At 45.0% G+C, this 104,123-nt stretch overlaps 4 protein-coding genes and 1 pseudogene across 14 annotated transcripts; 3 read left to right on the top strand and 2 right to left on the bottom strand.

Moving 5' to 3' along the window:
* The first annotated feature begins 11,728 nt into the window (after positions 1 to 11,728).
* On the top strand, positions 11,729 to 26,285 carry GDF11 (growth differentiation factor 11). 3 transcript variants are annotated; one of them, XR_010342989.1, is made up of 4 exons: positions 11,729 to 12,176; positions 17,093 to 17,490; positions 17,999 to 20,757; positions 21,103 to 21,349. XR_010342989.1 is itself a non-coding variant. In XM_064377193.1 (4 exons), the coding sequence occupies exons 1-3, from the start codon at positions 11,729 to 11,731 to the stop codon at positions 18,377 to 18,379; spliced, it is 1,227 nt and encodes a 408-aa protein (XP_064233263.1). In that variant the 3' UTR covers position 18,380; positions 23,044 to 26,285. The 3 variants fall into 3 exon arrangements, 2 of the variants coding, with proteins under 2 accessions (XP_064233263.1, XP_021521649.2); XM_064377193.1 differs by lacking the exon at positions 21,103 to 21,349 and adding an exon at positions 23,044 to 26,285 and having other exon boundaries at positions 17,999 to 18,380; XM_021665974.2 differs by lacking the exon at positions 21,103 to 21,349 and having other exon boundaries at positions 17,999 to 18,380; positions 20,557 to 21,074.
* Positions 18,795 to 86,316, bottom strand: SARNP (SAP domain containing ribonucleoprotein). 4 transcript variants are annotated; one of them, XR_001107159.3, is made up of 12 exons: positions 86,136 to 86,299; positions 72,667 to 72,766; positions 69,007 to 69,053; positions 68,710 to 68,777; positions 63,197 to 63,248; positions 61,796 to 61,869; positions 61,321 to 61,349; positions 57,906 to 57,931; positions 56,386 to 56,454; positions 28,630 to 28,719; positions 25,870 to 26,040; positions 18,795 to 21,308 (listed from the first exon to the last, which is right to left on the bottom strand). XR_001107159.3 is itself a non-coding variant. In XM_012450396.3 (11 exons), the coding sequence occupies exons 1-11, from the start codon at positions 86,169 to 86,171 to the stop codon at positions 25,999 to 26,001; spliced, it is 633 nt and encodes a 210-aa protein (XP_012305819.1). In that variant the 5' UTR covers positions 86,172 to 86,299; the 3' UTR covers positions 18,795 to 25,998. The 4 variants fall into 4 exon arrangements, 3 of the variants coding, with proteins under 3 accessions (XP_012305819.1, XP_064233264.1, XP_064233265.1); XM_012450396.3 differs by having other exon boundaries at positions 18,795 to 26,040; XM_064377194.1 differs by lacking the exons at positions 18,795 to 21,308; positions 25,870 to 26,040 and adding an exon at positions 26,056 to 27,634 and having other exon boundaries at positions 86,136 to 86,316.
* A 169-nt stretch (positions 86,317 to 86,485) lies between these two features.
* On the top strand, positions 86,486 to 93,240 carry ORMDL2 (ORMDL sphingolipid biosynthesis regulator 2). 3 transcript variants are annotated; one of them, XM_012450397.3, is made up of 4 exons: positions 86,486 to 86,579; positions 87,408 to 87,582; positions 87,751 to 87,902; positions 88,649 to 93,240. In XM_012450397.3, the coding sequence occupies exons 2-4, from the start codon at positions 87,409 to 87,411 to the stop codon at positions 88,782 to 88,784; spliced, it is 462 nt and encodes a 153-aa protein (XP_012305820.1). In that variant the 5' UTR covers positions 86,486 to 86,579; position 87,408; the 3' UTR covers positions 88,785 to 93,240. The 3 variants fall into 3 exon arrangements, with proteins under 3 accessions (XP_012305820.1, XP_012305822.1, XP_012305821.1); XM_012450399.2 differs by lacking the exon at positions 86,486 to 86,579 and adding an exon at positions 86,586 to 86,707; XM_012450398.2 differs by lacking the exon at positions 86,486 to 86,579 and having other exon boundaries at positions 86,765 to 87,582.
* DNAJC14 (DnaJ heat shock protein family (Hsp40) member C14) lies at positions 86,559 to 99,145 on the bottom strand. 4 transcript variants are annotated; one of them, XM_064377192.1, is made up of 7 exons: positions 99,043 to 99,145; positions 95,562 to 97,030; positions 91,775 to 91,881; positions 91,445 to 91,564; positions 90,960 to 91,120; positions 90,764 to 90,866; positions 86,559 to 90,577 (listed from the first exon to the last, which is right to left on the bottom strand). In XM_064377192.1, exons 2-7 carry the CDS (start codon positions 96,972 to 96,974, stop codon positions 90,367 to 90,369), a joined length of 2,115 nt encoding a protein of 704 aa, XP_064233262.1. In that variant the 5' UTR covers positions 96,975 to 97,030; positions 99,043 to 99,145; the 3' UTR covers positions 86,559 to 90,366. The 4 variants fall into 4 exon arrangements, with proteins under 4 accessions (XP_064233262.1, XP_064233261.1, XP_064233259.1 ...); XM_064377191.1 differs by lacking the exon at positions 99,043 to 99,145 and adding an exon at positions 97,470 to 97,946; XM_064377189.1 differs by lacking the exon at positions 99,043 to 99,145 and adding an exon at positions 97,815 to 97,945.
* Positions 99,146 to 99,641: 496 nt separating this feature from the next.
* Positions 99,642 to 103,182, top strand: LOC105731500 (transmembrane protein 198-like; annotated as a pseudogene).
* The last annotated feature ends 941 nt before the right edge of the window (positions 103,183 to 104,123 follow it).

Here is a 104,123-nt window from a genome sequence, read left to right on the forward strand (position 1 = left end):
GGAGGCTGAGGCAAGAGAATTGCTTGAACCCAGGAGGCAGAGAGTGCAGTGAGCCAAGATCACGCCACTGCACTCCTGTCTGGGCGACAGAGCAAGACAATGTTTCAAAATAAATAAATAAATAATATACAATACAATATTAGCCAGGCGTGGTGGTGCATGCCTTTAACCCCAGCTACTCAGGAGGCTGAGGCAGGAGAATATCTTGAACCCAGGAGGCGGAGGTTGTGATGAGCCAACCTCTTGCACTCCATCGCACTCCATCGCACCATTGCACTCCAGCCTGGGTGACAAGAGCAAAAGAAAGACAAAAGTGTTGTCCAGGCGCGGTGGCTCACACCTGTAACCCCAGCCTGGCAAACATGGTGAAACCCCGACTCTACTCAAAATATAAAAAAGCCAGGTGTGGTGGCACGGGCCTGTAGTCCCAGCTACTCTGGAGGCTAAGGAGGAGAATTGCTTGAACCCAGAAGGCGAAGGTTGCAGTGAGCCAAGATCGTACCACTGCATTGCAGCCTGGGTGACAGAGTGTGACTCTGTCTCAAAAAAAATGAAAGAAAGATGAAAATGTTGTGGAAGTGGACAGTGCTGATGGTTGCACAACAATGTGTATGTATGTGTTCAGTGTCCCTGAATTTCATGTTATACATATGTTACTACACACACACACACACACACACACACACACACACACACACACACACAGAATGGTTCATTCCTACAGCCTGGAAAGTTGACACAGAGCCCCATGTGTTTGCTGGGCTGCAGGATAGAGGGGCCTCTTAGTGGAAAGCGGCTGACCTCAGACCTGGACCTTACATCCACATCCTTCAGATCCTCCAGCACCTGCTCCAAGTGCCTGACATCCAGATATGCCACCAAGCCATCCCGGCTGGCCCAGGCTGCTGCCCTTTGGTTGCCTGGCACCAGCTGGTGGTAGGTGAGCTGGGGCAGGGACCCTTGCCTCTGCGCACCAAGCAAACCCAAGTTGCCCTCCAGCTAGCTCCACCACACCTCCACCCAGGGCCAGCAGCAGAGCATGGGGGCCACAGATGTCTCAAGCAAAAGTTCAGCTTTCTGAGAGTGTGTAGTCATCAGCCAGAGCCAGTGCCATGCACAGCAGCTTGTAGCCAGCACCCAAGGCCTCCTGAAGCCCAGACCACACAGGGAGCCCAGCACCTGCTGCACAGACACCTTCTCCCCGCCATGCAGCAGGGCCCCAGCCCCCCTGCTGATGCTCCACTGAGTGAGGGCACTCAGAGATGCAGTTGCCATGATAAGAGAGGCTCCAGTGAACCTAGTGGAGTGGGGAGCACAGGAAATAGTGAGGGGATATGAGGAAGGTGAGGAGGAAAGAAGGGATCCACAATCAAGGAAAAAGAAGAGAAGAGTTGGGAGAGGGGCGAGGAAAAATGGGAAAGTGGGAGACACAGAGCAGGGTGGGAGGCATGGGGAAGAATGGGGGAAGGGAAGGCAAAAATACATGAGGAATCAATGCTTCTTGGGCTTCAATTTAAAAAGAACTTTTTAAAAAATTTTTTGAAAAATGGATGTAAGAGAAGAATGGGGAGAAGGAAGAGGAGGAGAGAGATGGGAGGGAAGAAGGAGACAAGGATGGATCGTCGAAGCCATCTCCCCACTGGAAAGGGTAGGGAGAGTGGTGGATAGAATTCAAGGTCCAGGGGTTGGGTCTGAATTGGGGCCTGAAATTTAAGTCCAGAGGCCTCAGCTTTGGATAAGGAAAGAGACACGGTGTTTGATGGCATCTCCCAGCCTTCAGGGTGAAGGAGGGGCTGCACCTGCGCATCTGCAGGTCCTGCTGGTGGAAGAGCTCATAGACCACCCCACCTGGGCTCCCCAGAGTCGGTTATAGGCCCCAGTACCAGCACTGAGTGCAGCCCCCAGGGAAGATACTGTGCCTGGCACCACGGCGATGTCACCACTATGTACTTACCAGTTGATGGAGACTGGGGAATAGAAAGGAGTCTCCAGTCACTGGGTGGCCATCTCTGCTCTGACTTTCTAGGGCGGCCACACCCTTCATAACTGGCAAGAGTACGTCACCATGGTACCCAGAAGAACATATTGCCAAAGTCCCCTTCTATCTCATTTCAAGGAAAGTGGGCTTCAGAGAGGTAAAGCCACTCACTCAGGGTCAACAGGTCAACCTGCAGGTAAGAATCAGGGTCTTTTTTTTTTGAGACGAAGTCTTGCTCTGTCGCCCAGGCTGGAGTGCAGTGGGCGATCTCGGCTCACCGCAACCTCCACCCCCCAGGTTCAAATGATTCTCCTCCCTTAGCCTCCCAAGTAGCTGGAATTACAAGTGCCCACCACCACGCCGGGCTAATTTTTTTGTATTTTTAGTAGAGATGGAGTTTCATCACATTGCCCAGGCTGGTCTTGAACTCCTGACGTCAAGTGATCCACCCGCCTCAGCCTCCCAAAGTTCTGGGACTACAGGCGTGAGCTACCGCACCCGGCCAGGGTCTTGATATACCACTCCAGTGCTGCATCTGTCACACCTGCCACCAGCAAGAAGTCTCCGAGGCCAGAAGCCCTGCCGTGAGACCTGGTTCTGCTGCTCATGAATGAAGTAACTTCAGCTTTCTCCTCATTGAGGAGGAAGAAAATAACTCCCTTCCCCACCTCACAGGGAAGTTGTGAGGATTACAGAATAAATTAAGGGAATTGGTTTTATTGTTTTAAGAATGGTATAGCTGGGCATAATGGCAAGTGCCTGTAATCCCAGCTACTCACAAGGCTGAGGCAGGAGAACTGCTTGAACCTGGAAAGCAGAGGTTGCAGTGAGCCGAGATGGGGCCACTGGGCAACAAGAGTGAAACTTTGTCTCAAAAACGAAGAATGGTAAGGCTTGACCGGGCGCGGTGGCTCATGCCTGTAATCCCTACACTTTGGGAGGCCAAGGCGAGTGGATCACCTGAGGTCAGGAGTTTGAGACCTGCCTGGCCAACATGATGAAACCCAGTCTCTACTAAAGATACAATAAAATTAGCTGGGTGTGGAGGCACGCACCGGTAATCACAGCTCTGCAGGAGGCTGAGGCAGGAGAATCACTTCAACCTGGGAGGCGGAGGTTGCAGTGAGCTGAGATTGCACCACTGCATTTCAGCCTGGGCAACAAGAGTGAAACTCTGTCTAAAATAAATAAATAAATAAAAAGAATGGTAAAGCTTGGCTGGATGTGGTGGCTCACACCTGTAATCCCAACACTTTGAGAGTCTGAGGTTAGGAGGATCACTTGAGCCCAGGAGTTTGAGATCAGCCTGGGCTAGATGGTGAAACTCCATCTCTATAAAAACAAAAACAGGGTCGGGCATGGTGACTTATGCCTGAAATCCCAGTACTTTGGGAGGCTGAGGTGAGTGGATCACCTGAGGTCAGGAGTTCAAGACCAGCCAGGCTAACATGACAAAACCCTGTCTCTACTAAAAATACAAAAAAACTAGCTGTGTATGGTGGCATGCACCTGTAGTCCTAGCTACTCAGGAGGCTGAAGCAGGAGGATTGCTTGAAAAGGGGAGACAGGCTGCAGTGAGCCGAGATCATGCACTGCACTCCAGCCTGGGCAACAGAGAAGACTCCGTCTCAAAAAACAAACAAGGCCGGGCGCAGTGGCTCACGCCTATAATCCCAGGGTGGATCACGAGGTCAAGAGATCGAGACCATCCTGGTCAACATGGTGAAACCCCATCTCTACTAAAAATACAAGAATTAGCTGGGCGTGGTGGCATGTGCCTGTAGTCTCAGCTACTCAGGAGGCTAAGGCAGGAGAATTGCTTGAACCCAGGAGGTGGAGGTTGTGGTGAGCCAAGATCACACCATTGCACTCCAGCCTGGGTAACAAGAGCAAAACTCCATCTCAAAAAAAAGAAAGAATGGTAAGGCTGTATCATGTTTTTAGACTCATGATTTTAGAAAACAAGAAAGAATGGTAAGGCTGTATCATGATTTTAGACTTAAAATGATTTTTCTTCGAGAAATAGCTGGATACCCCACCCCAACTGAGGTAGCCAAGGTCAGGGTGGGACAATCTAGCCTCCTTCTGCCCCTCACACTCACTTTGGCCTTGGCCTTGGCCTAGACACCCCCAATTCAAGCCCCAAGTTCCAGCTCCTCTCACAACTCCACACTCCAGCCCCACCCCGCCACCAGGATCTCTCCTCGGGGTCCGCCTCCGTTTTTTTCCCCATTTCTTTGGCCCCCTAGTTCCCGACCTCTGGCCCCTCAGTGTCACCAATCTTCCCAGGCTCCTGTCCCAGTCTCCTGCCAGCCAGTGCCACCATTAACAATGGAGTTGATCCAAATGTCCAGTTGGTGAGTGGGCGGGATGAGCAGCTCCAGCCCATCCAGCCCGGGAGCCCCGTCCAGGCTCATATCTTGCTTATACGCTCCCTTGGCCAGGATCTCAGCTGCTATGTGGTTCTGGCCCAGAACCAGGCTCAGGATCACAGAGGTCTCTACCTGAGAGTCGCAGAGCCTCACAACTACAGTTTTTCCTAGGATGGAGCAGAGATGGACATAGGAGAAATGACAAGGAGGTGAGCTGGGGCTGGGTGGTTATCTCAGGTTTCTGTTCCTTGGGACTAAAAGGCCAAGAGGTCTAGGTGGGGCTCAGGGAAAATTTATTCATGTATTCATCCATGTATGGGGAGCCCAAATGTGGAGACAGTAAGACATGTCCCTGCCTTCAGGGTGCTTACAGCCTTATAGGCACAGACAAGAACTGCAGTGTGCTGAGAGGGCTGTGACAAAGAGAACCCCGGGGTTCTGGAGGCTGCCTCGCACAGGCTGGGGGAACGCAGTGAGGCAGCAGAGGACCTGAGATACCTGCCAAGGAAGAGGGTCTTTGGCAGATTCGCCCAGGCTGTTCTCAAACTGGTTGGGTTCTTCCCCATGGATTTGGTCTTGCAGCCCAGGGAACCAGGGGTGAGGAGTGCTGGCGCCCCTCGGTAGAGCCCAGACCAGTTTCTCCTGCCCTCACCAACTTCAGGTTCCCATCCCCAGGTCCCAGCCAGACCCTCTGGTCATCCTCACACCCTCACCGTTCACACACACGCACACGCCCCTCATCTGGCAACAACTCTGACCTTCACTGCCCTGTGCTTCTTCCTTCCTTCCCTCTGAAGACAGAATTTCCTCTGACACTCCTGCAGTTCGCCTCTGCCTCCCAGCAGCTCCCTCACTGGGCAGCCCAGGTTGTGCTTTGTGGCCTCCTGGATCAGGCCATCTGCCAGTGTTTTGAGGTCCTTGGAGAAGCTGACTGCACTCAGACCCATTCTTTTCCTGAAGCAGCGGCTGGCGTAGTGGTGCCTCCTGCTGGCAGCATTGGTCACTGCCCGAAACAGGGCCTGCAATGAGGACCCACCACGGGCCTGGAGAGGGAGCGGTGGGTGAGAACTCAGGGAAGAGGTGGGGAGCCTAGGGAGGCCGAGAATGAAGAGAAGAAGCGGCTTGCACCCAGTGGAGTTGTAGAGCTGGCCTGCCACGAGAAGGGAGACGGGACAGATTGGGGGTGGGCAGGAGGGAGGCCAGAGGCAAAGGAAGACATAACCCCAAATGATTCTTAGAGTCCCCCAGTTGTATCCTGCCCCACTGCGCCTACCCCAAGCACAAACTCTTTGGCCCCCTTCTCCCAAATCCCAACTTCTCTTAGAGGGCCCTGGGGCTAAAGAGGTTAACAGGACTGCCAAGTGATCCCAGCAAGATAATTATGAGGTTTAGAATGTGGTGTGGGAGAGGACAGTAATTACAGAGACATCCTCTCTGGGGCTGCAGGATATGTGGGCAGAGGACTGGAAGGGGTCGACTCCACTAACACACCACCCCCAGCCCAGAATAGCCTCCCCACTTCCCCAGAGGCACACGCCGGGAGAGCAGGAGAGCCGGGGAGTAAGCTTCTCCCCTCTGTGATGTCTCAACGAGATGTAGCCCCTCCCCTCCTTAGAAAGCCCGCAGTGTCAAAGAATGAGTCCACTGACTCTCAAAATAGAAACTTTAGGAGAAAAAAAGGAAGAAGAGCTAGGATTAGGGATCCTCCCCGAGGAGGGGAAAAAAACAGCTACTCCCGGCTGAGCCCAGCCCTGATAGACAAGGCAGTCTGGGTGTGGAGGTGGCCACCATGGTGAAGGTGCAGGGTGGCGGGAGTCTCTCCTTACAGGGTTAGCTTTCTGGCAGCAGCACTTCTCATCATGGTCCAGGCATCTCTGACCTCATATCCCAGTGACAGGCTCCAGGGAGCTGCAGCTCTTCCTGAGGAGGTAGCAGACCCTCCACCCAAGCACCTCTCTCTCCAGCAGGTCCTGAAACCTCATACCCTCCCCCAGGAATATTGCCTCCTTCTCTCCTGGCAACTCATACACTTCAAGCCTAAATGCCTCCCTTAGGCCCCGACCCACATTTGCTATGAACCAGTCAGGACCTTGAAGAAGGCGGGCCTGAAGGTTGCCTGGGTAACTCTGGGAGAGGGGCACCCTTGGCAGGAAGACAGTTGCCAGGGAGACTAGGACAGTGGGCAGGGCCCCAAAGCTTGGTTAGCGTGTACTAGGATAAGGACAGATCTAATGTCCAGATCCCTCCAAACTTCATTTCCGTAAAACCACCAGTGCCCCATTTTCAGGGCGTCTAGGGTAGCTGGAGTTCTGAAGCTCCTAAAAGAAACCTCCCAGGGGTTAGAGCCAGGGGATCCCAACAGGACCAAACTTGAGGGAACTCAAGGAAAAAGGCAGGATCTAGGAGGCACTGGAGAAAGGACAGGGCTTAATGCATTATGATATAGAACTTTTCGGACTAAAAGTCTAAAATGAAAATACACAACGTAGGCAAAAATAAAACCCTTAAACCGTGGTTTTAGTACCACCTCCAAGGAGCTGATATTCCAGATTCTACCATCAGATGGCAGTCTTGTCCACTTATTGGATTAAGTCCAGTCGGAAACTGAGGAGGCTATCAGGAGATAGAAGTCAAATGTTCCTGACTCCAGTTCCCTGTTTGTCAGATACCAGTAACCCCTCATATACACAAATACACCATTTTCTTTCCCCCACCTAATTCTGATAAAATTCACTTAGCAGGGTTCATTCATTCTATATTCAAAGCTGCTGAGGAATACTTTGGTGAAAAAGTTCTTGCTCTCTCTGGTCTCACAGGGTGAGGGCTGTAAATTGGGATAGTAATAACTAATGCATTTATAAGAGTTTGTCAGACATTTAATCCTCATAACCTTATGAAATAGATACAATAGTGTTATCCCCGACCAGGCGCAGTGGCTCATGCCTGTAATCCCAGCACTTTGGGAGGCAAAGCAGGTGGATCATTTGAGGTCAGTTAGAGAACAGGCTGGCCAATATGGTGAAACCCTGTCTCTACTAAAAATACAAAAATTAGCCGGGCGCGGTGGCTCACGCCTGTAATCCCAGCACTTTGGGAGGCCGAGGCGGGTGGATCACGAGGTCAAGAGATCGAGATCATCCTGGTCAACAGATCGAGACCATCCTGGTCAACATGGTGAAACCCCATCTCTACTAAAAATACAAAAAATTAGCTGGGCATGGTGGCGTGTGCCTGTAATCCCAGCTACTCAAGAGGCTGAGGCAGGAGAATTGCCTGAACCCAGGAGGCAGAGGTTGCGGTGAGCTGAGATCGCGCCATTGCACTCCAGCCTGGGTAACAAGAGCAAAACTCCGTCTCAAAAAAAAAAAAAATACAAAAATTAGCCGGACGTGGTGGCGCATGCCTGTAATCCCAGCTACTCGGGAGGCTGAGGATAGGAGAATCGCTTGAACCTGGGAGGCAGAGGTTGCAGTGAACCGAGATCTTGCCACTGCATGCCAGCCTGGGTGACAGAGCAAGACCCTGTCTGTCTGTCTGTCTCTCTCTCTCTCTCTCTCTCTCTCTCTCTCTCTCTCTCTCTCTCCATATATATATATCCCCATCTTACAGGTGAGGGATCTGAGGTATAAAGAGGTTTAATAGGCCGGGCATGGTGGCTCATGCCTGTAATCCAAGCACTTTGGAGTCCAAGGCGGGTGGATCACCTGAGGTCGGGAGTTCAAGACCAGCCTGACCAACACGGTGAAACCCTGTCTTTAAAAAAAAAAGAGGTTTAATAAGTTGTCCAAGTTCACACAACCAGAAAAGGGAGAGAGCTGGGACTTAAGCCCAGCCAGCCTACTACTAGTCTAGAAGCTAAGTGATTCATCTCCGTACCTCATAGAATGGTGCAGATGTATCTGGGAGAAGCAGCTACTCTAGACCTGGAGTCAGGAAAGGATTCTTGGATGGCATCTATACTGAGGCCTGAAGAAAGAGTAAATCTGACCAAGAGACTGGTGTGTGGGAGGGAGTGGAAGTAGTAGGGGAGTTGTTCTAGGAAGAAGAAACAACCTGTTCAAAGATTCAGAAATGATCAAGGGGACGAGGGTGGAATATGACATTCAGGTTTCTAGCCTGGATGACTGCCATTCACTAAAATGAAAAGCTGCAGGATGGGACACATTTTAGGGAGAAAGAAGGAGTTCTCTGTTTAACCTGTGATGTCTGAAGTGCCTTGAAACATCCAGATTGAGATAGCCAGGAGGCATCTGGCCTAGAGTTCTGGCTGATTCTGTTTGTTTACCTAGTGTCCTTTCTTTCTTTTTGTTTGTTTGTTTGTTTTTGTTTTTGTTTTTGTTTTTGTTTTTTTAGATGGAGTCTTGCTCTGCAGTCCAGGCTAGAGTGCAATGGCACAATCTTGGCTCACTGCAACCTCCGCCTCCCAGGTTCAAGTAATTTTCCTGCCTCAGCCTCCTGAGAAGCTGGAATTACACCAGTTGGGATAGCCGAGCCACCACACTAGGCTCAATTTTGTATTTTCAGTAGAGACAGGATTTCACCATGTTGGCCAGGCTGGTCTCGAACTCCTGACCTCAGGTGATCCACCCACCTTGGCCTCCCAAAGTGTTGGGATTACAGGTGTGAGACACCACGCCCTGCCTACCCAGTATCTTTTCTAGTTTATATGTTCTCTGAGGAAGGGATCTGAGTCTTACTTACCTTTGCATGTCATTTATCTTGACATGCAAAGGTAAGTAAGATACATGTTTGGTGAGGAAGTGAAGGTTGTACTACCTTCTGTAAGGGAGCAGGAGGTGACACCAACTTTGCTCTCACAGCTCTTTCAATTTTGCTGAAGAAATGACATCAGAGAAACATGTTAGAAAATAAGATATTCCAGAATATGTGTTAAAAGCAATCACTGCTCTGGAAAATTAGAAGGGAAAGGAAGAATCACGAAGAAGTCTGCAAAGGCCACTATTGATTGCTTATATGTAATCCCCACAACCAGTTAAGGGTAGGAAGTGTGACCCCCACGTTATAGATGAAGAAACTTGATGAAGTGCTGAGATGCCCATGTCTTGGTCCAGAGCAAGGGAAGGACTAGTTTTTGTTTCAGTATGGTTTGGTCTTAGATTCTGCTACCCATGGAAATGGACTGTCTCTTCAGAGCTCCCCAGCTTGTCCTCCTAACCCCTACCCAATCTCTTCTCCTCGTATCTGGACCCCCAGTGTCTTTCCTCATTCTACTCCAGTTCCTCAATTCAACTCTGTCCTCGTATCTGGTGCTCCTGATGCCTATGCCAAGCCAACTTTAGAATATTTTATTGGGCTTTAATTCCAGGAAGGAAACCAATGCCCCTCTATTCTGAGACGCCCAATAACGAACTTCATCATTTATTAAAGAAACATTGTGTATGCCAGGAAATTAGCAAGACCTGATCCTGATCCTGTCAAACATTTTCTTCTTCTTCTTCTTCTTCTTCTTCTTTTTTTTTTTTTTTTTGAGATGGAGTTTTGCTCAGTTGCCCAGGCTGGAGTGCAGTGGTGTGATCTTGGCTCACTGCAGCCTCTGCCTCCCGGGTTCAAGCAATTTTCCTGCCTCAGCCTCCAGAGTAGCTGCAATTACAAGTATGCACTGCCACGCCTGGCTCATTTTTGCATTTTTAGTAGAGACAGGATTTAACCATGTTGGCCAGCCTGGTTTTGAACTCCTGACCTCAGGTGATCTGCCTTTCTTGGCCTGCCAGAGTGCTGGGAATACAGGCCTGAGCCACCTCACTGGGCCTAAACATTTTCAATTTGCCTATTGCTCCAGGGCTTTCAGATCCAGAAATAAGCCTGGAAAACCTGAAGTCAGAAGTTAGGCACCTTCAAGACATTTTTTTTAGTCTTAGTACTCTTCTACTCTGCCCTCTGGCTGTGCCCAGGTTCACACCTGAAGACTAGTGGTGGTCTCACGTCTGCGTTTCATCTCGTGCTTCTGAGCGCAGACTCCTCGCCCATCCTCACCCTTGCAACCTCCAGCCCCTTCTCAGACTTCTAAGACCCTGCAGATCCAAAAACATAGCTAAGAATCCAGAGATCCAGATATTTCTCCAAGTATAGCAGCCTCTAGCCGACTTCTCCCACCCCTTCCCCAGTGGCCTCCAGCTCCTCCCTTTTCCACCTGGCTGACTCCCTTAGCCCTGTTAAGCCCCAATTTCAAGCTCACAGTCTTCCCAGCTCTATGTCTTCCCCTATTTCAGTTCCTCCCATCACCTCTCCACCTTCTTAGGTCGTCCCTGGCCTCTTCCTCTCTTAGTCCCCTTAATCCCTCTGATGAGCCTAGCCTGATGCTTCCTTCTATGGCTTCTTTGAGCATCTTTGAGCTACTTCTGGTAGCTAGAGCTCCTCTAGGCTCAAGTTCTCCACCTCTGTCCCCTGGGCTCTCTGTGCTCCCACCAAGACTGACTCTGATGGCTCCTTCTCTCAGGAGTTTCTGCCTTTCCTCCCCCCTGCCCCCTACCAATCCCCTGCACCTGCCTCCTCAGGGGCTCCCTTGGTATCTCCCCGTCTATGCCCCCTCTCCTCTACTGTCCTGATTTCTCTCCCCGCCCCTTCCCCAGGGCACTGTTCTGTCCTATCAGTTCCTCTGCTCTTGTTCCCATCTCCATGACCTGTAATCTCTTGTGATCTGGCTCAGTAGACCCCTGTCTCCCCCTGTCTAGTGGTACTCCCCTCCTAACCATTTTTGTCTCCACTCTAACTCTCCCACTAGCTGTCCCAGTCTTCCTCCTCCTTGGTTCTGTGTCTCCCACAGACACACTGTTTCCCTCCCTAGCTAGGTCTCTCTCCTCTGCGTCTTCCCCATAACTCTTCTTTTCCTCCTTTGTCTCTCCCTCTCTCTCCTCCTCTTCCTATCTGTCTCTTCCCTCTTTATCTCTCTGATTCTCCTAGGTCTCTCTGGCTCTGACTTTCCCTCATATCCGCCCCCCACCCCGCCCCTCGTATCTCTGTCTCTTCATCTCTCTTTGGCCCTTGCGCTCTCGCTCTCTCGCTCTCTCTCTCTCTCTCTCTCTCTTTCTATTCCTCCGCTCTCTCCGGCTCCCTCTCTCGCCTCGGATGACAGCGCTGCCTCTTTTGTTGGCTCCGCAGCCAATCGCGGCCGCTGACGACACGGGGGCCGGGGCTATAAAGGGCCTGGCCCGGGCTCGGGCCCCCCCAGCCGCCCGCCCCGGCCGCCCGCCCGCCCCGCCCGCGCGCCCGCCGCCCCCGGCCCCCCGGGTCCCCCCTCGGCCGGGCAGCCCCCAATCCCGCGCCGCCCGGACCCCCTCCTCCTCCCTCCCTCCTCCCCCCGCCCCCTCCCCGCGGGACTCCGGCGTCCCCGCCCCCCAGTCCTCCCCTCCCCTCCAGCATGGTGCTCGCGGCCCCGCTGCTGCTGGGCTTCCTGCTCCTCGCCCTGGAGCTGCGGCCCCGGGGGGAGGCGGCCGAGGGCCCCGCGGCGGCGGCGGCGGCGGCGGCGGCGGCGGCGGCGGCGGCGGGGGTCGTGGGGGAGCGCTCCAGCCGGCCAGCGCCGTCCGTGGCGCCCGAGCCGGACGGCTGCCCCGTGTGCGTGTGGCGGCAGCACAGCCGCGAGCTGCGCCTGGAGAGCATCAAGTCGCAGATCTTGAGCAAACTGCGGCTCAAGGAGGCGCCCAACATCAGCCGCGAGGTGGTGAAGCAGCTGCTGCCGAAGGCGCCGCCGCTGCAGCAGATCCTGGACCTACACGACTTCCAGGGCGACGCGCTGCAGCCCGAGGACTTCCTGGAGGAGGACGAGTACCACGCCACTACCGAGACCGTCATTAGCATGGCCCAGGAAAGTAAGTGGGCTGCGGGGCGCTAGCAGTGGGGTGCTGGCTCTGGCCCGCGCGAAGGGCGCCTTCTGCTTCTAAGCGGGGCACTCCCTGCTGCCCCGGCCCGGAAGCTTTTTCTGCGAAAACTTGACGAATTAGGGACGGGGGGCTACTCCATAGAAGTTTTTCGAGCAGAGGAGATGGGCTGCAAAGTTGTATGCACGCCTAGTTCCCGAAGGTTGGGGCGGGGGGTAAATGGGGCGGGTTTCGAGATACTGCCTTCCACCCCAGTATGCGAAAAAGACCCTTGTTGGAGTCCGGGGAAGCTGGGGCCGGGCAGCTAGTCTGTCCTGAAGAGCCGTGATGGGGAGGCTGGAGAACAGAATCCGGAGGCTTCGGGAACCCCGCAACCCCAGCTATGCTCTCTGCCTCTCAACGGCCCTGGCGCTAACTCCCCACTCCGTGCTCTGTCTGCATCGTGCCCATCGGGTGCAGAGAACTGTGTGCTCTGCTCTCTTCCTCTCCCAGGAATAGGGTCCCAGAACCCTTCACACCTCCTGGCAGCCCAGCTGGCACCCTTTTCATCCTGAGCCTTGTCTCACACCGGGTATCGCAAGGGGCTGGAAAAACTGTGCCTTCTTGATACTGACCGAGCTCAGAGAACTCAACTCCTTTGCGCTGGGGGCTAAGGACACTCATTGGCTACTCAAACCTTAGTGTTCCATCCCTTATTCGCCCACTTGTTCTGGACTTGAGCGATAGGAAGACCTAGGACTACCTATCTATAGGTAGGACTAGATAGGTAGTCCTAGGTCTTCCTATCGCTCAAGTCCTATCTAGTCCTACCACAGCTGGACTTGAGAGATAGGAAGACGTAGGAAAAAAGATAAAGAAATAGATGGGGGAGCGGGAACCCAGGCATCAGAGTCCCTGACCAAAAGGAAGATGAACATATAATAGACCTGAGCTGCTTTGAAATTTTATGGCCTGGAAAATCCAAGGGAATACTACACCCCGCCACCTTTCCAGCTCTCCCTAGGGTCAGGTGACTCCTTCTTCTCCCCGACCCCACTGAGGTCTCCCCCCTCCGCCCAACTCCAGGGAACCAGGCCTCTCTTATTCCCTAGCGGTTTGGCAAGGTTCCCCCCACCGCCGCCCCCCACAGCCCCCTGCAACACACACGCAGTTTGGTTTTATGACTGTGAACAGAAGACGTGGGAGACTGGTTTATTGGCAGATGGGTCATAAAAAGCTGGGGGCTGAGGGGCGTCCCAGTGGCCAACCCCCATGGGAGAGGCACAGGAACCCAGGTGTGCATCTGGGAGGCTGAGTGCCTCACACTGCCACTGGTATTTCTGCAGACCTCAATTCCACAGGACTTGGTCAAGGCTGTTAAACTCAAAGAACCAGGAAACTAACTGGGTGTGGGGATGGGAGACATGGGCATCTGGTCTTGGGTTCCTCAGTTGCCCTTCTATTCTTAAGGCTTCTGCTTATGGAAGCTAGGGTTAGTCTCAGATCGACTGAGGGCAGAGGGAGGGAGTGGCGTTTCTAGGAAACAGAGTTATAGAGGAATTCAGATCGAGTTTACTGGAAGATGAAGGTTACAGAGGGAAAAGATACTCTAGTCTATATGGTGTAGTGTGTGTGAAGATTTCCAGGATGGATGATGGGGCTGTGAATTTCCCTTTGCCCCTAAATATCCTTAGCATCCCTTAACCAACAGGCCTGAGCCCACCAGAGTTAGCTCTGGTAATAGCAATGCAGGGAAGTGAAGGGACCCTGCCTACATGAGTTGGGCTGTGCAGGTGAGGCCTGGGTGGGTGGGGAGGGGACACCAGCTGGTGGAATCCCATCCTAACTTCCACTCCCGTGCCACCCAGGACTGGTACAATTAGGGAACTGGGTCTCCGGCCAGGTATTGTGCGTCCCCTTTAAGAGCCTAGCTGAGCTCTTAAGAGAGGGAGGGGGAGTGGAGGGGAGGGGAGGGAGAGAGGGGAAAAGGAAAAAGAGACTTTTATAGTCTAATCCCCAGGGACCCGCTTTAATAAGAGACTTGTGCTCTGCTAATCGGGGGAGGTGTTTGTCAGCAGAGATGGCCTCCGTTCCCTTCCCCCTCCCTCCCCTCCCCCAGCCCTCAACCCTGGACCCCAGCCCCCACCTCTCTTAGGCTGCTCTGCTTGCCCTAGTTCCCTCTACCCTCTCAGGCTCTCCCACCGAGCCTTCATCCTGGGAACCCAGCCCCCTGCCCTTCTGGGAACCAAGCCCAGCCCCTGAGTTTCTCTCTCCTCCCCACACCAAGAGGCCCCTGCCCTCTCAGCCCAACCTCCTGCCCTTAGGCCTTCCAGCCAGGGTTGGGAGTGTGTGTGTTGGGGGGTTAGGGTGGGGGGAAGGGGAGGAGGTGGTGTGCAGGGAGGGGGTTGGGCATTTGCTGAAAATAGTGCAATGACCTCTCTCTCCCACCAGCGCCGCCTACTAAACCTGACCTGCTGCCTGCCACCAGCCAGATCAATTCAACACAGATGTGGCCCCTTTTCCTCCCCATCAGAGCTCGGCCTATGTGTGTTGGGGACTCGCTAAAGCCAAGTTTCCCTCTGTGGCTCTACCTGCTTCTCCTTTGTTCCTCCGTCTGTACCCTTTCTATCCTTTCTCTCCTTTACCCCACTAGGTTTAGCTTCCTCCCACCTTTAGCTTTCTAACCGGCACCCACTCCTTTCTATCCCTGCCCCTTGCACCTCGATTCTACAACTCCCAAACTTATTCTCCCCTTGCCATGATCATCCCCTGGGTCTTTCAACTCTATCTTCTATTTCTCTGCCTATCTCTACCAATCTGCCTTCAACTCCAACAGTCTCTTCTCTATTATCTCTCTCACCATCTCCAGTCTCCCCCCTGGCTCTTCTCCTTGCTCTTTTCTTTCTCCCTATGTCCTGCCCCCTTGTAGCACTGACTGTCCCCATGTCTACTGGGGGACAGGTATACAGAACCAAAGACTTAGATGTAGCCCTCATCTTCAAACCCTGGGTCAGCTTAGGTAGGGGGAGGGTTATGTTTAGAGCTTAGTAGAGAATGTGAAAATAGTAGTAGCTTCTCAATAAATGTTGGTTTGTTCATTTTCTATTTTCACATTCTCTAGTTAATGCTCAGCACTCATGCGAAGCAAGAATTACTACTATCTGTATCACACTGCGAAGTTTGGTAAGGTTAGATAGTGGTTAAACCCACTTCAATTATAGCCAAAGAACATAATTCAGATGCCAGGAGGAACTTTCAGGCACTTGCCTGTAAAATTTAAGATTGGGAGTTTAGGGAGTTCATTCAACATGTATTTATTGTCTGGCACTATGTGAGGCACTAAAGCTACAATGGTGAGCAAAACAGACACAGTATCAACAACACAGCGTGTACTCTCATGGAGATCAGTACCTAATGGAAAGAACACAGACAATTCCTATGGTGAAATTAGGTAGAGTATGCTATTTGGGATGTTGCTTGTCACTCCCCATGTCACTAGTAGCTTCCCTACCCCAGCTACTTCTAATCTCTGAATTTTCACTCCCCAAACCCTACTCCATTGCACCGTCACTGAAGCTCCAGCCAGTAGAATAACTGGGAGGACTACTACAGCCCTGGGACTTCAGAGAATAATCAAGGAAAAAAAAAAGCTATAGAGGCTTTGGGTATCATATCCTGGATATATGAAGTTTATTAAGCACTTTCCTCCTCATCTCACGTAGAAGGTCCTCTTTCTCCCAGGGTAGGGGTGGGGAAGAGCTGACAGGACATCTTAATTCTGTCCTGATTTTGCAGAACTCGTAAGACATGGAGAGGATACTTAAAGGCCTAGACTTCCTGACCCTGCTTATATGGCTCTGGAAGCTCATTCCTGATTCTTCCTATCCAGAGTGAGGATAGACATATTCTGTCCAGTGGAGGCATGTTGTGGGGCACTCCCAACTGACACTAGAAAGGCAGTGAAGAGGAGCTGGAATGGAAGCAGAGGCAGATATTTATTGAGAATCATCCATTAGACCCAAGAAGGATCAATTTATGGTCCAGGGCAAAGGGAAATGGGTCAAAATGTAAAGTTAGATGTTAAAACTTTGTAAAAACCTACTGGCACTAGACTGAGAAACCAAAGGAAGCTCAGGGGAGAAAAAGGCATTATAGTTGATCTAGTGTGTTTCTTATTATTTCTGGTGCTTTGGGCAAATAGGAGGCAACACCTTGGAGATATTATTCCTTTCCTCAAAAGCTGGGGCAGTCATGATGATGATGATGATGATGATGAAGCAGCAGCAGCTGAAGAAACTTCTTAGGAGAGGCAATGGGGAGATAGATGTACAGGAAGTGCTTGGATGTTCTGCTGGGTGTTATTCCTAATGAGTGAGGCAAGAAGCCTAGATCTGAATTCTGGTTTACTTAATGTGATAAATTTAGCCCATGCTCCCTATCTGGACCCTGGGTTATCCCCTCTCTGAGGCTGTTTTCTGGGGTGGTGGGGGAGGGATGTGCCAGGCTCTACCTGCCTATCAGATAAATCAGAGCAGATGGGGGCAAGGTTACCTAAGAGCAGCAGGTGTGAAGCTATGAAGAGCTTCAAAAATTCAGAAAATGTTGGAGACTTACATGCTGGTTAAAGTGGAGGACAGTAAGGATGGTGGTAGAGGAATAGTTTTGCAGGTTATCTGGTAGACGGAAACCTATATATTAGGGCAAGTGGATTAGGAAATGAACACAGATCAGTAGGGCTTGATAGGGCCATCATCCTATAGAGGAAGTGCTGTTTTAGGTGCCGGAGACATGGTATAAGATAGGCATGAGAGAAGGGTAAAGAAGAATTGGAAAAGTCAGGCTGAGAAGTCCAAGTTGCCAGTGCCCCAGGACTACTGATCCCCTACACAAACACCCTGTGCTGATGCTGTGCCCTTCTCTCTTATCAGCGGACCCAGCAGTACAGACAGATGGCAGCCCTCTCTGCTGCCATTTTCACTTCAGCCCCAAGGTGATGTTCACAAAGGTACTGAAGGCCCAGCTGTGGGTGTACCTACGGCCTGTACCCCGCCCAGCCACAGTCTACCTGCAGATCTTGCGTCTAAAACCCCTAACTGGGGAAGGGACCGCAGGGGGAGGGGGCGGAGGCCGGCGTCACATCCGTATCCGCTCACTGAAGATAGAGCTGCACTCACGCTCAGGCCATTGGCAGAGCATCGACTTCAAGCAAGTGCTACACAGCTGGTTCCGCCAGCCACAGAGCAACTGGGGCATCGAGATCAACGCCTTTGATCCCAGTGGCACAGACCTGGCTGTCACCTCCCTGGGGCCGGGAGCTGAGGGGCTGGTGAGCAGGGGGCCTGAGGTGGTGGATATATGTAACCTGGCCCTGAGGAGATGGGGGTACGTTCAAAAAGGTAGACAAGGAATGTGAAGGAGGCTGGGGACTAGCATTACTTCTCTGGGGTCAGGAGCTGATTCTAGAGGAGGAGTTGAGTAGCAACTATTACTTTTCAAGGATCCAAACCAGACAACAGCTGAAAATTGGATTTGAAGGTGAAGGTGTCAGTTAATGGAAGGGCTGTAAGAACAAAACCTGGCTGTTGAGGTGTTGGACCAAGGGGCTGATGGGGGTCAGGTTGCCAGAAGAGGAAGAATTAGAGATGGTGAGTTGAAGCAGAGCTAGCTAGCTGGCACGAAAAGTAGGCAGAAGACAAATTCGGGGGTTGGGAGCTATGGAAAAGCTGAGAAGTCAGTGGTCTCTATTCTGATGCCACTGGCAGGTGGGAAAGGAACAGGGAAGAGGAACTGTTCAGGGCCATATCACATTTCTTTCCCTTCTCCCTGACCCTCAGCATCCTTTCATGGAGCTTCGAGTCCTAGAGAACACAAAACGTTCCCGACGGAACCTGGGTCTGGACTGTGATGAGCACTCAAGCGAGTCCCGCTGCTGCCGATATCCCCTCACAGTGGACTTTGAGGCTTTCGGCTGGGACTGGATCATCGCACCTAAGCGCTACAAAGCCAACTACTGCTCCGGCCAGTGCGAGTACATGTTCATGCAAAAATATCCGCATACCCACTTGGTGCAACAGGCCAATCCAAGAGGCTCTGCTGGGCCCTGTTGTACCCCCACCAAGATGTCCCCAATCAACATGCTCTACTTCAATGACAAGCAGCAGATTATCTACGGCAAGATCCCTGGCATGGTGGTGGATCGCTGTGGCTGCTCTTAAGGTGGGGGATAAAGGATGCCTCCCCTCAGATCCTACCCCAAGACCCCAGCCCTGTCCCCATCCCCCCCAAGCCCTAGAGTTCCCTCCACTCTTCCCGTGAACATCACACCTTGTTCCCTGACCAAGCAGTGTGCAATACAACAGAGGGAGGCAGGTGGGAATTGAGGGGTGAGGGGTTTGGGGGAAAGGGGAAGGAGGGGCATAGTCAGGGTGGGGAGTGTTTGAAGTTTGCAAATGAGAAGGTTTGACCAGAAGACAGAGAGATGTAGAGACAGAGGGATAGAGACAGAGGAACAAAAAGAGCAGCAGTGAGAAGGCAAAGAGAGAGAGACAGAAGAGACAGACTAGGCAGAGACAAAACACTGAGAAAGAGATTGAAATGGAGTAATAAATGAAAGCCCCACACCAAGCCTCCTTTCTTCCACTGGCAAGGTGAGGGGCTTGGTATAGTTTGGGGAGATTCCCTGACTACTCAGTAGGAGAAGAAATCAAAAATCCATTCTTTCTTCCTTCTCTCCCTCCAACAGTGGCCAGAGGAAGGGAAGTAAGGGCAGGGGCAAAAGGATTTGGGAATTTTTATTTATTTATTTATTGTGACTTTTCATTTTTTTGGTATTTGGCTTTACTGGAATAGGAGGGCCCCTGCCCACTGTGCCCCATTTATCCCTTATTCCCCAAACCTTGCACTCCCCAACACCTGCCCACTTAAGCACTTGTATAAAGCCTCCAGGGTTGGGAATGGGAGTAAAGGGCAAGAGGGCTGACACATGGAAGTTTCTAACCCATAATCACCCTAACTCAAACCTTTCTGAGCCAAATGAGTTGAACTGAAGTCAGTTGTCATGGAAATAGTAAGAGGTTAGGGTTTAAGAGCTGGGGATGCGGGATGGGAGAGAACCCTCAACATCCAGGATCTATATAATGAGAGCTACTTTAAACCCTTAGGCCTACCCTCATGATACTGAGTTATTTAGCCAGAGGGTACAGCCTGCTTATGCCCAAATTCCCTCAGCCAAGAGAGAGACCAAAGAGCCTCTGGAATGGCCCTGCTCCCAGCCTCTATCTTCAGGTCAGTAAGAGAGTATAGAGACCCCAGAGTCCCCTGGGTATGGGAAGCGTTAGGAGGGGTCAAGAAAGGAGCAGTTAAGGAGGCTGAAGGTTACAGGGCATTTGAATCCAAATCACTGCTCTGGGCTAGGGAATAGAGCCAGCAGACCAAGGCGGGAGGGATTCTGGAATGGGGACATTTTAGTCCCCTAACCCCAAAGCTCAGGGTGGAAGGGAGGAGAACAAGGAAGCAGAGCGTATAATTATTTTTTCCTTTTATTTTTGGAATCTAACAGTACCTGGCAGCAGGGAGGAGAAAGTACAGTGGGGAAAAGCATCTGACAAGGCCAGTTAGAACAGAAGTTGGGACGGATGGGAGACTCGGGTTTGGAAGGCTAGGGAGCAGGCAGAGACTGGTTGCCATTTCAAGTCACTAGCTAGTCCCATTCATTCCTCTCACAATCCTGACCCATTCTCCTCTGGACTCACTGTGCCTCAGTTTCTTCCCCTCAATGGAATGAGAAATAGCAGCACCCGCCACAGCCAAGAGATGAATTCTGAGCACTTACCACGGGCACTTTATGGACATAAAATACCTCTCGCTGTGGGACAGATAACCAGGGCACCAAAGTAGTGGTGAAGAGATGTGAGGCTTAAGAGGAGTCACAGGCTTCAGAATACAAGTTCCCCTCTGCCTCCCAGCTGGACAGTGCCTAGAAGCCAAGGAGTTGAGAATCTCTTGATCCACACCCTATCCTTACTTCACCACCAGGCCTCTTGGCTCCAGGCAAGAGCTTAGAGGATGTCAGGAGAGGTGGGGGTAAGAATCTTCAGCAAAACTGTCACTCTAAGTAGAGCCAGCAGTTACGGGTCTGATAAAAACAGTACTGAACTAAAGTAAAGCCCAAGCTGGTGAGCAAACCTGGAAGGCTCATTCTTCCCAAGAGCATGACTCTCCCCCTTGGCCAGTTGGTGGAAGGGGCAAAGGTATGTCACCACCCTTGAGAAGGTGATGTTTGTGAGCTTTAACATCTTATTCCTATTCTTATAGTGAGAAAGTGAAACAAGGTGTTTCAGTAGAGGAATGGGCAGGGGCTGTTAGGCTTTTCAGCTTGCCTTCTCCCATGTAGCAGCTATGATAACCCCAAGCCTCTCTGGCCATTCTTCATCCTTCTGCCCGAATTCTGGAGAACAAGACACACCCGGCCATCAGCACCACTCACATTTTCTTGGTGGAAGGAAAGGAACAGAGAAGAACAGATGATATCTCCCTCCAAGGTCAAATGCCTTGTGATCTTGGCACAGAGTAGCAGCTGGGCAATAAGCATCAGGTATCTTCCCTCTACAGATTCTAGAGAACTGGGGCATTAAATATGGGGGACACTTAGAATACCGCCCCTTTAATACCACCAAATAAAGACCTTTGTGTGTGTGTCGGGGGGGTCTTTCTCTTATGAACATAAATCTGAGCTAAAGTCTTACTCCCCTGTTCCTCCCTACCCCCAAAGAGGCATGGAGTCTAGGGGCTTGGAGGGCACAGCTCAGCAACCCAGTGGGAGTTAGCACCCCCTCCCACCTTATGATGTGTGTGGACCTGGCCAGTGCCCCTCTGAACATATCATTGTTAGTATAATTATCATTTACTTTGTGTATTTGTTACATTGTGTGTGTGACAGCCTTTGTTAGGGTGTCTGAGTAGTATGAAGCTGACGGGCACTGGAATGCCGGGAAAGAACTTCTTCAACTGAGATCAAGGCTTCCTGGAGGGAACCACTGCAAAAAGGCCATCAGGCAGTTTTCAAGTTATGTGACAGAGGGCAAAGATGGCCATAGGGTGCTCTGAGTTTTGGGATGGTCACATGACACAATCCAGCACTTGAACCTGAAAAAAAAAATAAAAGTGGTCAAAGAGTTTAGAATTCAGTGCTGAGCTCTTCTCCCTAATCATGTGCCACATTTACACCTTGGAGACGAGAAGGTGAAGAGGATCTGAGATAGGAAACCTTGTATTCAATGACTATGAAGATGGGGTCCTGGAGCAAGACAGAAAATATTAAGGGCATGGTGGTATGAGGTTTGGGACATGCAGGCCAAGGAAGGATGGGCAGAGGACAGGAAAGGGGGGGCACTTAGGACAACCCCTCTCTGAAAAGCTTGAGCCAAAACAGTCCCAAAGTTGACAAAAACCCTCTTCCAGCCTCCACAGAATGGAAGATCTAAAGGTTCTCTTGAGATGACCCAGCTAGTGTCTGTCCTATTCTCCTACAGTACATGTCCCTAGGTTTCCTCAACAAAGTTTGACCAAAATCTGTAAAGCAATACAGTCATCCAACTTGCCTTGTTACACAAGAGTGGCTAAAATAGCATCTCCAATATTCTTTCAGTTCACTGTGAAAATTTTTCCCTTGTACCTAGAGCATAATTCCCAGGGCATATGAGTTGGGAATGGCAAAAGAATATTGCCTGACTCACATTTTTTAAAAAATAAGGAAAGCAGGGCCCACTGGTGTGCTCCTGTAGTTCCAGCTACTCAGGAGGCTGTGGCAGGAGGACCACTTGAGACCAAAGGGTCAAGGCTGCAGTGTGCTATGATTGGGCCTGTAAATTGCCACTGTATTCCCAGTTGAGCAACATAGTAAGACCTTGTCTCTTACAAAAAATAATAAAAATAAGGAAAGCTCCTTTGACATCAACCTGATCCAGAACTGGGGACAGGGCTACTGAGGGTTCAACATACTGCTGTGCTTTCCCTGTCCTGTCAGTTCTATCAGCACATTGACCCCACCCAAGACCAACTACAAGACTGAGGCTGGAACTGGTTGAGTAGCAGAAGTGTTATGTATTTATTCTATCTTCCCCAGGGAACTACATCCATATCTACCCCTAACTTTGGCCTAAGCTGAAAATGGGTTTTCTCTCCCTACTGCTCATTTGTTTCCTGTGTTGAGAGAACACCCAAAAGAGACTACTCAAGATGATTTTTTAAAAGTCTTCTTTATCCTAAAACATCCTCCAATGAAGTACATGAGAAGTTATCCTATACTCTGCCCTTGCCCATATCTTAAATGGCAGGGGCCCCAAGCTAAGAATCAGCAGGCAGTGGCATTTATAGCTTCTGGTCTGTAGTGGGGTAGAAGCAGGAAAGTCAATGTTCCAGGCAACAATGTCAGCTTTTCTGCAGGTGAGCTGGGGTTGAGGGAGCAAAGAGGACTCGCCTTTTCTTTTTCTCCAAATACAATTGATAATTGGGTGTATGCACATACAACATGTTCAAACTAGGGCACTCACACCCCCTACCCAAGCTAGAACCTACTCAGGGAAAGAAACATGTATTTCCACTGTACCCTGATCACCTAGTAAGATTCAGAGCTAATACTTATTGAATGATTATTATGCAAATTATGGTAAACAAATTGTAGTGTGAATAAATGATATGAGAATATCACTTAATTTACATAGCAACTTTCACAATGGGGCTCCTTTTGGCATAGTCTGTAAAGAGAATGATTATCTGCCCAGGGTCTCAGAGCTAGTGTGGTAGAACAAGAAATTAAACCTAAATACTTGCTAAATAATATTACATTCCTTTTTTTTTTTTTTTTTTTTTTTTGAGACAGAGTTTCGCTCTTGTTGCCCAGACTGGAGTGCAATGGCGCGATCTCGGCTCACGGCAACCTCTGCCTCCCAGGTTCAAGTGATTCTCCTGCCTCAGCCTCGTGAGTAGCCAGGATTACTGGCATGCATCACCACGCCTGGCTAATTTTGTATTTTTAGTAGAGACGGGGTTTCTCCATTTGGTCAGGCTGGTCTCCAACTCCCAACCTCAGGTGATCCACCCGCCTCAGCCTCCCAACGTACTGGGATTATAGGCGTCAGCCACTGTGCCTGGCTAAACAATATTACATTCTAAATCTATCCTATTAAAAGTGATCCGAGAGATAGAAACCTAAATACAGGAACAACATAGGGGAAAGAGATAACAAGAAAGTTGGGAACACCTTGGCCTCAAAGAATCTGCAAAGATGTGAAACTGGAATTTTCAATCCCTTTGGAGGGAAAAACAAGAAAAGCCTGGGTATGGCAAGAGAAGGGGAGGTTAAATTTTGGGGGGATTCCAATAATCAGAAATAACTGGCATTGCCAGAGGCCCTCCGTATAAGAGAATAGGAAAAAAGTTATCCTCCCTTAAGTTCCTCTCTCACTCCTCATGTCAGACACAGCAAGAGGACTCAAAACCAAGAAGTCCTGCCCTTATTCACACCTTCCTTCCTATAGCACTCATCCCCACAGAATCTTCTAGCCTCTATCTTCAGGAGTTCTTAAGGGATGGGGTGGGGGGCTGGGCAGTTTAGAGAGTGGAAAAAAAAAAGAGAATAATCCTAGAGAACCATAAAAAGGTACAGATTTACAGCTGAGGAAGCTAGTTCTCCCCATAGCTTTTATAGACTCCCTCATTAAGAGCTTCTAGGTATGCAGAGAATGTCACAGCTTCAGGAATTGGAATCATCAGTTAACCACATCTGGATGCTGGATAAGCTATAGTAGGGAAACTGGGGGATAGGAAGGAAGAGCACTAAGATCTCAGGTAAAGAATTACAAGCCTCAATGTCTGTTCCATCTCCAAATGGAATTACTATTTTAAAACCGAATTAGGAAAAACACAACCTAAACTATTCATGCTGGAAGAGTATAGGGGGAAATACTATAATGAGACAGGATGGGGAGGATTTGGTGATCTGGCTTGGAGGTTAGAGACTTCTGACTAACCTCCAGTACAAACAGCTGCTGAAATGGGATGAAAAAGGTAAGAAAAAAAATCCCCACAAATTTACAAACACTGTTCAAAGATCTGGAGAAAGTAAGATGAGTGAGGAGAATAATTAGGCTTCAAGAAGAGAATCCTGGAAAGTAAGGCTGAATACCTTTCTGGAACGTTACAGAGGATAAAGACACAAAGTGAAGAAAACTTCCGAAGGATCCACTGCTCCACTTACTAATCAGCATCTGTTCTATTCTTTTACCTATTTTTCTCTTTGTAAAACCATACTAGGGTAGAAACCATAACATAATCTATAATCTCTCAAATTACAAATCAGATATATTCTCTCTACTTCTGTTTACAGATGAAGACAGACTAGAGAGAGGAAAGGCTAGCCCCAAAATAAGAGCCTAAGGTAAAGAAAAGGGAGGCAGACAGAAAAGAGGGAAAGAGGGAAGGTCATTCCAATTGTAAGGTTTATTTGGTTGAGTAGGTGTCAAAAATTTAACCAGCCTTCCCTTTTGTTTACTTCTCCAAAGTCTCAGAATGGGGCAAACTTCACAACAAATGGGCAGCAGATTTTGGATCTGCTCTCCAAGGCACAGTTTTCCTAAAGTATCTAAACTTTAGGTCCCTGCCTTCCTCACCAACCAGAGATTCTGGAGAAATAAAGAGATTCCTGATGTTAGAAAGATGATTAAACCATTACCATTTCATTAAGCATAAAACCAGGCAGGTTTTAGTAGAAATAAGGATAAAGGATTACACCACAGCAACATGGGATCAGATCATAGTACCAAAGTTTTCAGGTGAGGTGCCACGTTCCTAAGCCTTACTACCAAAAATAGCCCAAACAAAAACCAAGCTTATATAAAGAGGAGAAACTCTGTACTAACATATCCAAAAAGATTAAATTGTAGGTTTCAGATCTACATGAACTTGAAGCCTCCAGTTCCATTGCTTATGTTCCCAATGATTTATGTAAAAATGCTTAACAGTGCTGACATCCTCTGTCATGCTTTGATTCCCTATACAAAATTTCTTCTATCTCTGAGGGATATCCAGCCCATCTCCCTTCCTAAACTGACTAACCAACAAAGTCCCACATATTGGTTTTGGCTGAAACCAGATAGTAACGTACCAGGCCACCCTTGAAAATAGGGCCCTTTTCCTTTAATTTGGGACCCTGGACTCTATTTTATCCAAGAAAAAGTCTGCATTATTAGCTCATAACAGAAGGCTACAAAAAATTGCCCTTGTATTTATATCCTTTGCACCACCTAAAACCTCCCTTGTTTTATTTTATTTCAGTGGGTCACTACAAGCTGCTGGAGTAAAGACTTGGTGGGTGGGTAACTTAACCTCTTCACAGAGGATAAAAAATGCTTGTGAGTATGAGAGAAGGGAATAAATAGGCTTAAAGGGTAGACTCGATCCTTTTTCTTGTCTTCTCTTTTAAGGGATAAAAATGTTATGGCCAATTGTCTATAATATTTGCCCCTGAAGCTCCCCTTATCTGGTCTAATCTGGCTCCAATAAATCAAAGGAGCATCTAATAAAACACATTGTTCTCTTTTCTATTTTTTTTTTTTATTAACAAGCAACATAATCAAAAACAGAAACACAACAACCTTAAAGCTGAAACAGCAATAAGTCAAACTGCTGCTGCAGTTCACGGATGTACCTGGGGTACATGCTCCCTCATTGCGAGGCAGGACGTAGGCACATGACTGTGCATTTAGGTAAATATGTGACCAAGAAGAATCAGAGAAATGGAAAACACTGGAGAACAGAAAGTAACAAGAACTTTTCATCAGGCAATCCCAAAGCGCTCTGCTCTTTTCCTCTTCTTTGCCTGTAAAGAAGAAGCAAGAAGAAAAAAATTAGATTGAAGACAATAGTTGCCGGGGTTCCTGGCTGCTGTAATCCAAACTCACATGAACTGTCACAAGGCCCAAGAAGGAAGGATGGCCCAGACTTGAGCTTAGCAGCAAGAGATTTCATTCCTCAATCTCTGCAATCTTTCCAATTATCCAGTTAGAGTTGGGAAAGTTTAGTGGGTAAGGAGGGTGAGAAGGAAAAAAAATTACTGGGGGCGAGGGATAGAGAGAACAGTGGTAGAAAATGGGAAGATTCCTGAAGGAGAGAGGGCCACCCAGCCTGAGATCAAGCTAGTCTGGAAACAATGGGCTCTTAACAGGCTGGGGAAAGTCTTCCAGTCAATGGAGAGATGGAAGATTTCAGAGGATAACGAATTAACCAATGCTATTCATAGAGGTGAAGGAGATGCCCTTCTGAGCAGTCAGGCCCAGGCAGTAGCTATTCATTAGGCCTCCAGAAAGGCATATAAATCTTTGATGCCAACAGAACGAATAGGGAGTGAGTGGTGTGTGGGTGAGTCCCTATCACAGAGCTCTTAAAAGAGGCAGCAACACTGGAGAGGACACAAAATGGTGAGGGAAGACTTTTGGTTCGGGAAGTGACAGAACGGCACAGAGTCCTTCATGTGCACTCCCAACCACTGGCCCTAGCAGAATACAAACTCCTCTAGCTTTTTCCTAGTTAAAAGTTAGCTGATTTAACTCTAAAATTTTCAGGGTTTAATTTATAAGACTGATTCTGATACTTACTCATAAAGAAGCTTTTCATAAAGCATCATCCTGTTGGTACTGTCCTCAAGACAGTTCTTGCAAGATATGGCTGTTTAAAAGTATGTGGCACCTCCCCCTCTCTCTTGGTCCTGCTCTGGCCAAGTGATGTGCCTGTCCCCGCCTTGGCCTTCTACCATGATTGTTAGCTTCCCGAGGCCTCCCCAGAAGCCAAGCAGATGCCAGCACCATGCCTACCATAAAGCCTGCAGAATTGTGAGCCAATTAAATCTCTTTTCTTCATAAGTTACCCAGTCTCATGTATTTCTCCTTTATAGCAATGCAAGAACAGCCTAATAATACACTTTTTTTTTTTTTTGAGACAGTCTTGTTCTGTCGCCCAGGCTTGAGTGCAGTGGCGTAATCTGGGCTCACTGCAACCTCCACCTCAGCCTCTGGAGTAGCTGGGACTACAGCACCACATCCGGCTAAAATTTTTTTTAATTTTTAGTAGCGATGAGGTCTCGCTATGTTGTCCAGGCCGCTCTCCAACTCTTGCCCTCAAGTGATCCTACCACACTGTCCTCCTAAAGTGCTGGGATTCTTTCATTTTGAGAAATTATTTGTGGCCAGGCATGGTGGCTCATGCCTGTAATACTAGCACTTTGGCAGGTGGATCACAAGGTCAAGAGATCCTGGCCAACATGATGAAACTCAGTCTCTATTAAAAATACAAAAATTAGCTGGGCGTGATAGCACATACCTGTAGTCCCAGCTACTCAGGAGGCTGAGGCAGGAGAATCACTTGAACCCGTGAGGCAGAGGTTGCAGTGAGCCGAGATTGTGCCACTGCACTCCAGCCTGGAGACAAAGTGAGACTCCATCTCAAAAAAAAACAAAAACAACAAACAAAAACCACCGATTTGTAAACAAAGTGACAGGAAGAGGAAGTCTGATTTGAGTCCATTGTCCTTTTCCAGAAGGGAGTTAGGTACAATCAATACTTAGTAAATACTTTAAAACTACCCCGTTTTATACAGAATCATTTCATTATTTAAATATCATGTTAAGGTAGGTATATTATCTCCACTTTTCAGATGATGAAACTGAAGCTCGGGAAGTACTATAACTTATTAATACTAAGTGGCAGAGCCTTTTTCTTTTTTGAGACAGGGTCTCACTCTCTTGTGCAGGCTAGAGTGCAGTGATGCCATCTCAGCTCACTGCAGCCTCAACCTCCTAGGCTTAAGTGATCCAACCTATCTGAGCCTCCTGAGTAGTTGGGACTGCAGGTGTGTGCCACCATGCCTGGCCAATTTTTATATTTTTAGTAGTGTCAGGGTTTCTCCATGTTGCCAAGGCTGGTCTTGAACTCCGGGGCTCAAGAGATCTGTCTACCTCAGCCTCCCAAAGTGCTAGTATTACAGGCCTGAGTCACACCTGGCCCAGAGCCACTTTTAAAATCCAAGGCCTGATTCAAAACCTTATACTCTTTACCATTAGTCTAATAGACTCTTAACACTGAATTAAGTATATTGATGGAATTCAGTGTTGCCACTTCATCCAGGAAAAAAAGTTAACAAGCAAAAGGCAAAACATTTGGGCACTTAAGAATTAGGTGGGTGGCCAGGGGAGGATCGCTTGAGCCCAGGAGTTAGAGACGAGCCTGGGCAACAGAATGAGACCCCATCTCTACAAAGTGTTTCTCCACTCAGTTTATTCACTCTCACTTCCTGGGCAACAGAAACCCCATCTCTACTAAATAAATAAGTAGGTGAGGAAACAGTATTTCTCCATTCAGTTCGGTCACTCTCATTTCCCTCAAGATCTATGAAGCATTCCAGGTATATTTTTACCTCTGTATCCTCTGTGGTTCCAGTTCCAGCTGAACTTGTGACAATCCCAAATCGTTCCTTCCTCTTTTTCAGTTTCTCATCATCTTCAGACTATTCAGGAACAAACAAAAGAGTTGAAACAAATTAGCCTCCATTCACCAAGTAAATGGGAATGAAATAACTTACTGGTCACAATGTGCTAACCAACCTTGTGACAAGAACTAATGATCACATAAAGAGATAAGATACAGGCTGGGCATGGTGGCTCACACCTGTAATCCCAGCACTTTGGGAGGCCAACACAGGTAGATCATCTGATGTTGACAGTTCGAGACCAGCCTGACCAACATGGAGAAACCCCGTCTCTACTAAAAATAGAAAATTAGCCAGGCATGGTGGCACATGTCTGCAATCCCAACTACTCGGGAAGCTGAGGCAAGAAAATGGAGGTTGCAGTGAGCTAGACTATGCCATTGCACCCCAGCCTGGGTGATGGCGCGAGACTCTGTCTCTGCCCCCGCCCCCCCCGCCAAAAAGAGTTCAAACCACCTTTTTTTTTTTGGAGACAGAGTCTTACTTCATCACCCAGGCTGGAGTTGAGTGACACAATCTCAGCTCACTGGAACCTGCACCTCCCAAGTAGCTGGGACTATAGGTGCGCACCACCACACCTGGCTAATTTTTGTATTTTTAGTGGAGATGGGGTTTCACTATATTGGCCAGGCTGGTCTCAAACTCCTGAGCTCAAGTGATCTGCCTGCATTGGCCTCCCAAAGTGCTGGGATTAGAGGCATGACCCACCATGCCTGATCAAACAAACTTTTAAAGAATGTCTGTGTGGTGCTTACGAGCTGGATTTATTTTTAAATCTCAAGGAAATTATATTCCTACAGTGTATAGGCAGGCTATGTCTCTAGGTGTCCCAAAACCACGCGGTCAAAAGCAAAGGCAATCAAAAGATCTACAGAAACACAGGAATTTTTCAATGTCTCTACTCTCAACCCCAACCAAAGAGTTGCCTTTGTCCCTGTGGCCACAGCAGCCACCTGTACAAATCAAAAGCAGGGCAGCTATCCAGCTTTCTGTGCTCAATTTGTTTAACTAGTCCAGGTGTCTGAACACAGCAGGCAGGAGGACTGTCTTGGTTTTTCTTTTTAACTCTTTCAGCTTGAGAAAGATGTTCATGTTCTCCCTTTTGCTGCACCTGCTTTCTAGTGAGTAGCAAGGAACCTAAGAAAGAATGATGGCTATCAAGAAGTAAAGAATCCTATATAAGTTATCATTTAATCAGAGTATATTATCAGAATAAACTACTGCCTACACAGTTTTTCTGCCTTTCTCATTATGATCACCAGCAAATCCATAGTGGGTACCTCATTAATGTACTCTATTGTAAAAACATTAAGCCAGGTTCAAAGGAAAAAAGAAGTATTCTTGTCCTTAATAATCATCAATTAAAATAACACTATAGCCATGAACATTTGAGTGCTTAGTATGTGCCAGGTACTGTGTACAGTTCTGTAGATGCAATATCTCATTTACTACTTTTCTTTTTTCCTGAGACGAAGTCTTGCTCTGTCACCCAGGCTGGAGTGCAGTGGCGCCATGTTGGCTCACTGCAACTTCCACCTCTCAGGTTCAAGCTATTCTCTTCTTGCCTCAGCCTCCCCAAGTGTTGAGATTACAGGTGTGAGCCACTGCATCTGGTATCATCTACTTGTTATAATAAGCATATGGAGTAGGCACTATAATTAAATTCATTTAATAAATACGAAAATTGAGGCTTGGAGAAATTGACTTGACCAAAATCTCACAAATAATACCAGGATTGGAACCCAGGACATTTTACTCGAGAATCCACTTTCTTAGCTTTACCCCTCCTCAAGGTATCTCATGTAAGTATTTCTCTGGAAGAACAGTAGGACAATTAAGTACTTAATTCCCAAGGAAGAAGGATCACCAGGACCCTTAGCTAAAAAATTTTGATAAATTTTAATCACCTCACTCAAATAATTGGGTCAACAATACTAGGACCTCTTCTTCTTTCTATCATACCACATACCTAACAATTTATAAGTAACTAAGGACCTAGGGAAAGAACTCCAGTTAGTAATCTTGTACTAAAGTTTTTCTCAGCTGAATCTGTTTTTTGTTCTTTATTTTTTATTTTGAGATGGAGTCTCACTCTGTCACCAAGCTGGAGTGCAGTGGCGTGATCTCGGCTCACTACAACCTCTGCCTCCCGGGTTTAAGTGATTCTCCTGCCTCAGCCTCCTGAGTAGCTGGGACTACAGGACTGTGCCACCATGCCCAGCTAATTTTTATATTTTTAGTAGAGACGGGGTTTCACCACGTTGGCCAGACTGGTCTCCATCTCTTAACCTCATGATCCGCCCGCCTCAGCCTCCCAAAGTGCTGGGATTACAGGCGTGAGCCACCACGCTGGCAGCTGAATCTGTTTCTAATTTTGCCTAACTGGCTATTCCATTTGTTAAGATGTAATTAAAGAATAAGGGGCCAGGCGTGGTGGCTCACGCCTGTAATCCCAGCACTTTGGGAGGCAGAGGCGGGCAGATCACCTGAGGTCAGGAGTTCGAGACCAGCCTAACCAACATGGAGAAACCCCATCTCTACTAAAAATACAAAATAGCCAGGAGTGACGGTGCATGCCTGTAATCCCAGCTACTCAGGAGGCTGAGGCAGGAGAATTGCTGCTGGGAGGCAGAGGTTGCACTGAGCCAAGATCGTGCCACTGCACTCCAGCCTGGGCAACAAAAGCGAACTCCATCTCAAAATAAAAGAATACGGAAGGTTTCCAACAAACATTAAGTCCCACCACATTTTTTACTAACAAAGTCAAGGGAGAAAGTTTTCTTGATTTTTGTCTACTACCACTAAGATAAAGTGAATAGAGGATATAAATGGAGATTTCAAATTGAGAACCTCTAGAATGCTCTAGTTGATACATTCTTCACCAAGTCTCCTGGCCAAGTAGGAAACAGTTTGCAGGAAAATAAATGGAACACACCTTCTTGTGGAGAGGCAAGACTAGACTAGACCAATATCTTGTTAAACTACCATTATAAACTTTTTTCCATTCGATTTAACGCTAGCAATACTCCAGCAAGTTCAAATCGCAGAGGAGGTATGACTTTTGAAACCCAGACATTATATCAGCACAAACCCTGAGGCCATGCCCTCCCTCAACGTATGTCCACTTGGAATGTGCAGGTCAGTTTTGCTCCTCCTGGTTCTTTATTTTGCCATATCCTGAAATGGGAAGTTTGATTTCTCCATGAGTCACCTGCCTTGCTCCCACCTTTTTTAGAGACAGGGCCTTACTCTGTTGCCATGCTGGAGTGCAGTAGCATAATCACAGCTCATTGTAATGTTGAATTCCTGGGCTCAGGTGTTGCTAGGGCTACAGGTATGTGCCATGCCTGGCTAATTTTTTTTTTAATAGAGACAGGGTCTTGCTATGTTGCCCAGGCTGGTTTCAAACTCCTGGACTCAAGCAATCCTTTCAACTTGCCTCCCAAAGTGCTGGGATTACAAGCATGAGCCACCACACCCAGCATAGCTTCCCTTTTTAATAAGATCTTTGGTGCCTCTTCTGGAGATAGAGGCAGAGCATCTGTTCCAAACCCATCAGGGGTTCCAGGGGAAATACAAAACAAAACAATACATCTTTCCCCCACCCTCCACAAATAGCCTGCCTTTCCCTCCCCACCCAGCACCCCTCAGCTCCTCTCCTAAAGCCTCTTTCCTGCTTTCCCTGCAGGGAAAGTACACAACTGGGCCCAGTAAATCAACACAGTTCTAATGATCTCTCTCACTTGACCCTTCTGGCGTGACGGTGTCGCATGGAAACAAATGTACAATAAACTTCACTCCATCTTTAGCTTCTTGCTGACAGGTTTTGATTCATGGGATGGTGAGACCCATCTGAGGGAAATTACCTCAATCAAAACGCATGTCTCTCTGCATTCATCAGGCCAATGCTCCCTCAGGCCATGCTCAAGTGCACAAATTAGGGTTGTGGCATCTGCAGGCAGCAGTGACCCCTCTAGCTCAGTGTCACATGCATTTGCAAACCTTTCCCTTCTTCATCCCTCCCCCACTACCCTCCCTCAAAACCCTCAACTACTAACAAATCTCTTTTTTCTTCCCATGCATACTGTGTGAGAAGAGAAGTGCTTGAATCTGAAGTGTCCTTATTTCCTATCAAATGTATACTCCTAAAAACATATAACTTGCACCCAAAATCAGGAGAAAACTATCCTCACTGGCCAAACACAGGCATTGGACGTTCAGATTAATCCATATATTTCAATTCCTCCCTCCTCTTCCTTTCCAAGATTTAAAACACCAAGCCAACCAACTGACTGACGCCAGTAATTTCAGCATATACAACCCTCATGGCACCTAATACCTGCCTTGTTCACTTTTCTTAAGATTTCATTTATAAAAATGAGAAAGAATTATGCAAAAGAGAAGAAAGTACCTATATAAGAATAGAAAGCAAAGTCTATATATATATATTCCTTTCTTTTTTTTTTTTTGAGACAGGGTCTCACTCTGTCACCCAGGCTGGAGGGTAGTGGTTCGATGTTGACTCACTACAACCTCCACCTCCCAAGCTCAAGGGAGCTTCTCACCTCAGCCCCCCAAGTGGCATAGCTGGGACCACCATGCCAGCTAATTTTTGTGTTTTTTTTGTAGAGAGAGGGTTTCACTATGTTGCCCAGGCTGGTCTTGAACTCCTAAGCTCATGTAATCCACCTGTTTCTGCCTCCCAGCCTCTACCTCCCAAAGTGCTGGGATTATACGAATGAGCCACCGTGCCTAGCCCCAGGGTTTATATTTAATAAAACCAAATACCCTTACTATCATTGTATTTTCCATTATAGAATACAGTTCCAAACTAAGCCCTTGAAAATAATACCTGGAAGAGAAAAGACAGACATTCAAGCCTGCTCCAAGATATAAATTACACGTGTAAAGAGTACTTTGCACACAGGAACTATAAAATATATTCAATAAATTTTAGCTATTATTTTTATTGCTGTATTTCTCCTGGTCCTTGAAACAAAGTTTGAGATCATAATCAAAATGTAAGCTAACAATGCCATTAATTCTTCTAGATAAGAAGTGAAATCATAGTGACCCAGTGTGGTGGTTCACACCTGCTCCCAAGCACTTTGGGAGGCTGAGGTGGGAGGATCACTTGAGCCCAGAAGTTTGAGAACAACCTGGGCAACACAGCGAGACCCCATCTCTAAAAAAAATTTTTTTTTTTTAATTTAGCTGGACATGGTGGTACACACCTGTGGTTCCAGCTACTCGAGAGGCTGATGGAGAAGGATTGCTTGAGCCAAGGAAGTTGAGGCTGCACACACTTTAGCCTGGGCAACAAAGTGAGATCTTGTCTCAAAAATATACAAATACAAATAAATAAATGAGCAAAATCACCAAAGGCTAGTAAGAATCAGATCCATTACCAAGGCAACAAGAAAACTACCTTTAGCTACAAGAAAAATGCATATATATTTGGACAGATGACTAAGGGTTAAAATTTTGGTTGTGGAAGAATAGTTACCAGACAGAATCAGTCTTCTCCACAAAGTCCTATTAACCATCACCATCTTCTTTCTTTCTATTAATATCTCTCTCTTTCTCTTTCTCTCTCTATGCCTTCCAGGTTTAAGTGATTCTTCTGCCTCATCCTCCCAAGTAGCTGGGATTACAGGTGACTGCCACCACACCAGGCTAAGTTTTGTATTGTTAGTAGAGACGGGGTTTCCATGTCAGCCAGGCTGGTCTCGAACTTCTGACCTCAGGTGATCCACCTGCCTCGGCTTCCCAAAGTGCTGGGATTACAGACATGAGCCACTGCGCCCAGCCTTTTTTTTTGAGACAAAGTCTCACTCTGTTGCCCAGGCTGGAGTGCAATGGCACAGTCTCGGCTCACTGCAATTTCCAACTCCCAGTTCAAGTGATTCTCCTGTCTCAGCCTCTTGAGTAGCTGGGATTGCAGGCATGAGCCACCATGTCCAGCTAATTTTTCGTACTTTCAGTCGAGATGGGGTTTCACCATGTTGGCCAGGCTGGTCTCAAATTCCTGACCTCAAGCGATCCACCCACCTCAGCCTCCCAAAGGGTTGGGATTACAGGCTTGAGCCACCATGCCAGGCCAAACAATCTCTTTCTCAGACCTTGAAAACCTGGGCTGCCAGGCTTTACTGATTTCATAGACCCTAATAATTAAAAACTACCAATAGAAGATATCTATATAAGGTAATATATGAGGGGACTGGGCAGGGATCTAACCTCTATCTATGTAGACCCAATCCCAGGTTCTCTAAAGGCCCCTGAGGAATCTCTTTCACTGAATTATGTGACATCAGATTCAATCAACATTTTCAATAGCACTGCAGCCATAAAATTAACTAATTCATTCACTAGTCAAATGATCAACTGAGTAGCTACTTTGGGTCAGGTGCTGGCAATAGAGAAACGAATAAGATAAAGTTAAGGAATAACATCCTTAACTTCACAAGACTTACAAATTCACCAAGTTACTATAGATATGTATACTACTGTTCTTTACATAACTGCATTATGAGGACTCATGCGGGAGTTTTTCCTTCTGGCCCCCAGATCCAAAAGAATTATGCTTTTCTTGGTCAACTTGTTTGTTTTTACCTTGTGAAGCCTGTGAATCACCACAAACTGTCCAACTGTGCTTTCTCTTTCTACTGGCTGCCATAATGTTTGAAGCCAAATGTGTGGCCTGTCTTGTAGCAAGTGATTTTGAATATACAAATGGTCCCCAAATGCTTTGACTTAAGATTTTTCAACTTTACAACGGCAAACAATGCACGCTCAGTAGAAACTTAGCGTACCCATACAACCATTCTGTTTTTCACTTTCAGTATTCAATAAATTACATGAGATATTCAATGCTTTATTATGAAATGGGCTTTGTGTTACATGATTTTTGCCCAACTGCACACTAATATAAGTGTTCTGGTCACATTTAAGGTCAACTAGGCTAAGCTATGATGTTCAGAAGGTTAGGTAAATTAAATGCATTTTTGACTTAAGATGGGTTTTTATCAGGACATAACACCTATTGTAAGGTGAGGAATGTCTGTGTTTCTATTAGAAAAGAGAGGCCAGAGGTATCAAGGTAAGAGAGAAACATGAGATCGAGAGATGAAAAGCAAACACACAGAACCAGAGATAGGAATTTAGAAAACAAGATGAAGTGCAGTTAGGTACAGGGTTGCTGCTGGTCCCTTGAGAATGTACTCCTCCATAAACATAAAGGAATTTATTTTAAAATACTCAATGTCCTAAGAATAAAAAAAGAGGGGAAAGAGTTACCAGGTTATAACTAGAAATTTTAAACTAAGGGTTATTGGCAATGATTTCCATGGCATATATACTGTAGCCAGGAATTAAGTTGCAAAAGGAAGATCAGATGCAACAAATGGCAGCTGAATACCTCAGATGTTTTCGAACGTGTCTGTTCCCTTTTTACAGCAAAGTACCATTACTATGTCTACCCAAAATGGAGTTCTGTTATTTTCTAAACCCAACTTGTGTCTTCAAGATTCAAATTAATAAGAACATTTTTAGAAACTATGTCTAAACATTCTGTGTATACCACAAAAAAAAAAGAAACTTACTAATTTTATCCTAAATACAATAAAGAATACTGCTCCTTGCTTGTGTGCCATGGCTATTTACTCTGCGAGGAGGAGTCTAATTTGATTTAATTAGCACGCCATGGGTTGTGTGCTGAAAGCATTCACCTTCTTCAATCTTATTACCAGTGCCACTCTGGATCATACAAAAAGAAACTAGGATAAACAAAGCAAAGTTAACTCAAGCATAATTAGGGAATTTGAACTCAGTAATTCCCAAGAACACAATGCATGAGTACTTTTACTGGATTCAAATAAGAAACATCGTTATTCTCTGTGACCAAAAGAATTAACCAAGCCAGGCTATTCCTGGTCAGTATAACAAGCTTACTCACTTATCATCCCTCCTTATACCATGTGTGAGAAGCAGAAATTCCAATTAAAAGAGTCCAGTCACAAAAATCCTTACAAGTAGAAAGAGGCATTTCAGGGGAGCTCAGGTACTGCTATTATTTTCCCCTTCAGAAGTCTTTTCCCTAGAATGATGGAAGAGAGGCTGACAGAGAGCTAAGATGGTTATATTTCACAAATATAACAAATAACTGCCCCTCTTTGTGACTGAATTACCATACTAAGATGTTAACAGTTCTCAGGCCAATCTGATTTCTAAGGGGAATGTAAGGTAGCATGGCAAAAAGGAAAACGGAAGCTTTTGGCCACTTTTCCTGAATCTTACTGCCACGTGACTGATGGCAGGATGAAAAGCAGAGCCTGGGGGCTTTCAGGCGATGGTAGATTAATGATGACACGGCCCTGACTTCCCAGAGGTAAAGGTTATGAAACACTCCAGGGTAAGTGAGCTTCCAATTTCATACTTTCAGGATGAATGACAGCAACTGATAGTTATTCTCTTAGAAACACTTTGATGCTTAAAAACACAGCTGTCACCTCTCCTGCCCCAGTTTCTGAAACTGTTTATTCCCGAGCCTTTATGCCAGCCAGATGACAGAACATGGGGTGGTCCCAAAAATCAATGCACAGAGCTTGAGTAGACGAAGGTGAGAGACCAGATTAGCAGCAAGTACACCATCTTAGCAAATAACATGGTGGACACTCCAACACCATCCACACACATACACATAACACACCTACCCAATTTAACCATCTTACCTACTCTCAATAATCTCTTTCAACTGTGAGATCAGTATCAACTTTTAGGGCTGGTAGGGTGCTAGGAACTTTAAAGTTACACCACAATTAGAGACCAGCAAAAATTGTATCTCCTCGTATCTTCACAGGATTTGAAGCCCAAGAACAGTCAGCTCAGAACCAAATGCTCTTCTCACTCACTAGCTTCCACCACTTTTTCTTTCTCTTGTCCAAATCAAGCTCTTTCCCCAACCCCCACTCCTCTTCAACCCCAGAGGAGGTCGTTTCGGTCTTGCTCTAGCTGATTGTAGGACAAAGCAAGGCAGGTGGAGGAAATGAAGGCTTCACACTTGAGACCCCCGGAAATCAAGTTTCTATTAAAAGTCCCCATCTCCCTCCTTTAAAAGCCAAGAAACTGCTGCTTTTAAGGATAAGCGACGCAGAGCTTGGCAGAAATGTCAAGAAATCAATAGACGGAAGCTGAAATTTTTGAGGAGAAGTGAATGCTCTTAGCCAAAACATACAGAAAAGAAAGGACAGTTACCTGACCAATCAGAAATTTAGAGTGAACACTAGGAAAACAGATTCTTTTAATCTGAAGTATTTAAAAATGCAGATTTCTGGCCACAACCCAACCTAATAAATCTACATCTCAAAAGGGCAGGCCTACAGAGCTGTATTTTTTTAAAGGGTCCCCAGGTGATCCTTATGTGCAACCATTATTTCGGGCCAATTTGAAGCAGCTTTGAAAAAATTTAGACCAAACAACTTTTTCTTTTCTTTTTTTTTCCTCCATTTTTTTTTTTTTTATTGCATTTTAGGTTTTGGGGTACGTGTGAAGAACATACAAGATTGTTGCATAGGTACACACATGGCAGTGTGATGTGCTGCCTTCCTCCCTATTACCTATATCTGGCATTTCTCCCCATGCTCTCTCTCCCCAACTCCCCACCCCATGCTGTCCCTCCCCTATTTCCCTTCTAGAGACCCCAGTGTGATGCTCCCCTCCCTGTGTCCATGTGTTCTCATTGTTCAACACCTACCTATGAGTGAGAACATGCGGTGTTTGATTTTATGTTCTTGTGTCAATTTGCTGAGAATGATGGTTTCCAGGTTCATCCATGTCCCTACAAAGGATACGAACTCATCATTTTTGATGGCTGCATAGTATTCCATGGTGTATATGTGCCACATTTTCCCTGTCCAGTCTATCATCGATGGGCATTTGGGTTGGTTCCAGGTCTTTGCTATTGTAAACAGTGCTGCAATGAACATTTGTGTGCATGTGTCCTTATAATAGAACAATTTATAATACTTTGGGCATATACCCAGTAATGCGACTGCTGGGTCAAATGGAATATCTATGTCTAGGTCCTTGAGGAATTGCCACACTGTCTTCCACAATGGTTGAACTAATTTACACTCCCACCAACAGTGTGAAAGTGTTCCTATTTCTCTACATCCTCTCCAGCATCTGTTGTCTCCAGATTTTTTAATGATCACCATTCTAACTGGAGTGAGGTGGTATCTCAATGTAGTTTTGATTTGCATTTCTCTAATGACCAGTGATGATGAGCATTTTTTCATGTTTGTTGGCCTGATGTATGTCTTCTTTTGTACAGTGTCTATTCATGTCCTTTGCCCACTTTTGTATGGGCTTTTTTTTTCTTGTAAATCTGTTTTAGTTCTTTGTAGATTCTGGATATCAGCCCTTTGTCAGATGGGTAGATTGCAAAAATTTTTTCCCATTCTGTTGGTTGGCGATTCACTCTAATGACTGTTTCTTTCGCTGTGCAGCCAAACAACTTTCTAAAATTTCTCATCAAGTCCACATAAGGCTGCCATCCTGCTCCAATTTTCTCCTATAAATGCTAGGGGCATTCCAAACTTTATGCTACCTACAAACAATATTTCAGCTGCAGAGATGTGAGGGGTAAAAAGAGAGCTGTGAAGAAATCACAGAGGACTATGGGTAGCACACTTGTCTCACTGCTCTCCTACAATTCAAATAGAGAAGCAGAGAGAATCTTTCATCATAGTTGAATACAGGAAGAAATATGCCAAAACAAGATCAGGGAACACCACAGTTATGTGGGGAAAAGAAGGAGGCAACTAGGTTGCAGCAGCACACAGACATTTTTTTCCTACAGAACTGATATGAAGGAAAAGGAGGAATTTTTTTTTTTTTTTTTTTTAAACAGAGTTTTGCTCTAGTCACCGAGGCTGGAGTGCAACGGTGCCATCTTGGCTTACTGCAACCTCCCCCTCCCAGGTTCAAGAGATTCTCCTGCCTCAGCCCACCACACCTGGCTAATTTTGTATTTTTAATACAGGCTTGCACCTGTACTCTTGCCAGGGCAACAGGGTGAGACCCCACATCTCTAAAATAAATAAATAAATGAATGAATAAATAAATAATTTTTTTGAGACAGTCTCACTCTGTTGCCCAGGCTGGAGTGTAGTGGCGCAATCTTGGCTCAATGCAACCTCTGCCTCCCGGGTTCAAGCGATTCTCCTGCTTCAGCCTCCCAAGTAGCTGGAATTACAGGCATGCGCCACCACGCCTGGCTAATTTTGTATTTTTAGTAGAGACAGGGTTTCACCATGTTGGCCAGGCTGGTCTAGAACTCCTGACCTCAAGTGATCCACCCGCCTCGGCCTCCCAAAGTGCTGGGATTATAGGCATGAGTCACCATACTGGCCTTTTTTCTTTTTAGACAGGGTCTCTCGCTCTGTCACCCAGGCTGGAGTGCAGTGGCACGATCACAGCTCACTGCAGCCTGGACCTCCCTGACTCAAGCAATCCTCCCACCTCAGCCTTAGAAGTAGCTGGGATTTCAGGCATGCCACCCTGCTCAGCTAATTATTTATTTTTTTGTAGAAACAAGGTCTCACTATGCTGCCCAGGCTGGTCTCAACTCCTGGGCTCAAGTGATCCTCCCACTTTGGCCTCCCAAAAAGTATTGGGATTACAGGCATGAGGCACTGTACCACCTCTGTTCATTTCTAATTGATCCTTCTTTTCACTCACCTCATACCTTAGCATGGATATGATATGCAAATTCTGTAACTGCCTCCTTTATACCCCAATAGACTCCCACCAATAACTACTTTCTATAGTCCAGATCAAGGGGCTGGATATGATGGCTCATACCTGTAATTCCAACACTTTGGGAGGCCAAAATGAGAGGATCATGAGGTCAGTTTGAGACCAGACTGACCAACATGGTGAAACCCCATGCCAGGCATGGTGGCAGGCACCTGTAATCCCAGCTACTCAGGAGACGGAGGGAAGAGAATCACTTGAACCCAGGAAGTGGAGGCTGCAGTGAGCTGAGATTGCATCATATGACTCCAGACTGGTGACAAGAGTGAAAGACTCCCTCAAAATAAATTAATTAATTAAATAACATCCAGATAAAGCATTTCAAATATAATCTTCTCAGTTACACATCTCCCTGTTAGGGATTTCCAGATTTAATATTTGTTGTAAACTCCAAATAAATAACACCCTAAAAACACATTTCTATTTCTTTTCTTTTTTTTTGGGAGACCGAGTCTCACTCTGTCACCCAGGCTGGAGTGCAGTGGCATGATCTCGGTTCACTGCAACCTCCGCCTCCTGGGTTCAAGCAATTCTTCTGCCTCAGCCTCCCAAGTAGCTGGGATTATAGGTGCGTGCTACCACGCCTGGTTAATCTTTTGTATTTTTAGTAGAGACAGGGTTTCACTGTGTTAGCCAGAATGGTCTCGATCTCCTGACCTCGTGATCTGCTCACCTTGGCCTCCTAAAGTGCTGGGATTACAGGCGTGAGCCACACGCCTGGTCACACATTTCTATTTCTGTCCTAAGAATCTGCTCTGGAAATTAAAAAGTTATTATTTTTTTAAACATGAAAAAAGATGGCCAAGCACAGTGGTGTGGCTCACACCTGTAATCCAAGCATTTTAGGAAGCAGAGGTGGGCAGATCACCTGAAGTCAGAAGTTTGAGACCAGCCTGGCCAACATGGCAAAACTCCGCCTCTACCAAAACTACAAAAGTTAGCCAGGTGTGGTGGTGTATACCTGTAGTTCCAGCTACTCAGGAGGCTGAGGCAGGAGAATTGCTTAAACCCAGGAATCAGAGATTGCAGTGAGTTGAGGTCACGCCACTGCACTCCAGCGTGGGCAACAGAGAGAGACTGTCTCAAAAAATAAAAAAAAAATAATAAAAGAAAGAGTAGCAAAGGAAAGGGAGAGGAAGAAAGGAGTTCAAATTTTCTAGATTTTAACAAAAGATTTCATATTATATTAAAAATGGGTCTTTGCTTATTTACAAACATCACCACCAAGTATCCCCCTTAAAATATCTCCAATTTGATGTCCTGCCTCACCCCTACTTCCAGCTCCAAAATACTATGGGATCTGACATCCTTCAGTTATCAGTTATGCAACTCTGCTATTTTGGTGCGTGTATAAGAAAATGAACTATCCTATATTGTTCAATCTAATTTTAATTGAATCCACATGTATAAAATTTTACCTCTCCTTATCAATGCCAACCCAAAGAACAATATTACTCAAGTGTTAGCCTCTCAAGTATTAACATACATATTATTCCCATTCTGCTATAGCTCTCACAACATGAGGAGCTTTTAACCAAAATTTCCTATCAAAAAAATTAAATCACATACACATATACAAAAAACTCCTTCCCCAACACCACTTTATTTCCTCCCATACAGACTTTAAAGGATATACAATTGTCCCTCAGTATGCAAGAAGGATTGGTTTCAGGACCACCCCTGCCCCACCTACAGATACCAAAACCTCTGGGTGCTCAAGTCCTTTATACAAAATGACATAAGGCTAGGTGCAGCAGCTTCTGCCTGTAATCTAAGCACTTTGAGAGGCAGAAGGACTGCTTGAGCCCAGGAGTTTGAGACCAGCTTGGGCAAAATAAGGAGACCTTGTCGCTGCAAAATAAAATTAGCTGGGCATGGTGGTGCATGCCTGTGGTCCGAGCTACTTGCGGGGGATGACGTGGGATTATTTGAGCCCAGGAGGTGGAGCAGGCTGCAGTAAGCCATGATCTGGACTGCAGCACTCCATAGAGTGAGACAGCATCTTTAAACAAACAAAAAAAAAAAGGCATAGTATTTGCATATAACCTATGCTCATCCTCTTGTATACTTTAAATCATCTCTAGAGTACTTATACCTAATACAATGTAAATGTTATATAAATAGTTGTTATATTTGTCTTATACTGTTTTACTTGTATTATTTTTTATAGTTATATTTTTCTTCCCCCCAAATACTTTTGATCCAGATGTGGAACCCATGGATACAGAGGGCTAGTATACTTGGATTCAGAGAGCTCACATTTCACCACAGCTGGAGAGAGTATCTGGGAGTGTGGATAGATACTGCTTCACTTAGAAACGCCAGGCCAACTACCTATCACCTGAAAATTAGATATACAACCAGATATAATGTAATTTTAAAAATTATTTCCTTATGTAATAAGAGTGGTGCTTTCAAAAGAAAAAAGAAAAAACTCTCATCCAGAGAATAAGCCTATTTCAAGAACTAGGCTGGCAAAAACAACTGAACATACTGAAAAGTAAAACAGACTTAACAGAATCCAGCACTCCTTTCTCTTTCAGGGTGTATTTACTTTTGTGGCAAAGACTACCAGGGGGCCACAGAAAGCATAAAACTTGTTTTTTATCAAAGTCATCAGTTCTGACATGTTAGATGAAGGAATACAAAGACATTATGGAGGGGTATTGAGCAGAGGAAATAGAAAAGAGTTTTTCTTACTACAAATTTCTTTACCTGAAGTTCTCCAGTTGCAAATTCAATGAATAAAATCAGAAAGAAATAGATAAAATTAAAAGGTACAAGAGCTTAATGGTCTCAGCCATGCACCTTTAGGGAAGTCTAATCATCTAACAGAACTCTTCCCAAATACCCAGTTTATAATAAATATAAGGCAAGGCACCAGCCATGAATGTTGACATAGCATCAAAAATCTCACCTTGCTTCCCTAGATTTTAAAAGCTTCCTCTGAAAATGTTCGATTTGTATTTCTAACATCTCTTGTCCAATTTTTTCCTCATACATTGGATAGGTAAAAAGTATGCGTTGAAGGATTAGGGAATTGTGGGGCAGTAGAAAGAGAAGTTGAGGCCGGGCGCGGTGGCTCAAGCCTGTAATCCCAGCACTTTGGGAGGCCGAGGCGGGTGGATCACGAGGTCGGGAGATCAAGACTATCCTGGTCAACATTGTGAACCCCCGTCTCTACTAATACAAAAAAATTAGCTGGGCACGGTGGCGCGTGCCTGTAATCCCAGCTACTCAGGAGGCTGAGGCAGGAGAATTGCCTGACCCCAGGAGGCGGAGGTTGCGGTGAGCCGAGATCGTGCCATTGCACTCCAGCCTGGGTAACAAGAGCGAGACTCCGTCTCAAAAAAAAAAAAAAAAAAAAAAAAAAGAAAGAGAAGTTGAGCAAAGAAAAACCTGTCTTCTACTTCTCTGGTTGAAATTAGAAACACTGTCAAGAGCCCTAGACAAGACAGAGAAAAATTCGATTGTCTCTTCACTCTTCCAAATTCCTATAACCAAGTGGTTCAACAGCAGATGAATGGCACAAATAATAACATCATTGATCGGAATCATAATAAAAGGAAGTGAGAAGTGTGGGTATGGGGAAAACTGGGAAGGAAGGGAGATGATGTATTTGTGCTACAGACAAAAGACAAGTTCTGTTCCTCAGCAGGGAGAAATGAAGAATCAGATGATGGGATAAACTGAGGTCAGAGAGTTTCCTCCACTATTTCCTCTTCATCTTCTTCTTATTATTATTCTTCTTATTATTATTATTATACTTTGAGACCAAGTCTCTGTTGCCCAGGCTGGAGTGCAGTGGCATGATCTCAGCTCACTGTTATCTCCACCTCCTGGGTTCAAGTGATTCTCGTGCTTCAGCCTCCCAAGTAGCTGGGACTACAGGAGTGAGCCACCACGCCCAGCTCATTTTTGTATTTTTAGTAGAGATGGGGTTTCACCATGTTGGCCAGACTGGTCTCAAACTCCTGACTCAGGTGATCCACCCGCCTTGGCCTCCCAAAGTGCTGGGATTACAGGCTAAGCCATCACGTCTGTCATGTTTCCTCTTTAAACAGCTCCTTTGCCACGCCCTCAAAGTTTGTTCCATTGGGCGGGTTGGAGAAAGTAGTGTATGTTTTTTATATTAAACGGGAGGAGACAGAGAGAAAAAAAAATAGATATAAGATTATACATTGTATCTCTCCTTGAAAAGGCCCAATATTTATTTTCAAAGTATCAAGAATTAAAAGGGAATGTAAAGGAGTGGTTAAATATTTGTTTAGTCTTAAAAATGCTCCAAGAAATGTTATCTAAGAAAGCCTGAAAACTAAGTGAGGTTGAGTTTTAGCTTTCCCTGAAATTTATCTTCTAAGGTATCTACTCTCAATTGCTATCTCTATTTCTATCTAACATAGAGTTATCTTCTTTTCTTGCTGGTTAATCCAAGTTGAAAAGAACACAATTCTTCAGCTGGAAGAAGGATTTTTGGGAAAACTGATAACCTAGGATGAAGGACTTGGGAAATTCCCCCAAATGCTCTTGATCATGAGGTGTCAATGGCTGAGGGAGCCTACACTGAGTTTTGTTTTTTCCACTTACAATTCTACTATCTGTGTTTTTCTTGGTCCTATGTATATGAGAAAGAAATGGAGAATTACATTTCACACTAAGCCTAAGCACTGCTGCTTGAGTATATTTGAATAGTACCCAAATTCACTAAGCAGGCTAGTTTTCCAACTTATTCTGGGATCTAATTTTTCTACCCCTACTTCCTTTAAAGATATTCTACCACCAGGCTTGGTAGCTCACATCTGTAATCCCAGCACTTTGGGAGGCCGAGGCAGGCAGATCACCTGAGCTTGGGAATTCAAGACCAGCCTGATCAACATGGAGAAACCCCATCTCTACTAAAAATACAAATTAGCTGGGCGTGGTGATGCATGCCCCTATTCCCAGATACTAGGGAGACTGAGGCAGGAGAATCACTTGAACCTGGGAGGTGGAGGTTGTAGCAGGCTGAAATCATGCCATTGCACTCCAGCCTGAGCAACAAGATCAAAGCTCCACCTCAAAAAAAAAAAAAAAAGGAGTGGGGGAGGGAAAAAAAAAGATATTCTACCAATCACACCTGTAATCCCAGCACTTTGGGAGCCAAGGCAGGTGGATCACGAGGTCACAAATTTGAGACCAACCTGGCCAACATGATGAAACTCAGCTCTACTAAAAATACAAAAATTGGCCAGGCATGGTGGCTCATGCCTATACTCCCAGCACTTTGGGAAGCCGAGGAGTGTAGATCATGAAGTCAGGAGTTCAAGACCAGCCTGGCCAGCATGGTGAAACCCCATCTCTACTAAAAATACAAAAAATTAGCCGGGCATGGTGGCGTGCACCTATAGTCTCAGCTACTCAGGAGGCTGAGGCAGGAGAATTGCTTGAAGCCAGCAGGCAGAGGTTGCAGTGAGCCGAGACTGCATCATTGCACTCCAGCCTGTGTAACAGAGACTCCATCTTAAAAAAAAAAAAAAGAGGCCGGGCACAGTGGCTCATGCCTATAATCCCAGCACATTGGGAGGCCGAGGCCGGTGGATCACGAGGTCAAGAGATCGAGACTATCCTGGTCAACATGGTGAAACCCCGTCTCTACTAAAAATACAAAAATTAGCTGGGCATGGTGGTGCATGCCTGTAGTCCCAGCTACTCAGGAGGCTGAGGCAGGAGAATTGCTTGAACCCAGGAGGCGGAGGTTGCGGTGAGCCGAGATTGCGCCATTGCACTCCAGCCTGGGTAACAAGAGCGAAACTCCGTCTCAAAAAATAATAATAATAAATAAATAAATAAATAAAAGAAAAGAAAAAGAAAAATTAGCAGGGTGTGGTGGCGGGCATCTGTAATCCCAGCTACTCAGGAAGCTGAGGCAGGAGAATAGTTTGAACCCGGGAGGCAGAGGTTGCAGTTGGCCAAGATCGCACCATTCATTGCACTGTATCCTGGGCAAGAGTAACATTCTGTCCCCCCACCAAAAAAAAGATATTCTACCAAACTCTTCACCATAGCTTATGGTCCCTTAGGTTTATAAAGTTCCACGTTGGTAATGTCCTATGCATGGCCCCATCGTTCTTCCTTTAGAAAAGGTTTATATAGCCATACTTAAACTAACAAAACCTAATTACAGACCCTCTGAGAAGGTTGGTCACCAACTTCTAAATCCATAGTACAATAAGTAGTCCCTCTTATATGAGGGAGATACATGCCAAGACTCCCTGAAACCTCAAATAGCACCAAACCCAATATATACTATGTTTTTATCTGTAAGTTTATTTTATAAATTAGATACAATAAGAGATTAATAGCAATAATAAAATAGAACAGGCCAGGAATGGTGACCCAAGCCTGTAATCCCAGCACTTTGGGAGGCCAAGGTGGGAGATCACTTGAGCCCAAGAGTTTGAGACCTGCTTGGGTAACACAGCAAGATCTTGTCTCTACAAAAAAATTAAAAACTTAGCCTGGTGTGTTGGTGTGTGCCTGTAGTCCCAGCTACTCAGGAGGCTGAGATGGGAGGATCCTTTGAGCCCGGGAGGTGGAGGCTACAAGGAGCTGTGATCATGCCACTGAACTCCAGCCTGAGCAAGAGAGCAAGACCTTGCCTCAAAATAAAAACACAGCTGGACGCAGTGGCTCATGCCTGGAATCCCAGCACTTTGAGAAGCCAAGTCAAGCAGATCACAAGGTCAGGAGTTCGAGACCAGCCTGGCCAATATAGTGAAACCCCGACTCTACTAAAAATACAAAAAAAAATCAGCACAGCTACTCGGGAGGCTGAGGTAGGAGAATTGCTTGAACCCAGAAGGTGGAGGTTGCAGTGAGCCGAGATCGCACCACTGCACTCCAGCCTGGGCGACAAAGCAAAACTCCGCCTCAAACAAAGAAAAAAAAAGAGCTGGGCATAGTGGCACGAGCGCCTGTAATCCCAGCTACTTGGGAGGCTGAGGCAGGAGAATCACTTGAACCCGAAAGGTAGAGGTTGGAGTGAGCTGAGATCGCACCATTACACTCCAGCCTGGGCAACAAGAGTAAAACTCCGTCTCAAAAAAAAAAATTTATAACAAATTACAACGATATGCCAGCATCACTACTCTTGTTCATTAGGGCCAATATTAAGGAAAATAACAGTTACTTCAACACAAGCATTGCTCTAATGGGGAAGTAGTAGGGATATGCTTGACAGAGGGATGATTCACATACCCAAGCAGGACAGGGCAAGATTTTATCATGCTATTCAGAACAGTGTGCAATTTAAAACTTATAAACTGGTTGTTTCTAGAATTTTCCATTTAATATTTTAGGACTGTGGTTAACCAAGGGTAACTAAAACAACAGAAAGCACACCCACAGATAAGGGAGGACTGCTGTATGATCTTCTATCTCTAGAAGACAATAGGCTCTCCAGAAGAGAGTGAATTGAAAACAGCCTGCCTTCATTTAGCTACAATGAAATCTATATGCTAGAAGACTGGTGCCCTTCTGTACTTTGAATTGACTTTGTCTCAGCTTCCTCTTTGGTACTTCAATACAGTTAAGTGACAAGCTCCTCAAAAACAAGGCAGGTCCAGTATCTCTCTCATTATGAAGTGGTTCATCTCCTATCAATGGTGATAAAAAATGTAATACAAAAGACTCATGAAAATTATCACTGCAACTACCCAAGAATATTCTAGTCATCAGCCTCATCAACAAGAAGACTGTTGGTAGAGGCATGGTTTCTTTTCAACCTTTTTATATTCTTTTTTGTTGTTCAGGTAGGGTCTTGCTTTGTTGCCCAGGTTGAAGTGCAGTGGTGCCATCATGGCTTATTGCAGCCTTGACCTCCTGGACTCAAGCAATGCTTCCACCTCAGCCTTTCAAGGAACTAGGACTACAGGCACTCACCACCATGCCTGGCTATTTTTATTTTGTGTTAGAGATAGGGTCTTATTATGTTGCCTAGGCTGGTCTCGAACTCCTGGGATCAAGTGATACCCCAAAGTACTAGAGCTAGGATTAAAAGTGTGAGCCTCTGTGCCCAGCCTAAACCTTTTATATTGTGACACTATGCTAACACAGACCATATCCATCAGGAAAGAAGAGTGGCAAAAATCATAAACCTAGGAAAAGTATCCTTCAGGGTTTACTGACTTTAAGATGACTCTTTAGGGCAGTTATCTATATGAAGGGCTATTAGTAGAAAAACTCTGGTAATATTCTAATAGAAAAAAAAAGAAGATATACTAAGGTCGATAGGGATAAAAGATGGTTGTACCTTCTAATAGTAATCAAGAATCAGTAACATATAACCTGCTCACATTCCTGGGGAAGGAGGAGAGTATCAACCACATTCCAGTTTTCTGCTTAGTGCCTGGGATTAGACTTGTTTTGTTTTTTAAATACCTCCGTAGACGGATTTCTTATAATGTCCTAAAAGTATGAAGTTTTTCCTTCCCAAAGGTGCCAATGTTTGAAAAAAAAAAAAAAAAACACTCCATTCAAAGCAGCACAGCAATTAATACTACAGCACTAAGCTCAGACTTAGTTTTTACCAAAACTGATATCCTCTGACTACAAGTATATTAACTGACCTGGCTTTATTCCCTCTATCCATTTCTCACTCTTTTCTTTCTTTTTTAAATTTTTTTTATGAAGACGGGGTCTCGCTCCGTCACTCAGGCTGATGTGCAGTGGTATGAACATGGCTCACTGCAGTCTCCACCTCTTGGGCTCAAGCAATTCTCCCATCTCAGTCTCCTAAGTACCAGGACCACAGGCATGTGCCATACTGCACCTGGCTAATTTGTTTTTACTTTTTATAGAAGACCAGGGCTCACTATGTTACCCAGGCTTCACTCCTTTCAAAGATGAGTTTCTGGCCAGGTGCAGTGGCTCACGCCTGTAACCTCAGAACTTTGGGAGGCTGAGGCTGGCAGATTGCTTGAGTCCAGGAGTTCAAGACCAGCCTGGGCAACATGGTGAAACCCAATACTACAAAAAATACTAAAATTAGCTGGGTGTGGTGGTGCATGCCTATAGTCCCAGAGACTCAAGAGGCTGAGGCAGGAGGATCACATGAGCCTAGGAGGTTGAGGCCGTAGTGAGCTGTCACTGTGCCACTGCACTCCAGCCTGGGTGAAAAGAGTGAGACCCTGTCTCAAAAAAAAAAAAAAAAAAGGTTTCCTATATGCCAGGCTAAGTTCTGTCCTTCACTAATAGCACTGACCCAAACACTATTTCTCTTGGGAGGCATGGCAAACAGATAGAGACAAAACAACCAGTCAATCAAAAAACAGAAAACCTAGCTGGTGATCAATCAGAACAAACCAGGTAGATGTTATTTATCTGAGTTTTGTTTTGCTGGAGGGGTATGGAAGGTTTATTAGTACACAATCACCATGAGGCTTATGAGAAAAGGCATGCCACTCTATCCTCAAATGGTCCTAAGAGTTGAAAGGGACAATTTACAGCCTCTTATGTAAAATATGTCTGTAAATGCCAATGCCATTCTTTGCTTTGTCACTTTCCATTAGCCTAAACCAATAGGATTCTATTCACTGAGACTTGCGCTAGAAACATGAACGAACAGACTTTTCTTGGGCAGAGGGAAAAGGAGATGATGATTTAGGAAAGGCTGTGGGGAAGAGGGAGAGAGATTTCTTTACATTCCTGTGTAGTTCTGACATGTGTATAGTATACTCGTGGAGCTGAAAACTGAAATATATAAATAGTTATGCAAAAGTCAGCCTAGGAAAAATAGCAGAGACACAGGTTTCTTAAATCTGTAATATGTTCAAGCCATAAATCTAAAATATGAAGAGAAGATGAGAAGATTATGACAATTTAGAAAAAAAAATCAGGGGCCGGGCGTGGTGGCTCACGCCTGTAATCCCAGCATTTGGGAGGCCGAGGAGGGTGGATCACAAGGTCAAGAAATCGAGATCATCCTGGTCAACATGGTGAAACCCCGTCTCTACTAAACATACAAAAAATTAGCTGGGCATAGTGGCGCGTGCCTGTAATCCCAGCTACTCAGGAGGCTGAGGCAGGAGAATTGCCTGAACCCAGGAGGCGGAGGTTGCGGTGAGCCAAGATCGAGCCACTGTACTCCAGCCTGGGTAACAAGAGCAAAACTCCATCTCCCAAAAAAAAAAAAAAAAAAAAAAAAAAAAAGGCGGGGCACAGTGGCTAACACCTGTAATCCCAGCACTTTGGGAGGCTGAGGCAGGAGGATCACTTGAGCCCAGGAGTTGGAGACCAGCCTGGGTAACATGGTGAGACCCTATCTCTAAAAAAAAAAAAAAAGAGTAAAAAAGAAATCAATCATAAACATTATTCAATCTATACCTCAATTTGCTCTCACATACTTCCTCTCTTTATTCATATACTACATTGATCAGTAGCCAAGTCCACTAAAGAGAAATCAGCAAATAAGCAGGGCCATAAGTTGGATCAAGTAGATAAACCCTGTACAATGGAGATGACAAAAAGTGGGTTTCTCATTGTCTTGTTTAGAATACTGGATAGAGAAGAGGCTACACTATTTGCTAACCTCCACTATTTGCACCACATCTAACTGAATCTGTGCCTAAACAATTATCCAACTTAAAGACAAGTGACCAAATTATATAGAAGGCTACGCTGGCACCCAGAATCCCAGGATGAGGTGGACAAAAGTATGCTCATCTGAGCCAGGCACAGTGGCTCACGCCTATAATCCCATCACTCTGGGAGGCAGAGGCAGGCAGATCACCTAAGGTTGGGAGTTTGAGACCAGCCTAACCAACATGGAGAAACTCCATCTCTACTAAAGATATAAAAATCAGCCAGGTGTGGTGGCACATGCCTGTAATCCCAGCTCTTGGAAGGCTGAGGCAGGAGAATTGCTTGAACCTGGGAGGCAGAGGTTGCAGTGAGCCGAGATGGCGTCATTGCACTCCAGTCTGGGCAACAAGAGTGAAACTCTGTCTCAAAAAAATTAAAAAAGTATGCTCATCTGGCAGTTTCGTAAACACAAACTTAACCTTGTCACTAACCTCAGCCAACCAAACAAACTCTAGGTAGCAACTCATTCTGGCAATAAATAGTTAACCACAAGAACTAGGCAACTCTCACCAGACAATGTACCCAGCTGCAATTCCAGGATGTAGAACGAGAACACTAAGTTCTAGAAAAAAAAAATCCTTATTTTTCTTATTTCTTACTCCCTTTCCTCCAACTTTGCTCCCTTCATCGATTTACTCTGAAATGGCTTATATTTTCTACAATTATTTATGAAAGCTGTGTAGGAGATATAAGCTAGATATAAGTTGTCCAATACAGTAGCCACTAGCCACAAATGGCTTTGTAAAATAAGTTTTATTGGGCAATGCTGGTCTAGACAGCAAAACATCAGCATTTCTGGGACACTGATCGTTTATGGGACAAAATAAACCAAACTGTTTAAATAAGGATGGTTCTGAAAATCAAGATTTACAAACAACATAAATAGGACCTATACTCAAAGAGGACATCTCAAAAAGTCTCAAACTGGCTGGGGGCAATGGCTCACACCTGTAATCCCAGCACTTTAGGAGGCTGAGGTGGGTGAATCACAAGGTCAGGAGTTCAAGACCAGTCTGGCCAGCATAGTGAAATCATCTCTACTAAAAATACAAATAATTAGCTGGGCATGGTGGCACGCACTTACAATCCCAGCACTTTGGGAGGCCAAGGTGGGTGGATCACCTGAGGTCAGGAGTTTGAGACCAGTCTGACCAACATGGAAAAACCCCATCTTTACTAAAAATACAAAAATTAGCTGGGTGTGGTGGCACATGCCTGCAATCCCAGCTACTCAGGCACCCGAGGCAGGAGAATCACTTGAATCTGGAAGACGGAGATTGCGGTGAGCTGAGATTGTGCCATTGCACTCCAGCCTGGGCAACAAGAGCGAAACTCAGTCTCAACAACAACAACAAAAAAGATTAAAAAAAACACAAGTAACCTAAATGGAAGAAAGATGGAACAAAGTCGTACACAAGTGTTCCACAGTGGTACAGTAATGATTACTTTCAATGTTTAGCCTACTTGGGAGGCTGAGGCAAGAGAACTGCTTGAACCCATAGGCAGGGGTTTCCAGCCTGGGTGACAAAGAGAGACTCTGTCTAAAAAAGAAAAAAATCTCCAAGTGAAGTAGTCCCTGGAAACCATATATATTCTACTAAAGTGCTACTTAGTCTGCCTCCTGGTGCTAGTTTTCAAACTGTTTCTTACTAGTTGGTAAAAGTCCAGAAATTGAAAATGTTTAGAAACTTTCAGAATAATTTAATACTGTTGTAGCATTTTAATTGTATTGTATACAAGTATCACTCTGCAATAATAAATTTTTAAAACTAGTTTTTTGCCACAGATAATTTCAGAAGCACTACTCTAGCACATATGCAAATAAAAAATATGCTATACACATTGACAATCAATGTTATTAGAGAAGGAAGCTCATAGCCAGAGTTCTGCCAATTACCATTATTATATTACAACCTTCCAGAGACTTAAAATGGGAGCTGAAATTTCATCAATGATCAACTAAAACTAAAACTGATACAAGTTAACTGAATTTTAAGGCCATAAAGCCAATTTACCAACAGAACTGAACTAAGAAAAAAGGAAGAAAACTAACATTTATTGAGGATCAAAGTATCACTATTAGGTAATTTCAAATACTGTATACAATTCTTTTTTTAAAGACAGAGTCTAGGCCATGTGCGGTGGCTCACGCCTGTAATCCCTGCACTTTAAGAGGCCAAGATGGGTGGATCACTTGAGGCCAAAAGTTCTAGACTAGCTTGGGCAACATGAAGAAACCCCACCTCTACTAAAAACGCAAAAATAAGCTGCACCTGGTGGTACACTCCCATATTTTTAGCTACTCAGGAGGGCAAGGTGGGAAAATCACTTGAACCCAGGAGGCAGACGTTGTACCACTGCACTCCAAGCCTGGATGACAGAACAAGACCCTGTCTCAGAAAAAAAAAAAGACCAGGGTCTTACTCTGTCACCCAGGCCACTGTGCAATGTCACTATCATGGCTCAAGGCAGCCTCAAACTCCCAGGCTCAATTAATCCTCCCACCTCAGCCTCCCAAAACAATGGGATTTCAGGCATGAGCCACTGCAACTGGCCCTGTATCCAATTACTCCATTTACTCTTCCTAACCAGGTTGCTAGTTATCACTCTAGGTCCTACAGACAAGGATCAAAGAAGTTCAGTAATTTGTTCAAAGTCACAAAGTTAATAAATATATCTGTTTTACTAAGCCTCCTGTGGACTAAAAATGAAAATAGGTCAAAGACAGAGAAAAATTCTAGGGAAGGGAAGAGAAAGACCTGATATTCCTGTAATGAAATACTATAAAAATAACGCAGGTATACAGCATAGCACTGACAGACAAATTCTTCTCAGGAATGTGTAATAGGAGATATGAGCTATGTAGTAAGAGATACAATATTCAACTTTGTAAATTCTGAAGGAAAACACAGACAATTCCCTAGAAGATGGAGTGAAGTTACTGCTTGGGTTCTCAGATATCTAGCCCTCATATAAAAGAGGAGAAGACAGGTAAGAACTAGGGCTGCAGATCCAAGGCACCCTTCCCCTCGGCCACCTGGCACAACACAAGTGACCTTTGGTTTATAATAGCCCTTCTCAATTAAGCTGCATTTGGCTTAAGAATCACATATTCTGTCTCTCAACTCCCAATTTTTTCTTACTTCACATAAATGAGCAAGTATTCCCACTGAGCACCTATGATCTCAGCATCATGCTAGGCACATAGACCTGATGCTATATTTCTGGTTAATATCAAAAATGATAACCCAGGCTAGATGCAGTGGCTCACACCTATAATTCAGCACTTTGGGAGGCCAGGGCAGGAGGATGGCTTGAGGCTAGGAGTTTGAGACTTGCCTGGGCAACATAGGGAGACCTTGTCTCTAAAAAAAGATTTAAGAGGCTGGGCGCGGTGGCTCACGCCTGTAATCCCAGTACTTTGGGAGGCCGAGGCGGGTGGATCACGAGGTCAAGAGATCGAGACCATCCTGGTCAACATGGTGAAACCCCGTCTCTACTAAAAAATACAAAACAAAATTAGCCGGGCATGGTGGCGCGTGCCTGTAATCCCAGTTACTCAGGAGGCTGAGGCAGGAGAATTGCCTGAACCCAGGAGGTGGAGGTTGCGGTGAGCCGAAATCGCGCCATTGCACTCCAGCCTGGGTAACAAGAGCGAAACTCCGTCTCAAAAAAAATAAAGAAAGAAAGAAAGAAAAATTAATTAATTAAAAAAAAAAAGATTTAAGAAACTAGCCAGGCAGCCAGGCACAGTGGCTCATGCCTATAATCCCAGCACTTTGGGAGGCTGAGGTGATCAGGAGTTTGACACCAGCCTGACCGACATGGAAAAACCCCATCTTTACTAAAAATACAAAAATTAGCTGGGTATGGTGGCACATGCCTGTAATCCCAGCTACTCGGGGGCCTGAGGCAGGAGAATCGCTTGAACCTGGAAGACAGAGATTGAGGTAAGCGGAGATTGTGCCATTGCACTCCAGCCTGGGCAACAAGAGCAAAACTTGGTCTCAAAAAATAAAAAAAAAAAGATTAAAAAAAAAAAACAAGTAACCTAAATGGAAGAAAGATAGAACAAAGTTGTACACAAGTGTTCCATAGTTACACAGTGATGATTACTTTTAGTGTTTAGTTTTTTCCTAAGCAAAATATATAACCAATGTCAGGTAAGTTTCTTCCAATGGCTTTCTAGAGAGCTAAATACTTTTATACTGAAGTTGGATATAATGATTTTTTTCTTAAATTATGGTTTTTCTGGTTTCAAATACCCTGCCACCACTTCGACAACCAAGAAACGTGTTCCTGTTCTAAACAACAAAGATTAAAAGACCACCTGCTCTAGGCAAATAGAAAAATACTTATAATTTTCTCCAATGTGCCCTGCAAAACTCCAAAGGCAACTATGGAGTTGCCAATCACCGCACACAGCATGTAGTAAACAAAGTCATCTTGCTTAATAAACTAAATAACATCAGTTAGCAGAGGGGCAGAAAGAATCAAATAACTTTCTTATTTTTGTTCCACTGAACCTCCAAGTTTTATTTCTAGGTACCTTTAACCTAAAGACAAGACTGTCTTCTCTTGATTATTTAATTCCCATTATCCCTATTAGCAAAGTTAAAGTAGATGTAATAAGTCTTAGCATCACTGAATTCAACATCTTAACCAACGAAAATATAGACCATGCTCAGGCTGGGTGCAATGGCTCACACCTGTAATCCCAGCACTTTGGGAGGCAGAGATGGATGGATCCCTTGGGCCCAGGAGTTTGAGACCAGCCCGGGTAACATAACAAAACCCCATCTCTACCAAAAATAGAAAACAATTAGCTAGGCATGGTGGCAAGTACCTATAGTTTTAGCTACATGAGAGGCTGAGGTGGGAGGATCACCTGAGCGCAGGGAAGTCAAGCCTGCAGTGAGCTGTGATCGCACCATTGCACTCCAGCCTGGACAACAGAATGACCCTGTCCTCAAAGAAAAAAAAAAAAAAGAAACAAAGAAAAGAAATATAGATCATCCTCTAAGAGCCTGGGTGAAAGCTATGAAAACAATCCATGGGAAAAAAAAACTCAGCTTGTGAATTCCTATAACATAATCAAGAGTCAGCAAGAGGAGGTGATAGTCAAAGGAGTGTGTGAAATGAAATGATTTGTAGCCAGCTACATTCTCAGGAGGGTCATTTCCAGCCTACGTAGTTTCCATAAGCCGCTTTAATGTTGCAAAAACATTACTTCCATTGAACCTACATTACCTTTCTGGAGATTGAAGAGACATTCAAACCAAATCTTTGAGCTCTTTCCTTCAGCTTATCCAAGTTAACCTATTAAAAACATGAAAGAAAGAAAGAACATAGTTTTTAAAAATCAAAATGGAAAACAGAAAATGCAGAAACTATAGTCTGAAGCTAAGAGTTCAAATAAGCCTATAACATCAAAGATACCCTATGAGCAAAATTAGAAAACTAAGCAGCACCATCTAATCCACTGCTTATTAAAAGGCCTCCTCTGGAATACAGTGAAAGATTCAGCCCTGCCTCCTGCATTTATCACAGGTGGCAAGAGGATAAGGAGGGCTTAAGATTAAGGGAAGCCAAACACTGCAGGAGAAAGCAAACACAAGTCTAAATCATCACCTCCAAATAGGGCTACCATTTACAGTCCAAAATCATTAATTTTCACATGGTCTCTGCAAATATTTCTTAACTCTATCTCCAAGCAAAGAGAAACTATCACAAAACACCTTTTTCAGAAGACAATCTATAACTACTACTCAACTCAACTGTCTTCCCTCCTTTCTTGGAAACCTTGATACTTGAGACTTGTTACTATTACAAGAATATTTAGGACTGGGAGCAGTGGCTCACGCCTGTAATCCCAGCCCTTTGGGAGGCCAAGGCAGGCGGATCACCTGAGGTCAGGAGTTCGAGATCAGCCTGGCCAACATGGTGAAACCTCATCTCTACTAAAAATACAGACATTAGCCAGGCAGGGTGGCACATGCTTATAATCCCAGCTACTCGGGAAGCTGAGGCAGGAGAACTGCTTGAACCCGGGAGGTGGAGGTTGCAGTGAGCTGAGATTGTGCTATTGCACTCCAACCTGGGCAACAAGAGTGAAACTCTGTCTCAAAAAAAAAAGTATATATATGTATATATATTTAGGAAATTTTCATTAATAATATTAAACCTTCACTTACAATACTAAACAGCAACCCCTTAAGCAGGATTTCGTAAAGATGATTCCATCTCACCACAGCATTCATTACCATTTTTAAACATGCTGACTAGTCACAATGGTCCAGAGAGCCATTTTATTCTATCATTCTTTACTCTGATTTCACATTTCATGGATAGTATCAAAAAAAAAAAAGGCAGTAGCTACAAACAGAATTCATAAATTGTTTCCATAGATTCTCTTGTGGTAATTATGAATTAGACATTATCTAAGGCCACTGGACAATGCCTAAAACTCCAGTACCATAAAATAAAGGGTTACATGGATTGTTCTCTAGCTAACAAAATCTATTCTTACTTTCAAAAAGAGTGGTAGGAAGGAAGACATCTGCAGTAACTGATCATGTGACAATTACAGTTTTCCTGACCTCTCAGTATCTCCAACAATTTTTTAAATTCAGGACATACAACACTGTACTGAAAACAGTCAACAAATTAATGTTCTCAGAGTTTCCTCTAATCTGGGAAGGAGGAGTCTCTAAAGTTAGCTATAAAGAATTAAGATCTGGGTGTGTAAGAATTAAAAAATGACTTCTTACCATAGGTTTGTTATCAGATGACAGACCTAAGGAAGTAAATAAAGTTTTATTTAATGTTTTTAAAAGTGATAAAAGTCGACAGTCTTCAAGTCAAATTAGGCAACACAAAAACAGTATACAGGACACATATCCTTTACCCTCTGATGACAAAGAAAAGGCAGATATTGCACCTAGCAATGTCTGCATTAGTTGCTAGCAGGAACATAAAACAGTTACAGCTGCTTTGGAAAACTGTGTTTGGCAGTTCCTCAAAAGGCAAACACAGTTACATATGATCCCACAATTCCACTGCTAGCTATACGGCCAAGAGAAAACCAAAACATATAATTACACAAAAAACTTGTACATAAATAAATGTTCACAGCAGCATTATTCATATTAAAAAAAGGTTAAAGAAAACACCCATCAACTGATGACTGGCGAAATAAAGTATGGTATACCCATACAATGGAATATTAAACAATCAAAATGAATAGAGACACATGCTATAACATGAATGAACCTTGAAAACTATGCTAAGGGAAAGAATCCAATCACAAAAGGTAATATACTGTATGAATTCAATTATATGAAGGCAAATTTCCACAGAGAAAGAATTTAGTGGCTGCTTAGGGCTGGGGAGGGAGAGGTAATGGAGGACATCTGCTGATAGGTATAGAGTTTCTTTTTGAGGTAATAAGCACTGTGATGATAGCTACACAATCCTGTGAATACACTAAGAAACAATGAATTATATACCTTTAAATGAATGAATTGTATATTATATAAATTGCATCTCAGTAAAGTTGTTAAAAAAGAGATCACAACTGGACAAACAAGAACTACTATCATGAGTTGCAATTATGGCTCCTGGCTGGGCACAGTGGCTCACGCCTGTAATCCCAGCACTTTGGCTGGCTGAGGTTGGTGGATCACCTGAGATCAGGAGCTCTAGACCAGCCTGACCAATATGGTGAAACCCCATCTCTTCTAAAAATACAAAAATTAGCAAGGTGTCATAGCATTCACCTGCAGTCCCAGCTACTCGGGAAGCTGAGACAGGAGAACTGCTTGAACCCAGGAGGCAGAGGTTGCAGTGAGCTGAAATCATGCCACTGCACTACAGCCTGGGTGACAGAGCAAGACTCCATCTCAAAAAACAAACAAACAAACAAAAGAAACAAATAGTATATTGGCCTCTAGGCCCAACCCTAACCTAGCCAATAATTATTTACTTCAAACTTTTCAGGATTTCATTCAAAAAACAATGCTTCCTTTTCAATGTTCCCAAATTCCATTATTTTAGAGTTACTCTATAGTTACAAGATGAGTAACACTGAAACTGTATTTTTTATCAAGTTCCCTTTTCAGACCATTAATTTTGGCTATTATCTTTCTTCAAATAGCATTTCAGCCATGCACCTGTAGTACCAGTTACTCCGAAGGCTGAGGGAGAACTGCTTGAGCCCAGGAGCTCAAGTCTAGCCTGGGCAATATAGTGAGACCCTGTCTCTTAAAAACAAAACAAAACAAAACAAAACACCACCTTCTATAATTTCTGTTGTATCTCTCTTGATATAACTATGAGCCATAAAAAAAATTGTTTTCTCTAAAACACTTAGTGATAGTGGCCAGAATTTTTCTGCCTTTTTAAAAGCACAGCAAAACACTACAACAAGATCTCTGGGGTATATTTTCTTACTTGAAACTACTGACAAGTCACAGAGAAAACTGGACTGAATTAGGAAACTACATTTAAATTTTAAGTTCCTGACAACAAGGGCTACGTTCTTTTTTTTTTTTGAGACAAGAGTCTCGCTCTGTCCCCCAGGCTGGAGTACAGTAGCATGATCTCAGCTCACTGCAACCTCCCAAGTAGCTGGAACTACTGATGTTTACCACCATACCTAGCTAATTTTTAAATTTTCTGTAGAGACAAGATGTCACTTTATTGCCCAACCTAGTTTCCAACTCCTGGGCTCAAGCGATCCTCCCAGCTTGGCATCCCAAAGTGCTGGGATTACAGGCGTGAGCCACAATACCCAGCCCTTTCTCAAAAATAATAACTATTTCAGGCTGGGCACAGTAGCTCACACCTGTAATCCCACCATTTTGGGAAGCAGAGGCGAGTGGATCACTTGAGGTCAGGAGTTCGAGACCAGCCTGGCCAATACAGTAAAATCCCGTCTCTACTAAAAATACAAAAATTAGCCGGGTGTGGTGGCACACACCTGTGGTCCCAGCTACTCAGGAGGCTGAGGCAGGAAAATAGCTTGAACCCAGGAGGCAGAGGTTGCAGTGGGCCAGATCACACCCCTGTACTCTAACCTGGGTGAAAGATCAACACTGTGTCTCAAAAAAATAATAATAATAACTACTTCCTCTAATTCATTACAAAAGTGATACATATTCATTGTATGGATTTTAAAAACACAGACACACAAAAAGAAATAAATCATTCAAAAATCCACCAACTAGAGATAATGAGTACTACAATTTAGAATAGAGTCATTCCTCCATATCCTCAGGGGATTGGATCCAACTCCAACCCTCCAGCTGATACCAAAATCCACACATGCTCAAGTCCTGCAGCAGATACAGTAAGTCGCTCCTCCATATCTGCAAGTTTAACATCCACCAAATACTGCATTTTTGAACTGTACTTGGTTATGATGAATCCTCAAATACAGAGGGGAAACTGTATTTATTGGCAAAAAAAATCCATGTATAAGTGGACCTGTGCAGTTCAAACCTGTGTTGTTCAAGTGTCAACTGCATATCTTTCCAATCCTTTTTCCTATCTATATATGCACTCTTACATGACTAAAATGGGAACATACTGTTACTATAATTTTGTAACTCTTTTCATTAAAATATCTTTCAATATTATTTCAGCACAATGTTGTCTTCTATACCATGGCACACATTTATTAAACCAATTCTCTGTTGTATAGTTGGTTGTTTCCAGTAATTGATCACTATAAACGATGCTGTGATAATCCTTGAGAATAACTCTTTAAGCACATTCAAGACTTTCCTTATATGTTCCTAGAAGTAAAATTGTTAAGGTAGAAGATACGCTTTTCCCTTTTATCACTTATCACAGCCAGTATAACACTGGATAGTGTGCAATAATTTTATGCAGATGAGACCCTAGAATAGGTAAGCAAAGTACTAGAGAAACTTCTTTGAAGATGTTCAAGAAAAGGAAGACAAATGTTGGCACTTCCTATCCTCTCATAACATTCAGTATCTCTCTTAATTGCCCAGGAACGCTTAAGTATAATTTTACCTAAAGCAAAGAGGCGAAAGTTATAATCTCTTAAGAATTTTTATGGCTAGTAAATTTACCTTATTTTGGAGAAATGAAACCTGTTATACCAGAAAACAAAGAATATAAAGATAACTTTCTCGGAAGTTATCTCTGTACTCTTACCTTTTGTTGGAACTGAAGAAATTCCAAACCTGCAGAAAGAAAAACAAACTAAATTTTAGGAAGCTGTTCACACTCCTGGTTGTCTGTCTCCATGCCAAGTATACATATGACACTTCTTGCTTGTGATCTCAAGCCTTGCAATCATTAGCTAATTCTAACAACCCCATGAAAGAGGTTCAGTTTACTCTCCCTCTTACCAAGTCCAGAGATTAAGCTAAAAGGAAGCCTTATCAGAATTAGTATGAGTAGTCAGTTCCTGGCTTTAACTGTTACACAAACCCTTCTCAATAAAGCCCAATCTATAGCTACGATATCCAAATCAGTAGAGATGTTCTGAATAGGGTCAAAAAAGTGTTCATATCCTTCAGCAAGCCTCTATTCTACTTAAAATCAACAATTACATCTAAAACCTAGGATCACACCTCTTCACCTTACAACATCACTATTGCAGACCCAAAAGGCTGGGGACACTCACCTAGCTGCCCGAGCAGCTTTCTTACTCTCCAAGCTCACAGGTACATTGAATCGTTCGGCCCTCTTCTGCATTCTCTAAGAAAAAATAGATGAAAGAAAGGAAATTAAAAAGTCAATTTATGGTTTAAGAAAGTTAGTGGTCGGGCTCGGTGGCACACGCCTGTGATCCCAGCTACTCGGAAAGCTGAGGGAGGAGAATTGCTTGAACCTGGGAGGCAGAGGTTGCGGTGAGCTGAGATCATGCCATTGCACTCTAGCCTTGGCAACAATAGCAAAACTCCATCTCGAAAAGAACAAAGAAAAAAAGAAAGTTAGTCCGAGGTACATTTTTTGTTTTGTTTTGTTTGCTTTTTTAAAAGACAGTCTCACTCTGTTGCCCAGACTGTAACACAGTGGCGTGACCTCGGCTAACTGCAACCTCAGCCTCCTGGGTTCAAGCAATTCTCATGGCTCAGCCTCCCAAGTAGCTGCGATTACAGGATTGTACCACTATGCCCAGCTAATTTTTGTACTTCTAGTAGAAATGGGATTTCACCATGATGGCCAGGCTGATCTCGAACTTCTGGCCTCAAGTGAACCACCCACCTTAGCCTCTCAAAGTGCTGGGATTAAAGGTGTGAGCCACCCCGCCCAGCCAGAGGTAGGTATCCTAAAAACATCAGGAGTAATTTCTTAGGGTCTAAAGTGAAAATACTGACAATCCTAGAAGATATCAGGCTGTGTCCATAGCAGGACTTAACAGCCCTTTCCAGAAAGCAAACACAAAAAGACTATTATTACATGCCCTCAAAAAGAAAAGGGAGGAATAAAAGTAAAACTTATATTGTGAATGAAGCCAAGAAGTCAAAAGCTCTGTTTGGCTGACCTTTGAAAGGTGATCAAAGGAACAGTTTGGTTTCAACACCAGTGGTATTCTTTCAGTTAGAAATGAAGCAGCATTGTTTTATGCTATTCTAAAACAGTTTAATAATTCTCTACTTTGAAAGTATGACACTGAACACAAGATCTCAACTAGATCTGGTTTCATAGACCTGCACCACAAATCCAGAGAAATTTCAATCTCATCTACTGGCCAGTAGCAACATAAAAGTCTTATCTAGCAATATATTTCCAAGGTACAATCCTCCCAAACTCTAATCCTAGGTTTGTAAACATCTCAAAGACAGTCATTGTTAAGATCATAGAACTACAGACAAAAAGACTACAGCTTCAAGAATGACTACTCACTATGCTAGTCAAATATTTACCAAAGAATAGTTGGCAGAGAAACGTATCAACACCAAAATCTGTCAATACTGATTTTCTCCCTGTGAATAAATTTTGGAGGATGATGCAGATATAACAAAGGCGAAGAGGGAGAGAGAAATGTCAAGACTATTCTACTAGGGAGCAGAATACCTACCTCAGTCTGTGGTATTTCAGATGCAATTTTCACCACTTTCTTCTCTGCTGCCCTAGAAAAGAAAGAGATATTTTTAAATGAGAAAACTGATATTCTAAACCACAACCTTAGAAATGTGTAAGAATTCACCTGAGTCACCGTTCTCTGCCCTATTATCTCTCTGCCACCCCTTAAGCCAAAGAAATATAAAGTCCACTAAAGCTTTGGTTCCTTTAACCGTCATCCATTGAGAGGAAACAGTTCAAATAACAAACTAAGCTTCTTTAGCTAATGTATAATAAAGAAATAAGAAAAGAAGTCCGGTTAAATATACTGGGCTAAAGGGATGCACTCAAAGGACACCAGAAACCATCTCATTTGCTTTTAGGAACTTCTTAATTTACTTTTTTTTTTTGAGATGGAGTTTTGCTCTTGTCACCCTAGAGTGCAGTGGTGTGATCTCGGCTCACTGCAACCTCCACCTCCCGGTTCAAGCGATTCTCCTGCCTCAATCTTCTGAATAGCTGGGATTACAGGCGTCCACTACCATGCCTGGCTAATTTTTATATTTTTAGTAGAGACAGGGTTTCACCATGTTGGCCAGGCTAGTCACGAACTCCTGGCTTCAAATGATCCACCCGCCTCAGCCTCCCTAAGTGTTGGGATTATAGGCATGACCCACTGTACTTGGCCTTTAAGTTACTTTTGAACTAATGAGTAGCCCTCTAACCCTCCTTTAAGTACCAGCTCTCAGTGTTCATCACAACAATTAATGAGTACTCTACAAGGTCTGGTTTCCCTCTTTTAAAAATCCTTTATTTCTCCCATGGGGAAAGTAGCTCTAGCTGGAAAAGTCAAAGTGGAACAAACAAAAATGCCAAAGGTAGGAATAAAAAAGTCTAACAGGAGTTTGAATTAGGAAAACATGGTAAGTTACTGGTCGAAAGCTTACGAGAAAACAAAAGAAAGGGGACCACAGGGGTGGGAGACAAAGTTCGGAAGTACCCAGGATAAATAGAAGGGCATTAACCCTCCACCAAACAACTCCCATAAAACTGTGGGTCATAACCAGTCTCATTAAGGTCCCTCATTTAGAGACATGGACAGCTTTTGTTCAAATATCCCAGACACTTTTCCCATTTGATGCCCTGAATGGTAGTAATGGTTTAATGACATTTTCAGAGGAAGCAATTCTGGAACAAGAACTTACTCTCTCCTTCACCCTTTTGTTGGAAATCCCTGGACTGACAGACAAGCAATGGGTGCCCCCTGCTGACCATAACTAAGTTCTACAATATGTAACTGTTTTGGCTGGTGGAGGGGGGATCAAACTAGAAACGTACATTTTTGGGGAACCTCAGGCCAAAGATGAATAAGGGGATCTCCTTTTAAACAGTCAAAGAATCTAAACTAGCTCTGACTATTCTGACTTTTAAAGAAATTTCTAAATGCTTCCCATTTCCTTGCCATCCTTCCCTAACCTTGTCTTGTAATTTAGGCACAAAAGGCAAGAGAAGTTTAATGTTTTACTTCAAGTCCAATGCCATCAAGAGAGCAGTAGTCTCCATCAACCCCAGTGTAATGACTTCCTCCCCACTCCCATTCTGAAGCACAGTCAATGCAGTGCACCTCCTGGCAGAAAGGGAACCCCAGAAGGGAAGCTTCCTTCTGTTCTATTCTAATTCCCTTAGGCATAACTAAACTCAAGCAATAAATAAACATCAAATTCTGGATACATGGGAAATTTCCACTCTTCACAGAAATTTCTCTCCTACCCAATCACATAAACAACATTCCCCGAAATACAGGGACCCAGAATCTTTCTGTACATACCTCAGTCTAACCACAAGTATCCCTCTAAAAAGCAAAATGATCCCCACCCACTTCAATTTCCTTGTTTCAAAATTCATTAACAGAATTAAAGCCTCCTGAACAAGAAAATGCACATTTTAAATATTCTATGAATAATGAACTTCAAACTTGCAAACCTCTACTTTTTAACCCAACGAGCCAATTATCATGGTATTCACCTGATCTTCCTTCTTATCCCAGAAATTCCTGTAACATATAAAGCTATCCCGCAACGTCATTTTTTCAAGACACTATATCTAATCATAAACCTCCTACGATGGAAAGATAACTAAATGGCTTTAGAAAGTAATATTTGACAGGCTGGGCATGGTGGCTCACACCTGTAATCCCAGCACTTTGGGAAGCCAAGGTGGGTGGATCGCTTTGAGCTCAGGAGTTCAAGACCAGTCTGGGAAACATGGTGAAACCCCATCTCTACAAAAATTACAAAAGAGCCAGGTGTGGTGGCTTGTGCCTATAGTCCCAGCTACTTGGGAGGCTGAGGCTGGAGAACTACTTGAGCCGGGAAATGGAGGCTGCAGTTAGCCAAGATTGTGCCATCATACTCTAGCCTGGGCAACAGAGTGAGACCCTGTCTCAAAAAATAAATAAAGGAATATTTGACAAAAAGATATTAAAATGTTAAATATTACATCCTCTGTGATGCAGCAAATCCACTGCTAGGAATTTACCCTATGGTTATACTTGTGAGTATAAATAATTAGAAAAAGACATGCAGAACTACATTTTTTTTTTTTTTTTTTTTTTTGAGACGGAATTTCGCTCTTGTTACCCAGGCTGGAGTGCAATGGCGCGATCTCAGCTCACCGCAACCTCCGCCTCCTGGGTTCAGGCAATTCTCCTGCCTCAGCCTCCTGAGTAGCTGGGATTACAGGCATGCGCCACCATGCCCAACTAATTTTTTGTATTTTTAGTAGAGACGGGGTTTCACCATGTTGACCAGGATGATCTCGATCTCTTGACCTCGTGATCCACCCGCCTCAGCCTCCCAAAGTGCTGGGATTACAGGCGTGAGCCACTGCGCCCGGCAGAACTACATTTTTTTTGGCTTTTATGAACACTCTAAATGTCCATCAACAGGAGACTGGTGAAATAAATTACTGTTTACCCACAGAATGGAATACTATTAAATGCTAGAAACAACAAGGTTCTAAGTTGATAACTAGTAAATCTGGGTTATTGGTAGATGAGAGTCTATTATACTGGTCTCATAACTTTTGTATATACTTGTAATTTCCCATAATAACAAGCTAAAAAAAGAGACCACTTCCTAGGATAATTATCCTGACTTCATAGGGTCTACTGAGGATTAAAAGAAACTATTTACATTCAGAACAATGCCTAGCATATAACACTTAAATAAGAAAATTGTGGTATAAAAAATTTCCAGACATGAAAAAAAAAAAATCAAGGAACATTGTGCATAGTGTGTGTGTATACATGTATCTATATATACACATACATACATATGTACATACATGCACACACATACAGACTCCATATATAAAATATTTCAAAAGAATGTACTGTTCTAAAAACCTCAGTAAAGTCAAATGAGAATGGATACAAAGAGTCCTTAATTTTCAATTGATATACTCCTCTATGTACTGATTTTTTTTTTTTTTTTTTTTTTGAGACAGAGTTTCGCTCTTGTTACCCAGGCTGGAGTGCAATGGCGTGATCTCGGCTCACCGCAACCTCCGCCTCCTGGGTTCAAGCAATTCTCCTGCCTCAGCCTCCTGAGTAGCTGGGACTACAGGCGTGCGCCACCATGCCCAGCTAATTTTTGTATTTTTTAGTAGAGACGGGGTTTCACCTTGTTGACTAGGATGGTCTCGATCTCTTGACCTCGTGATCCACCCGCCTCGGCCTCCCAAAGTGCTGGGATTATAGGCGTGAGCCACCGCGCCCAGCCCCCTGATTTTTTACTTGTAAACATATTGCCTTTTGGCTGGGCACAGTGGCTCATGCCTATAATCGCAGCACACTGGGAGGCCAAGGTGGGCGGATCACAAGGTCAAGAGATTGAGACCATCCTGGTCAACATGGTGAAACCCTGTCTCTCCTAAAAAATACAAAAATTAGCTGGGCATGGTGACGTGCGCCTGTAGTCCCAGCTACTCAGGAGGCTGACACAGGAGAATCACTTGAACCCAGGAGGCGGAGGTTGCATTAAGCTGAGATCATGCCATTATACTCCAGCCTGGAGACAGAGCAAGATTCCTTCTCAAAAAATAAAATTATATATATATCCCTTTATAATTAAATGCATTAACACAGCTATGAAGGACAAAAATGTTAAAAGGGACTCAACTGCTGTTAATGTGCTGTAGTACAAAATGGCCAGAGAATTGTGGAAAAAGCCCCAAGTTAAAGATGTTTAGGATCACCTTTGTGGGATAGTTTAAACAAATCAAGATCTACTTTCCACTCTAGTACTTTGTCCTCCCCTCCTCCACTATAAATCAGAAAGCAAGAGAGAACAGTGTTACCTGAGAAACGTAACCTCTATCCAACACCCTCCTCCCTTACAAAACTCCTTATATACAGTTCTACTTTTTTTTTTTTTTTGAGACAGAATCTTGCTCTGTCGCCCAGGCTGGAGTGTACTGGCACAATGTCAGCTCACTGCAACCTACAGCTCCAGGTTCAAGCAATTCTACTGCTTCAGACTCCAGAGTAGCTGGTATTACAGGTGACCACCACCATGCCCAGCTGATTTTTGTATTTTTAGTAAAGATGGGGTTTCATCATCTTGGCCAGGCTAATCTTGAACTCCTGACCTCATGATCCATCTGCCTCGGCCTCCCAAAATGCTGGGATTACAGGCATGAGCCACTGTGCCTGGCCTCAGTTTTATACTTTTACAGAAAACTGCAAAACTCTTATAAAGAGTTAACACAATGGGCCAGGCATGGTGGCTCATGCCTATAATCCCAGTACTTTGGTAGGCCAAGGCAAGTGGATCATTGGAAGTCAGGAATTCAAGACTAGCCTGGCCAACATGGTGAAACCCCATCTCTACTAAAAATACAAAAATTGCTGGGACCAGGGTCCAGTGCAGAATGCCACTTGTCCTAGGAGGATAAAAAAAAGAAAGAAAAATACAAAAATTAGCCGGGCAGTAGTGGCACACGCCTGTAATCCCAGCTACTTGGGAGGCTGAGGCAGGATAATTTGTTTGAGCCTGGGAAGCAGAGGTTGCGGTGAGCCGAGACTATGCCACTGCACTCCAGTTTGGGAGACACAGTAAGACCCTGTCTCAAAAAAAAAAAAAGAAAAAGAAAAAAAAAAAAGAGTTAATAGAGTTTACATAGTTTTACACTGTATAGAGAACTGTGCAGATTCTCTATAGAGTAACAGAATAATCTATCATGGTGACCCTACAAAAGAACAACAAAGGCTAGGAGAATTAAACTATGTCTGGTCTTGAAGTCACTTGGTCCTAATTACCTATTACATAACTCAGAGAAAATTTGCTTTGCTTCACTGGGACCAAGTACTTTGAAGTAGCCCCTTCTAAAAGAAAAAACCAAAAAGATATAATCAGAAATGAAAAGGCCAATGGGAACATATAAGAGGTAAACAGAGTTAAACATTAAACACAATTAAAAAAAAGAGCTGCCTGCTCTGTACTCAGATTATAAAAAAGGGATAATTACACATCAACAGTTTTTTCAGGGGTTTCTTCCTCTTTGACAGGGAGCTCTATAGGCTTTGTTTCTTCTTCCTAAAACCAAATGAAACAAGGTGGTTAACATAAATCTAAAGAATAAATATCTATCAACAGAAGAACATCAGAACTTTAAAATAAACCAGTCTCTCAGAATCTTCATACCCATCTTATGCTCCCCTAATAAATTTACATCGAAGTCCTCCAATGACTGATGTTAAAGCAATGTGGCCAAGGCAGTGGCACATTACCAGACCAGAGACTAACCTTACTCTATCCAACTCACCTCTGTTTCATCTCCCAGTACATCTTCTTCATTTGCCTCCTCTTCAGCTAAAGAATATTAAAATATTCAGGTCAAGCCCTGCTACAAAACCATCTTGATCACTTACCAAAGTTAAAATTATAATCACTTTGTTTTCCCCCAAAAAATCCAATAGTGAAGGCAGAAACTGATGCACATAAAATCTGCTACATCTGGAGAAGATAAAACCAGATCTCTACCTAACATTAATTATAAATGTGAACTCCAGTTGGACTGAAGAAAGAAATGTAAAGTCAAACTAGAGAATGAATTTATAAAGTAATGTGGGGCTGGGCACTGTGGCTTACTTTGTAATCCCAGCACTTTGGGAGGCAGAGAGAGATGAATGGCTTGAACCTAGGAGTTCAAGCAACCAGCCTGGGCAACACAGCAAAACCCCATCTTTATAAAAAATACAAAAAATAGCTGGGTGTGGTGGCATGCACCTATAGTCTTAGCTACTGGGGAGGCTGAGGAGGGAGCATCACTTGAGCCCGGAAGGAAGAGGTTGCAGTGAGCCAAGATCACGTCACCGCACTCCAGTTTGGGTGACAGAGCAAGACTCCGTCTCGAAAAACAAACAAAAAAAGTAATGTGAATAGTATCTTTGAGATTTTGAGATTTAGTTGTGGGGAAAATTTTGTTTAAAAGAAAAACAACCCAGTAGCAAAAGTAAGAGATGCAAAACTAAAGATTTTTCAAAATTAAGTACTTCTACTTAAAGACAAATGACAAGATATTTGTTTTTGTTGAGACAGTCTCACTCTGTCACCCAGGCTGAAGTGCAGTGGTACAATCACACCTCCTGGGCTCAAGGGTTCCTGTTGCCTTAGCCTCCCAAGTAGACAGGACTACAAGTGCACATCAGGACATCCAGCTAATTATTTTCTTAGAGATGGGATCTCACTATGCTGCTCAGATTGGTCTCAAACTCCTGGCCTCAAGAGATCATTCCACCTAAGCCTCCCAAAGTGCTGAGTTATAGACATAAACCACTTCACACAGCCAAAGAAGAGATGTGTGTCTAAAACCAACAAAGAAGTAGTTATTAGAATATAAAAGAAATGCCTGCAAACCAACAAGCAAATTATGGGAACCTCAATAAAAAAACAGGCAAAGAAGAAACCCAAAGAATCATAAAATGTTTAAACTTTTTTCATGGAGAACATAAAACAGCCAACAAATTAGCAAAACTTAGGCCACTTGATAGGATAGTGCCAAGTTTAGGTTTGTGGAGATACAAGAAACCTTATGTACTAGTAATGAGAATGTAGATCTATAGAGCAATTCTGGAAAACAATTTGAAAGCCCTTAGTCATATTAAGTATATATTTATGAATAATAATAATCAGCAATACCATTCTTCGGCATATACCCCAAAAAGACTTTCACAGGAACATAAGAGGATAAAAGAAGTAGTTCTTAATTATATACTATATACTATTAGCATATAGAATATAGTATACTACATCCTACAGGTTAAGCATCCCCAATCTGAAAATTCAAAACCAGAAATGCTCCTAAATCTAAAACTTTTTGAAGGCCAATATGACATCACAAGTGGACAACCCCACACCTAACCTTATGCGATGGGTCACAGTCAAAACTTTGTTTCATGTACAAAATTATTTTAAATACTGTATAAAACTACTTTCAGATATGTGGATAAGAAACAAATGAATTTTGTGTTTAGACTTGGATCTCACTCCCAATCTCTCTCTCTCTATACACACACACACACACACACACACACACACACACACACAAATATTCCAAAATAAAAAAAAAATCTAAAAACTGAAACACTTCTGGTCCCAAGCATTTCAAATATAGAATACTTAACCTGTAGTATAATATATACTATATCCTATTATATACATATAGTATTACCGTACATAAGTAGTGTCACTGATAGTAGCAGAGGCTTGGTGGCAATATAGGTTTCTGTCACTGAGTGAATTAAGTGAAATGTGGTGGTTACCCATCATAGAATGCTATACAGGAATTAGAATCAACAGACTAGATAACTACACAGTCACATTCCACGTGAACACATTTTTAAGAAAGCACAACACTAAAAAAAAAAAAAGAAATAAAGGCTATGGCCAATTACATAATTACCAATTATATAAATGAAAACATGCTATCAACACTACATAGTTTACAAGGACAAAGACAAAAAAATATATATTCAAATACATTAGAATGGTTGCCTAAATGGGTTGAGGAGGAAGTGAAATGAGAAATAGAAATAAAAGTAAGCAAATAAAAATGAGAGAGGAGACTTGTACAACCTGAGATGAAGGTTGTACAAGAAGGCCGGGCGCGGTGGCTCACACCTGTAATCCCAGCACATTTGAAGGCCAAGGTGGGTGGATCACCTGAGGTCAGAAGTTTGAGACCAGCCTGGCCAACATGGTGAAACCTCATCTCTACTAAAAATACAAAAAATTAGCCAGGCATGGTGGCAGACACCTATAATCCCAGCTATTCAAGAGGCTGAAGCACGATAATCACATGAACCTGAGAGGCAGAGGTTGCAGTGAGCTGAGATTATATCATTGCACTCCAGCCTGGGTAACAAAAAATAAATAAATAAAATAACAAGAAGAAGGCTGTACAAGATGAAAAAGATGAAGAATGGGTATTTTTTTAAAGGCAGAATTGGAGTGTGTCAGAAAGGACCAGAGATTACCTAGTTTACGGATTTCAAGGGTCCAGACAATAGCCTTACTTCATAGATCAGGAACAGACACTTGGAACATTAAACAGTAACTGTCCAAGTCCAGGCACAGTGGCTCAGGCCTGTAATCCCAGCGCTTTGGGAGACCAAGGTGGGTGAATCGCTTAAGCTCAGGAATTCAAGACTTCCCTGGGCAACATGGTGAAGCCTCATCTCTACCAAAAATACAAAAACTTAGCCAATGTGAGCCAGGATCATGCCACTGCACTTCAACCTAAGTGACAGAGTGAGACCCCATCTCAAAAAATAATAATAATAAAATTTTAAAAAGCAGTAACTGTCCAAAGTTACCTAGTAAATTTCTGGCCTAAGATGAATTAGAACTCAAGCCTTCCAATTCCTAGTCTAATGATACTTGTATTATCATGCTACCTTTTAAATAACATGCTGAAATAAAATTACATCTTTTAAAAAAGGGAATATGTCTTTGTATTATAACAACTGTTCTAGGTGATCGAGTTTTCTGGCCAGGCATGGTGGTGCACACCTGTTATCCCAACACTTTGGGAGGCCAAGGTGAATGGATCACCTGAGGTCAGGAGTTCTAGATCAGCCTTACCAATATGGTGAAACCCTGTCTCTACTAAAAATATGAAAATAAGCCAGGCATGGTGGCATGCAACTGTAGTCCCAGCTCCTTGGGAGACTGAGACAGGAGAATTGCTTGGACCCAGGAGGCAGAGGTTGCAGTGAATCAAGACTTCACCACTGCATTCCAGCCTAGGTGACAGAGTAAGACTCCCTCTTAAAAAAAAAAAAAAAAAAAAAGATTTCGATGCTATTAATTAAGAGCTTACATCTCTAATGACCTTAAAAAAAAAAAGAAGAAATCTTCTAAGTGTCAAACCCTGAAAATTAATCCCCTCACTCACATCACTCTGCCTCCACAAAGTACTCACCATGTTCTTCAAGATATGCCTGGAGTCTGTGGATAAGATCTTGCTTTATTCCCTTGGTCTCCAAACCACGAGCAAGACATTCTTGCTTTAGTTCAGCAAGCTGAGGGGAAAAAAATAAAACTTTCCCTTAGTTAACAGGATGATCACCAGTGATTAAAGTGGTAGTTCCCACAAGGAAAAGGATAAGAAAATGAAATTCCATCCCAAATTACCGCCCTTAATTCTATCAAGACTCTGGGTCGACAAAGATGATCCATTTTCCTCTAACAATATTCAATATACAGGAGGAACTGTCTAACAGATGCTGAAGAATAAACATCACACTTTAATAAAAACCTCATCTATTTTGTCTATCTATTTACCATTACAAATGTCTAGTTATTTTCTTAATATTCTGAAGGGGGAAAAGGTTTTTTTCTAAAGATTACTGTGGCAGCCAGCAAATGGGAAGAATGAACCTTCAAGTATAAAATTCAATGATCTAAAAGCAGATTCTCCTTACCACTTATTATCCCACATCCTTTATTACAATCTACCAGACAGGTCTAACCACTGTAGAATTAAGTAGTAATTAATTAGCATTAGCTAATGTCAACAATGAACTGATTAAAGGAGCTGTGTCAAAATGGCAAGAAACATCTAATGGCATACCATAGAGTTCTGCTGAAGATTTTAAAATCAGTAACTTGACTAAAGATATAAAAGCTATGATCATTAATTTTACAGACAATGGAAGGAGAACTGATGGATTACTGACATAACTAAGCTTAAAAAACAACACAGAAATAGAAAAAAACACTTCTTAGGACTAATAATGAGCCAAAATGAAGATTTAATTTAGAAGGAATAAGGTATACATATAAATTCCTACACTTAGATTCAAAACTTCAATTATATAAAAACTGGATAAGGGAGGATGGGATCAATAGCAACTCAAAGGATAAAGACCTCAGAATTTTAAGTAAAGAAGGTTAACAGTATGATTTGCTACCTACAAGTCATAGGTAACTGAAATACAAAATCCATGATAAATGATGTAATGGTCTTACTTGGCTCTATATTCTTATTTTACGACACACAATGACATGCTGATCCAGAAGAACAAGCAGGAAAGAAAGGCTATAGAAATTCTATGTGCATAAATGAAAAATTTTATAAAGCATTTAGAACAGTGCTTGACGGCTAGTAAGTGCTTTATACTTATTAAGTACTAAATCACTGGTCTCAAGATTTCAGAGTTTCACAAATGAATGTATTTTTATTTTCTTTACTCATTTTTACAGACAGTGGTCTCACTATGTTGCCCAAGCTGAACTTAAACTCTTGGACTCAAGTAATCCTCCTACCTCAATCTCCAGAGCAGCTGCGACTACAGGTACACAGCACTCTGTCCAGTTCAACGTACTTTTAAATAGGTAGGCTGATAAGGCTGCTTTTTACAATATCCCAATCAGGTCATGGAGCAATACTTTTGCAGTAACAATAAAAATCAATTACTACAAAAATGAGTGCACACTTGGATATTGCTTCATCAAAATGCTCTAAAACATTCTAAAAGCTTACACTCAATTTTTGTATTTATCTCACCACTAAACAGGAACAGCTAGGTCATGGACCAGCAGTGGCCTGTGAATCATACCTTAAATAACATTATAAGCAATCTTTATGGTCCATTTATTTTTTCATTTTTATTTTCTAATATTTTATTTTTTTCTTTTTTCTTAGATCATGATAGTCCAGTAACAGTCCATTTATTAAGTAAGAATCTTGATCTTGGTGGTTCATGCTTACAATCCCAGCACCTTGTGAGGAGGACAAGGTGGGAGGACTGCCTGAACCCAGGAGTTTGAGACCAGCCTGGGCAAAACTATGAGATGCCATCTCTATAAAAAAAATTTTTTTTCGGTTGGGCGTGGTGGCTCATGCCTGTAATTCCAGCACTTTGGGAGGCAGAGGAAGGCAGATCACCTGAGGTCAGGAGTTCAAGACCAGTCTGATCAACAATGGAAAAACACGGTCTCTACTAAAAACACAAAATTAGCCAGGCATGGTAGCAAATGCCTGTAATCCCAGCTACTCAGGAGAATTGCTTGAACCCAGGAGGCAGAGGTTGCAGTGAGCCGAAATCACGCCACTGCACTCCAGCCTGAGCGACAAAAGCAAAACTCCATCTTAGGGGGAAAATATATGTATTTTTAAAAGAATTTTGATCTTTCTCACACTGAAACTTTATTTTCTTTCTGCTTCCCAGAGAACAAGTCTTTTGATTTTAATTACACTTTAAATTGTTTAGTTTGTTATAAAAGTATTATGTTCACTGTAGAATAGTTAAAAAATTCTGTAAACTTTAGAAGAAAATAAGTCATATGTAATCCCAGCACCTACAGCTCACTTAACATTTATATATACCATTTGTAGTGAGGCATGAGCCACCATGCCCAGCCTACATACAGTTTTTACATAATGTTATATTACGTCTTTTGTTATATAGGTTGTTCTTCTCATATACTAAGATATTATTTTATTTTATTTTATTAATTTTTGAGATGGAGTCTCATTCTGTTGCCCAGGCTGGAGTACAGCGGCACAATCTTGGCTCACTGCAACTTCTGCCTCCTGGGTTCAAGCGATTCTCCTGCCTAAGCTTCCCAAGTAGCTGGGATTACAGGTGCGTGCCGCCGCATCTGGCTAATTTTTTTGTATTTTTTTTTTTTTTTGAGACGGAGTTTGGCTCGTTACCCAGTCTAGAGTGCAATGGCGCAATCTCGGCTCACTGCAACCTCCGCCTCCTGGGTTCAGGCAATTCTCCTGCCTCAGCCTCCCGAGTAGCTGGGATTACAGGCATGCGCCACCATGCCCAGCTAATTTTTTGTATTTTTAGTAGAGACGGGGTTTCACCATGTTGACCAGGATGGTCTCGATCTCTTGACCTTGTGATCCACCCACCTTGGCCTCCCAAAGTGCTGGGATTACAGGCGTGAGCCACCGCGCCCGGCCTATTTTTTTGTATTTTTAGTAGACAGGGTTTCACCATGTTAGCCAGGATGGTCTTGATGTCCTGAACTGGTGATCCACCTGCCTAGGCCTCCCAAAGTGCTGGGATTACAGGTGTGAGCTACCATGCCCAGCCTAGGACATTACTTTAAAAGGGAAATAGCCGGGTGCAGTGGCTCACACCTGAAATTCCAGCACTTTGGGAGGCCGAGGCGGGTGGATCACAAGGTCAGGAAACCAAGACTAGCCTGGCTAACATGGTGAAAGCCCATCTCCACTAAAAATACAAAAAATTAGCCAAGCGTGGTGGCGGGCGCCTGTAATTCCAGCTACTCAGGAGGCTGAGGCAGGAGAATTGCTTGAACCCAGGAAGCAGAGGTTGCAGTGAGTCGAGATTGTGCCACTGCACTCCAGCCTGGGTGACAGAGAGAGACTCTGCCTCAAAAAATAAATAAATAAAAATTAAAAAAAAAAAAAGAGAGACATAGAGGCTGGGCATGGTGACTCATGCCTGTAGTCTCTGCACATTGGGAGGCCGAGGCAGGAGGAGAGCTTTGAGTCCAGGAGTTCAAGAACAGCCTGCGCAACAGAATGTGACCCTGTTCCTACAAAAAAAAAAAAAAAAATTCTTTTTTAAAATTAGTCACATGTGGTAGCACATGCCTGTGGTCCCAGCTACCAGGGAGACTGAGGTGGGAGGAATGCTTGAACCTGGGAGGTCAAGGCTGCTAGGAACTGTGATCATACCACTGTACTGCAGCCTGGACGACATAGCAATACCTGGCTTCAAAAGAATTAATTAATTAATTAATTAACGAACGAACAAATGCATGCATGCATGCATGAATCAATGAATAAGAAACAGATGAATAAAAACATAAAATAGCTGAAAACAATGTAATTTCTTTTTGCACATATTTCAGCATGATTACATAAGCAGAACTAAAATCTTTTAAAACTTAAAATAGGAACTAACATAAAATCTTTAACATTTTTCTAAATTGATTTGATTTTAAAATGTTTTGGCTCCAGCACTCTGGAAGGCCAGAGGTGGGTGGATCACTTGAGTCCAGGAGTTCGAGACCAGCCTAGGCAACATGTTGAAACCCCATCTCTACTAAAAATATACAAAAATTAGCCAGGCATGGTGGCATGCGCCTGTAGTCCCAGCTACTTGAGGGGCTGAGGCCAGAGGATGGCTTGATTCCAGGAAGTCGAGGCTGCAGTGAGCTGAGATCATGCCACTGCACTCCAGCCTGGGTGACATAAGGTGACTCTGTCTCAAAACAAAACATATTTTAACAGGTATACTAAATGAATTTTATGATATGTAAATTATATCTCAGTAAGGCTATTATAAAAAAAATCAGGGGTGTGGTGGCTCACACCAATCCCAGCTCTTTGAGAGGCCAAGGCAGGTGGATCACTTGAGGTCAGGAGTTCAAGACCAGCCTGACTAACACGGTGAAAAATCATCTCTACTAAAAATAATAATAATAATAATACAAAAGTTAGCCAAAAAAAAAAAAGATGCTTTGTGTTGTAAAAAAATAAAAATAAAAAAATCAGCCGAGCACAGTGGCATGTGCCTACTGTCCCAGCTACCTAGGTGGCTGAGGTGGAGAGATCACTTGGGTCTGAGAGATTGAAGCTGCAATGAGCCACGATCATGCCACTGCACTCCAGCCTGGGCAACACAGCAAGATCCTGTCTCAAGAAGAAAACAAACAAACAAAACAGCTAGCTAGGCACAATGGTTCACATCTCTCATTCTAGCACTTTGGGAGGTTGAGGCAGGAGGATCACTTGAGCCTTAGAGTTCAAGACCAGCCTGGGCAACACAGTGAGATGCTGTCTCTCAAAAAATAAAAAATTAGCCAGGCATGGTAGTGCACACTTGTAGTCCTAGTTACTGGGGAGGCTAAGGCAGGGGCATCACTTGAATACAGGAGGTTGAGGCTGCAGTAAGCCATGATCACGCCACTGCACTTCAGCCTGGGAAACAGAGGGAGACCCTGTCTCAAAAAAAAAAAAACAAGTTATAGAACATTCTAAACAGGATACTAACATTAATGTAAAAAATAATACACACACATCTCTGTATAACATATATAAATAAGATGCCTGGAGAAGAAACAGGTAAGTTAACATTGGTTGAATCTGAGAAGAGGAAGCTAGTTTGGGCAAAGTATAGGAATGAAACTTTTTACCATATACTCTTTTGTGAACTTGTGCATAATTACCTATTCAAAAACAAAATTTTTTTTTTGAGATGGAGTCATGCTCTTGTTGCCCAGGCTGGAGCGCAATGGCGCAATCTCAGCTCACCACAACCCCTGCCTCCCAGGTTCAAGCAATTCTCCTGCCTCAGCCTCCTGAGTAGCTGGGATTACAGGCATGCGCCACCACGCCTGGCCAATTTTTGTATTTTTAATAGAGACAAGGTTTCTCCGTGGTCAGGCTGGTCTCAAACTCTCAACCTCGGGTTATGTTGGCCTCCCAAACTGCTGGGATTACAGGTGTGAGCCACCTCACCCAGCCTCAAAAACAACTTTTTAATCTTATTTTTCAGTATCAATAAAACATTCTCCATTTCACCTATCCAACCCACAGAGAAAGGACAGATCAACTTACCCCCATAATACATTTGACAATCATGCATTGCCCCATGATTTCTATTTTTTAATTTTTATTTTGACTCAGGGTTTTGCTCTGTTGCCCAGGCTGGAATGCAGTGGCACGATCATGGCTCACTGCAGCCTCGACCTCCGGTGCTCAAATGATCCTCCTGCCTCAGCCTCCTGTGTAGCTGGGACCACAGGTGTATGCCACCACAACCAGCTAATTTTTTTATTTCCCGTGGAGATGAGGTCTCACTATGTTGCCAAGGCTGCTCTTAAACTCCTAGGCTCAAGTGATCCTCCTGTCTCAGCCTCCCAAAGTGTTGTTTGGGATTATAGGTATGAGCCACTGTGCCCAGCTTGCCCTGTGATTTCTTCTAATTAATTGGTCTTAATTTTTTTTTTTAACTCAGTTTTTCTCTTGTCACCCAGGCTGGAGTGCAGTGACACAATCTCAGCTCACTGCAACCTCTTTCTCTCCAGCTTAAGCAATTCTCCTGCCTCAGCCTCCTGAGTAGTTGGGATTACAGGTGCACACCACCACACCCAGCTAATTTTGTATTTTTAGTAGAGATGGGGTTTCACCTTGGCCAGGCTGGTCTCAAAGTCCTGACCTCAGGCGATCTACCCACCTTGGCCTCTCAAAGTGCTGGGATTATAGGCGTGAGCCACCAGACCTGGCCAAATTTTGATTAAAATATTTTATTAGAAATCTTTTCCACGTTATGTCAACATATAGTTTGTAAATTCTTTGAAGGGAGAGATGTTTTCTATCACCTATAACATGTATGATAGGAATTCAAAATCCTTACAAGGAACCTACTGGTTGGTATTATGATTAGACTTAAAGAAATTCAACAACTTGCTTAAATATCACACAGCTGGCCAGGTGCAATGGCTCATGCCTGTAATTCCAGCAGTTTGGGAGGCTGAGATGGGAGGACTGCTCGAAGCCAGGAGTTTGAGACCAGCCTGGGAAACACAGGGAGACTCTGTCTCTACAGAAAATTTAATAATTAGGGACGGGCGTGGTGGCTCACGCCTGCAATCTCAGCACTTTGGGAGGCCAACGCAGGCAGCTCATGAGGTCAGGAGACTGAGACCATCCTGGCTAACACAGCGAAACCCCATCTCTACTAAAAAAACAAAAAATTAGCTGGGCATGGTGGCACGCACCTATAATCCCTGCTACTCGGGAGGCTGAGGCAGGAGAAATGCTTGAACCTGGGAGGCAGAGGTTTGCAGTGAGCTGAGATCATGCCACTGCACTCCAGCCTGGGCGACAGAGGGAGACTCTGTCTGAAGAAAAAAAAAAAAATTAACAGACAGTTCAGGTGTGGTAGTTGGGAGCAGGGGCTGAGGTGGATCACTTGAGACCACGAAGACTAAGGCTGCAGTGACCCCTGATTGTGCCACTGCACTTTAGCCTGGGAGAAAAAGCAAGATTTTGTCTCAAAAAAAAAAAAAAAAAAAAGCTTGTAAACAGTAAGCCAATATGCCAGCTCAAGTGTCTCTGATTTATACACAATATTAACTGCCGAAGTCTTGGCACTTCTTTTTATTTTTTTGAGATGGAGTCTCACTCTGTTGCCCAGGCTGAAGTGCAGTGGTGTGATCTCGGCTCACTGCAACCTCCACCTCCTGGATTTGAGTGATTCTCCTGCCTCAGCCTCTCAAGTAGGTGAGACTACAGGCACGTGCCACCACGCCCAGCTAATTTCTTTCATATTTTTAGTAGACACAGTGTTTCATCATGTTAGCCAGGATGGTCTCGATCTCCTGACCTTGTGATCCACCCACCTCGGCCTCCCAAAGTGCTGGGATTACAGGTGTGAGCCACCGAGTCTGGCCAGCACTTCTTTCTTTCACTCTCTCCTCCTCAGCCTCCTTGCTAGCTCTTCTTCCACCCAAACCTGCAAATATTCACGAAGATTCCTTCTTTGGGCCTCTTCTCATTCTACTTACATCAAAGGCTAATTCACTTCCTGATCTCAATCAGCGGCAAAGTCTATCAGCATTATCTTTAAAATATATCCAGAATCAAATCCCTTCTCACCACTGCAAATGCTACTACTCCAGTCTTTCTTTCATACAGATTATTGTCACAACTCTTCAGCCCTTGCCTCACTACAGTTTATTCTGAACAAAGTAGCAGAGTGATCTTTTGAAAGTTTAAGTCAGAACATGTCACTCTAGTCAAACATCATCCACTGGTTTCCTATCTCACTAAGGGTAAAAGGCTGAATCCTATCACCTACAAGGCCCTGCGGGTTTGTCCCTCCCCTACCATTACCTTATTACCATTGCTCACTCTGTTAAGCCAAACTGGTCTTCTGCTATTCCTCTAACACTTTAGACATAGCTCATTCCCTCACCTCCTTCAACTCTTTGTATAATCATCTCCTTCTTAATGAGGCCTTCCCTAGTCACCCTACTTAAAATTACAATACCCCTCCCACTGTACTCCCTATTCCCCGTCTCCTATTTTTCTCTATGTGTCTTATCACCATTTCACATACCATACATTTTACTGCCTTCCCTCAGTAAAATACAAGCTTTATGAGAGCAAGGATTTTGTCTGTCTTGTTCACTGCTATATCCCTATCACCCACAGTAACTGGGACATGGCAAGTGCTCCATATTTTCTGAATAAATCCCAAGTCTTCATCATCAGCTTTCAGCTCTTGAGTGAAAGACCTACATTTCCAACTGACTACCTGACATCTCTTCTGCACTAAACTGGCTTCTCCTCCTCCCAACCCAGATTAAAGTTATCACTGCCCAAACCCTAAAGTCACCTTTCATTCTTTCCGTATCTAACTGATCTATAAATACTTAAAATTCTACATCCTAAATGTCTTTCAAATTCATTCCCATTCTTTTGAAATCTTGATATACTTATTCAATTGACAAATAGTTATTGAGCACCTACTGTGTGTCTAGTATTATCTTGGATACAGGGAAATAATCATGAGCAAAACATAGAGTCCTTTCTCATACAGAGCTTACAATCTCGTAGGGAACAAGGCAATCAATGATCAGACCCGTTTTTCGTATTTTCAAATGAGGATAATAGAGGTATTAACCTTATAAGATTATGAGAATTACATCAGTTAATGTACATAAATGGCTTCAAACAATGTTTTGCCACATAATAAATGCTAAGTGTTAGCAATTAATGAAGATAACCATCCTGATGAAATAAAATGAAATAAGGCTGCAGTAGTTGAAGTATGAGTAATTATCCTGGAGAGACTGGCAGGGATATAATTTAAAGGTTTTAAGCAGGGGAATGACTTCTATAATAAACATCTAAGTGGTGAAATCACTCCTGCGACAGATCCTATCTGCCAAGAGAACACAAACTAATCACATCAAGTTCCTCCTTTCGAACTTCCAAAGGCTCCCAGCCCTACTTATCATTACATGACAAGGGTCAGAAATCCTTACACAACTTAGAAAGCCCTTTTCAATACCACTCTGATTTACCTTTATGGTTAGTTTACCTATTTTCCTTTCCAAACTATCTTCAACTACCAACATATTTACTCGCTTTACTTTTCAATACAAATGTCTCACTGTTCTCAGCACTCTGACACTACTACAGCTCTCCTCCCCTCTGCAATACTTCTTTTTTCTGATATTTGACTGGAAATCTGATACTGTTACAGTTCAAGGCATTTTCACCCACAGTTCAATCTCTCTTTCCAACTGTGTTAGAATGGGCCAGGCGCAGTGGCTCACACCTATAATCCAGAGGTCAGGAGTTCGAGACCAGCCGGGCCAACAACATGGTGAAACCCCGTCTCTATTAAAAATACAAAAATTAGCTGGGCGTGGAGGCACGTGCCTATAATCCCAGCTACTAGGGAGGCTGAGGCACTAAACTTGGGAGGTGGAGGTTACAGTGAGCTGAGATCAAGCCACTGCACTCCAGCCTGGGCGACAGAGCAAGGCTCCGTCTCAATTGAAAAAAAAAGAATGACTGTATTTCTACAAAATTCTCACAAATTTGCTGCTGATATGATGTCATGTATCAATTCAGATACATGATACTATGTTTCCTTCCTACTTCGAAGCATATTCCTTTCCTCTGAGGTTCCATACCAAAGCCCAAAATTCTCTTAATGACAATGGACAGATTTTTTTCTTTTTCTTTTTTTTTTTTTGAGACAATGTCTCCCTCTGTCACCCAGGCTGATGTGCAGTGGAGCAATCATCACACAGCTCACTGCAGCCTCAACCTCCCAGGCTCAAGTGATCCTCCCACCTCAGCCTCTCAAGGAGCTGGGACTACAGGTGTGCACCACTACGCCCAGCTAATTTTTTAATCTTTTGTAGAGACAGGGTCGCACTATGTTGCCTAAGCTAGTCTTGAACTCCTGGCCTCAGCCTCCCAAAATGTTGGGATGACAGGTGTCGGTCACTGCTCTGGGACTGCAAGTGTGTGCCACCACGCCCAGCTAATATTTTAATCTTTTGTAGAGAGAGGGTCTCACTATGTTGCCTAAGTTAGTCTCAAACTCCTGGCCTCAGCCTCCCAAAGTGTTGGGATTACAAGTATGGGTCACTGCACTCAGCCGAGATTTTTTTTTAAAGGCAATAAAACCTCAAGTCAACCTAGAAGTCAGGATCATTGCATCAAGATCACCAGTGGAAACAAACATAAACTGTCCTAAATATCAGAATCAAAGGCATGAGTTCTCTTTTTCTTTTCTTTTTTTTTTTTTTAGAGATGGAGTTTCGCTCTTGTTACCCAGGCTGGAGTACAATGGCACAATCTCGGCTCACCGCAACCTCCGCCTCCTGGGTTCAGGCAATTCTCCTGCCTCAGCCTCCTGAGTAGCTGGGATTACAGGCACACACCACCATGCCCAGCTAATTTTTTGTATTTTTAGTAGAGATGGGGTTTCACCATGTTGACCAGGATGGTCTTGATCTCTTGACCTCGTGATCCACCTGCCTCGGCCTCCCAAAGTGCTGGGATTACAGGCGTGAGCCACCGCGCCAGGCCCTCTTTTTTTCTTTTTGAGACGGAGTCTCACTGTCCCCCAGGCTGGAGTGCAGTGGCACGATCTTGGCTCATTGCAACCTCCACCCTGGGGCTCATGCGATTCTTGTGCTTCAGCCTTCCCAGTAGCTGGGACTACAGACACGCACCACCATGCCTGGCTAATTTTTGCATTTTTAGTAGAGGTGGGGTTTTGCCATGTTGCCCAGGCTGGTCTCCAACTCCTGGCCTCAAGCAATCCACCCACCTCAGCCTCCCAAAGTGCTAGGATTACAGGCATGAGCCACCACACCTGGTCAAAGGCATGAGTTCTTAACCAGAGGTCCATGGACTCCTCAGGGCTACAAGGTAGTTTTATGAAGCCCCTCAAACTGCATGCAAAGTACGTGTACATGCCTTTTTCTGGGGAGAGAGGGTCCATACCTTTCATCAGAGTTTCAAAGATATCTGTGACCTCCAAAAGGTTAAGAAGTGCTCTAGAGAAAAAGCAAAGACAAGCAAATATGATTAAAGAGCGAGTCCTTTTTAGGCTGTCAGGAGTGCCTAATGTTCTCTTAGACTGTAACACTGAAATCAGGTCAGAGGACTTTATGTAAAAGTTACTTATCCAGTCAAATACAAGTTTAATATAGATCTGACAAACACAGATTTGATGGAAGGAGGAACTCCATAAACCAACACAATTATAAAAGCAAGTAAGTCATGGGGCAGCTGGTGACTTACTCCAGGGATTTCAAAAATAGGATAAATAGACAGGCGTGGTGGCTCATGCCTGTAATCCCAGCACTTTGGGAGGCCGAGGCGGGCGTATCACAAGGTCAGGAGTTTGACACCAGCCTGGCCAATATGGTGAAACCCCATCTCACTGAAAATATTAAAAATTAGCCAGGCATGGTGGCACGTCCCTGTAGTCCCAGCTGCTCGGGAGGCTGAGGTAGGAGAATCACTTGAACCTGGGAGGTAGACGGAGCAGTGAGCTGAGACTGCACCACTGCACCCCAGCCTGGGCAACACAGTGAGACTCCGTCTCAAAAAAAAAAAAAAAAAAAAAAATACAAATAGGAAGAAAATATTAAGTCTTTTATGCATAGTTCCTTTTTGTCTCATTCAAAAATTCCTTTTCTATTTTTTTTTTTTTTTTTTTTTTTTTTTTTTGAGACGGAGTTTCGCTCTTGTTACCCAGGCTGGAGTGCAATGGCGCAATCTCAGCTCACTGCAACCTCCGCCTCCTGGGTTCAGGCAATTCTCCTGCCTCAGCCTCCTGAGTAGCTGGGATTACAGGCACGCGCCACCGTGCCCAGCTAATTTTTTGTATTTTTAGTAGAGACGGGGTTTCACCATGTTGACCAGGATGGTCTCGATCTCTTGACCTCGTGATCCACCCGCCTCAGCCTCCCAAAGTGCTGGGATTACAGGCGTGAGCCACCGCGCCCGGCCTTTTCTATGTTTTAATAATGGTACAGAAGCATACAATTTCTATAAGTACAGTATATATACACCAAGTGGAGATGATTGCTCAATTTTTCTTTTACTCATCACAGTAACTATCAGGAGACCACTGATACAGTCTATGCATTTCAGTATCACCAAGTTAACAATAACTCGAGAATAACACAAAAACCCACTAACGGAGTTTAGAATCCAAGAGTAAGAAAAACATCAGTTTTCACAGAAAGACTAACTGGGGTCAACTAGTGACTAAAGAAAGGTCCTCTCCCTACCCTTAAGCTTTCTTAACAACAACAAAAACAAACAAAAAAACACTTCAAGCTTTAAAGGATCACTTTTCAGTTTCAGCTGTATCAGCCTGGTTTGTCCAAAACATCTAATAGGAAATCTACCTGTGAAACCAAGGAGAATTAATCAAGATTAGTTTACCCTAAAAGAAAATACTCTTTGAAATTTTCTTTTTAATATATTTTTTAACTTTTTTATCTATCTTAGTTGTTTTCAATCTACCTGAAATAAATACTCTCTCTTCCAGGAAAATAATAATCCAAGTATGAGAAAACTACCAAGATTCTCATAAGACGATTTAAAATAGCTTCTGTGATTCAGTGTCACCCAATGGTAACACCAGGAGATGCAGGGCCCATCGAGATATGAAATGGAACAGAGATAATCTTAACTTTGGAATTGTTTTTCCCAAATACTGCAGGTATGAATTCTCTCTGGTGGTAGGAGATGGTGTGTGAGGAAGGCTGGCAAGTGGAGAACCGCGTGAGAGAACTCGAAAACTTTTAAATCTGAGGTGTCTGTACTTCTAATTCAAGGCCTCCTCAACCCCAGGCTTCTGAGGTGAGACCGATCTTCTGAGAGGCCTTTCCCTGGTTTCAAAATTCTGCCTGGGGGCGTAATTCCACCTAGAAAAGGGGAGTGTCTGGGATCTATTCAAATAGAAACACACAAAAATGCCACCATCTGCTAACAGGCGAATCTCAGCTTCAGAAGACAGACTGGAAACATCATCTCAGGGAAGAAAAAGAGATCCTGGGTCCGACGTGGGGCAAAGAGGAGGGACCAACTGACGTAATGCAGACCAGAAGAGCAACGAGGAGTTTAACAGGTAAAAGGCACTTACACAACCTGGTGGACAAGGGTGACGGACGATACAACGATGAAGGGAACAGAAATAACAAAAAATATATAGCAGTAAAGCCGTGAGGAGAAATGGGAAATTAGGGAAGGCGTAGTGTGGAAGGGTGGCACAAAAGAGCTACGGCGGGAGCCGAGAAACAAAGTAGAAAAGGCTGCAAGGAGAACACGTAGGAGAAGGCGCAAGTCACTCTGCAGAATTCAGTTCCCAGAAAAGTCCAACTCAGCCCTTCCCCGATTCACCGTACCTTCAGCTTATGGAGCTCCACCGTCTCGGTCGCCATCTTGTTACCCCTCACTCCACTAAGCCCCCACTCGCTGCCTCCGCCTCCGGGAGCTCCCGCCTTAGGCGTAGAGATGCAAGGCTGACCAATCGTTGTCACTCTTGCTCCCACTACATACCATCAGCTCTTTCCATTGGTCAATAGCTGACGTCCCTCTTACGTCTCTCGGCAGCTTTCCCCACCTCTTTCAAAAGGTGGGAGAGAGGGGCGGGCACTGTATCTTGCGAACGACAGAAATGGCAACCAATTGTGCGTCTGTATCACAGACCACCAACCAATGGGTGGTGGCAACGCTGATTATGTTCCTCCAATAGGGAAGGGGCAGACGGAGAGGAGTCACTTCCTGGAGACTTCAGATGTGGTAGCCGGTGCCTCGCCCATAACCAGACAGGGATCTGAAGCTGGCAGGTAGGGGCCGCGAAAACTGGAAGGGTTGCTAAGGAAAGATGGTGGGAGGCGAAAGGGGCGCCGAGGAAGCGGTGACTTAAATGCTGAGAAACGAATGCCGAAGGGAGCCCTGAAAAAAACCGACGAACGTGAGAGGAGGAAGCTGGGAGGGCATGGGGCGGGCTTAAGGAACAGGCTGGGGGCTGGGGCGGGCAAGAGCCGCTTCCTAACCAGACATCATCAGCTTTAGAGCTACCACAATTTTAAAGAGCCGAGTTCAGGCTCCATCTCTCGAGACCTTGAGCTCAGGTTCCTTCCTAACCCAATCCAGAAGGCGTAGGCAAGTTGTTGTCGTGCCCCACGCTTGAGAGAAGTAATGGGGATGCTGACTGCTGACATGCCACGGAGGTGAGACAGGGTGGACAAGCCCCAGAGAACAAGGCTGGGACTAGAGCTTTACTCTGTCATCCCTTCTTAGTGGTTCTTCCATGACTTTCTCCTGGAATTTTGGGTGTGCGTGACCTCTTCATGGTTAACTTCTTCAGGAAAGTGAGATATTCCTGTTTCCCTTGCTCCCTGAAGTGAGTGCCCCAAGCCTACGCATACACCTTCATGTTACAGTTGAAGCGTAAAGATCAGTGAAAAAATGACTATGTCTCTAAAATGTAGTGAGGATTCTTCTTGCCTTTTAAAGTTTTCCCCAAGTCTTCAGTTTTTATTTTCTGTGTGATGGGGAAGTTCTTCATTCCCAGTAGAGTTCAGGGAATCTGAGAGACAGCTGGGAGAAAGCTCAAAGAGGGATTGAGAAAACACTGAGTTGGACCCTACCTGATCCCCCATTATGGCTAGGATGAATGTGGGGGTGGCACACAGCGAAGTAAACCCCAACACTCGAGTGATGAATAGCCGAGGCATCTGGCTGGCCTACGTCATCTTGGTAGGACTGCTACATGTGGTTCTACTCAGCATCCCTTTCTTCAGCATTCCTGTTGTCTGGACCCTGACCAACGTCATCCACAACCTGGTGAGCACTCAACCATACCCTTGTACCCATCCCAGAGTTTCCCAACCACAAGCAAAATAAAATTACCAATTGTTTGGGGATTTGTATCTTCCTTTTGGGATCTTAACATAATTCTTGGACTGAAGAACTACTTTCTGCCCCTCACACTACCACCCTCCCTGTTCCCAGGCTATGTATATCTTCCTTCATATGGTGAAAGGGACACCCTTTGAGACTCCTGACCAAGGAAAGGCTCGGCTACTGACACACTGGGAACAAATGGACTATGGGCTCCAGTTTACCTCTTCCCGCAAATTCCTGAGCATCTCTCCTATTGTGCTGTGAGTCTATGAGGGAAATGGGGATATGCTGGGTTAGAAAGAGCTCCAAGAGCCAGGCAGAAAGGTCTATAGGGAAGCTGTTAAAAAGCAGGCTACCCATTTAAAACCCTTTGAAGATATTATGGTATACTAGTTCTAAGCCTACAGAGAGCAATAAAATATAGAAGACAATACTGTAATCAAGTATTCCTTGCTGCCTCCTTGGTAGTAAGGAAATGAAGGGACTAAGATAAGAGCCAAGTAAAACCAAATGATTTTACACTGCCAAAAGAAGTAAATAAAGGCAGAACTGATATTAATCTTCAAAAGCACTGTAGGGTGTGGAAGCAAAGAAGACTCTTAACAGTCATACAGACTGAAATAGCCTCAGCTGTCATTTGCCATGTCATTAACAATGAACAGAAACTGACTTATAGTCTCCAGTTAAAGGTACTATCTCCTGAACCCCAGAGTAAATGTGGTTGATATAGCTGGAATATTTTTAGATACTTTAGGACTACATACAATAAAACTGGTCATTTTAAATAGAAGAGAAAGAACAGGGCACTGCAGTGCATGCCTGGAGTCCCAACTACTTGGGAGGCTATGGCAGAAAGATTGTTTAAGCCCAGGAGTTTGAGGTTGTACTGCACTTATCACATTTATGAATAGCCTCTGCACTCCAACCTGGGAAACAGTGAGAACTGCCTCTTAAAAAAAAATAGAGAGAAGGCTACCCTCACTCACCCTATTTTTTCTCTCCCCAGCTATCTCCTGGCCAGCTTCTATACCAAATATGATGCTGCACACTTCCTCATCAACACAGCCTCATTGCTCAGTGTACTGCTGCCAAAGTTGCCCCAGTTCCATGGGGTTCGTGTCTTCGGCATCAATAAATACTGAGGGATGGGTTTTGGGACAGCTCCATGGGCATGGGGAAGGCACTGAAACAGAGGACTATAAAAAATCTTTCTCTTCTCCATACCATCTTCTACATCTTGAAAGCCTGAGAACTATGCAACCTTTCCCAGACTCCCAAGAAAAGAAGAGATTGGCAAATGGGGCTTCTAGGCCCAGTACTGCTAGCGGCAAGTTTCTTTACCGGGTGAAGTAAGGGCCAGATCACTCTCCTCTATAGCAGGAAGCCATTTGGGCAGCTTGTTTGATGATTACATCTTTCCATATCTTCTACACCTACCACCTTCCAGCTCTGTTTTGCTGTGTATTTTTCTTCTAATAATTTTTTTCAGCTATGGCTGCAGTTTAATCAGGAGGATGGGTAGAGAGCTGTCCTCATAAGGCTGGCGGGGGCGGGGGCGGAGGAAGATGGAATACCGACCTAATGTAAAAAACTTAAAGCAATTCTCCAGTCCCTTCTACTTTGGTCCAGTAAGAGATGCTCTTCACTCTAAGCTTAACACTTAGTAAGGAACAGATTCTCAAATGAGGAAAAGGGCTCCAGCTGTATGGGCAAAAAAGAGGGAAGATACAGGTTGCCAGTTATACATTTATAGAAAGATAATCCCCTGGCTTTAAATAGATATGTACATACAAATATGAACAAACTTAAAAAAAAATACAAACCCTTGGATCACAAGGGGGCTTCTGGGAACCCCCATATCCTTCCCCTTCACCCAAGGGCAGTGGGCATGAATCTACTTTTTAAAAATGATTCATTTTGGCCATCCTTACAGAAAACAGCCTGAAATTGGGTGATTTACCCAAAAAGTGAAAGTTGAGGGATTCAACTTCAATTCAGTTTCCACTCTGAACTCTGTGTATCTCCTATCATTAGGGCTACATGCTTTCTTGTTTTGTCTTTTAACTATTATATCAGGGAAAAGGAGAGGACTCCCGCCTGAAATGGGTCAGGAAAGAAGATAGACTTGTACCTTTAAAGGGCAGGAAAAAGTGTCATCTGCTCTAAAAGCAAATGACAAGACAAAGGCATACAGACTCCAGGGAAATACCCAGTTCCCACACCTCAAAGGGATACATTGTCCAGCCCAGGTCCAGGCCCTAGGTTCTTTACTCTAGCTACCCCCTATTTCTTTGGTATCATCAAAAGACAAGATTCAGGCCAGGCATGGTAGCTCATGCCTGTAATCTAGCACTTTGGGAGGCCAAGATGGGTGGATCACCTGAGCTCAGGAGTTCGAGACCAGCCTGGGCAACATGGTAAAAACACCGTCTCTACTGAAAATACAAAAAAAAAAATTAGCCTGGCCAGGCATGGGGTGCACGCCTATAATCCTAGCTACTCGGGAGGCTGAGATGGGACAACTGCTTGAACCCAGGAGACGGAAGTTGCAGTGAGCTGAGATTGTGCCACTGCACTCCAGCTGGGCAACAAAGCAAGACTCCATCTCAAAAAAAAAAAAGATTCAGTTCCTGGGTGCTGGGGGAGGAGGGACAAATCAAACTCCATCCTGTGCTGTATACATCCTTTTGACTCCCTGACATTGATTTGAGGAAAGAGAAGGTATCAGCGTTGGAAGGGCCTCCTCACTTTCTTCCGCCGCTTCGTTTTGGCTTCTCCCTTGGGTACTGTGCTGTTGGGCTTAGAGGCTGCAGTGGCTCCAGGGCCAGGCTGAGGAGCTGCAAAGAAATTCCCATTGGGCATCTGCCCTGGGGGTACTTGAAAGATCCGGCTCAAGAAATCCTGGAGATCAGCAGGAGGAGCATCTGGGGTAGCTCTGAGATAAAACAGAAGAAATGATAAGGCAAGAGATGTTAGAGTTATATGGTTACCTAAGTTAGATATACTTATCAGTTCCCAAACTTCCTAGAAAACAAGGCCCCTAGATTTCCTAAAGTAGGTCATCTGAAACCATATTCAAAACTGAAATAGTTGATAGATTATTGATAGAAGTACCACCTACCTCTGCCGGCCACTGTTGCCTGGAATCCGAGAACCAAATGAGATGTGATAGGGGACTCTGTGGGTATCTGGGGAGATACCTACACGCTGGCATCCAGCCCACTCTATAAACATGAGAAATAGCCAAAACTTCGCAGTTTAGATCACATAAAAGATCAGGAAGTATTAGGCTGTATTTCTAGAGGACAGAAGAGTACCTGTGATGTCATACACCTTTCCATCCATCACGGCAAAGTAGGTGATCTTGAGACCCAACATGCTTGACTCTGCCCAGAAGTCTCCTTCCTCAGCAGGATGTAGCCTATTACACTTAGCACAGTATCTGGCACTCTTAAGTTCCCGGTCCATTTCAAACCTCCTGCAACCAACAAAAGGATAGTTGCTTAATAATTTATCAAGCCTACCTAGAGCATTGCTAGTAGTCTCATTATTATTCACAAATAGGGCTCAAACAACTAAAATTACCTCCACTTAGTTATTTCATATGCCTTAAACTAAATTCTATCTTAAAGCTACTTTTTCTTAGTGCTAATTCAATTCGTCAGTCTCTTGACAATATGATAAAGGTAGAAACTTAAGGGTCTTTTTACTAATTATGAGATACAGATGTAATTCTAGGAAGATCTTTGGTTACTTAATGCCTGAGCTGTGATTGTCCCATCCCTCTCCTCCTATTTTATACCTATGCTTTCCTTGGCATCGGCTACACATCATAGTATTCATTGCCTCCTTGAGGTCATCTTGCAGCTTGGACAGAAACTCATTTACTGACCGGCTCAGCTCATTCTCTGCCATTCGTTTCCTAAGAGAAGAAACGCTTTGTAAGTCAGAAGGTATTGAGGGAGGGACAAAAGGAAACACATCAATTGGCCTCTTGAGGCTCCTGTCTAGCTAGAAAGACAAGTGACTTCAGTTCTCTCCACCTCAAAGAGCCTCCATCCCCAAGTCCAGATGCCTCTCCTATTGAGGATTTTTCATTTACCATTATCACAATTTCCCATCTCCAACTTACATCTCATATTCCTTTCGCTTTTCAGCATTGCTGACAATGTCCCAAGCTGCTCGCAAAACCTTGAAGGCCTCCTCAGCCCGGGGATGATGATTTTTGTCAGGATGAACCTACCAAGACAGAGAGATTTCATTACAAATCCATTCCAGCCCTCTCCCCACGTTGAGTCTGTTTTCATATCAAAGGATTCTCTTTCATCACCCTTTTGAAGAGTTAGTGTAAATGATTAATTGCTCTGGCTCTGCAGATAGATGTGGTTCAATTCACAGCTCTGTTAATTAGCTACATTACCTTGAATATCTATGGGTTTTTTTTCTTTTTGAGACAAGGTCTCACTGTGTTGCCCAGGCTGGAGGGCAGTGGCGGGATCTCAGCTCACTGCAACCTCTGACTCCCAGGTTTTAGCAATTCTGCCTCAACCTCTCTAGTAGGTGGGATTATAGATGTGCGCCACCACGCCCAGCTAATTTTTTTGTATTTTCAGTGGAGATGGGGTTTCACCTAGTTGGCCAATCTGGTCTCAAACTTCTAACCTCAAGTGAACCTCCCGCCTCGGCCTCCCAAAGTGCTGGGATTACAGGCATGAGCCACTGCACCTAGCCTGAATATCTATCATTGACTGTTGGGAGGATTAAATAAAAATAAATATGAAGTATGTAGCAAAGAATCAGGTACTAGGGTGGATTCATCATCCCAGTTTGCCTGAGACTGTCCCAGTTTTAGCACTGAAAAGTCCCATGCCTCTAGAAACTCCTCAGTCTCAGATGCATAGGGACGGTTGGTCTCCGGCACTCACATATATCAGTCATAAAATAAGAGTTCCAAAGATGTTATATGTTGAAACTCTGTTTTTGTTTTGAGATGGAGTTTCCCTCTTGTTGCCTTGGCTGGAGTGCAATGGCATGATCTTGCAACCTCCTCTGCCCAGGTTGAAGCAATTCTCCTGCCTCAGCCTCCTGAGTAGCTGGGATTACAGGTACACATCACTACACTTGCTTAATTTTGTATTTTTGTAGAGATGGGGTTTCTCCATGTTGGTCAGGCTGGTCTCAAACTCCTGACCTCAGGTAATCTGCCCACCTCGGCCTCCCAAAGTGCTGGGATTATAGGCATGAGCCATTGGACCAGGCCTGGAACTCATTCTTTTAAAACTAGAAAATTCTCATATCCAAAACTTCCTACAGTGATCTGCAGTCCCAGAAATGAAACGGCATTATCATGGTCTCGGAGGCTTTTTATATACTTTTCTCCAAGACAAATAACATCCTCTCTTCCTACAGCTTCCTGATTGTACCCATCCCCATTTCTCAGAAATACAGAGATAAAGCTAGTCTCCTGACTGTTGCCAAACAACTAAATACTGTTAAATTTCTGACATTCCTAAGCTAACTGAACAGCCTTTTAGTCATGTTCACACTGGGGCCTAGTAAGGCACTGAGGGGGTTCAATAAAAGCCCAGATACACTCTGGTCCAGGACAAGAGAGATATTTGGGGTATAGGGATAGATGTTTTGAGGGTAGGGGAACTTAACTACATCTCTACTCCAAGAGAAAATGAGAATTTTTGTTAAGAATATTCTTGGCCGGGCGCGGTGGCTCACGCTTGTAATCCCAGCACTTTGGGAGGCTAAGGCAGGTGGATCATGGGGTCAAGAGATCGAGACCATCCTGCCCAACACAGTAAAACCCCATCTCTACTAAAATACAAAAATTAGCTGGGCATGGTGGCGTGCACCTGTAGTCCCAGCTACTCAGGAGGCTGAGGCAGGAGAATTGCTTGAAGCCAGGAGGCGGAGGTTGCAGTGAGCTGAGATCACACCACTGCAATCCAGCCTGGCACCCGGCAAAAGAGCGAGACTCTGTCTTAAAAAAAAAAAAAAAAGAATAATATTCTCAGGCTGGGCGAGGTGGCTAACACCTGTAATCCCAGCACTGGGAGGCCAAGGCGGGTGGATCACCTGAGGTCAGGAGTTGGAGACCAGCCTGACCAACATGGAGAAACCCCATCTCTACTAAAAATACAAAATTAACCAAGCATAGTGGCACATGCCTGTTATCCCAACTGCTCAGGAGGCTGAGGCAGGGGAATCACTTGAACCCAGGAGGCGGAGGTTGCGGTGAGCCCAGATCACACTATTGCACTCCAGCCTTGGCAGAAGAGCGAAACTCAGTCTTAAAAAAAAGAATAATACTGTCCAAAACAGGATGTCTGCTAAAAGAAAGTGAGAAAACAGTTCTACTATTAGAATTAGTAACAATGAGAGTTAACAATTGTTTACCCACTCTAAGAATACAGCAGAGGCCGGGCACAGTGGCTCATGCCTGTAATCCCAGCACTCTGGAAGGCCGAGGCAGGCAGATTACTTGAGTCCAGGAGTTCGAGATCAGGCTAGGCAAACAGCGAAACCCCATCTCTACTAAAAATACAAAAAATTAGCCTGGTGTGGTGGTGCATGCCTGTAGTCTCAGCTACTCAGGAAGCTGAGGTGGAAGAATCACTTGAGATCGTGCCAGTGTACTCTAGCCTGGGGAACTGGAGTGAGACCCTGTCTCAAAAAAAAAAGAATACACCAAGCTACCTACAAAGGAGCAGACATTTCCCAGCAAACTAATTCAGTCCTTTGGCGAGTTACAAGCATGGTGTTTTACTGTACCTTTAATCATTAATGGAAACTTTAGTTGCCCACTCCTAAAGTCATGCAGCCACTGAGGTAATTTGCACACTGTGATGTTGTTACTAGTACAGCTCCATACGCTGAGCTCCATGCACTCCAGTGAAAGTAGGCCGCCAATTTACACACTTATATTCATAATATAGTTTTATTTGTACAGAAATAGCAGTAACAATCTGGTATCTAATAATAGTAACCTAATATCTACTTCTAATGCAATTCAATTGCATGCTTGGATTAAACCATTTTCCTCAAGCATACGGTGCATCACAACTCCCATCTGCACACCCTCTTATCATTAAAAGCAACCATATTTTCATGTATGACATATATATGCATACACCTATGATTTATGTTCCATTTTCCTTCCCTCTTCTATTCTGAGTTGCTGATCCTGAAACAGCCGGTTTTCTCCTACCTGGTGCTAAAATACTTACTCACATGCACTCCCTGACCCTCCCACACTAGGTCCTTATTTGCTTCTCTGGGAGAAATAGTTGGGTTACCCCATGTTTAAAAAAAAAAAACCTCATTTGTTCAGGGAAGAGCAACTGAGGTGCTCTCTGAATAGGTCTTTTTCCCATTCTAGATATTCCAGGTGAGTGATTTCCTGAGGTGCTCTCTGAATAGGTCTTTTTCCCATTCTAGATATTCCAGGTGAGTGATTTCTATACTGCCTAATGTACCAGGTTCAAAAAACTATAGCTCATGACAGGAAACAAAATGGAGGGAAGATCAGAACCCATAGTGGAGGGGAAAATGCCCCTCTTTTTTTTTTTTTTTCTTTTTTTCTGAGACATGGTCTGGCTTTTGAAGTGGCATGATTCTGGCTCATTGCAGCCTCAACCTCCTGGACTCAACTGATCCTTCCACATCAGTCTCCCAAGTAGCTGGGACTACAGGCATGCACCACCAAGCCCGGCCTCTCAAAGTGCTGGGATTACAGGTGTAAGCCACTGCATCTGACCCAAAAAGTCTTTATGACTCTTTCCTAAGAATATGTTAACCTTCACCTTCCCATTAACTTTCCTCTCTGCCTGCCTTTTATTCTACTTTCCCTAAAATTGGAATAGAAAATATGGGAACAAAAGAGGAACAAGAAACAGAAGGGTACTCACCATCACTGCCAGCTGTCTATAGGCCTTCTTCAGTTCAACATCTGATGCTGTGGCCTCAACCCCCAGTACATGGAAAGGGTTTAGCTCATCCTCAGGAACCCCAGCCATGGTCAAGAGTCGAGCCACTTCCTCTTCAGGCTGGCAGTAGCGCCCACTAGCTACAGATGCATTCCCTTGCCTATTAGTACTCTGCTTGACCCAAGGCAACTCCAGCCAGCCCCACTGAACTGTTCTTACCAGCTGCTGCCATGGCCTGCTATCTCTCAGCAGAGTCATGCAACGCTGCAAGGCTGGAGAATCCAGCCAAGAGAAGAGCCAGGTGGCCTTATTCCTCCAGCCTAACCGGTCACCTAGTCCCACCAGAAACCGCCAGCCCAACTGTAGAAAGCCCAAAAAGAGGGTGAGAGCCAGGAGCAGCAAAGCACCCAGCAGCCTAAGAAAACGGGTAAACAGACTTAAGCCATAGTAAAACCCCTGGCTTAGAAACTGAAACATGACCTGGGCCCAGCCCCCGAGCCACCCTGTCCAGACTCCCACCCAAACTCGAAAAAGGTCCAAATCACTGCTTTTCAGCTGCCTGCATGCATAGATGAGATGGCCACAAGTTTCTACATACTCTCCCACCAATACCAGTAATTCAATCAGCCACCAAAAGCCTGCCTGTCCAAGTTGACATAGTTCCTCAGCTCCCCACAATCCCAGGCCTCTGCGCTTATCTGTCTGACTTCGTTTCCGGCCCAGTCGATGTCGACCAGGAGACCTGGGATCCCTACGTAGACCCTCCCGACTATCCTCCTTCGTTGGAAAGCGGTGTCGCTGTCTCCGGGATGGAGGTTTCTTTCCGCTGGACACATGTGAAAAATAATTGGAGAACTTAAGAGATTCTTCATCATCATATTCCTCTTCCAACTCTTCATCTTCCCCGAAAGATGGAGAGGTACAGTGGTGGCAAAAGTTGCTAGAAGAGCCATCTCCTCCCTCAGAGTAAGGCCCTTCTGGAATTCCAGGGGTTCCCTGGCAGTTGCAAGCAGATGGAATGGAAAGAAAAGAAGGGTTCCCATCCTCCTGGTACACAGCCTCGTTTTCTTTTGAGAGTTCCTGGTCCACTCCTGACTCTTCTTCTGAAGATGCCTCACTCTGATCAGGGTCTTCTGCCTCTCTAGGTGGTCCTGGACCCCTTGGGGGGCCATGGCTTGGGTCCGACCAGTGGGCTGGGTTTGGGTGCTGTGTGTACTTAGGACCAGAGTGCTCTGTGAGGCAGTGGGTACCGTTAGGAGCAGTCCCTGCGTAGTCCCTGAGTCCTGAGAATGAAGGTATTTCAGGGTCCACGGAGGGTCCTAAAGTCCTGAGGGAGGCACCACTACTGTGGTGGGCTCTGCACAACCCTCCTTCTCCGGGGTGCTTCTGGGCCATGACCCCGGGGCTTCCTGAGGGTCTTAGGTCACGGCCATCATGGTGTGTTCTGATGCCTGTAACAGATACCAAGGTGGGGACGGTCAAGGATGGGACCAAGGAATTAAACAATCTTAAATAGTGGACATATTTAATACATCCACCGCCCTTGTTTTCCTAAGTTCTTTTGGGGCATTCGGTATTCTTAGCAATAAGCCAAAACTAGACTCACCAAAACCCTGCTTGCTGCTTGCTCCCTCCCCTCCTCGCTGCTTGCTCCCTCCCCTCCTCCAAATCACTTAAGTTTTTCTTCTTTCCCCAGAAAACTATAATCTTCAAGAGGGAGGTACCGTAAAGGGTGTGGTCGGGGGAAGAGAGGGTCACTCTTAGGAAAAAGGGAAAGACGGCCGGCCGGAAAGGGGGCAACAAACAGCTGGTAAAGGGTGGGGACCGTGCGGCCCAAGAGGAAAACCTGAGGACGCAGCTTAGCACTGCCCCTAAGACCAGGGAACCCACCGGTTGTGTAGAAGGGAAGAAGTGGGCGGGCGCGGTGGCTCACGCCTGTAATCCCAGCACTTTGGGAGGCTGAGGCGGGCGGACCACGAGGTCAGTAGTTCGAGACCAGCCTGGACAACATGGTGAAACCCATCTCTGCTAAAAAAACAAAAATTACCCGGGCGTGGTGGCGAGCGCCTGTAATCCCAGCTACTCAGGAGGCTGAGGCAGGAGAATCGCTTGAACCCGGGAAGCGGAGGTTGCAGTGAGCAGAGATCGCGCCACTGCATTCCACCCTGGGCGACAGAGCGAGAAACTCTGTCTTACAAAAAAACAGAAGAAGAAGAAGGGACTAAGGTAACGTACCGAAGAACGGCGGTAACTCCTCCCCCTCGAGCCGCAAGGCCTGAGGCCAGGGGGAGCTATGAGAGCCGCTCTCCCGGCTCCGCCCCCCGTTCACGCTCTGCTTCCGCCTTCCGTCCCCGCCGCCGCCGACCAGAGCCTACTTCCACTTCCGGGGTCACCCGGGAAGCGACTGGAAGGAAAAGAAACAGTGGTTGGCGGAGAGGCGAGCCAGTCCAGCTAGCGCTGGGTAGAATCCAAGGAGGTGGTCCTAAGGAAGTACCGGCCCCGCCCTTTAAAGGGCCTTTTGGTGCTTCCCTCAGCGTGTGGGAATAGGATTCCCGCAGGTTGGTAGGTGGGCTCTGCACCAATGCCTGCAGACTAGGGGCAGACTCTCAGGATTGCTCTGGCTGTTCCTAGGCTTTGTATTCCTGGGGCATGGAGGGCAGCCACCGAACCACACATAGTCTGTTTCTCTTGCACACAAAACCAGGGAGCTCAGAAGTCTGCCCTGATCCCTTTCGTGCCGGCTGCTGCGATAACAGAGGCCCCTTTGTATCCTGCGGAGGTGGAGCAGAAGAGAGGGTCCCCGGGACTGGCCTCCTCCCTAGCCCCGCAGCACTGCGTCTCCTTTCACAACAACCCACGGCCTCCCCTGCGCCTGACCTAGCTGGTGAGCTACCCCTAATAACTGCAGCTCCCACGGCCTGGATCCGCCCCTCTGGATGCAGCTCCCCAGGCCCGATCGCCGAGCGGTGCCTAGGAACTGGGAGCGTAACTCAGCTAGGCTCAGAACCTAAGCTGAGAGCCAAAGAACACTGAACTTATCTACATGCTGCTTGACATCTCATCTGCATACCAGGCTATTTGGTCGACGTTCACATGCGCCCTGCCCCCACGTAGACTCAGCTGGGTTCCCTCTTTGTTGATCCCCTGCACACGCCTCTAGCCTTACAGCTCTCCTGTCAGTGCCCCTTCCAGGCCCCGTCTTGATCCGAAAGTTTTTCCACACATGAACCCCCAGCTGGCGCTCCCAGACCAGCAAAGCCCCTTCCCTAGGTCCCCAATCCCGACCACCCGGTACTCCAGAAGACAATACTCCAATTCTCTGGGAAGTGGAAGAAACCAAGCTGGAGCCGGGGGGGCGCTGGGACCCTTATTGGGGCTTTGAGCCCTTCCAGTTGTCGAGTCATCTCCTAAGTATTCGAAGACCCTTCCCCAAAACTCTTGGGATGACCCTCAAGACTCTTACCTGCTATATAGTTGGGGGTCTCTGGTCCTGGACTAGAGCAGTAGGCAACCTGTGTCCCCCCACATATAGGGGAAAGACTTGGAGGGGCTTGCCTTGTGATGTCACTGCCCCCCCCCACGCTCCTACCGCGCGCGCGCGCGCGCGCACACACACACACACACGCGCGGACACACACCCTGTCTCCTTTCTCCACCCCCCAAACTACACACACACACCCTGTCTCCTTTCTCCACCCCACAAGCTAGTTGAATTTAGCTCTATCTTGGGCTAGAGCTAGGGCCTGGGCTGCGATTTGAAAGAGCTTAGGGGTCAACAAACAGAGTGGCCATGAGGGTGCCTTCGACTGACAGCCACCCTGGCGCCTAGGACATCCGGGCGGGGATGCAGCTGGGGATCTAGGGAAGCACTTCCACCCCGTCCTCTCCTCAACCCTGGTAGGGTGGTAAGTAGTTAGCACCCCCTCCCCAAACCCCCCCCCCTTGTTTAGGGTCCCCAGACTTCCAAGCAGATTGAGGAGAGGAGCCCCGGGAGCCAAACTTCTAGCCTGTTAGGACCTTGAGATCCAAAGGACAGCTGATGGAAGTAAAGTGCCTGCATCCATGCCACCTCATTCCCACAGTGCCCCAAACGCCAGCTCCTCCTTGGTGTTCTCCTTTCAGGATGTGAATTCAAATCCCATTGGCAACCCTGATACTTCTGGGGGAAGAGTCGGGTAGGAAACGTCCCACCAATATCCTAAGGGGAGATTCGGATGGCTGCTAGGATGTGAGATATCTGTGGGCAAAGTGCCTGCTTATTCCATGAGGGACTGTGGGATTAGGACTGTGGCTGGATGCCCCTTGTCCCAACAACTCCATCTCAGCTTGAAGCTGAGACTTCAAAACGCTGACAAACTGTGGGTGACTGTCTCTACTTAATTTCTCCCTCAAACTCTTGGTGTCTGGTTTTTCTCCCTCTTTCTGCCCTGAGGTTGGAGCAGCTGTCCGGAGACCCCACCATGACTCATTCTCTCCTGTTCTCCCTCCCTCTCCCCTGTCTGTTAATCTCACCCTTCCCATTCCAGTGGGGTAGTATTAAATCCGAGTCGAAGATGGGGTAATAATGTCCCTACACCCCTCCCTCCACACACCAAGGGTTTCCTGCTGCTTCTACACTCACCCTGAAGAGCTGCAGGGTGTTGGGGAGCAGGGCAGACAAAGGCTCATGACTTTACAAGATTTTCATTACTTTGTAAGATTTCATGGCCAGGCACAGTGGCTCACGCCTATAATCCCAGCACTCTGCGAGGCTGAGGCGGGTGGATCACCTGAGGTTGGGAGTTCAAGACCAGCCTGACCAACATGGAGAAACCCCGTCTCTACTAAAAAAAAAATACAAAATTAGCCGGGCGTGGTGGTGCATGCCTGTTATCTCAGCTACTCGGAAAGCTGAGGCAGGAGAATCGCTCGAACCTGGGAGGCGGAGGTTGCAGTGAGCCAAGATCATGCCATTGCACTCCAGCCTGGGCAACAAGAGCGAAACTCCGTCTCAGAAAAACAAAGATTTCATTTTACACTTTACTTAAGTGTCCTTGTTTCAGAGAGTGGTAGACATATCCTGCTCTCCTCAATCCAATCCTGTAGATTTCTTCAGTTACCTCAACAGGGTCATACTCCCTCCTGAAATGGGCACCATTCTTTAAAAGAAATAGAGGTACAGAGTCCTCAAGATTTATGGGCACCTGAGTTTCTGCCCCGTGCCCCCCTGCAGGTTTCCCAATCCCCTAAAGACATTCATGGATGGATCGGAGGAGCTGACACCTCCTTGTCTGTGACCACTTCCTCTTCGGCAGGCCGTGGAGGAAGCCTTGCTGCCCCTGGCTGTGACATCTGACCCCAGGCCCTTTAATCAACAACTCTCAGAGCCTCCAGACCCAAGATGTGTTTTGGAACCCCAGGAGAGTCCTGAACTGGTGCCTGCCCTGGTGTGTGCCCTTTGCTACTGCTTTGGAATAATCTACTGCTGCTTTGGTGAGGGCAGGGCCAAGGACCTGGGGGGCCATTGCCCAAGACTGTCACCCTCAAGGATGATGCCAACTTTCCCCCTTGCTCCTGGGCCATCTCACCTCCTCTGCCAGGTGGTACCTACCTCCAGTGTGGCCCATGTTGCTCTTGCCACCTTCTTGTCCATCCTCCATGGCCCATGCCTTCCAGCTCTCACTCTGGCATCTATCATTTGCCCTTCTCTTACCTCCTACCTGAAAACCCTGTTCCTAAATTATTTTCTGTGTTTCAGGCTTCACTCTTCCTCAAAACCTGAATCAGCTTGTGATGATTTTTTTTTTTTTTTTTTTTTTTTTGAGACGGAGTTTTGCTGTTGTTACCCAGGCTGGAGTGCAATGGCGTGATCTCGACTCACCGCAACCTCCGCCTCCTGGGTTCAGGTAATTCTCCTGCCTCAGCCTCCTGAGTAGCTGGGATTACAGGCACGCGCCACCGTGCCCAGCTAATTTTTTGTATTTTTAGTAGAGACAGGGTTTCACCATGTTGACTGGGATGGTCTCGATCTCTTGACCTCGTGATCCACCCGCCTCGGCCCCTCAAAGTGCTGGGATTACAGGCGTGAGCCACCGCGCCCGGCCTTGTGATGATTTTTTTCCTATCTGCTATCCCTGGAAGGACCAGACCTTCTTTCTATCCTTATTCCGCTCAATGTATCCATCTTACCTCTTGATTTTCCCTCCCATTCCTTCACAGTTCCTGAAATAGTGCCCCCTGACCCCAAGCTATCCCTTCTGCCCCTGGCCCTGAGGTCCCTTAATGTGCTGCTCCTGTCTTCTGCTCCTCTAGTGAACCATTCCTCTCCCTTGCAATTCATCAGAGTCATCCCTGTAGAGCCCCCTTCCTGCCTCTCAGTGCCTCCTGCCTCACTTCCCAGGCTACTGCTGCTTCAAGACAGTGACATTTCTCTCTGGCCTGCTGTCAGGAGCTCTGGTAAGCTTCCTACTGTGCCACAAGGTGTGGGTGCTGGAGACACAGCTGATCCTGGAGATGAAAGTAGGCATCCCCGTGGTCATCGGACTCCCCTGCGGCGTGGTCACCATGCTGATTCACTGTGTTGGGCTCTTATTGACTGATCTCCTGCTAGGCCTGACCCTGGGTGCTGGAGCCCTGCTGGCCAGTGAGCCCATCTACTGACCACTTTCAGCCTGGGTGCCAGCTGGGGGGCTGGTGGGTCTGGCGCTGCTGGGAGCTCTGCTTACACTTCAGTGGCCATGTCCATTCACAGTTCTGGCACAGCCCTCCTGGGTTCTGCAGCGCTTGTGGCCTGTGCTGACTACTTCCTGGAGGGGCTGGCACTGGGCAGTCGGCTAGGCCAACATCTGCAGACGCTTCTAGCCTTGCCTGCTCTCTGCTAGTATAGCTGGGTCTTACTGGGGATCTGGCCAGCCTTGGGGGCCCTTGGGGCCCTGGCCCAGTGGAAGCTCATGCCTGAGGAACATGGAGGCCAATGGTTAGTGCTGTGGTACAGAAGCAACCAACCTGTGCCTACTCATGACCAGTTCCTACACTTGAGCGGAAAGGGAGAAATACACTTGAGGGAGGAGAGCAGGGGAGGGTGTCCAAGGTGAATGGGGCAAGGCACTGAAAAAAAAGGTTGAAGGAGTCAGGGGAAAGCAGGAAAGAGTTATGGAAGGAAAGAAGGGTCTCAGGGAAGTCTAGGAGGAAAGAGCAGAATTCCAAAGAGTTTTTTTTTTTTTTTTACAATAAATGGGGGGAAGATGGGGCTTGAGAGAAACATAACAGGAAGGTCAAATGGGTTTCTTTAGAATGTGTGTTTAGGGTAGGATTCAGGGTCTAAAGAGGCCTCCTTGAGTCTGTATTGCCCCTCCGAAGCAGTGGTCTTTTTTTTTTTTTTTGAGACAGAGTCTCGCTCTGTTGCCCAGGCTGGGAGTACACTGGTACGATCTCTGCTCACTGCAACCTCCACCTCCCGGGTTCCAGCAATTTTCCTGTCTCAGCTTCCAGAGTAGCTGGGATCACAGATGCCCACCACCACGCCTGGCTAATTTTTTGTATTTTTAGTAGGGACAGGGTTTCACCATGTTGGCCAGGCTGGTCTTGAACTCCTGACCTCAGGTGATCCATCTGCCTTGACCACCCAAAGTGCTGGGATTACAGGCACAGGCCACCTTGCCTGCCCTTTTTTTTTTTTTTTTTTGAGATAGAGTCTCACTGTGTCACCCAGGCTCGAGTGCAGTGGCATGATCTTGGCTCGCTGCAACCTCTGCCTCCTGGATTCAAGCGATTCTCATGGCTCAGACTCCCGAGTAGTGGGATTACAGACATATACCACCACGCCTGGGTAAATTTTGTATTTTTAGTAGAGATGGGGTTTCACCATGTTGGCCAGGCTGGTCTCAAACTCCCAACCTCAAGTGATCCTCCTGCCTCAGCCTCCCAAAGTGCTGGGATTACAGACGTGAGCCGCTGCACCCAGCCAGCAGTGGTCTTGAGCCACCAGCAACAGCATCTCCAACTCCTTTGGACTCGTCAGCAAAAGGCTAAATGGCACCGGATCCCCTCTAGGGTGGGGCTTTGTGAGGGCAGCTGTCGGCACCAGCTCCCCGCCAATACCCAGAGCCCTGCTGACAGTCTTTCTCCAGTGAGTGTGGGGCTTGGGGATACCCTGGGCAGATGGAGCAGAGGGCATATGGGGATGGTCAGGGTGGGAGGGGGGCTCTGACCCAGGCCCCTCCTTACTCCCTCTCTGCCTTGTGCCCCTCCTGAGTTATCTCCAGAGTCTTTGAGAGTGCCAGCTGGGACCAGGACCCCAGGCCACAGTCCCCCACACCATCTTGGACCTGGATTCTGATAGTGGTTCCACTGTACCCCTCACCATACCCTCTGGTTCTAACCAGACCTGAACCTAGACCTCCACTTTTGCCCTCATCCCATGAGGGCCTGGGAACACTAGGTGAGCAGGGTTGGAGCCCACAGGACCCGCACACAAACTTCCCCACCTCTTGGACTTGGGGATAGGATCCGTGCTTTAACCCAGACCAGCCTTGTAGGGATATGTTTAAAGAACAGAAAGGAGTC

The sequence above is a fragment of the Aotus nancymaae genome, unplaced genomic scaffold (assembly GCF_030222135.1).
Source record: "Aotus nancymaae isolate 86718 unplaced genomic scaffold, 86718_ANA_hifiasm-v0.15.2.pri h1tg000016l, whole genome shotgun sequence".
Taxonomy (NCBI): domain Eukaryota; kingdom Metazoa; phylum Chordata; class Mammalia; order Primates; family Aotidae; genus Aotus; species Aotus nancymaae.

Coding starts and splice junctions, on each gene's coding strand:
- GDF11 (XM_064377193.1), top strand. CDS start 11,729: ATGGTGCTCGCGGCCCCGCTGCTGCTGGGCTTCCTGCTCCTCGCCCTG. Junction 12,177..17,092: donor CATTAGCATGGCCCAGGAAA/GTAAGTGGGCTG, acceptor CTCTCTTATCAG/CGGACCCAGCAGTACAGACA. Junction 17,491..17,998: donor GGCCGGGAGCTGAGGGGCTG/GTGAGCAGGGGG, acceptor CCTGACCCTCAG/CATCCTTTCATGGAGCTTCG.
- ORMDL2 (XM_012450398.2), top strand. CDS start 87,400: ATGGCTAGGATGAATGTGGGGGTGGCACACAGCGAAGTAAACCCCAAC. Junction 87,583..87,750: donor CCAACGTCATCCACAACCTG/GTGAGCACTCAA, acceptor CCCTGTTCCCAG/GCTATGTATATCTTCCTTCA. Junction 87,903..88,648: donor AGCATCTCTCCTATTGTGCT/GTGAGTCTATGA, acceptor TTCTCTCCCCAG/CTATCTCCTGGCCAGCTTCT.
- SARNP (XM_064377194.1), bottom strand. CDS start 86,171: ATGGCGACCGAGACGGTGGAGCTCCATAAGCTGAAG. Junction 72,767..86,135: donor TGGAGCTCCATAAGCTGAAG/GTACGGTGAATC, acceptor TTTTCCCCTCAG/CTTGCTGAACTAAAGCAAGA. Junction 68,778..69,006: donor TACTGGGAGATGAAACAGAG/GTGAGTTGGATA, acceptor ATTTGGTTTTAG/GAAGAAGAAACAAAGCCTAT.
- DNAJC14 (XM_064377188.1), bottom strand. CDS start 97,738: ATGCAGTGGCGCGATCTCTGCTCACTGCAACCTCCGCTTCCCGGGTTC. Junction 91,565..91,774: donor AAGCGAAAGGAATATGAGAT/GTAAGTTGGAGA, acceptor TTCTTCTCTTAG/GAAACGAATGGCAGAGAATG. Junction 90,578..90,763: donor GGCAACAGTGGCCGGCAGAG/GTAGGTGGTACT, acceptor GTTTTATCTCAG/AGCTACCCCAGATGCTCCTC.